At 41.6% G+C, this 144179-nt stretch overlaps 2 protein-coding genes across 3 annotated transcripts in view; one reads left to right on the top strand and one right to left on the bottom strand.

The window, feature by feature from the left end:
• MOV10L1 (Mov10 like RNA helicase 1) overlaps positions 1–18259 on the top strand; it is a 161328-nt gene extending 143069 nt beyond the window's left edge. Inside the window, exons 15-21 of the mRNA XM_089686613.1 lie at positions 545–644; positions 1266–1430; positions 2193–2366; positions 5441–5590; positions 13816–13923; positions 17280–17420; positions 18164–18259. Of these exons, the coding sequence (XP_089542739.1) occupies positions 545–644; positions 1266–1430; positions 2193–2366; positions 5441–5590; positions 13816–13923; positions 17280–17420; positions 18164–18259 (934 nt within the window). The remainder of the gene's footprint in view (positions 1–544; positions 645–1265; positions 1431–2192; positions 2367–5440; positions 5591–13815; positions 13924–17279; positions 17421–18163) is intronic.
• A 26611-nt stretch (positions 18260–44870) lies between these two features.
• On the bottom strand, positions 44871–113727 carry LOC149472863 (transcriptional regulator QRICH1-like). 2 transcript variants are annotated; one of them, XM_089684632.1, is made up of 10 exons: positions 113500–113727; positions 98161–98265; positions 87316–88334; positions 72597–72765; positions 65573–65727; positions 64025–64139; positions 63841–63949; positions 59454–59605; positions 48092–48182; positions 44871–46273 (listed from the first exon to the last, which is right to left on the bottom strand). In XM_089684632.1, the coding sequence occupies exons 3-10, from the start codon at positions 88324–88326 to the stop codon at positions 46084–46086; spliced, it is 1992 nt and encodes a 663-aa protein (XP_089540758.1). In that variant the 5' UTR covers positions 88327–88334; positions 98161–98265; positions 113500–113727; the 3' UTR covers positions 44871–46083. The 2 variants fall into 2 exon arrangements, with proteins under 2 accessions (XP_089540758.1, XP_089540761.1); XM_089684635.1 differs by having other exon boundaries at positions 48092–48179.
• Positions 113728–144179: the final 30452 nt, after the last annotated feature.

The raw sequence follows: 144179 nt of genomic DNA, 5'->3' as shown, positions 1-144179 counted from the left end.
GCAGGAGAGGCCTGGCAGAGCATCACCAGGGATGAAACCCAGCATCTGGTGATGTCTATGCGTTCCAGACTTCAGGCTGTAATTGACTGTAAAGGATTTGCAACCAAGTATTAAAAAGTGAAAGTTTGATTTATGATTAATATTCTGTCCCATTACTTTTGGTCCCTTAATAAGTGGGAGGCACATATGCAAACTGTTGCAATTCCTACACCGTTCACCTGATTTGGATGTAAATACCCTCAAATTAAAGCGGACAGTCTGCAGTTAAAGCACATCTTGTTCATTTCATTTCAAATCCATTGTGGTGGTGTATAGAGCCAAAAATGTTAGAATTGTGTCGATGTCCCAATATTTATGGACCTGACTGTATCTCTGAAGCTCAGTCTAGCACTTTTGGAGATTTGGGAATAAAACCCATGAATATGCCAGCTTTCAACTTGTAAAATAATGGTAATAACAAGTGCCAAATCATTCCAACAAAGCCCAAAAGATATGAGGACAAAATAAGGAATCAAAACTGTTATTGTCTTTAATTTTTTTCTAGGGTCGGACACTTTACTCACGTATTTGTTGATGAAGCTGGGCAGGCTAGTGAGCCTGAGTGCCTCATACCTTTGGGTCTAGTGTCTGAAGTAACAGGACAGGTACTTGAACATTTTTTTTACTGTTTTCATTTAATGTAAGTACTTAAAGTGGCATTAAGCCCAAAAACAAAAATGTATTAAATTGCAGCTTTCCAGTTCTTAGATGTAGTAGTTGCATTAGCTTTCTTTTGTTAGGCTTTTTTTTCCCTTTATTTTCACCTGGTGATCCAGTCAGTATGTTGTTGTTTAACTTGCTTTACCAGACCAAGCTACCTAGACAAAGTAGCAGTTGGAGGATTGAGACAAACCATTCACCTTGATAGGGGTGCTTACAATGGTCTACTTTTATTCATTTATTTAAACTGTAACTGCATCTAAAATGTTGGAGTTCAGCTTTAAGTTGTTAGACCAGAATATTTAGATGGACTTGACTAACAGTATCCTAGACTGGCAATGCTGCTGTCCAAAGGCTTTGCTTTGCTACTTCACCCAGAATGCAGACAGCCCAAGGCAAGAAGTGTGTTACTGGCTGGATGGATTGCCAGGTGAACAAAAAAGCAAAATAAAACCTAAAAATAACTAATGCAGCCACCACATTTAAAAATTGATGAGTTGCAGTATATTACATTTTTGTTTTTGGTTTTAATACCACTTTAATACCTGACCTGAAGCTTTTGATAGATTGTTCTTGCAGGAGATCCTATGCAACTTGGACCAGTTATAAAGTCTAAATTGTCTTTGGTATATGGACTTAGCATATCACTGTTGGAGCGGCTGATGTCTTTACCAATTTACTTACGAGATGAACAAACCTATGGAGCATGTGGAAACTACAATCCATTGTTGGTATGTATATCATCGCATGTAAGTTATAGCTAGACATCATTTCATAGTGACTTGATGGGTCTGCTGTCCTGGGAATGCTTTACAACTTACAACTTCCACTCGGGGGATTTGAAAGAAATGGTTGATGGGGAGATGAGCGGGGATGGGCATGTGCGGTATGTTGCCTCTGGAGACCAGGGAGTTAATGCGTCAGCAGCGTATATCATTTAGACACAGGTATCTTTGGTATGAGCCTGCTGCAGGGAGGGCATACTGCTCCCCTTTTCCCCCATTTCTTATCATATCTTCCACTTTTCTCATGAGTCCCATTCTCAAGTCTCTGCAAAGCCCCATGTGACTCAAAACATCACAGGGGGTGTAAACATTGACCGGGCAGCACACCACACAGGTGCAGAGATCTGTGCGATCATATGCACAGTTACTGAGCATGTGTGAGATTACAGTCGGAATGAGAAGAAAGGGTGGACGTGCAGCTCTCTGCGGACTTGGAAGATACAAGCTAACATTGCGCTGGCTTCTCCCGGAAAGCAGGATTTTAAAAACCACTTCAAAATAAATAAGACACATGCGAAGGGGCTTCATTTTATTGCATAATGTTTAGTAAAGCTTTATTGTGCTGCCTTTATTAAGAATGAACAATTGAGAGACAGAGTTTACTACCGCTTTAAGATTTTCTTTGCCTATTTCTTGAAAAATAAATTGTAAGACTCTCTACTGTGCATCTTGAAAAATCAGTATTTGTTTTTACTTTATTTTTCAAAGATCACAAAACTAATGAAGAATTATCGGTCACATGCTGCTCTTCTCCATCTACCTTCCAAGCTTTTCTACCACAAAGAACTGGAGGTCTGTGCAGATTCAGCTGTGGTAAACAAACTCCTACGATGGGACAAACTGCCCAAAAAAGGCTTCCCATTCATTTTCCATGGCATCAGGGTATGTAACTTTACTGCATCTCGTCTATACATTCAATCATAGGGGTCTACTTTTAAACATTTCATTGGTCCGTTCACTCCAAATTCTTTGGACAACATGAAAATTATATCGCCTGACGTTTAGCAATCTGTTCTCTAATAGGAGAAGGACTTTACTGTAACATTCACCTTCACCCTGTTTAAAGAGGGCGAATATCCCTTTTTCTGCACATTTATCTGACATTCCCTTAATCTGTTTGAAAAATAAACTTTACATGTTTGAGCTGCCAAAACATTGCAAATATGTGATGATTGTCTATAGAGTGTGTGTAGAATTTATTTTATTAAAGGTTCTACACTTCTAGGGTTAACTTATTTTTTTTTTTGTATGTAATTTAAAAAAAAACAAAAAAAACCACGTACCCACTTCAGAGCTTGTTACATCACAGCCCATATTTGATGTTAGTCAGGTTAGGTAAAGTACTTGACTATATTTGAACCAAGCCCAAATATGTCTAGTGATTTCACAGGGAATTCTGGGAAGACCCCTCCCCAGAGTTCTCTGCGTCAATTTAAAACCATGCAACTATGGAGATCCCCTTCATTGGAAGTGAGGAGGAGGGGTGCATGCTTTCTCCTCCTGAATCTGGCAGCTGGAAGAGATCTATTGCAGGACACTTTTGGACAACATTAGAACCTAGAAGGTAAATATTTATACAAATTACATTCATAAAATATTTTTCAAACTGTGTGTGTATATTCATTTACATTTCATACCTGTAGGCATGGTAACCTGGTTAGGGAGTGGAACCACCTACCTACCCCACTTGAGGGAGATAATTAGCACATACATTTCTCACATGTGGCACCCACTCATGGGTATCTGCTGCACCAAAGAACTGGTGTCCCTCAGCATCAGGTATCAGTGCTTTTGGGAGGGATATCCTGTATTTTGGGGGGAACACCTCTCAAAGCTATGCACATACCAGCCCACATGTCTGGTGAGCTGATGTGGTTAGCTCTGGGAGGAGTAGAGTATGCACAATTAGAATTTGTTTTACTGTACTTATATTTGACCACTCTTCACTGGCTGACACATTAAAGGTTTTTTTTTCATCAGAAAGATGGTATACTTACCTGCTCTGTGCTGCAACAATATTGCACAGAGCAGTCGTTTACTTCCTCTTTTGGTGGCCCCCACCCGTACTTCCTATTTTGGTGGCCCCCACCTGCTCTATCTGCTTCTCTTTTGTCTGAATGTCCCCTCAGCAAGCTGTTTGCTAAGAAGACACCCATGCACGTGTGCTTTATAATGCGCGTATGTGCATAAGTTGGGCTGTTTGCGTCCATAGAGACACACAGTGCTGGTAAGCCACGCCCCCACTCCTTCATTGCAGGGGATTGACTGACAGCAGCAGGAGCCCATTGCATCCACTGCCCTTTAGTGTCTCTTTTGAGACCAGGAGCAGTGCTGCAGCTGGGATAGTGCTAGAGTGGTGAGAGGTGTCAGGTAAGTGTTTAGGGATGGGGGGACAGCTAAACTTTGTGCATTTGTACAGAGAACGCATTAAAGTAAAAAACATTTGGGGGTTAATTTTGCCATCAATAGAGATGAAGGTAGGTGAACAAAGATGGTCTTTATTTTTTACATGTTATAAATGATGGACTTCTGTTTGGTATACTGTTGACCAAAGTATATCAAATCCCTTTAGAGGTATAGTCCATCTTATGAGTAAAACAGTCCCTACAGACAAGAGGACCCACTATTATACAGTGCATTGAGTCTTTTTGCAAAATACAGTGTAATGTGACTGGCATCCATGAAGCCTGCCTACTATACTCTCATATTGTTTACGTTCTATTTCCATAATAGCTTCTGGGACACAGCAGAGGTTAGGTGCTTTTTCAAAAGCATGAGCAATGTGTGCTCATTCCCTAGGGTAGCACTATGTGGATATGGAAAGAGTGTGCACTGTGCATGTTCCTGCTTTTGAAAATGAGACGGGCTGCCTTGATGCTGGGAACAAGCATCCAAGCTCTGTATTGTCCCTGAAGCTTGGGGACATGTGAAGGTAAACCATATGGGAGTTTATTAGGCAGGCTTTTGGGGGTGCCAGCAGAGACCTACAGGTGCCAATCACATTACACTATAATTTGCAAAAAGGCACAGTGCATTGTAATATATTGGGGCTGCTTGTCTGCTATTTATAGGGTGGACTATGCTTTTAATGCTTGTATACATGGGCTTTTTTTCCCCCCATACAAATCAATGGGAATATAAAAAGCACTTCATACAACTTAGGAGGAGTTTAAAAACCGATCAAACACACCTGTAAATGAATGAAAAGAAATTCACTTGAAAGCATGCTGCATTTGCCCATTTACACAACCCCTTAATGTTACATGTTGCTAGGCAATTTATTGAAATATAAAATACCGCTCTAGTTATAACATTCTAGCTTAAAAAAGCTGAAAATAAGTTGTTCAGGAAAATGGCCTGCAAGGAACAAACTAAAGCATTACCTAATTGTACAAATTGTAATGCAGTTTCTACTGATTGACCACATTTGACAGATTTGAAAGAAATTAAAGCAAAAAAAGTGGCAGTGTACAAAATGTACTCTTCCTTCCACAGGATTGTTAATGTTAAATACATTTTCATAATTGAAGTGACTTATTAGGCCTTAATCCAAGTCATATTCTTTTGCATTGAAGTATAGGAGAACTGTTGATACCAAGGAAAATGTCTGATAGCAGTTCTTGTAGACTGACAAAGAATAAACCTTCAATTCACTGCAAAGGGCCTATTGTCAGGCTCACCTTACATGAGTAGTTCTGCATCATTCCACTATGCAAAGTTGAGTAAACCTTTTAATCTTTAAAGTATACAACACAATTCAGTAATGCAGTGGATGCGTTGTACAACATAACAGTGTAAAATCCAGCAATTGTATATTAAAAGAAATATATCATGTTTATTCCCTGCAAAGGTTGCGTTAAATTCTCACTTAGAAAATTAACATAGTGTAATTGGTATGTATCCTCTGAGGTAAAGTGCTTTGTTTTGGATCAGAAAAAAATCTGTTCATTTAACAGGGTACAGAGATGCGAGAAGGAAGCAACCCATCCTGGTTTAATCCTTCTGAAGCTGTTCAGGTTATGAGATACTGCTGTATACTTGCAAAACATGTTACTACATCAGTTTCTGCTAAAGAGATTGGAGTGATTACACCGTATCGAAAACAGGTATGTACATTGAGATAGTTATGATGTACCATTTTTTGAGCCATAGAAGTGTCCATTAGGACACGCCTTAGATTACCTAAAGCACAGCTGACCTTATTCCAAGAGGGTTGTCCATCAGTAGAAGTCAGATTCTAGGTAAAGGTGCTTGATGTTTGCATTTTCTACTAGCTCAGTATCACAGTATTCTACCCCAGGAAGATACTAATAGTGCAACTTTCCATTGTAAGCAATCTGTCACTGAATTATGTATTCCTGGGTTATAGAAGTGGAGACATTGCTTCATAACTGAGCACTTGCCCATGTATGCAGTCGTTTTCTATGGTGATACAGGCGAGTGTCCTCGCTTCTCCTCCACCTGCCTTGGAACACTATGGCCAGTGACTGCACACTATTACTGGTCCACAACGCTTCTCCATACTAACACAGCACTGCCAACTACAAGTACAAATGTTGTAAATCCCAGTTGGAGAGCAAGGTGCTAATAAGTGACTAAAACCTGGATATTTATGTCCTTTTTGTGGAAATATAGAGACTTATAGGCAGAATATTGAAGAACTTTAATAAATGTATCTAAAATGGCCATATAACCTATAACACCATTATATTTGTTCGAAAAAACACGTGTAGAGATAAGAACATTTGCAGTATGTAGCACAAAAAAAAAAAAGACACACTATATACCATGACACGCTTCAGGAAGGACCACACTTCACTGCTTAATATATCAAAGTGATGTATGTCAGTGACATACACACACACACACACACATACTCTATTGCTAAAAGTATTGTGGCACCCCTCCAAGTTATTGGATTCAGGTGTTCCAATCACCTCCATGGCCACAAGTGTATAAAGTCAAGCACCTAGACATGCAGCTCAGTGAATTCATTCATGGTACCGTGATAGATTGCCACCTGTGCAATAAGTCCATCCGGGAAATTTTCTTGCTATTAAATATTCCATGGCCAACTGTTAGTGGTATTATAACAAAATGGAAGCAACTGGGAACAACATCAAGTCAGCCACGAAGTGGTAGGCCACGTAAAATGACAGAGTGGGGTCAGTGCATGCTGAAGTGCGCAGAAGTCACCAACTGTCTGCAGAGTCAAGAGCTAAAAACCTACAAACTTCAGATTAGCACAGTAACAGTGTGTATATATATAGATAGATAGATAGATAGGGTTAGATTGTTAGTTTGTTTTATCGCATTGATTTTAGAGGTGTATAGCATTAGCCGTGTATACACAGTTGCCACTCAAGTCATATTGTAATTGAATGTTCTTAAAAACTACCTTTCCTTTTCATTTTCAGTGCTATAATTTTCTGTAAAATGCAATGTAATATGGCTACCTGGAGGTGTTCTGTACGCAGATGGTGTACAGAACACCCCCTGAAAATTTAATTTCCTGCTTGAGTGATTGGCTTACTGATTTTCCCAGAAGTATGCATTAAGATTCACATCAGATTTTTGGCATCCTCTGCAACAAAAGTGTAATTCTTGGTGAGATACTCCCAAAGGTAAATCATGTCTAAAGAGATGCAGACCTTGCCAGTTTCCTCATTAGAGCTCTGCAGGTACAACAGCTGGTTGATTATAAAACCACTCCCATACAGATTCACTCTGCACATGGACACAGACTAATGAAAATCTATTTGTTAAACTCTTTGCAATGTACTGTACATTGATCACCCAGAGGAGAATGGGTTTTTCCCTCAAATAAAGTTACACTTTAGGTGTGTGTTTTCTCCTCTCAGAGATTCTATGGGGCACCTGTCTCCACATTTTCTAATATTGTACTGCTTCTTTTAGCTGTTTCATATTCTGGCTGGTGTCAGCTTTTATGTTATCTAACTACTGTGTTCTTTGATGGCCTGGCTGCTTTTGCTGCTAACCAATCCAAGCATATTTACTTTCACCATTGATCACATGACCTGAACAAAACAGGTGTGCCAGAGTTTTGTAATTTTACCATCCAGTGAAACATCTGTATGCACTCCAATATATGTAAAGTACGCTTGCTTATCTTTGCTATGCATGGAATGTGCAGGAACCTTCTCCAGCACCATAGCTCAAATGCATCTACAGTTGTGTCCAAAATTATTCAACCCCCACTGAAATTGAGTGTTTTGGCCAGTTTGACATTGCTTTTGATCATTCAGTCATCTTGCTTACATTTACATTAAAGAGGCACTTGTAGGTCAGACAAATATAACATAACAGTTATAATGAAATAACCACAAATGTCTTTTCTGTGCTCACAGCATTATCAGTTTTATTCAACCCCCAAGTGACATTCAATCTTAGTACTTGGTACAGCATCCTTTTACAGTTATAACAGCTTTTAAACGTGAAGCATAGCTTGACACAAGTGTCTTGCAGCGATCTACGGGTATCTTCGCCCATTCTTCATGGGCAAAGGCCTCCAGTTCAGTCACATTCTTAGGCTTGCGCACTGCAACTGCTTTCTTTAAGTCCCACCAGAGGTTCTCAATCGGATTTAAGTCTGGTGACTGCGATGGCCACTCCAAAATGTTCCAGCCTTTCCTCTGCAACCATGCTCTAGTGGACTTGGAGGTATGCTTGGGATCATTGTCCTGTTGAAAGGTCCAACGTCTCCCAAGCCTCAGGTGTGTGACGGACTGCATCACGTTTCCATCCAATATCTCCTGGTACTGAAGAGAATTCATGGTACCTTGCACACGCTGAAGCTTCCCTGTACCTGCAGAAGCAAAACAGCCCCAAAGCATGATTGACCCTCCACCATGCTTCACAGTAGGCAAGGTGTTCTTTTCATCATAGGCCTTGTTCTTCCTCCTCCAAACATAGCGTTGATCCATGGGCCCAAACAGTTCTAATTTTGTTTCATCAGTCCACAGAACACTATCCCACAACTTTTGTGGTTTGTCCACATGGCTTTTGGCATACTGCAGTCGACTCTTCTTATTCTTTGGAGACAGCAAGGGGGTACGCCTGGGAGTTCTGGCACGGAGGCCTTCATTACGCAGTGTGCGTCTTATTGTCTGGGCTGAAACTTCTGTACCCACATCTGACAAATCTTTTCTCAGTTCCTCAGCAGTCACACGGGGACTTCTCTCCACTCTACGCTTCAGGTAGCGCACAGCAGTCGAAGTCAGCATCTTCTTTCTGCCACGACCAGGTAGCGTTTCAACAGTGCCCTTTGCCTTGAATTTGCGAATGATGCTTCCTAAGGTGTCTCTTGGTATGTTTAACATCTTTGCAATCTTCTTATAGCCATTGCCCTTCCTGTGAAGAGAAATCACCTCTTCTCTTGTCTTCCTGGACCATTCTCTTGCCTTCACCATGTTTGTAACCACACCAGTAAATGTCTAGAAGGAGCTGAGTATCACAGTCATTTTAAAGCTGCCTAATTGGTGCTTATTATGCTTGATTGCTGCTCGGTGACATCCACAGGTGTTTTCAATACCTGATGGAAAGCACCTGTATGAACCTCTGTTCTTCAGAGTGGTAGTCTTTAAGGGGTTGAATAATTGTGGCAATGAAGAAACCACATAAGAACCATTTACTACTGTATTACATAAACAATTGATGTCATTTTAGTTGCATTTGGGTAGTTACAACGTCCTTGTAGGATTTGATTCTGAATACAATTCCAAATGTACACTATAGTCCCTAAACCCCTTTACAGCATTGGGGGTTGAATAATTTTGGACACAACTGTATCTACTTTTTGATGGTCCAGCTTTCACAACTCTAGGCAGCTTTGACAAACACAGTAGCATGGATCTATCTGCATTTGGTTGCCAGGCTAACAACCTTGTGATCTTGATCTGTTCAACATGAAGCCAAACTTTTCTTTTTTGTATTTGGCCCTTTTGATCAGATTTTCAGGCCTTCTTCATTTTTTGTGGGTTGTGTCATCAGCATTTCAAAGATTATTGAAGTTCCTTTCTAGAATCGCTTCAGTTTTTCATTCTTCAAGTTCTAGCTTCCTCATGATCATTTCAGTATACAGGTTGAACAGGAAAAAATGCAGCTGTGCCACATGCCCCTCTATTCTAAACCACATATGGTGTTCATATCGCTGCTTCTTGGTTTTTGTACAGCTAATGTATTGACTTTAATGTGTTGGCACCCACAGCTCTTTGTAAGGCTCTCCAAAACTTTCTTGTAGTTGATGAAGCATACGTGGATGTTTGGGATGTCACTGATGTCATGAACAGAAACCAGCTTAAACATCTGGTAAATCCCTTTCTGTGGTCAGTGCCAGGCCTTGTATGACAATAAAATTCGCATTAAATCTAGAAACAAAAATGTAATATGCTGCAGCTTATCTGTCCTTAACCACTTCCAGTCCGGACACTTTTACCCCCTTCCTGACCAGGGCTTTCAGCGCTATCACACTTTGAATGACAATTGCGCGGTCATGCAACACTGTACCAATATTAATTTTTTACCATTTGTTTGAGACAGATAAAACTTTATTTTGGTGGTATTTATTCACCGCTGGGATTTTCATTTTTTTTGCTATGTAAGTGAAAATGTCCAAAACTTTTGAAAAAAAGTTTTTCTTATAAAATTTTGCAGATAAATAATATTTCATCATAAATCTTAGCCAAAATTTATTCCGTTATCTTTTTAGTAAAAAAAAATAAGCCAAATTAGTTTATAACCAAAAATTATAATTTTTAAACATTTTTGTTTACATTTTTATTTTATTTTTTTATATTTTTTTTACATACTGTCACCCTAGCAGTACAGTGTCACCATGGTGACACTGTACTACTTTTGGGGGGTGATGAAGATTTTTTTTTTTTTTTTTACACTGATTGCTTTTGCACCCATATAGGATGTAAAAGCAATCATTTCTCTTTCTCTCTGTCTGCATTCTTGCGGACATTGAGAACTACTGAGTGAGCTGTGATTGGTCACAGCTTGTCACATGGTACAAGGCTGTTGTGAATAGCCTTGTACCATGTGACCTCTGTGATCATTCACAGATTTCACACGTAGTAAGCAATGATGTCAGAAGTGATCCAGGCCTATTATCCAGGCCTTTTTTTAAGCAATCCACTGAGCTGGCCAGAACCAACTCTTGAGGGAATCTATTCCACATTTTCACAGCTCTCACTGTGAAGAAACCTCTCCGTGTTTGGAGATTAAATTATTTTTCCTCCAGATGTAAAGAGTGCCCCCTTGTCCTCTATAAATAAAGTCAAATAGTGTTGCGCTCCCAAACCACCAATTAATATACTTAAATCACTCAATCTCTATCCTGACAATCATATACAAAAGAATATATAAATGATAAAAATATGTAAAAAATCATCAAATATTTTCATCAAAAATATTGAATTAAATTAATAAAAACCTCAATAATTAAAAATAATTATATCTGTGATAAAACATAAATGATAACTAATAATAATCTTATACTTATATCAATTCAAATAATTCATGTGCATAATTGAATAAAAACAACAGTGAAAAAATAGTGAAAAAAATGTCCCATGTAATAAAGGTGACTTTGTGCTGAAAGACCTTCAATCTATATTGCTTATAAATCCGTGACTGCTTGTGAATCCTCCCAAAAGTGCAGATGTACGCTCACCTCCTTATAAGCCTGCAATTAGGCTATATATGCTTTCGGTTCTCCTCCTTTGGAACCTGCTTGATTGGAACTTTTGCTTTGAGATAATAGATATCCGTAATTAACGATGTGTACTATGGGATAAATCCCTTCTCCAGAGGATACAACTCCTCTATATTCTCATCTCCATGCGACTCTTCAGCTGCACTTTCATGTTGCTCTCGTCTCTCCAAGGGATGAAATGTAGAAAGCTGTAATCTAAAGGATTCCCCTAAATGACTGGCGTAGGGCTGACATTCTGGCATGGGATAATGAAGAAGCTTACTATTCCTCCAGGGAAACACTTGCAGAGGCTGCAGGCGGAGAGAGAAAACCTTGTCCTCTGTGATGACCTCAGGGTGAATAGCTCTACACCGAGTTCTTCGACTTGCTTCTGCATGAGTGTTTTGGGCCTCATGGCAGCTTCCTATGAGGCAATTCCCTTTTGTTCAGTTCCACTCAGGACCTTTTGTAGCTCAGTATTTATACAGTGTGGAGCGAGCAGGTCCCTTCTCTGGATCGCCTACTACTGCTGTAAGCCAGCCTAAAATCTACATGGCAGGGTGGATTTCTTCTAGCTCAGCCCTAAAATCCATGAAGTTGTTCCTTCCCCCTCTCTGGAAGGTAATAACAAAAGCAAGCCTGATGGTCATCAACATTCTGAGAGCTGTCAGACCAGTCAGGGTGCAGTCAGACAGTGCCTTGACTATGGTCTACATAAACCATCAAGGGAGTACCAGAAGTCGGGAAGCCATGAAAGTAGCAAGCCTGATTCTCTCATGTGTAGAGAACCGTATTCCAACTATCTCTGCTATCCACATACCAAGGATGGAACATTAACAAGTGGGTTTCCTTTGTCACCAGCAGTTCCTGGTCCCAAGGGGAGTGACCCCTCCACCCTGAGATCTTCCTGATGCGCTGTACGAAATGAGGAACATGAGATGTGAACATCATGGTCTCCAGATTCAACTAAAATCTGGACAGGTTTCTGGTCTGGATCTCCTGGCATTTGCGGTGGATGGCCTGGTGATTTTTTTTTGGGTCCCTGTTCAGACTTTTGTATGCATTCCCTCCAGTGAAGATTTTTCCTTGACTGCCCTGCAATATAGAGCAAGAACAAATTCTGATGATCCTCATTGCTCCAGATTGGCACAGGAGAACTTGGCACACAGACAGACAGACTCCTGGTGGGTGAGCCTTGACCTTTTACAAACAGGCCAGACCTTCTGTCACAGGGCTCTCTGTTCCACCCTCCTTCTCAGTCACTGATCCTAAAGGATTGGGGGGCATTGCTGATTGTCATTCCCACCTTGCTCAAGGCAAAAAAATCTCTCTTGTAGGATCTACTGGTTGGTGAAAAAGAAGGCACCTCAATCCCTGACAGAATTCTATTCCTTGCATCCTGGCCTTCCTTCAATCTGGCCTAGACCAGAATATGGATCTTGGTACTCTAAAGGGACAAGTTTCTTATACATTCTGTTTCAAAAGGCTTTGGCTTCGCACTCTGTCAAGACCTTTATATAGGGAGTTGTTTATGTCAATCTCCAACTCCAAACTGCTGTGTCTCCATGGAATCTGAATCTGGTGCTCCTGTTTTTTTTTAAAAAAATTCCCTTTGAACTAATTCTGGATATCTCATTGACACATCTTACAGGTAAGGTGGCCTGTTTTGGTTGTCATGATCTCTGTCAGGCATGTCTCTGAGTTGGCAGCAATTTCTAGAAAGCAGGCTTTTCTTCTCTTGCATAAGACCAGGATGGCAAGATGATCCTGAGACCTGGACCCTCTTTCTTCCTCAAGGTAGTCTTTTCCTTGAATCAGTTTTTCAGGTTTCCAAGGCCACCACTTGAACTTTTGTTCATACTTTTTCAAAGTTTTTTTTCAAAGTGTTCAGGTCTGTATTGACGCAAGCTTCAGCTGTAAGATGCTCCAAGCTGTCATCTGAATGTTTGGGGTCTGCTGACCCTTTGTTTTGTGGGCCTGTTTGCTACTGTTTTCTGTATTGTTGACCACCCCTCAGTTTATTGCTTAGAGACATTGTTTATTACATCCTGTCCTCTGAACTGTACTGTACGATTAAGATGATGGGCATTTTGACTTACCACTAAATGCCTCATCTTGGAGTACAGTAGAGGACACATGTCCCCCTCCTCTATCCCATTTTTCTCCTTTCTGCTTGCTACAGAACTGGAGTCCCACAGAGTGGATGGAGTTATGAGGGTGCACTGGGGCCATTCCCAGCAAAGCTTTTGCCAGTGTCCAGTTACCTGAAGGTGACTGCATATAACCCACATTCTGACTTCCTGTCCTGTATTGTATTCCAAGGTACTGAAGTCGAAATTACCAATTTTTTATTTATTTTATTAAAAGCGAGCCATTGTATGTATTGTATATATTCTAAATGGTTTGTCTCAACCCTCTAACTTCCACTTTTGCTGCACAACAGATTGTTTTCTTAATGCCAGTGACAGACTGCATCATAAACGACATATTTGATTTTACCTTTAATAGCAGAGAATCTTTTTTAGTGTGAGGGATGAGAGCAAAAGTCTAATATTATGCTATTTATACTTGTAACAGATGACTAGCTGAAGTATTTTTTTTTTTTTTTTCAAGGTTGAAAAAATAAGAATTCTGTTGCGGACTGTTGACCTGATGGACATTAAAGTTGGATCAGTAGAAGAATTTCAGGGACAAGAGTTCCTTGTAATCATTATTTCAATGGTATGTATTAGATGGAAGAATTTAATAATATAGATGTGTGAACCTAAGAACCAGGGGAGGTAGCCAGCTATGACTTGCCTTGATTCAAGTGTAGCCTGTCATTGCACTTGTGCAAGGCTCTGCACAAAGTATTGCTTATGGCAGGAGGAGCTAAAAAGAAATGTCAGCAGCCAGTGGGAATGGTTTTGCCTGAATACAAGTGAATAGTTGTCAGTATTTTCATATATGAAACGGAGGATATATCTTTAGCTACACATATGCATTTGTAACAGAAAAGAAATCTGTAATAAGCTCCATAATGCTGAAAGGAGAATTATACCTTTTTTATTTTCTGCAGTTTGGATAATCTAGCTGTTGTTCATTACCAACAGTGGTTAAATCATCAGACTTAAATGATTCAAAGCATATTTTGCTTGTAGTGGTTAATATGAAACTGAAGGAAGAAATGTTATCCAGAAAGGTAAAACAGTGGCATAATCATGCTCTTGACTGGATTTGTTTTGCCTAATTGGTATTGTCAACGCTTGCAATCAAATACATGTTTTCCTGTTACATGGCCTTGCAGTTAGTACTTTATCAAATAAAAATCTTTCCACCCCACTTGTGTAAATATTACCGTTTTGTTTTTTTAATATAGTATAATATGCTCTTGGCTATCTGCAAAACAAGGAGCATTGAAATACTTTTATGGCAGTTAAGTGGCCATCCATTAATTTTCAGTGACATATAATTTTAAACCATTTGTCAATCTGTTACACTCAATTGTGGACTTAAATTGCTATCTCTGTGACTCATTGTAGACCCAGAATGTTTTATTGGATGAAAGACATAACACTCACATTTTTTTTTCTCCCTTAGCATCTCATCCTAATTTTGATGCTGTTTTTATTATCATTATAAACCTTCCTATCTGCACCTGTCTTTTTCACCTGCACAAGATGTGCAATGATTGAGTAGCTTCACAGTATAATTTGCTGCCATGCACATACAACCTATATTAGAATAAGTCTTCGCATTCTTATATCAGAAGTTTCGGTTTCAAACATGAAGCATAGCACATGGAACTGCAAAGGTCAATGTTAATGCATACCCTTTGTATTCTGAGAACTGACATTTCCTGTGGAAAAACTATATATCCCACAAGTCCGATATCTCCCAGTCTAGTGCTCTGCAGGTGGGAGCTAAACAGTAATCAGATTTGAAACAGACACAAACATGCAGAGCAAATAACAGGGAGCTCGCCATGCTGGCAGAGATGCAGTTCATCACATTAGCACTCTTACAGTCAGGCCCATAAATATTGGGACATCGACACAATTCTAACATTTTTGGCTCTATACACCACCACAATGGATTTGAAATGAAATGAACAAGATGTGCTTTAACTGCAGACTGTCAGCTTTAATTTGAGGGTATTTTACATCAAATCAGGTGAACGGTGTAGGAATTACAACAGTTTGCATATGTACTTCACACTTGTTAAGGGACCAAAAGTAATGGGACAATTGGCTTCTCAGCTGTTCCATGGCCAGGTGTGTGTTATCCCCTCATTATCCCAATTACAATGAGCAGATAAAAGGTCCAGAGTTAATTTCAAGTGTGCTATTGGCATTTGGAATCTGTTGCTGTCAACTCTCAAGATGAGATCCAAAGAGCTGTCACTATCAGTGAAGCAAGCCATCATTAGGCTGAAAAAACAAAACAAACCCATCAGAGAGATAGCAAAAACATTAGGCGTGGCCAAAACAACTGTTTGGAACATTCTTAAAAAGAAGGAACGCACCGGTGAGCTTCGCAACACCAAAAGACCCGGAAGACCACGGAAGACAACTGTGGTGGATAACCGAATAATTCTTTCCCTGGTGAAGAAAACACCCTTCACAACAGTTGGCCAGATCAAGAACACTCTCCAGGAGGTAGGTGTATGTGTGTCAAAGTCAACAATCAAGAGAAGACTTCACCAGAGTGAATACAGAGGGTTCACCACAAGATGTAAACCATTGGTGAGCCTCAAAAACAGGAAGGCCAGATTAGAGTTTGCCAAACGACATCTAAAAAAGCCTTCACAGTTCTGGAACAACACCCTATGGACAGATGAGACCAAGATCAACTTGTACCAGAGTGATGGGAAGAGAAGAGTATGGAGAAGGAAAGGAACTGCTCATGATCCTAAGCATACCACCTCATCAGTGAAGCATGGTGGTGGTAGTGTCATGGCGTGGGCATATATGGCTGCCAATGGAATTGGTTCTCCTGTATTTATTGATGATGTGACTGCTGACAAAAGCAGCAGGATGAATTCTGAAGTGTTTCGGGCAATATTATCTGCTCATATTCAGCCAAATGCTTCAGAACTCATTGGACGCCGCTTCACGGTGCAGATGGACAATGACCCAAAGCATACTGCAAAAGCAACCAAAGAGTTTTTTAAGGGAAAGAAATGGAATGTTATGCAATGGCCAAGTCAATCACCTGACCTGAATCCAATTGAGCATGCATTTCACTTGCTGAAGACAAAACTGAAGGGAAAATGCCCCAAGAACAAGCAGGAACTGAAGACAGTTGCAGTAGAGGCCTGGCAGAGCATCACCAGAGATGAAACCCAGCGTCTGGTGATGTCTATGCGTTCCAGACTTCAGGCTGTAATTGACTGCAAAGGATTTGCAACCAAGTATTAAAAAGTGAAAGTTTGATTATTATTCTGTCCCATTACCTTTGGTCCCTTAACAAGTGGGAGGCACATATGCAAACTGTTGTAATTCCTACACCGTTCACCTGATTTGGATGTAAATACCCTCAAATTAAAGCTGACAGTCTGCAGTTAAAGCACATCTTGTTCGTTTCATTTCAAATCCATTGTGGTGGTGTATAGAGCCAAAAATGTTAGAATTGTGTAGATGTCCCAATATTTATGGACCTGACTGTATTTGTGATGCAACACTTAGAAAATGGCAAGGCCATATGACCTGGACCAAGAAGTTGCCTGGCCTGTCAGTAACTAGTAAAAGGCTAGCTGCAGCAATACATGGACATAGTGGAATCTGTAAGCCTTGACACTACAAACTGCAGCCACAACATGTAAGCCCATTGTTATATGGTAGGCAAACAAACCTCACAGAGAATATAACTGCATTAATACCTAGTTAAAACAATGAAAACATTTGAAAGAGTACAGTGTTCCTTTTATTAAATTATTCTGAAATTACCTAATATAAACTTTCATTGAGTAGTATAGGAAGTGAAGGGGGAAAAAACTGGGCTGAACAGTTTGTATTCATCATGGGTGCCTACTGAGTTATGGAAGAAGCTACTAAAAAGTTTCTGGAATAAATTCAAATGAAAATGTTGGCTTACAGGTGCGATCTTGTGAGGAATCTTTATATGGGGATTCGAGAACCTTGCTGGGTTTTCTTTCCAATCCAAAACGATTCAATGTTGCAACAACGAGACCAAAAGCTCTGCTGATTGTGCTTGGAAATCCTCATATCCTTGTTAAGGTATGTTCGTGCCACCATCTCCATTCAGTGCTGGAATTTCTTATGGGAAAGGTAAAATAAACATAAATGTGTATTATAATGGGCCTCAAATTCCCCTTTTGTCACTGTAGTCACAATGAATTTCAGCTGCAGGACTGAAGTTGTGCTCCAACTTTAGTAGCCTTAATAAATAGGTATTTCGGTCTCATCATCTTGTATGTTTAAGAGCCTCCTCACACTTTTCTCCACTATTCTGTGATGCATTACTACATAAACATTAATGTCAAGTATGTCACACTTTACCTTGCATTGCAGTAATGCAATCCAATTATTTTGAATGGCTGTAAAAAAGTACCTACTCCTTTTTATTAAAGCAGTGCACAACCATGCATAGTATGTGCGTCATGGTGCACTGCAATGCTAGTTACTCTACTTGTGGGTTGGGGTACATTTCTAAATGCATGACTTTGCAGTATGCCTCAAAAGTGTTGTGTGTTAATGCAAGTTACAGCAGTTCATAGGTGTGAAGCCAACCTAAGTCCTAAAGTGGTTTGTCAAGAGGAAAAGACACCAAATAAAAAGTCAAATCAAAATGTGTCATGTGAAGAAGTTTGGACACCATGTCAGTCAGAACTTTCATTTCATGTCGCCAGCTAAAGGTTTTTTCTATTATTGTGTTAAGAAAATATTGTTTTAGTCATCTCATTTTATTTCCTTTTAAAAGGTTCATGTTTTATGCACAATATGTTCAACTTTTCTTCTAGGATCCATGTGTAAGTGCATTACTTGAATACAGCATAATCAATGGAGCATACACTGGGTGTAATCTGCCCCCTGGCCTTGAATGCCTTCAGCAGTGAGTGTTTCTAAGATTATTATTATACAGGATTTATATAGCGCCAACAGTTTGCTCAGCACTTTACAATATAAGGGAGAAAGTACAATTACAATACATTTCAGTACAGAAGGAATGTGAGGGCCCTGCTCATGGAGCTTACAATCTAAAGGAGGGAGGGGATGATACAAAAGGTGATGGCTGTGAGGGATGATCTGGTGGAGGTGATTCAAGTACAGTTCTTAGGTGGAGGTGGGGTAGGATTCCCTGAAGAAGTGAGCTTTTTCAAAGATCGCCTAAAGGTAGACGGGGCTGACCGGACATGCTGTGGTAAGGAGTTCCAGACAATGGGAGAGGCTCTGGAGAAGTCCTGGAGGCGAGCGTGGGAGGAGGTGATGAGGGAGCTAGAGAGGAAGATCTCTTGGGAGACGTGGAGTGGGCGATTTGGCCAATATCTGTGGATGAGGTTGGCGATATAGCTAGGGGCAGTGTTGTGGATGTCTTTGTAAGCTGTGGTTAGTATTTTGAATGTTAAACGTTGGGTTAGTGGAAGCCAGTGAAGGGATTGGCAGAAAAGGGCAGCAGTCGCTGATCGGTTGGTAAGGTGTATGAGTCTAGCAGCAGCATTCATAATAGACTGAAGGGGGGGATAGCCTGTGTAACGGTAGACCAGTGAGGAGGGAGTTGCAGTAATTGAGGCGGGATATAAGCAAGGCGTGGATGAGTTGTTGTTTTGTGGTGTCATTGCTCAGGAAGGGGCGGATTTTGGAAATGTTCCGGAGGTTGAGGAGGCAGGATTTAGCCAGGGAGTGGATGTGGGGCCCAAAGGAGAGGTTAGAGTCTAGGATTACACCTAGCACACTGGCATGAGGGGAAGGACCAACGGTTGTGCTGTTAATCTTAATGGTAAAGTCATGAGTGGGGTTCGGGGAGGAGGAAATATTACAAGCTCAGTTTTTGAAAGATTGAGTTTAAAGTAGTGAAGTGACATCCATGCTGATATGTCGCTTAGTAGGTTTGTGATACGTGAGGAGATTGAGGGGGTGAGCTGGGGAGTGGAGAGATAGATCTGGGTGTCATGAACATAGAGGTGGTATTGGAAGCCATGGGAGGTTATCAGTTCGCCCAGGGAGGAGGTATAGAGAGAGAAAAGGAGGGGCCCAAGAACAGAACCTTGGGGTACCCCAACAGAAAGGGGAAGAGGAGCATAGGAGGAGGAGTTGTATGTGACACTGAAAGTGTGCTGAGAAAGGTAAGAGGAGAACCAGGAGAGAGCAGAGTCACGGAGGCCGATGGAGTGGAGTTTACTGAGGAGGAGCATGTGGTCGACTGTGTCAAAGGCAGTAGAAAGGTCAAGGAGTATGAGTATGGCCATTGGTTTTAGCAGTTAGTAGGTCATTGGTGAGTTTTAGTAGGGCAGTTTCTGTGGAATGTTGTCGGAAAAAGCCAGACTGTTGGGGATCAAGAAGGTTGTTGTCGGTGAGGTAGCAGTTCATACGGTTGTGAACAAGGTGCTCGAGAAGCTTGGAGGCAAACGGGAGCAGGGAGATGGGTCTTAAGTTATTCAAACAGGTGGGGTCCAGCGAGGGTTTTTTGAGAATGGGGGTAACAACTGCATGTTTGAGTGGGGTGGGAAAGGTGCCCATGGAGAGTGAGAGGTTGAAGATGTGGGTTAGAGAGTTTAGGATAGAGCAGGAAGGAGGCTGCAACAGTCGTGAGGGGACAGGATCCAGGGGACAGGTGGTGAAGTAGGCCTTGGAGAGGAGATCGGTAACTTCATTGGTGGTAACAGGATCGAAGGAGGAGAGTGTTGCGTTTGGTGTTGGGCCTGGTATATTGGTTGGAGGAGGAAGCTTGACACTGGAGATCTCATCACGAATTGTGTCGATCTTCTTCTTGAAGTGACTGACAATCTCCTGTGCAGTAAGTAAGTTGGTGGGCGGAGGCAGTGTTGGGTGGAGTAAGGAATTAAGGGTAGAGAAGAGTTGACGAGGATTGGATGAGAGGGTCTTGATGAGATTGTTATAGTAGGTTTGCTTAGCAGCGTGGAGGCTGGAGTTGTATTTAAGAAGAGCGGATTTGTAGAGGGTAAAGTCTTTCAGGGATTTCGTTTTACGCCATGCTCGCTCAAGAGTGCGGCTGCGTCTCTTGAGACTTCTGGTGTCATCTGTTTGCCAGGGTTGAGACAGGCGAGGCTTGGTTCTGCGTGTAGAAAGAGGAGCAAGAGCGTCCAGGGAGGATGATAGATAGTTGTTGTAGGCAGATGTGGCCAGCTCTGGGCAGGACAGGGGTGCAATTTCATCATAGAGGCGCTCAGTAGCGGAGTGAAGAAAGTCAGGGCTGAGGTGATGGAGGTTTCTACAGGTGATGGTTTGCTGGTTGGAGGCATGGGGGGTAGGAGGCAGGGAGAGTGTGAAGCTGATAAAGTTGTGATCAGAGAGGGGAAAAGGGGTGTTAGAGAGGTTACAGGGAGTGATAGGTGGGTGAATAAAAGGTCAAGGGTGTTGCCATTGCAGTGGGTGGTGGATTGTGACCATTGTGTTAGGTTAAAAGAGGAAGTTAGGTTGAGTAGTTGAGAGGTGGCAGGGGTGTGAGCATTGACTGGGATGTTAAAGTCGCCGAGGATGATAGCAGGCACCTCAAAGGAGAGAGAGTATGGTAGCCATGCTGAAAAGTAATCGAGAAAGCGTGAAACTTGGCCCGGGGGGGCGGTAGATGACTGCGATCCTCAGACAAACGGGAGAAAAGCGACGAATACAGTGCACTTCGAAAGAGCGGAGGGACAGAGACTGAGGGGCAGGAAGAACCTGGAAGGTGCTTTGTGGGGAAAGAAAAAGTCCTTTTCATCCACAGGGTCGGGCGAGTGAGTCCAGAGGAGGCCGCCATGGGAGAGTGCAGGTGAGGAGATAGAGTCCTGGAGCCAGGTTTCAGTAATAGCAATAAGGTTGAAGGAGTGGGAGAGGAAGAGGTCATTGATAGTAGAGAGTTTGTTAGAGGCTGAGCGGGCATTCCAGAGGGCACATAGGAGGGAGGGGTTGATGCGTGGAAGCAGGGGAATTGAGATGAGAGAGTGAGGGTTGCGGCCGCGGCCAGAAAGGGGAGGCTGCTGCTTCTTTGGGTTGGAGTTTGATGGTGGAGGGCCAGGGTTTGGGGCAATGTCTCCAGAAGTTAGTAGTAATAGGAGGGTGAGGGAGGTGAGGTGGGAGTGAGATTTATATGAGGGCAAGTGCTGTAGTGCTTTTGAAGCGGTGTCGTCATGTGGAACGAGAGAGCAGGAGATAAGTGCAGTGATATTGAGAGGGCAGGAGTGAGGGTGATATGTGCAGGTTGTGTGGTGGGGAGGAGGGGTAAACAAGAGAGAGTTTGAGAAGAGAGGGCATCGTTCAATTAACAGCAAATAAAATGAATAAATAAAAAGATGTTCATGTTGGAGCTTATATATACATTGCTATAATTGCAAATGTCACAGGTTTACAACGGGTTTCTGCAAAACAGCCTTCACGTCTGATTTGGATTTTTTTTTCTTTACTATTGTGTTTTAAGGGCTCCTGTATAACAGTCCAAATCTAGTATGGAATCCAGTTACTATGTGATGCACAAGCCTCATAAAGTAAACAAAAAAAAAAACTTCCTTTACCTTCCCTGAGCCAAATTCTCCTTCCTGTCTCACATGTTCCCCCTCCCAGACAGACACTGTAGCTCAGATAGAGAGGAAATCAGCAACAGTGGCAGTGCTGTCAGCCCAGAAAACAATGGGCAGCACTAGTTGTGGCAAAATGCTGATTGCAAAGCTGCAGGCTTGTGAATCAGCAGTGACAATGCTGATAGCCATACCACCTGCAGTATCTTTTTCATCCCACTGTGGTGCAAGCAGGCAAAGTCTACAGGAGTGCCACCTCTGCTCTAAAATGAGGGCAGTGCATCATCATTGCCACACCAACACAGGCAGCTGTATTAGGTTGACTTCACTGGGACAATCAGCAGTTATTTTTAAGTGCAGATACATTTAAAACTTGGTGCTATAGCACATTTTTTTTTAATGGGAAGCAGTAGCTCTACTTTATTGACAGTTGTACTGTAACACACCTTTAACCACCTCCCGTCTGGCCGTTGTATATAAACGGCCGGACGGTGGCAGTGCAGGGTCGGGTGGCCTTTTATAAACGGCCTCCCCGCCCCCTGCTTTTGCGCGCTCCCTGGGAGCGTGCAGCACCGCAATCCAGTGCCCGCTGTGTTCTCCAGACACAGTGGAAGACCAATCGTCCTACAGCACCTCTGTGGGAGGTCTCGATCATGTGATCACTGATTGGCCAATCAGTGATCACATGCAGAGTAGTAAACAAGATGTCACTTCTGGCATCATTGCTTACTACGTGTGAAATCTGTGAATGATCACAGAGGACACATGGTACAAGGCTATTCACAACAGCCTTGTACCATGTGACCAATCACAGCTCACACAGTACTTCTCAATGGCTGCAAGAATGCAGCTATTGAGAAGGAGAAATTATTGATTTTACAGCCTTTATCGGTGTAAAAGCAATCAGTGTAAAAAAAAATAAAAATAAAAAAAATCCCCACAAGTAGTACAGTGTCACTATGGTGACACTGTACTGCTAGGGTGACAGTATGTAAATAATATAAAAAAAATTAAATAAAAATGTAAAAATAAAAGGTTTAAAAATTATAATTTTTGGTTATAAACTAATTTGGGTTATTTTGTTTTTTACTAAAAAGATAACGGAATAAATTTTGGCCAAGATTTATGATGAAATATTATTTATTTGCAAAATTTTATAAGAAAAACACTTTTTTCAAAATTTTTGAACTTTTTCATTTACATAGCAAAAACCATAAAAGTCCCAGTGGTGAATAAATATCACCAAAATAAAGCTTCATCTGTCTCAAAAAAAATGCTAAAAAAATTCATATGGGTACAGTGTTGCATGACCGCACAATTGTCACTCAAAGTGTAATAGCACTGAAAGCTGAAAATTGGCCTGGGCAGGAAGAGGGTAAAAGTGTCCCGGACTTGAATTGGTTAACAATAAAAATGTAAAGGAAACATATGCTTATATTCACTAGGTTCCAACAGCACCATGGGACTCCCAAAATATGCTGATCATAACACCCTGGGTTTTATAGGTCCTACAGTTCTCTTGTATACTTAGAAATGTCTTCTGCTTATTGCATAGCTAAGTTACATGTATTCCTGGTGACTTCCATTAGGGTTTACAAAATGTTTTGTTTACAAACAGTTCTCCTCTCTGTCAGCTCAGGCACACTGCTTTGGATGGCTGTGCACAGCCATCCAGAGCAGTGTGATTACAGTGAAGCACACTGACACCGCACCCTAGTAAAACACGCCCAGCACAGTTAACCCTTTGATCGCCCCTCATGTTAACCCCTTCCTGCCCAATGCCATTAGTACAGTCAGTGCTTTTTGTTTTAGTACTGATCACTGTATTGGTGTTACTGGGGATGTCTGTGACACCAAGTCGGTTCCCCCCAGCGTCAGAATGTCCGCCTCAGTCCCGCTATAAGTCTCTGATCGCCTCCATTACTAGTAAAAATAAAAATTCCAGTATCTATACCACCATTTGTAAACACTATAATGTTCACATAAACCAATTAATGTACATGTGTTGGGATTTTTTTTGTAGCAAAGACATGTAGCAGAATACATTTTGGCCTAAATTTATGATGAAATTTAAATTTTTTTCTGATTTTTGTTTACTGGACATGTTTAATAGGAAAAGGTAAAAAACATAGTTTTTTTTTTTTTTTTTATAGTGCAAAAAATAAAAATGCACATGCGATCAAATACCACCGAAAGAAAGCTCAGTTTGTGGGAAAAAAAAGTATGTACATTTCATTTGGGTGCAGCGTTTGATGACTGCACAATTGTCAGTTAAAGTAACACAGCGCCGTAATGCAAAAAAATGGCCTGGTCAGGAAGGGGGGTAAATCCTCAGGATGACAAGTGGTTAACCATGGTTAAAAAAAACAAATACATACATGGGGAGTAGGAAGCTTTGATAGTTTGGCTATCCAAGGTGCAGAGTACCCAAAATGTAAGATGCCTTATTACTCCTTATTTTCCATTGTAAGGACAAATCTGATGTAGGGGTAGCTGCACACAGCTTTTTCGACCTTCATGCATAGAATACATGAAGGTAAAAAACCTTGAGCCTTTACAACAACCACTTTAAATTTCTAAAATTAAATGGGCTCTTTGGCAAACTGGATTTTAACTTTGTAAGGGGATTTGCCCCTAGCTTGATGAAGCTTTGCTTACTTCTATCATCAGTCATTTCAAGCCAAAATACTTTTGTGTAAAACTACTGTTTGCAAAGTGAATATGCCCTACTTAGAAAAATCAACCCCATTGTTTGTTTAATAAGACCAACACATCCTTACATACACTATATTGCCAAAAGTATTGGGACACCCCTCCAAATGATTGGATTCAGGTGTTCCAATCACCTCCATGACCAAAGGTGTATGTAGAAGCAGCCTGCATGCCTAGGTGCTTGATTTTAAACATTTGTGAAAGAATGGGTAGTTCTGAGGAGCTCAGTGAATTCAAGCATGGTACTGTGATAGGTTGCCACCTGTGCAATACAGTGAAGGAAATAAGGATTTGATCCCCTGCTGATTTTAAACATTTGCCCACTCACAAAGAAATGATCCGTCTGAAAATCGAATGGTAGGTGTTTTGTAACACTGAGGGACAGAAAAGCAACAAAAAATGCAAAAGAAATGCATGTCTAACAAATTATGCACTGATTTGCATGTTCATGAGGGAAATAAGTATTTGGTCCCCTATCATTCAGCAGGATTTCTGGCTACCAGGTGTCTTTCATACAGGTAACAAGCTGAGATTATAAGCAGTCTCTTAAAGGGAGTGCTGCTAATCTCATTTTGCTACCTGTATAAAAGACACCTGTCCACAGGAGCAATCAAACAATCAGATTCCAAACTATCCACCATGGCAAAGACCAAAGAGATGTCCAAGGATGTCAGGGACAAGATTGTAGGCCTACACAAGGCTGGACTGGGCTACCAAACTATCGCCAAGCAGCTTGGTGAGAAGGTGACAACAGTTGATTTGCGTTTCTTCCATTTGCAAATGATTGCACCAACTGTCAGTCTCGCTAGGTCTGGTGCACCATGCAAGATCTCACCTCGTGGAGTGTCACTGATTTGCATGTTCTTTAGGGAAATAAGTATTTGATCCCCTTCACAAAACATGACTTAGTACTTGGTGGCAAATCCCTTCTTGGCAATCACAGAGGTCAGACTTTTCCTATAGTTGGCCACCAGGTTTGCACACATCTCAGGAGGGATTTTGGCCCACTCCTCTTGGCAGATCCTCTCCAAGTCATTAAGGTTTGGTGGCTGACATTTGGCAACTCGAACTTTTCAGCTCCCTCCACAGATTTTCAATTGGATTAAGGTCTGGAGACTGGCTAGGCCACTCCAGGACCTTAATGTGCTTCTTCTTGAGCCACTCCTTTCTTGCCTTGGCCATGTGTTTTGGGTCATTGTCATGCTGGAACACCCATCCATGACCCATTTTCAATGCCCTGGCTGAGGGAAGAAGGTTCTTACCCAAGATCTGACAGTACATTGCCCCATCCATCGTCCCTTTGATGCAGTGCAGTTGTCCTGTCCCCTTAGCAGAATGTTTCCACCACCATGTTTGACAGTTGGGGTGATGTTCTTGGAGTCATAGGCAGCATTCCTTCTCCTCCAAATACGGTTGAGTTGATGCCAAAGAGCTTGATTTTGGCCACAACACTTTCAACCAGTCCTCCTCTACATCATTCAGATGTACAGTGGCAATCTTCAGACTGGCCTGGACATGTTGTCAGGGACCCCAGTGGCTGCCACAATCGCGTGCGGGTCTGCTCATGCGCGGTGTGCCCGACCGCACTAGCGCGCGAGCATTGGGACTAGGGCACCCGCGATTGCAGCGGCACTTGCGATCGCGGGCGCAAGCCTGGCAGCAGTCAGGGTGCCCTATTTAAAACAGGATCAGACTGCAATGAATTGCCGTATGGTCTTACCTGTTTTCCTGAAGTTCCAGATTGTAGATTGTTTTGTTGCCGACCCTGCCTGACCCCGATTTGCTGTCTCCTGCTCTGATCCCTGGCTTGTCTGACCATTCTCCTGCTTAACCCTGTACGTTCTGACCTCCTGTTAACAAACCCGGCTTGTGACCTGTTTATCCCTCTGCCTGCTGATTTTGTACTATGCCGCCACCACTGTTACCGACCTGGCCTGCCCGGCGCTGCTCCTGTTACCTCCTCACATCAGACTCTCACCTGCTATACACCTCCAATGGTGCTTCCACCACAGCTGGGTGAACCCAGGGGCCGCAACCTGGTCTCGGCCTGCTCCAAGTCCATCCCCAGCATCGGGCCCTGGTGAACAAGCAGGTCGGAGCTTAGATTCCGCGCCTTGGGGGAATCTGGTCTGTGGAGTGCTAGAGGCTACCGCGGTTGGATCCCTGACACATGTGCTTTCTTGAGCAGAGGGACCTTGCGGGAACTGCAGGATTTTCAATCCTTGTCGGCGTAGTGTGTTACCAATTGTTTTCTTGGTGACTGTGGTCCCAGTTGCCTCTAGATCATTGACAAGATCCTCACGTGTAGTTCTGGGATGATTCCTCACTGTTCTCATGATCATTGACACTCCATGAGGTGAGATCTTGCATGGTGCACCAGACCTAGGAGACTGACAGTTGTTTTGTGTTTCTTCTATTTGCGAATGATTGCACCAACTGTTGTCACCTTCTCACCAAGCTGCTTGGCGATAGTTTGGTAGCCCAGTCCAGCCTTGTGTAGGTCTACAATCTTGTCCCTGACATCCTTGGACATCTCTTTGATCTTTGCCATGGTGGAGAGTTTGGAATCTGATTGTTTGATTGCTCCTGTGGACAGGTGTCTTTTATACAGGTAGCAAAATGAGATTAGCAGCACTCCCTTTAAGAGACTGCTTATAATCTCAGCTTGTTACCTGTATGAAAGACACCTGGTAGCCAGAAATCCTGCTGAATGATAGGGGACCAAATACTTATTTCCCTCATGAACATGCAAATCAGTGCATAATTTGTTAGACAAGCATTTCTTTTGAATTTTTTGTTGCTATTCTGTCTCTCAGTGTTACAATACACCTACCATTCAATTTTTAGACTGATCATTTCTTTGTCAGTGGGTAAACATTCAAAATCAGCAGGGGATCAAATACTTATTTCCTTCACTGTAAGTCCATCCATGAAATTTACTTGCTACTAAATTTATTCCATGCTCAACTGTTAGTGGTATTATAACAAAGTGGAAGCAACTGGGGACAACAGCAACTCAGCGACGAAGTGGTAGGCCATGTAAAATGACAGAGTGGGGTCAGTGCATGCTGAAGCGCACAGTGCGCAGAAGTCGCCAACTGTCTGCAGAGTCAATAGCTAAAGACTTCAACGTTGTGTGGCCTTCAGATTAGGACAACAATAGTTCATAGAGAGCGCCATGGAATGGGTTTCCATGGCCAAGCAGCTGCATCCAAGCCTTACATCTCCAAGTGCAATGCAAAGCGTTGGATGCAGTGGTGTAAAGCACGCCGCCACTGGACTCTTTTCAGGGGTTGTGCTTGGGAACTCTTAAGGCGTCAGCATACCCAGACATTGTGGACAATTTCATGCTCCCAACTTTGCGGGAAGAGTTTGGGGATGGCCCCTTCCTGTTCCAACATGACTGTGCACCAGTGCACAAAGCAAAGTCCATGAAGACATGGATGAGTGAGTTTGGGTTGGAGGAACTTGACTGGCCTGCACAGAGTCTTGACCTCAACCCGATAGAACACCTTTGGGATGAATTAGAGCAGAGACTGCTCACCAGGCCTTCTTATCTGACCATTCTTCCAGAAGTGCATTTGTGAGGTCAGGCACTGATGTCAAACATTCCTATAGACACACTCCTAAACCTTGTGGACAGCCTTCCCAGAAGAGTTGAAGCTGTCATAGCTGCAAAGGGTGGGCCAACTCAATATTGAACCCTACATACTAAGACTGGGATGCCATTAAAGTTTATGTGCAAGGAAAGGCAGGCATCCCAATACGTTTGGCAATATAGTGTATTTAGCTTTTTTCAAATATGATCTATAAAGGGAGATGGTACAAAGCAGTGCCCAGTAAGTTTTTTTTTCCCATTGGAATTTCTGACTTTGATATTAATCCAGAGTTAGTTTGCTCATTCATTCTTCCCTCATCTTTAAGGGATAAATACTATTAGTCACATTCAACTGAACATTGTTCTGCAATGTTTAAGATGTTTAAATATTCATACAAGTAGTTTCCTTAAGGCTGGTACACATGGGTTGAGTATCTGCCAGTTCAACAGAAAACTGCCGACATTCAGCCCGTGTGTACAGTAGCCTGTTCAACAGAAGCTGGTCCAACAGCCTGCTTTTATTAAACGGGCATACTGGAAAACCAGCTAATGGCTGTGAGCTCATCAGTGTTTTCTGGGGGTGCGGTCCCTCTGTCAAAACACAATAGTTCAGTGGGGAGATCGCCGCACTGACATTGCTTAGTTAGTACTGTCTCAGTTTTTTTTGTTCAGCTCACTGTGTTGATACTAATGCAGGGTACACATTGGGGAGTGTTTTGTTTTGTTCAAGTGTCGTGAACATACTCCAGCATTTAAGTCAATCCAGTAATATGACACCCTGTCCTGATTGTATAATCCAGTCACCATGTTGCCAGGAAGTCAGGGGCAGGTGTTAACTGTTTGAGTTGCATGGCTGAAGGTGTGAATTGTCAAATCACTAGATTTGAATTGTTGTCAAATTACTAGTGTAAAGTGGCATTATATGTGGTTAACAGATGGTATTGACAGTTCACATCCCTGTTTATTGGTGGTTCCAATTTTACATTCTCTTGCAAGCTAGTTGTCCTTGCTGTCCAAATGTCTCTATTCCTTAAAGTAGTAGTAAAGTCCCCCTTGTTTACTTGTACTTACAGGTAATGCTATAATAAGGCTTACCTGTAGGTACAGTAAATATCTCCTAAACGTGCACCATTTTGAAGATCTTTACTTTAGTAGCAGCTGGTTACATCACCAACGCATGTGTATTGTGCTCTCAAAGGACAGCATGCTGTCCTTTGAGAGAGCTGTGCCGTTGTTGTGACTCTCGCACGCATGCACGGGAATGACGTCACTGCAGCTCGGCCATTCAAACTGACAGAACCCACGAACCCAGACACATCGGGTAAAAATGGGAACCCTGTCAGCAGTGACCGGTCGCCACTGGAGGACTGCATTCTAAGCTAAGTCTATCATAATGAATGTGCTAGTGTGCGATGTATACTAGCACATTTTGTCATTACCCTGCAGGGGGCCTTTTTTTTTTTCTTTTCTGTGATTTTATTACTGTTTTAATTTGTAGGAAGACTTCTAAAATGTGGCCTTCAGAGTTCGCCCTCCCATGTTGGGTCATCTGTTTGTTGAAGGATTGTTTTTGTCTCCACAATGTACAGTTCTTTGAATTCCTTACTATACTGGATTGCATAAACCAAGTTACTTTACTTGTGTTTGGTCTTTGGAATTTACAAGTTTATGTCCCACGGTTTTCTTGGCTTGAAAAACATGGTGATTAAACATTTTTCAGACACACCAGCCACATATGGGATGACTACATCAGGTCTTCTGCTTCTCTTCTGTTTGTCTCGTGTTTTTGCTTGACTTTGTGGATATTTTAATGAAAGCCCAGTTTGCGTAGTTAAGACCTTCATAGCGCCTCTGAGATGCCTTGTTCTTTGTTTTTAGACTGTCTGTGTTGTAAAGGGCTGGGGAGAGTTCCTGACACTTACTAGAACCTAGAAACCCACATCAATAGGTTGTGAAATGTCTTCAACATTACAGTCCAGTTGAATGTGACTACTTCTACCAAGACCTGGATAAATAAACCTTCACAGGCACTGCAAATTGTGCAAAAGTGGAGTAACTTGACTATAGCAATCAAACTATTTTTGTTTTTTTTGTTTGTTTCTTTTGCTGTTTGTAAGAGCAACATATGATTAAATTAAACACAAGAATTACTGAATGTTGCATAATTTTATATACAATATAATTAAAGACTCACCAATATGACTGCTAAGACCAGAAGCTTTTGCAGAATCTGATTGTACTGGATAATACCTTTGCCCCACTTCCATGAGCCATAGATGCTTAGGCCAAAGATATTTCATACCACAGCTATAGTACTTGGTTAGTCACACCAATACTATGCAGACAACAGGACATATACTGTAAAATCCTGTGTTTTGTATGGCAATGTTCTTCCTAGGTTGACAATTAAGGACTGTAATGTGAATTGAAATTTAGTGCCTTTGTCATTGGTTTTGGTTTACTGAGTAAGTTAAATTGTTTTTTAACGCAGGTGTGATTAATCAGACTGCATTTGTTTTCTTGAACAATGAAGAAATGCTCCACTGAAGATGAAAGAATTCACCAGCATTTGAAGTAGAATTTTCAGTAGTAAATTTGATTTGATCAACCTCTAAGACATTTGTGAAGAATTGACAACCTTGTCAACTGTGTGTTTTATTTATTTTATTTTTTTTGTGTGTGTGTAAATATATTCTGGGGCATTTACATCCAGTTGTTCAAGCCCTAAATCAAGGATTAGCTGAAAACAATGTGGACAACTTTTTAGGCTATCTAGCATAGCAGATGTCCCGTATGGAAAATTAGACTTCAGTAGTTATTATTGTTAATGTTCCACCATAAAAAAAACTCCCTTTCTGCTTCTTGTAGTTTTTCAGCACAGTTTGTTCTTTGAGTAGCACACCCTTTACATTAATAAAAGCATAGTTAAAGCTATTAGTGTGTAGTCACATTTTATTATTGGCTAGCCTATACATTTTGGAAAAGTAAACTGTACACATGATTAAAGGATTTGAATGTGTAATAATATAAGTATTGTACAAACATATAGGATATTCCACAAGTTCCCCAAATGTACAAAAGGTGGACTAACTGGAGGACACCTTCAGTTCATACATGTAAGCACTTGCATTTCCACAAAAGCTTTAAATCCATCTAAAAAATGGGGCAAGCTGTGTAATAGGTACAGACACTGTTGTGGTGGTTGCACCTGAAGGATGACATTGTGAACAGCTGGATTACGGATGCTATGTAGACCAGGAATATGACAGAAGTACACAATTGATTCAACTTACCAGCCATGTCACACTGGTGATCTGCTCACTGAGGAGTAACTGCAAGTTTTCTGATAAATGTCCCCATAACAACACCCCCCCCCCCCTTCCAATTCTCCCCCACTTCATTCTCTCGGTGAAAGGAAAAGCAACCTCCTCCTGGTTTGGACAGTAAGGGAGAGATGTCATAGGAGAAGGTTAGCAGTCTAGCGTTGTTTCCAGTGATCAAATTGCTAGTGTGACATGGACCTTCCAAAATGATTGCCATATTATATACTAGATCACTTTAATATTTTCTCACATGTAGTAATTACTTGGGGTAGCGTACAGTGTTTCTCTTACCCATGGTCTCTGCCATGCCAGTGAAGCAAAAGGCTTGGCCGATTCCATAATAATGTATGAGACTTAATGATTTAATTGTTGCCAGAAACTGTGTGCAGATGACGTGGTCCTCTTAAAGGTCGCTGATCTTTAAACTGCTCTGTAACCAGTGAACATCTCCCAAGTATAAATTAGATGGATAATTTAACTACTGCTACTCCACATGTTCATACCACCACAAAGTGCCAGTTGTTCTGATAGCTACTGTACCTTGGCAGTGATACCAATAATACAGCTGAGTGTGTCCGTTCCTTAGTAGTACATTATACAACTCAGACTCTTTAATCGTTACCCTCACACTCCCAGTTAGTCTCAGATTTTTGCTAGTGTCATTAGTTGATGGACCTCAAGATTCCTGCTGCAACATAACCATTGCAGCCCGCCTGTAATGTTGCTGGCATGCACTGAATCCTGTGCTCCCTTGGCACGTGTGGAGTTCGCTGCAGGGTAGTTAACAGGCCCAGAGCTATGGTCTGCCAGCAGCAGAGCCTTGTCCCTGTAAATCTCCTTTCCTGGTCCGCTCTCTTGTAGAGCCTAACTTTTAAGGGGATTGGCCATAACATAAGATTTTACTCCAAAATGCTTCACTCAATGGTATATTGAGGAGAGTTTTGTATGAAAGTGGGTGGTTCCCGTTGTAGATTCTGTCACTTCTTGTTTTAACAAGACTTTCATTGCCATGTGGAGGATTGTGCTGTGTGTAGGAATAAGGTAGACAAGAGGTTGTAGGCCCTCTATAAATTCTTTTCTTTGACAAACCCTGCCATGCAAACTGCAGTTACTTATATGGTACTCTGCAAGACCACAGCTATCTGAACTAAAGGCATGGCCCTAAATCTTAGTTCCATCTTAATAGACAAGTTCACTTTTAGGAGCATGTTTAGGATGTAACATGCTCCTATGTGCTTCCCTCTCTGACAGTGGGCAGGGGATCTTTTCCCTGCGCCTGTTATCACAAACTGAAAACACTGCAACCATGCAGGCCTCTGTCCGCAAGGCAGCGTCAGTCACAACTTCCTGTGAATGAATAGACTACAATTATCATTGGCCATTGCGGCTGACGGCTTGTAGTTCTCAATGAATAGCGCGAGCACTGGTGAGTGCTCTCGTAGTTTATTGATTCTTCCTGCCATTCAGTAATTGTTTGCCTGTATGGGATACCCAAGTCCACAGCCAGTTAAACATTTTACCTTCTGCTACTTCATGAATGGCTTGGTGGACACACTTTACTAAATCTCCCGGATGAGACTTTGTTCACATGTGCACAGTCCTTTGGCTTAAATGCTTTTCATCTGAGTTTCCATGCAAGGAGTGCCTTGAGTGGTTACCCTCTGAAGGCAAATGCTTGTTTGGTACCTTGTTGGATAAGTATATCAAGGAGATTACAGGGGGTAAAAGTACTCCTCTCCTAGAAGGCTTGGTCTTCTATCAGTTGGACTTTTTCTCCAGAGGCTAGAAAAGGTTCTGTCCCTCAAAGTCTTCCAATTCCAAAATTTAAAACAGGAATGTACTTTCATAAGAAAACATGTCCCTTCAAAGAAGCCAAAGCTGATTTCAAGGCCTTTTCCCAGCAATGGGGCACCTCTGATTCTAAGAGCAGGAAACATCTGTCAGTGTGCCCTGTTCTCCTCCTGAGAAGTAATTTTTCTTTTAAAACCATTCAATTCTTTCTTCTGACACTTCTATCAAGATCTGATTGTTTATAGCCCTGGGTCATCTGTTTCGTGCATTGGGACCTTACCTTGGCACAAAATGCAATGTGTAGTTAGAACCTGTGGTTTCCAGCTGCCAGATATACTACACCTTCTATTCACCCAAGATCTGTTCTCCTTTACTAGGGGAAGTCATGAGGGCCATGATTTGTAGTGGGGACCATAGAGGATTTTCATTCCCCTGAATTTTGAGATTCAAGCTCTGGCTTCATGCCAGATGCTCTCTACAGTGGACACTTTGATTGAATTGGTGCATACTAGATGTTTCTCTTAACAGCACCTGACTCCCCACAGCCAAAACAAATTTCTATGGGCACTATGAGGCTGGCTAAGGACTTGTTCATATGTGTGACAGCCCTTGCTGCTCCTCTGAAAAGCATTCTGTAATGGATTGAGCTGTTGATAGGCAGTGAGGAGGTGATACATTTCCTCCACATCATGTGACATATAAACAGACAACAGGAATCTAACTTTGATCACCCTGTATGAAAATGAAAAACTTATTGAAATGTGAAAAGTTCTGTCACTGTGAGGAAGGTAGAGGGTTGTGGAATGGATTGAGACCCTACAGCAAACTTGGTGGCCCTGTAGATGAGGCTGGGGAGCACTATGGGAGGCTTGGGGGCACTATAGATTGGAGGCTGTCCAGCAGGCTGGGGGGGGGGGGGGGGAGCACTGTAGAGGCTGAGAGCTCTCAGGGGGTGATGTCGGTCACTATGTGAGGTTTGATGGTACTATGGTTGCTGGAACACCCTGTGGGAGGTTAAGGAATCTGCAGCTGCTTGAATGCCCAAGGGACATCTGCTCTAGAGATTGTAATTTGTGAAATCTCTAAACTAATCTCAATGCAGTTGCGCATGACTTCGTGGCTAAAATTTTGGTGTGCTGAACTTGCTTCTAAAACGCATCTTCTGTACCATGGCTGTTGATGGTGATTACTTGTTTGATAAATTCGTCAAGGAAGTCACCTAGGGGAAATGTACTCTAACCCCAACACTCCCCCCCACCATAGTCTTTAACCCCTAGACGCCGCGTGCACGCAAATATGCGGCCTCTCGGTGTCTGGGCCTTGACGCCGAGCGACCACATATTTGCTTACCATTTGAAAATACATATGTGCTGAGAGTGCACACTCCCAGCACATATGTCCGTGACTTACGGAAAGGTCCCGATCTCTCCTTGCGATTGGGACCTTTTCCGATCATGTGACCACCAGGACAGCGAATCATGGCTGTCACATGACCCTAAAATCCCAGCTTCTGAAACTCTTAAAGGGCCAGGAGGCGCCGGCACATAGGGGTTATACATAGTCATGGACAAAAATGTTGGCACCCCTGCATTTCTGTCAGATAAGGCACAACTTCGCCCAGAAAATTGTTGCAATTACAAATGTTTAGGCATTCTCATGTTTATTTCTTTTGTTTGTATTGGTATGACACAAAAAAGTGGAGAAACAAAGCCAAATCTGACACATTCCACGCAAAACCCCAACAGTGGACTGGGCAAAATTATTGGCACCTTCTCAAAACTGTAAGAAATAATTGCATTCCAAGTTTGTGATGCTCCTGTAATTTGTAATTAAACTCAGCTGTATCAATTAACAGGTGCTGACAATATAGAAATCACTCTGGCAACCAGTTAAAATGGTGAAAAATTGACTGAATTTTTCTGTTGTGTGTCTGTATGGTGCATGGAGAAGAGAGCACAGCAAAGATTTGTGGAAAAACATGGACAATCTCAAGTTTACAAGTCCATCTCCAAATATCTTAATGCTCCTGTGTCCACTGTGGCTACAGTGACACGGGCTTTTAACTGCTTGACAATGTTGTGCAATCTCCCTGGACGTGGACAAAAGAGCAAAATTGATCAAAGATTGCAATATCTGACAGAAATGCAGGGGGTGCTAATATTTTTGCCCATGACTATATCATCTAGAGTACATTAATATCAAGAGATCCTGAGAATCTGGAGAAATCTCTGAAGCTGTAATAGTTGCAAAAGGTGGACCAACTCAATATTGAACCCTACGGACTAAAACTGGGATGCCAATAAAGTTCATGTGTGTGTAAAGACAGGCATCCCAATACTTTTGCCAATATAGTGTATATCTAGGTTTTGGAGCAGCATATGCTCCCATCCAGCTGATGACTTTTCCAGGGGAAGGCATTGCATACACTGCTCAAAAAAAATTAAAGGAACACTTTGAAAAGACATCAGATCTCAATAGGGTAAAAATATCATATTGATATGGACTAGGTAATGTGTTGGGAATGTAAGGATGCTCCATCACTTGATGGAAATGAAAATTATCAACCTACAGAGGAATAAAATCAGACACTCCGAAAATCAAAGTGAAAAAATTATGCAGAAGGCGAGTTCATTTTGCTGAAATTTAATTGCAGCAACTCAAAATGGTACTCGGTATATATGGCTCCCACATGCATGCCTGACAATGTTGGGTCATGCGCCTAATGAGATTACAGATGGTGTCCTGGGGTATTTCCTCCACGATTTGGACCAGGGCATCACTGAGCTTCTGGACAGTCTGTGATGCAACCTGGCTGCGTCGTATGGACCGAAACATGCTATCCCAGAGGTATTCTACTGGATTTAGGTAAGGTGAGCTTGGGGGGTCATTTAATGGTATCAATTCCTTCATCCTCCAGGAATGGCCTGTACACTTTCACCACATGAGGCCTGGCATTGTCATGCACCAGGAGGAATCCAGGACCCCACTGCACCAGTGTAGGGTTTGACAATGGGTCGAAGGATTTAATCCCGATACCTAATGGCAGTCAGGGTGCCATTGTCTAGCCTGTAGAGGTCTGTGTGTGTCGCTCCATGGATATCCCTCCCCAGACCATCACTGACCCACCACCAAAACGGTCATGCTGAATGTTACAGGCAGCATAACGTTCTCCATGGCTTCTCCAGACCCTCTCATGTCTGTCACATGTGCTCAGGCGTAAACCTGCTCTTGTCTGTGAAAAGAACAGGGCAGCAGTGATGGACCTGCCAATTCTGGTGTTCAATGGCTGGGCAGTGAGCACAGGGTTCACTAGAGGACGTTGGGCTCTCAGGTCACCCTTATGAATCTGTTTCTGATTGGTCAGAGACATTCACACCAGTGCCTGCTGGAGGTCATTTTGTAGGGCTCTGGCAGTGCGCATCCTGTTCCTCCTTGCACAAAGGAGCAGACACCGGTCCTGCTGATGGGTTAAGGACCTTCCACGGCCCTGTCTAGCTCTCCTAGAGTAACTGCCTGTCTCCTGGAATCTCCTCAAAGCTCTTGTGCTGGGAGACACAGCAAACCTACTGGCAATGGCACATATTGTACAATCTCTGTAAGGTCCAGGTATCGCCTCATACTACCAGTAGTGACACTGACCATAGGCAAATGCAAAACTAGTGAAAAACAAAAAAGATGAGCAGGGGGAAAAAAGTCAGTGTCCTCCACCTGTAAAACTATCCATGTTTTGGGTGTCGTCTCATTGTTGCCCATCTAGTGCACCTCTTATTAATTTCATTAACACCAAAGCAGCTGAAACTGATTAACAACCCCCCTCTGCTACCTAACGGACCAGATCAATATCCTAGGAGTGTAATTGACTTTATGCTAAACTCTGATTAAAAAGTGTTCCTTTTAATTTTTTTGAGTAGTGTATTTCAGCACAACCATGCTAAACTGCATCTATGACAAAAGCATTGCTTCGTAGTAGGAGTCCAGGTGCTTAATTGGCCTTCCTGCAATCCAGACCTTTTACCGACTGCAAATATTTGCTGCATCCTGAAAGGAAAAATATGAAATCGACCCCAAGACTGTTGAGCAGTTAGAATCCTATATCAGGCAAGAATTACAAAGTTAAAAAGAGTGAATGCTATACAGTGGTAAACATGGCCCTATCCCAACTTTTTGAGAGGTGTTGCTGCCATCAATTTCAAAATTACCTTATTTTTTTTTTTTCTTGGTAACTTTAATATAGTTTCTATTTTATTGTGAAAATATGGGTTTATGAGATTTGCAAATCATTGCATTCTGTTTTTATGTAGATTTTACATAGTATCCCAACGTTTTGTTTCACTTTAAAGTATTAGTAAAGTTACCAAGAGAAAAAAAAAAAAATACATTCCCGCCCCCCCACAGATTAAAGCCATAATGTGCTAGTATATACTGCATCCCTGCACATTATGTCAGACTTACCTTTAGAATGGATCCTTCCAGCGGCGCTGTCATTGCTAATAGAGACTCCATCTTCTCCTGTACTTCTGGGTTTGCGGGCTCCAGCCGTTTGGCCGAGCCGCAATGACGTCGCATGCACCAGTGACATCATCAGTTGCTGCTTACTGGAATATCTCAAACGGTGCAGATTTAGGATATTCATTTTATCTACAGGTTAGCTTTAGAGGCTTACCTGTAGGTAAAAATTAAACAAAAGCATTTACTACCACTTTAAGTTGTCTATTACCAGCTAGGTTGAGGTTTTTTTTGTTTGTTTCTACCTGAAGCTGAGCTTAGAAATATTTTTTTTACAGAACTGCATAAAATACTTTGTTTTTTTAAGTATAACAACATAACCTACCTAAACATGTACATATCAGCCTGCTGCAGACAATTGGGTTCTGTGTTTGTACAGTGAACATGCTGCTTGTAGAGGAACCAAGTGACTTAATCACTGTTCTTTCACTATCCCATCTGAAAGAGGTCCTACAGCTTAGAATCTCAAATTAAGTGTGCTGTATCTTAAAGAAATACGTTAATGTGCTTCAGAATATAACTGTAAACATGTGACTAATAAAAATATTAAATCAGGTCAGTCATTTCATCACTGCAAGTAAATGCATGAAACAAAAAAGTGCATAACAACTCAAAATGAAACAGTGCTGTAGTGCTGAATTATACTGTGCAATAAATAACAGTCAAAAGGAACTAATATTTCATAATAGAACGTCCATCCAAAATGTCATCTGTGAGTGACAAAATCATGTGAATTAACCACTGACTCTTTACACTGTCTTCAGTCCACCTTTCCCAAACAAATAAGCATAGCAATTGCTTACCAGAGTGAGGTCTTGCATAGGAAAAAAAAATGGCATACATGCTTATTCTCATCCTAACACCAACCAGCACCTCTGCCAGATTGAGCCTCAAGGGTTAATACTTAGCACTTTGGACATGTGCCCCTGTATAGTGGCTGGTTGGCGCACACACCAAGGGGCATAGGTTTATTTACACATAGAGGTCCTACAACTGGCTATACTGTCTGCTATGGGTGGTTGGATCACAAGACTGGCTGCAAAGAAAGGTAAATCTTTTGGCAAGGTAATTCATGTTATGTATTTCAGGCTGAGTTCTGAGCTGTCTGGCTGGAGTTCAGCTTTAGGGCAAACCTGTACTGCTGCCACAGTTGACCTCTTCTGAAAATGCTGGTTACCAGACTGCCACGTTGATAATTTTCCTTTCATACATTAAGTCACTGACCTACTTTTAGTGGTAGACTGTTCAAAATAAAGAAAAAATGGAATTTACAGGTAGGTCAAAATTCCTTATTTTGAATTACAGTACAGGACACAGGCTGGACATTCATAGGCCTTGCGTTAGAGGCGGTTACCTTCAGGTGACTGGACAGTGGCAAAGCTTTTGGATACACCCCACTTGGGCATATTCTAGTAACCCTACTCCACTCCATGAGACCTGTTTTTGGTAAGCAATTTGACACAGATCAAGGACCAAACTCAGCGCTACAGAGGAATCTTGTGGTTGAAAGCTGCATTTGCAGAGGCCTGAAAATCCAGGAGGTAGAACAGGGACAATGTGTAAACAGAAGACCAGTTGGTGACCTTACAAAACTGAGCAACGGAGGGTTGATGTCGGATGTCCAAGAACCCTCCACTGATCTGGTGGAGTGGCCACATCAGTGTACTAGTTACCATATCTGTAATATATGCTCTTACAATTAACGGTCTTATCCATCTGGCAATACAGGATTTGAAAGCAGGGTGTTATTTTAAAGACCCTGTTGGCAGAACAAAGAGTCAGTTTAACATATAGACAATGGCTGTCAGATGGACACTGGCAGTTCTAACTACATCGAAACAATGGAGGGTAATTTCCTTGGAAATGCTTAGGAGCAGGGCAAAAGGAATGGTAGGCAATTTCTTCAATGTGGTGACAGACATGGTAGCCACCAAGAAGACCATTTTTCAAGAGAGATCCTCCAAGGGAAGTTCCCTAATGGGTTTAAAGGGTGGTTTATGCAGGGCAGAAAGAGCCACATTGGGATCCCAAGGAAGCACAGGGTGCTATGATGGGGGTCTGATCCATGAGACACCTTGAAAAAAGGTATTTACAAGTGATAGTGAAGTTTTTGGAATAGGGAAATGAAAAAGACCAAAATCTGTCTCTTAATGCAGGCACCACCCGGCCCCTTAAGGGGTTTCTGATGGCGGGAAGGCAGGTTTTATGATCATGTGCCCACTGTGGTTGGCTGTCACATGATCAGATAGCTCCTGATTGCAAGTAGGACCTGTGATGACTATTCCACCTGTGATCTTCTTGTCAAGTGCCTCACTAAAGAGACCTCATTCAAAAGGCATACAAGTGATGTCTTTTACAGCAGCTTTAGCTGACCTGGCTTTCAACTATAATATTCTTAACATACAGTCCTAAGCATAAATGAGTACACCCCTTTTGAAAAGTAAGAGTTTAATCACATCAATGAACACAAGGAAAAATTAAACATTTCTTTAGCTCATTACATGAAAGTAAGGTTAATAATATATAACTTGGATTGCAAAATTTTAAGTTTTACTCAAATTAATTGATGCAAATTGAATACACCACAACAAAAACTACTTCATCTAGTATTTTGTATGACCTCCATGATTTGTAAGGACAGCACCAAGTCTTCTAGGCATGGAATGAACAAGTTGGCGACATATTGCAACATCGATCTTTTGTCATGTTGGAAAAGTGCACGATGGCCAAGGGCATGGAGTGATGCTAGCATCTTCTCTTTCAATATAGAGCAGTACATCTGTGAATTCATGATACCATCAATGAAATGCAGCTCCCCCACACCAGCAGTACTCATGCAGCCCCACAAAAGGACAATGCCACCACCATGTTACACTGTAGGCACCATGCATTTTTCTTTGTACTCCTCACCTTTGCAATGCCATAGCTTTGAAGCCATCAGTTCCAAAAACATTTATCTTGGTCTCTTCAGAGTAGCGTCCCAGTAGCCTTCTTTTTCATGGGCCCTGGCAAATTCTAGGTGGGATTTTTTGTGCATGGGCTTTTAGGAAAGGCTTCCTTCCTGTGTGACACCCATGCATGCCATTCCTGCAGTGTATGTTGTATTGTGTCACAGAAAACAATCACCCCAATTTGGCTTTCTACTTCCTTAGCTAACTGCATTGAACTTGCAGGGCAATTTTCTTCAACTCTTATCAGAAGATGCTCTTGTCGAGGTGTAAACTTCCATAGACAGCCTGGACGTATCTGTGAGATGGTTGCAGTTCCATATTTGTTAAATTTTTTTATCACTTTTGCTACAGTATTCTGACTAATAAGTAAAGCTTTGCTGATCTTCTTCTAGCCTTCACATTTCTTGTGTAAAAAAGGATTTTCTTTCTTTCTCAGGCCTTGTGACATTTCTCTTCCATGTGGTGCCATTTCTGAGAGCATGAAATGGGAAGGGGTTTTCTTTAAGCAACACCCTTTTATAATTAACTGTCTGCTGGACGCCTGTTTAATAAATACTCACCTGTATTTGAATTCTTGTTAATCAGGATTATGATGTCTAAAATTTAGATTTGCTCCTAGGACATTCATTGGGGTGTATTCATTTTTACAACATGGTCTTGAATGAATTTGTTAGGAAAAATACTTTGTGTGCAAATTAACAAATCTTGTTTGCAATCAATGGCCCGCATTTGTGGGAATATGTTGTAGTATAGTGTTCCACAGAAAATGTTGATACTGAAAGGAAAGTAAAGGGTTTCTGACAAATCTGTTGGGGTGTACTCATTTATGCTGAGCACTGTATGTACAGAAATGGGTGCCAGTCTGGAATTTTGTGTCATGACTTATTCTAAGGTATCAAAAACAGAAATGTAACGCAAAAGGCAGTGTTTGGAAGTGTTCTACCAGAGTTTGTGCCTGAACAACAGGATCTTGTTCAATATTCACTATCCTAGGCCAATTAGCTGCAATTTGACAAAAAAATAAATTGCAGCAATGGTGGGTTGCAGGGCTGGAACTGCAAGCGTAAAGCGACCCATTAAAAAATGTTACTTTTTCCATAGAATCCTTAAACGTTTTAACATCTTCTACAGGCACAGTAAGATGTTTAGTAAAATAAGACAGCAGGGTTTACTACTGGAACAGAACAATTTGTAGCAAATTCTTTTCCACTGGATATATAGCTCAACATTGATTCTTGGAGGAGCGAAAACCTTTTCAGCAGAAATCCATTGCCCAAGCTGTGTGTTCTTGAATGGGTGAAGTCTTTTTAGACTTTGCAGGACTTTTAGGACCCAGAGGGGCCTGCTAAGACTGGGGATAATCAAGTGAAACTATACCAAGGCTTTTGGTCATGGCAGAAGTGAGCATATTTACAGTAGCAAGCATATTCTGTAAAACCATAGCATCAGGTATATGGGGAACTTGAAGGTGAAAAATCTTCTGCAGCCTCTTCTAACACCCCCTCCAAGTTTTTCTTCGAAGTGTTCCATATTTAACAATTCTAAGGGAGACAGTTACACTTCTGGTTCTGGTAGAGAAAGCCAGGGGGCATGGAGAAGAAGCCTGGTGATCTGGACAGTGATGGCCAGTCAAGTTCTTTAGTTGACAGAGACATTCTAACATAGTTGCAGAGAAATCTGCTCTGCTTGGAGAGGCCACTTGTTGCATGCCTAAGTTAGAGCTAGATTCAAATGCAGAGCCTGGTGTTAAACAGGTTTGCTTTGCAGCCCACTGGCAAAGTGAATGTTTGCCTGAGCTTTTACAGTAGTTCCCTTATGCCTGGTTTCTGCCATTGCTAGCAATGTGGGTATTGATATACTCAAGGAATAGGGTGCAGAAATGAGGTAAACATGCCTTGATACACAGCAACTCAGGAGTCAACCATCCTGTAGCTAAGTCTTATACTTGTTATAGGGGTACAGAAATGGAACCAATCTTACCCTTCCATGTCACTGGTATCTGTAAGGCTCCAGGCTTTGCCCATGACAGACTTATGCGTAGAGGGAAATGGACCACATCCCTGGAAAAAGCACCCTATGGCTAAATTCAGACATTACACTAAGTGCCAAAGCAACGTTACAGACCGTCCACACAGCATGGAGTCTGGCTTCGGTACCCAAGGTCTTACCAAGGTTGCAATGACCAGGCTGCATGGCTTTTACTGTTATAGTAGAAGGCAGTAAAGAGTTGATTTAAAAGAATTCAAAGTAAATAAAAACTAGTTAAGCACGGAAACATCTCTATAAGGGAGAAGAAGCCCACTCCTACAGGACACTAGCAAAAATGATGCCTCACCAAGCAGGGTAGGGTTTTAGGGGCACGTTCAAAAGCTTTACCAGTGTCCACTCACCAGAAGGTATCAGCCTATACCATAAAGTCTATGACTCTCCAGCCTGTGCCATGTACTTTACTATTAAGATGAGTTCACAGACAAAAATAAAAGTAGTAAACAGCCCACAATCAGTCCAGAGGTTTTGGGGGGATTAAGGTCATGCAGATCCAACCTAGGCAGAGGAAACCATAACTGAAAATACAGGAACACCACAAAAAGAGCACAGAGACCTTGTACATTAAAATACATACTGGGCTACATTTGTGAAAGATGGTGATTGTACAGGCGATATTTGCCTTCGATATAACTGATGGTTCAGAAGTATAGTTGCAATAATGATCAACAAGTCTCAGAGGTCTCCATCTCTGGGTGTCAGGTACTGAAAGCATTGCAGCCATAAACAAACGCCAGCTCTCAGCAGATGCTTGTGGCAACATCAAGTTAGTGTCATTGAATGCAGCCCATGAGAAGGGAGCACTTTATATCACCTTGGTTTTTTTTACTAGTTCTATCCAAAGTTGTCTGTGAGGTCCTTTAACCATACTTGAAGTGTTACCAGTTTTAATAAACTAGTTTGCACCCTGCTCCCAACTTCCATCAGAATCCAGTGTGCTTAGAAGATTTGTACTCCCAGGCTTCATGGTGCTTGTTGGCTGCAATGTTTTCGGTACTCGCTGCCACCCAGACAGATGCCAAAAGCCTAAAAGCTGCAGCTCATTATTTAAACTACCCTTCTGAACCATCATTTATGTCAAAGGCAAATATCTCCTGTATAATTATGAATGCAATCCTCATGTTTCACGACTATATCCCAGTGGGTCTTTCTACTGCATGAGGTCTAGCCAGGCAAACTAGCATTTTTAGGAGGAAGCCATCAATAACAGCCTAGTTATTGCTCTCCTGAATGGTGTACTTACACCCTAGATTTGTGTGACTTTTTGTCATGGGGGAATGTTGATCTACAGTATAAGCTACATTACTTTGTCTAGGGGAATGCTGACCTACAGTATAAACTACAGTACACTGGCTATGCATACACGTATTTGCAAACATACTCTTGGAATTCAGGTTTGAAACACTCATGCCTACTAGTGTTTCAGTCTAGTTAGCGAAGTCATTCAGAAGTGGGGCTACAGCAACATCCTGGACAGTTTTAAGGTCAGAGAAGTGCAATGTGTGTAAATATAAATAATGTTGGTCCTTACTGAACCAGTTGGCTTGATACATTTTTCCCCCCATACACTGGGGGCCAATAAGCATATGGCAATTGCTCCCTGTCAGCAATTCTGTGTATAAACCTTTACCTAGAATACCAGGGGAAACTGAATGCAGACCAAAAGTTATAAAAGTGAGCAAGTACAAATCAATGGAAATCATTAGAAAGACTGAGTTTAGGTAGGGAAATGTGTGTGGTCTGACTATTGAGTGCGTTCTGCACTGTATGTTTAACCTGTCTTTTGCATGTATGAGTTCCCTCCCACCATCTAAAAATATAACCAAAGATTAAATGGCTTTTGGCCCTATAGCATTTTATAAATGAGCAAAACAATTAAAATGTATTGAATGATGGAGCAATTAGTGTTAACATACCCAGCACACCCAAGTGTTCCACTTCATTTTTCAAAGCTGCCAACATCAGCTGTCAAAAATATATCTGCATTCCAATATTTGGACCATCGGGTCTGCTTGGCAGTTAACCCCAATACATTAAGTAAATATATCAAATATGTTTCTACAGCCAAATTTAATACATTCAATTGCAATTTTATTTCAAATCAAAATTAGTGCTCAATTTGTATTAAATAACAAAAAGGTACCAGAAATCTAGCATACATCAGATATAACAAACTCATTTTTCCTATTAGTCAGTGATTTCCATGTTAAATCTTCTGTGAAAATATACAAATCTCCCTGTAAAAGTGAACTTACTAAAAACACAAGTAATCAAAATTTACATTACAGTCACCACTGAAAGAAATCCAAGTGCCTGGATTGTGTTAAGGCACAACAAAACTGGATTTTGAGGTAAGGTTGTATAGTTTGTCTGTCATTATCTCAGCATGATGTGCAATCCTTCTGTGCAAACACAAAAGTCGGTCTTAACCAATAAAGTGTCAAATCTGTAGTGACATTTTACTTAGGCACAAAGTACACCCACAACATCACAACACAAAAAGCTGGAAATAATCCAACAATTCTAAAGCTTCCCATGAACCCAGTTTACACTTGCTTTCAAAAACAGAGGAAAATGGTGGGGCAATAAAAAAAAAAAAAAGGTAAGTGTTTCATCTCCCGTTACACTTCAGAGGGGTGCAATGGCTGTATTCTTGCGAAAACCAAAGCATTACCTTGGAAACTGGGTTCCACTGCAAACAGGATAGCTGTGGAAGCATTCTCCTTTTATAAAGGAAAAGAACAGTACAATTCCATAATTTCAGCATGTTTCATTATGAACATGATTATGGCTGCATTGCACTAAAGTGATTAATAAATTATACAACTGCTAAGCGCTTGTTATAAACAATTTCATACATACAGCTTTCCACATGATACATCATTCTTAATTATAAGACTTAAGATAAGTAACCTTGTATGCACTTGTATATATGAAAAATTGTTGAACAATGAAACCTATTTACAAAAACAAAAGATAACTCATGATCCATTTGGAGTGAAAATTTACTCCATACAAGTGATTTCAGAACTGTATAAACAGTGTAACATAGTGCTCAATGTGGTGCTAACATAAATTATTTCATAACAAACATCAATTCTGCAAAATGTGCTGCTTGCAAACATATTAACATATATAATGGTCAACCATTGCTTTGTATAGTCAAAGCAACCAGCTTTTGTGTGGAATAAGGTAGGGTAAAGATTATATGTGTTTTATCATGCTTTACAAAATGCATTTGTATATACAAAAGACTGAAAACAAGGATATACAAGCAAGTAATTAATATGCAGAAATGCGGGATGAGGCATGTGTTTCCTGGACCTCTTTAACCAATAAAATGCGTGTTAACATTTGCTCCATCACCTCCTCGTTCACAGGCTGTCCAGAGTACCAGATAGGGCTATTTGGTGCAACCACAGGTTCAGGGACCAAATAGAAGGCATCTGTAGGTCCTCTGGCACCTTGAGGACTAAACAAAAAGAATTATTAAAAAGGAAAAATCTTAAAGACAACTCTATAAAAACAACAGATGAATACGCCTATACACATATGCATGCATGTCAATTTGCATGTCAATTTGGGAGGAAAGCAATGTAAGACATAAAATAATGCAGCCTGTCACCCAGTTTCTTAACAACATATCGCAAGATGATTTGGTTTTAAATAGGAAGTACAAAGTTATTTTCTTTATATCTTTGAGATCATATACTGGAATATCCTGGGTGATCACTTTGCCAAAGCATTTGATTGACAGCCAAGTGTTTGGACATCAATAGCCTGGTATTCTACTTTGAACCTTTCTGCTTTTTTGCTGTGCTAAGCTAAACTAGTCTTACAAATGCTCCCTCCCAGTTCTAACATCTATGCTAACTTGTGTAAGAGAGATCAATATATTTGCCTATTTTAAGCCCGCTTCTCTCTACGACGACTGGGAATGCCTGGGAGTGGTGAGGTCACCCATTGGCTCCTATGGCCCACCTGCGGTCGGCAGTCCCTACTCTCCCCTGCAACCGCTGCTGACTGACACAGGGGAGCCAGATCACATGACCGTGCTGGAGCAAGCTCATAATGCATAAGCATATACATCTTTCTTGCACAGATTAAGCCAACCATAGACAGTTCGAATCTTGGCTGGTTCAGCAGGAACCGGCCGAGATTCGAACCATGTATGGGGAGACTGAACGTCCCCAAGCTATTGAACGATTAACTTGGGTACAACCAGCATACTGGATTTTTCATGCGATTATCGCTAGGGGCCATTATAGCCACTAGTAATAATCACTGTCTCCTCCTGGCGGAGAAGGCTTCCCCCCGTCTGCACCACCCTCTTCCTTTCCTGCTGGGAAAACACAATGGCTTGGCAGGAGGGATTCCCCTGTCAACACTATCTGTGTTTATGGGGGAACCGATCAAATTTGGTTGCAAGAAATAAATTAGCATCATCTATTGCATGCCACAAGTCAACACAAGTGTTAGGAAAGGGGGAGAGAGCATTTTTAAGAAAAGTTAGGTTTAGCCTGAAATTCTACTTTAAAACTAAGTGGCTAAGGGCAATAAAATATCCAATAAAAAGTATACTACTACTACTACTACAAAAAAAAAAAAAAAAAAAAATCAGGTTAACTGCCAACTCCTCACTTCCAGCTGTACTTTATGAAGTGTGACGACATCCATATAATCTTCCTGTCATAGCAATAATGATTATCAATCACACCTTGTGCATGGTTACTTATAATGAGAAAATTAAGCAAATGACCCAATGCAGGCTTTTTAACTAGTACTACTATGGCATCATCAGGTTACCTACTGCAAGGTGGAGAGAAATATTGCACATTTGTAAAGTGTACAAAAATCTCTGATTATTGGCTCCCTTTTAAAAAGAATGTTTATGGGTGACATAAGGTTATTCACTTTTTCAGCTATGTCCCTGCTGCCAGGAACCCCATTCTACACAAGCTTGTGGTAGCTGCTAACTGGGCTCTGTTCCTAAGTGTGCCTTTTCACAAGCAAGCGCCTCTAAAATACATAATCAATGAAAACATAGGGGCAGTCTGCAGATCAATCCCATGCTAATGCTGTATGTCTCTTATAATTTCCAAATTATACAACCCTGATCTGTCCTGGCTGTAGGGTATCTGTAAAGCATTACATGTAGTATACATAGTTTTGATATTAAAAAAAAAAAAAAAAAAAAAAAAAAACACAAAAAATGACATTCAGCCCCTTAATGTCTGCTTCTATGTGGCTTATTTAAATTTAAAAATATAATGTATTGACTAATGCTTACCATTTAAAGCGGTAGAAGTCATACAGTTTGATTGGACACTGCAAAGGATTATCTGGATTTTCAAGCTGTTCCACGTATGTTTCTTCTGCTACTAGTTAAGAAGAAGAAAAATCTAATTAAAATGCATTTGAAGCAAGAGTGAATTACTGTATATTGCCTGAACACTACTAAAATAATTCTGCTTAGGTGTCAGATTAATTCTGCTGTTTGTGATTATATGAATTACAGGTAAGGTGAAAAGAAAACAGACATTAAATATACCTGTGATTTCTCCATGCAGGGAAAGCAATTGGTTCACTGACCACTGGCAAATACTTTTTAGCTACCCTGATGCCCTATGAATAAAGAAATACTAGATTTTTGTACTTACCTTAAAATCTTTTCCTTGGGGTCAAAGGATACTGAAGAATAGTCTATAATATGTGGGTCAAGATAAGGACTAAGAACTCCAAAAGACAACTGGTACTCACGGGAGACACTCAGTCTTTAATCAAGAAAGTCGTGGACAATCAAGCATCCACTTTATGGGAACTACAGGTGAACAATACTAATCAAATAGGAAATCAACTTAGACCAGCAGTTAAGTCTAAGGCCTAAACCTTTATTTCAGGGAAAAAAGAAAGCTAGGATAGGTGAAATATGTACATGAAAACGTTAAACTGACAAGATAACAGTTAGACATTGGACACCTGAGTGCGGTAAAAATTAGTGCTCAAATAGGAGATAGGTTGCGACATACCCAAATTAGATGGGAAGTGATGTACCCAAAAAAGAAAGTTTTTTTTTTAGCACCCAAAAGGCAATTGTGAGGATGCAAGACCCTGACTATTCTGTGTATGTATTAATATGTATGACATGTATAAATTCCACAGAGGGGTGTAAATAATAGAAGACATCAGGAGTACTGGAAACTGATTCCTGTAGAAAAGGAAATTGGAAAATCAGAGGGGAAACTAGGGCTTGAAAAATGATCAAGTATAATAAGGAGCATAAGAGTAAGAATAGCAGAAAATAATGCAGTAGTAAAAAGGATAACACACTCAGGAGTGAATTTTTATCCAGGCACAAAAACACACTGGCAATACTGCCAAGAGGACCAGAAAGAACAAAAATGCTAGCAAAACTTTAATATAGGTATCTAGTCTAGGTTTCAGAAGGCAAGGAGCAGCAGGGGAAACCTGAGCAACACAATGGTCAGGATACTGCTTAAAAGGAAAAAAAAAAAACATTCAGTAAACCAACAGACAGCTTACCAAAAAGAAAATGGGGGGTTGAGAAGGAAATGAGGAACTGCCACTAGAACAGAAAGACTGCATACATCTATGAGGGGCGGCTGTAGAAACAGAGGAGGTACGAGACAACCCGTCTCACCTACAAACCTTTCTGTGGTGAGGAGTATGCACATTCTGAACACCAGAGGAATCAGAAACCTGTAGAATGACAGAGGGAAAAAAGGGCATCTACCTTTGAAGGGAAAGTAAATCAAATGCTCCTTAGAGGTACTATCAACTTCTCAAGAAGAGAGCCAGAGTGCTCTATACATAGAAACAGGCATTCGGCCTATGTGACAGGCAAGCTTAATAGCTTGTAGTAGAAGGTCACAGCTGAAAGATAAACTTTTAGACATTTTTCCAGAAGCTCCAGGGTACGTGGGTCTGCTCTGGAGAATATAAAGCACAGCTTAAGGGACTTGCTCAAAAAACTGCTCTTTGGGAGGTTGTGGCAGTTCTGAATCATTGATAGTAATAACAGCCTCAAGCACATTAAGGGGCAAAGGCTCAATAGCAGGTTCGGCTGAGGCATGTAGGAAAATGCACAGAAAACCCTTACAAGAAGATCTGTGCATTAACTGTGCAAGGACTGACCGAAGAAAAAAAAAAGAAAAAAAAATCTGACGTGGATATCACAGGTTTTGTGGTTGAATGTAAGGGCTGAGACCCATTCCGAGCTGTAAAACAGACTCTGGAAAAAATGACCTTATCATAAGAGGTGCCATGATCCTTGTTACAGGTATCATTCTCTTCTGGTGGAACAGAGAAATCAATGCGATTGGTAAAAAGGGAAAAGGCTGAGGTCACCTGTTACAGCATCACTGTCCTCTTGGTATCTATGTAGCTTCAAGTTGCACCACTAGGCAGATAACAATTGATCTTACATTAAGGCAATGGCTCCCATACATATAACTTCAAGCAACAAGCGTTAATGAGGGTCTCACAGACAGCCAGGGGTGACCAGGTGACTACAAGCAGGAAGTGGAATCAGACTGAAGATCAGATAATTCAAACTTTGTTGAAGCAGCTCTACTGTGGTGCAGTGAGATGTGCTGATGTGAGGTGAGGTGTGGTGTGAAAAAAAAAATGCACTGCAACTCACCTCAATACAGCACTGATCTGTGCAAAATAACAGATCACTGCACATGGTGTAAATGAGCCCTAAAGGGTCTGAAGACACAATCACAATAGGAAGTGTGCTCCAATTCTAGAATAGATAATATAAAACAAAACACTGAAGCTGACTAATACAGCACACAAAGGTCTAAATAGCATTATGATGCAGGACTGAAGAGTGAAGGACACATTTTACATAGCATCCCCCAAATGAGTAATCTCAGTCGAGCAATGGAAAATTAGGTTTCCACCTTAGGAATGGAAGATAGATACAAAGACAGGACATTGTTATCCTGGAATACAAAGAAATAAAGTTTATGTATTGAGAAGGCCTGATTATCCCTTACTCTCTTAGCTGTGGTGATAGCTAGGAGGTCTTGTCAGGAGTTTGACAGAGGCTTGGTCTACCTATTCAAAGGGTGCTTTTGTCAATCCTCTTATTACCCATGAAAGACTGCAGACAGGAAACTTCAGTTGGAAAGAAGGCCTTAAACATGAAGCTGCTTTCATAAGTGCTTTGATCCATGGATGGTCAGCCAGACAGAAATCATAGAAGGAAGAGGGTGTCAAAATCTGGATTTTTAATCTTGAAGAAAGTTCAGAATAAAATAAAAATAGAAGCGCTCAAAAGGGTTGACCTCTTGTCAACTAATTCTGCAACAAAAACAAAAAACAAAAAAGGATCCAATAGTGAAAATACATGTTTGAAGTCCCCACTTACTCTCTTGAAGAGTGAAGTATACTATATTGGAGAGACCCCTTCTTTTTAGGAACCTACATTCAAAACACCAGGACAGCCTATATATCTTTACTTTTGGATGAAGAATTTGACAATGGAACAGAAGTTTGTGCACAGGGAATAAATTAGTTCTGTCACAGTCAATCGCTGAAGAAGTGTAAATGTCTTCAGCCACCTAGAAGCTATGAAAAGGACTCCCACCTGCTCCTCCCATATTTCCTTCAAGACTCTTGAAAAGAACGGATAGAGGGGAAACTGTTTAAGCAACAGCAAAGTCCAACCTCTGGGTTAGAAGAAGGGTATTGCCTCTTGTGGTAAAAAGATCTGTTTGGGGATCTGAAGCGCAATCTAGGAGTTGTTGGAACATCTCATTGTTTAGACACCATTCCGCTTGATCTAAGTCTCTGTGGCTGGATAAATCAACTTAGATGATTTCCTTGCCTCTCAAGATATTTTGGTTTAATTATCACAACGACGCACTCTTTGTACCTCTATGTCAGTTCACAAAGGCTACCACCATACTGTTTGAAAAGATCTTCAGGTGCCTTAGGGAGACAATTTCTTGCAACTGCTGGGGCGTTTCCCAGATCATTCTCAATTTCCCTGAAATTGAAAGATCTTATTGTTCCACCTTTCCTCCCCATTCTCTCAGACTTGCATCCATCATGGTAAAAATTGGGTTGCTCTGGTACCAATGCTCTGATTCTAAAGGGATCTGCTGTGTACTTGCAACCCAGGCTACTCTCAGAATACAAGCTGCTATACAGTTAAGAAAAGACAGACTCCCAAAATAAGGCAAGTTGTTTTTGACTGAACACAGCAAGAGCGAGAGCTGTCCATGTCTTGCTCTGTCTCCAAAAGGGTACCTAAAAATATCTTGGCCAAAGATGGCACCAGATCAGATTAGACTTTTCTCAGTAAATAATCCACCCTGGAGTAGTAAACAGATTACACATTTAGATGACTTGGTTTTACAGGCGTTCTTTGGATGTAGCTTCCAGAAACAGAGGAATTGATTTACTAAAACTGGAAAGTGCAAAATCTGGCAGCTCTGCACAGAAACCAATTAGCTTCCAGATTTTTTTTTTGTTTTGGGGTTTTTTTTAACAAGCTGGAGTTATTGGCTACCATGCACAGCTGCAGCAGATTTTGTACTCTCCAGCTTTAGCAAATCAACCCTGGATTGTCTAGTTAAGGGACCGTGAGAATACTCTTTACTCTTAATACTCTTAAACAGACTGCTTCTTGTCAATTTTTTAGTAAGCTGGGGGGGGGGGGCTTGTGAAACACCAAACAGGAAGGCTTAAAATTGAAGATGCACCTGTTCTTCCTACCAGGTCTTGGGTTGTCATACAGAAACTGTTCCAGAGCAGATGGATAGCAGAATCAATCATTACCATCATAACATTTTTGTACTTCAAGAATATTATCAATCTGAAACTTCAATCATCTCTTGAAGGTCCCATTTGATTTAGGGGATAGAAAGATTGCTGCATAAAATTTTCTGCATTTCTCTATTAGTGATACTGGTATGAGAACTTTTTGGAGGATAATCAATTTTACTGCCTTCTTCATGGCAGTGTGCAAGCAGGGTGAGGACTGTCTTGGCATCACTTAGAAAATTTGAGGCAGCTGGACCTCCAATTCCAGACTGTAACCAGTCCTGGTAACCTGAGGTATCCATGGTTTCATAGTCATCTTCTTCCAGTCTTTCTAGGAACAGGAATGTCTCTTCCCTACTGGATGCAAGTCAATGCTTAGCATTCTTTTGGGCTCTCGAGAGTAAACAGAAATCCCCCAGATTTTCTCCAGAACTGCCATTTGCCCCCACTGTCTTTCTCTTTGTTCTTGAATTGATCCATTATGGGACAAAAATTCTTCTTCCTTGATTAATTTAATATAGTGCCGTCAATTTACGCAACGCTTTACATATATTGTAGTGTATTCACATCAGTCCCTAACCCTCAAGCAGCATACAATCTAAAGTCCCTAACTAACATTCATACATAGATATACTAGGGCCAATTTTGACAGGAGACGATTAACTTACCCACATGTCTTTGGAATTTGGGAGTAAACCTAAACAAGCACAGGGAGAACATGCAAACTCTATGCAGGTATTGTCATGGTTCGAACCAACGGCCCTAGTGTTGCCACGCGGAAGTACTAACCACTTAGCAACTGTGCTTTACAACTGTTTCTCCTGTTTAAAAAATTAATTCTTCTAAGCTGCCGTCTAGTGCTTTGCCACACAAGAATTGCCCTTCCAAGGGGATGCCACAAAATTTTGCTGAGGGGCCTGGATCTCCTACCAAGTCCTAATCAAGAGCACACTTCTAGCAGAGCCAGATCGCTTCTAACAATGTGTCACAGACCTAATCCACTACCCTGGCAAGAATCAGTGAAGAAACCAGGATCTGCTGTCTGGGATTCCCGTTCAGCAGATTAGTTTCTGACTTAGGCACTTAGGGATCTGGCAACTTTTGTGGTGGCAATATTAAACAGAAGACCATGGTAGCCGCCTGCCCAGTTCTTCATAGGGTCAAATCTGCCTTCTTTCTATGGGGTCTCTAAGGCAGCCCATAGTCTTAAAGAGGATGGCAGAATTTTTCAAAATCTTGGGAGACTTGGGCATCTACCCTAGGGGCTTTATCACAAAACATAAGACTCTTCTTGGGCAAAATTAAATCCTGTCTTATAAGATCTGGGGATCAACAGAGGTTTATCAGTACATGTTCATTTTCTAGCAACATTTTAATATTGAACAGAAAAGATAACCTCTTCATTTTTCTCTAGGTCTTGATACAACTAATGGGCAACTTAAAGCTGAATTCCACATAAGAAGTGCAGGCATGCCATGAGCTAAGTCTTAACAGCTGCCTGCCACATGGGCATAGCTCTATTATTTATATCTGAAAGATTTATGGTCCTGCTGGGAGGATACACTTGAGTTTGTGAGAGAGGAGAAAAAGTACAGACAGCAGATATGCCCGACCCTCCCCTCGGCTGCCCATTTACAGAAGTTTTTGATTTGTGTGAATGAGTTCATACAATATAAAGGCTTCTGTGACTGGGCAGGAGGAGGGGAAAAATGGGCTTAGTAGCTGCACCGACTCTAAAGTTGAAGAGGCTGAGCCCAGCTGAGTCCAGCGTCACAGCTCCAGAAGCTATGATGCTGGAGCACAATAAACCTGTCAGATATAAATAATAGAGATAAGCCCAGGAGGTAGCAGACACCTCGTTGGACTTAATTCAGAGTGCCTTTTTTACAAAGTTACTGGATTCTTAGAATTCAGCTTAAAAGCTCTTTTTATTTTTTGTTGTTACAGTGGCCTTAACTAATTCCTCCATTTCTTTCACAACAAAACTAAACTTTTTTTTAATCCAAATTATACAGTTAGGTCCATATATATATTTGGACACAGGAACAATTTTAGATTTTTTCAGGTATTTACCAAAACATATTCCAGCTATAGTTATATAATGGATATGGGCTGAAAGTGCACACTCTCAGGTTTAATTTGAGGGTATGTACATCCAAATTGGAGGAAGGGTTTAGGAATTACAGCTCTTAAGAATAGCCATCCGCCCTTTTTCAAGGGACCAAAAGTAATTGGAAATTTGAATCAAAAGCTGTTTCATGGCCAGGTGTGGGCTACTTCTTCGTTATTTCTTCAACAATTAAGCAGGTAAAAGGTCTGGAGTTGATTCCAAGTGTGGTATTTGCATTCAGAATCTATTGCTGTGAACCTACTTAATGCGTTCAAAGGAGCAGTCCATGCAAGTGAAACATGCCATTGTAAGGCTTTAAAAACGAAACAAAGCAGTGGCACCGGGTCATTGGTGTTTATTGATATGACAGAAGCAGCCGGATGAATTCTGCAGTTTTTAGAGATATACTGTCAGCCCAGATTCAGCCAAATGCAGCAAAGTTGATTGGACGGCGCTTCACAGTACAGATGGAAAATGATCCAAAACACACTGCAAAAGCATCCCAGGAGCTTTTGAAGGAAAAGAAGTGGAATATTCTGCAATGGCCGAGTCAATGACCTGATCTCAACCCAACTGAGCATGCATTTCACTTGCTGAAGGCAAAACTAAAGGCAGAAAGACCCACAAAGAATAACTGAAGACAGCTGCAGATAGAGCCTGTCAAAGCATCAGAGAGGAAACCAGTCTTTGGTAATGTCCATGGGTTCCAAACTTCAGGAAGTCATTGCCAGTAAAGTATTCTCAACAAAATATTAAAATGAACATTTTATGATTATATTCATTTGTCCAATTACATTTGAGCCCCTGAAAATGGAGGGACTGTGTATAAAAATGGTTGCAGTTCCTAAAGTTTGTGCTTGATATTTATGTTCAACCCCTTGAATTAAAGCTGAAAGTCTGCACTTCAAATTCATTTGGATTGTTTAATTTTAATTTATTCTGGTGGCATACAGAGCCAAAAGTATCAAAATTGTGCCTGTGTCCAAATATATATGGACTTAACTGTATGTATGGCACTCACTGTTCATATCTCTAGAGGGAGCTCAGACTAGTGCATATTAAAAGAGATTGCACTTTAAAGATACCACCCTTCCGACATCAGGTGCTACTGATAAGTAGGTGTCCAATACAGCAATCTGAGCAAAAATCCAGGGCACTCAAGGCATGCTTCTCCTAATCATAAATTCCAAAGGCTAAAATCAATTAAACACATTTAGACGGCAAATGTTTCCCATGCAAAGCGCACACGTTTTCAAGGCAGCTGGATCCATTTGCTTTCTGGATGTATTTTAGTTGTACATTTTTTGCCTTTGCGATTTATGATTAAGTAAAGAGTGAAATGCTTTCGAGTGTTCTCGATTTGTTTTCTTGGATTGAGGTATTTAATGTTATTTTTTCTGCATCAGCTACTTCTACCTTCTAAGATTTATCGCTACTAGCTTCAATATCTTACTCCTCATCCAAGAGATTGTTCAGATGACTGGGCAGACAGAGACCTACAAGGTGACTGAGAAGTAGTAGTAGGCATAAGAGATCTCACTTAGCTCTGAATCGCTGCCTTGTAAAATGCCATCAATTGCTGCATGACAGAAGGCGATTATTCCACATCTTATCCTTGCATTTAGTATATAACGATTCAGTACTACAAATGTCTTTTTTTTTTTCTTACTTAGCCTCTTTTGCAGGTTTCAACTCTACTTTTTCTCAAAGTACAAACGAAAAAAAAAAGCTATTAGCAAAGATGCAAATTTCTCCAGAACAAGAAGTGGCAAGGCACGGGGGAAATATCCTACACGGCCTTTACATCCTTTGCCTCCTGACAGGCATCAGTATTCTCTGACATCCTGTACTACAAACATTGGACTAGGACCACTTTGGCACGAGATTTCCCCGTAACCTAGTTCCATTCAGCCACACCCTTCCCCCTTCTTTCAAGACACCTCCGCCGTCTAGCTAAAACCAAGGGAAATAGAAAGCAGTCGCTTGCACAAAGGAAGGTAGGGTACACACAGAAGATCAAAATCACTGCAAAAGCTGCCAGACTGAAATTGATATCATACCAGGACTTCCACCATGGTTCCGTAACCAGTAGTCAACCATCCCACCTGCTTAAATCAGCACTGTCTTGAGAATTACAGACAGCCTGCCAAGTCTTAGAACATAGAGAAAGAGAGACCAAATAGTGATCAATTTTCCCTGGACCATGCTGAAAAAACATGAAGCTACCTACTACCTCCCTCTGGCTGCGACCCTAGCAGGCTCCCTCCACTGTGAGCTATACCAGCTAATGGGAAGAAGGGAGCAGCCTGAATGTCAACCACTGGATTTAGAGTATACCATAAAACAGATTAGGGAGGTACAGCAGGAATTCCAAACTGAAGCTACAGAAAAACCATACATACCAGTGCAAAGGGCTTTTAAATCAAATAAGGTTCCAGAGACTAAGTCACACCAGCAGTACTGCCTTGTCTCTGGACAGAGAAACCCATAAAATACAGATGTTATATTATTATTATAATAGAGTATTTATATAGCGCCAAAGGGTTTTCTCAGCGCTGTACATTAGAATGGGGGACAAGACATGAAACAATACAGTAGCAAAACAATACACGATACACAAGGGTTAGAGGGCCCTGCCCTTTCGAGCTTACAGTCTAGGATAGGGTAACATCAGCAGATGTGCCTAGACTCTAGACTGGAGGATAACGCTCTGCAGCCAACTGACACAGATCTCAAGAATGAAACATGCTTCTGGCAAAGTTTAACCTCTTCGTGTCAGGGCAATTTTTAAAATTTTCACACATGTTAAAATCAGCATTTTTTCCATTCATGTTACGTAAATCTCCCAAACATTATACACTCACCGGCCACTTTACATCTTGCTAGTGCTAAGATATTCTGCCTCACAGCATTACACTATCACCACCAGCCTGAACAGTTGATACAAAGTAGGACAGATCCATGCTTTCATATTGTTTATGCCAAATACTGACCCTACCATCTGAATGCCACAGCAACCATTCTGCCCATTGTCCTCTGATATCAACAAGGCACTTTCGTCCATACAACTGCCGCTCATTTGATATTTTATGTTTTAACACCTTTTTTTTTCATTTAACGTCACTGTTATCACAAAGGGACAAAGGACAGGCCATTCTCACTACAGTAAAAGTGATTGGGCAGCTGCAAAAAAAAAAAAAAAAAAAAAAGGCCATCAAGCTTGTTTTAACCACTTGAGGTCCCGGGCTTTTTAAAATGGTTTAAACTTGACTTGAAGTGGTTAATGTTTGAAAATGACTTACCATAAGGTTCACTTCCAAAGCAAGTTACTAGAGACTGAATAAAGCCAGAAATCTGTGCCACAGTTCTGAACCTGCAGCTTACTAACACAGTACACCAGGATCTGAGTAGCGTCACTGGCACAGCCCAGAACCGGAGCGTCACATGCCAGGTTATTCCTACAACCTTCAGTCCAGCGGGATCCAAGTATGGCCTCTCAAGCAACTGCTAAGGATACACCAAACCAGATAGCCTCTATGAAGAGCCAATCTCAAGCAGAATAATTGATTGAAGGTATTAAAAAAAAAATATTCCCAGAGAAACAATATATCTCAATTAAAAAAAACAAAACATTTTTTTAAAATGAAATGAATAAAACTGGCATCCTCCACAGCATCACTGATGAAAAGAAGTGCTTCTAGGATAAGCACAGAAAAAAACAAATGCGGTTAAGCGGTGGCTGGTTCAATCGTTGTTGTTTTTTTGCCAGTATCCAAGCCTCCTGTAGGAAACAGCATAACCCACGTGCCAGAATATCCTATTGTACCTCAATGGACAATGAAAGAAATTTTAATTACTTTCAGGTATAGAGGAGCATGTAACAGAGTTGCTGCTTTGTCCAACTATGTCATGCAGGGGTGGGGAGAAAATGCTATGCTTGACAAAGTAGCGTACTGGTCTATGTCGGACCTTGCGCATGTTCAGAAACGCATCGCACTTTTATGTTAGACGCGAACGTCAACGCTTCGAACTTTATAGTGGGCTACTACAGCGGTACAACCCTGCACTTTCCTCCCTCTCCAGCGCTCCCTACCATCCCACTTTGACACACTATATTGCATTTAACTTGGCGATGAGGCTGACCGTACATCCTTCTATGATGAGCCTGTTTGTAACTATGAACATGTGAGTTTCCTACTTACGTTTTAACAATTAAACTTGTATTACAGTCTACACTCAGAGGCGCTGTGTTTTTTCCTCTGTTTTTCCACATTATAGTCTGCTTCACTCTACCACAACTTGCCCTCGCTCTCAGACCTTTTTATCCCCTTCTCCGTCATTGGATTTCCAATCCACTGAATTTATTAAGACTTTATGGACTGCAGATTCCATGCTCCTATTACCTCCCTGTAGAAAACGCTATGTTAACTGACTGGAAATCTAGCTTGTACTTATACAGAACTATCTTTCTTTGTATGCCATGGCTAAAAAGTACAGCAGGGGAGAGAAAGGAAAGTATATGCTGTCGGGGAGGTGGCTATTAATATGAAACCACTGCCTTGCCCTGCATGGATAAAGCACAAGCTCACTTTAAAAGCAATTATCTTTCAAAATATTAATTTTCCCAAATCCTCTTACTCCATATTTACTGTATAATATGTAAAACATTTCTAATACATCCTCTGTAACTGATCCAGCAAATTAGCTTGGTTTTCAAACCATAACACTTCAAGAGACGTCACACCTTTTAAGCCACTTTGAACTTGACCATAGAGCCGCAAAAATCGTATTGTACAGTTTTTGTCTTTTCCTATTCCAGGGTTCTTCCTAGTCTGCTTTGTTATCTTGGAGAAAGCTAGTTGTGAATGCTGCTCCACAGTCTTCAAAACAAAATACCTAATAGAAAAAAAAAAAAAAGACAAAACTATTAAAAAAACACAGATTCATTTTTTTTCTTCTAATTTCATATCATTTAATCTCATTTCTTGCCATTTCATATAATAGTAACATGGTTTACATTTCCTGCATGGCTAGTATCATACTAACTTGGTGTATGCAAAAAAAACAGCAGGGATGCACCAATACCATTTTTTGATTGTCGAGTACGAGTAGCAATACTTTCAATCAAGTACTTACCGATACCAAGTACCAACACTTTGCGGTGCAATTTGTGTCAATACAATTGTATGGATGCAAATTGCACCGCAAAAAATAGCACGCGATTTGACCAGGAATGCGATTTCTGTCCAAACCACATACAGTTTCCCCACTGCTCCTGTGTGAACCCAAGCTCCCTGAACCGATCCCATACTGAGCGCAGAGTGGAAAAGAAGGACATGTGAGGATGTATACCTTGGTGTCGGCCATCAGAGGATAGAGGAAGATCCTCCAGATTCTCAGTTGTAGGAGAGGGAAAGCAGCGGGAATTTGAAATCCCCGCAGCTTCTCTCCTCTCCTTGCAGGGATGACAGTACAGGCTAAACGACTTTTGGTTGATCAGCACCATCACAGTGCTGACCAATCAGAAGCCGTCTAGCCTGTACTGTCATACCTGCAAGGAGAGGAGAGCCACAGGGATTTAAAATCTGCCTCCATCCTCCTGATAGCCGACACCAGTATATACATCCCCACACGCCCTTCTCTCCCACTCTCCACTCAGCATGGGATCAGTGCATGGAGGTTTCCAGCACCGCTCCTGGGTGAACTCAGGTTTGACAAGCCTGGGTTCACAAAGGAGCAATGGGGAAGCCACATGCGATCAGGACAGAAAACGCATTCCTGTGAAAATTGCATGATATTCTTTGCGGTGCAATGTGCGTCCATACATACGGGTATCGGTATTGGTACATCCCTAAAAAAAGAGGATTAATTTCCATCCTGTCCAACTGACCTCGATCCTCTACTGATGAAAGGCTCCCATCTACACAGTAGTTGTGCTGCTAATAGAAGTTCAAAAAACTCAATAAATCTCAAACTCTACTTTAAGTAGACTGTTCTTACTTTAAAATACTGTATTATCACATCTTAGATATCTATTCTTTTTAGGATTTGTACTTTTACTTCTCGCTTTAATGAAAATTATAATAAACATTAAACATGAAAAGCATCTCAAACTTATGTCAGCCTGATTAAACTGAAACAAGACTAAAACCCGCTGACACAGGCCCATAAGCACACTATAGACCAGATACAAAAGCTCCTACGTTTATGGCTAAATTAATGTAAGCCTGTAAGCAAAACAAATTAAAGCTCACACCAATAACAGGCATGTAGATCTAAGTCTAGTGGCAAGGTGAGCGTTTCTGCAGCAAAATAAAAAAAAGCCAGCAAATGCATCTAAATACACTGGACAACAATTTAAAAGTTTTGTTTCCTGAAAAACGTTATTACAGACCCATTCAAACTGAAAAATATAATTTCAGAATGACTGTATCACGTAGGTATTTTGAGAAATATGATATTACCTTTTAATGACTATAATGTAGTAATATGTATAATATAGTTAAAAGGATAGGTTCACCTTTGGGTGAAACATGTAACGTTCCCACTGCTGCAGCCGCTACAGGATCCCCCCTTCTGACAGCAGTATGGGGAGAAGTTCCCCATACTGTCAGTTTTTTTAAATCAGCTCCGCCCATACAGCCATGTCATTTATTCTCAGAATTCTGTGAATGAATCAACTACAAGTACCAACATCCTTTGCAGATGTTGGCACGTAAGTCTCAATGAATTACAACAGCGCAGTGAAGTCCATTCAGTCTTCCTGTTAGTGTTACGAGGTAAAAACACACAGATTACACTGACAGTGTGCTCGAAACCTGCATGGCACCAGCGATCTGCCGATCACTAGTGCAATGCTTTACAGGCTCAAAAGACAACATAAAAATAATATTTGCACATTTTTTTACAAGCAAAAAAATGTTCATGTATTATTTTTTATTTTTTTTTTAAAGTGATCTTATCCTTTAATTGCATAATGTTTCTGAGAAGCTGCATGAGTTCAACAGGGCTAAAAATGATTTGCTGCTGATTTTTAATTGAAATCAGTGTCCAGTCCATCTCGCTGCAGTGTCCAACAATAGTCAGCCAGCATAGATGGATTCCAGTTGCCCTTACACCATTTTTCCACTGTGGCAATGTCCTGGTGAAACCTTTCATCATGTTCGTCGCACACTACACCTAGACTTTCAGGAAAGAAGAAATGTGAAAGTAGAAAATGGATCTTCACTGACATGTCGCACTTCATGGTCGTGTATGCTGTAAGAAGTGTGTCAACTGCCTGAATGTAATTTGGTAGTATGTAGTTGCCAAGAAAATGATCTACAACATCCTTGAATGCTTTCCAGGAAATCTTATCTGGCCCCACTAACAGATCTTCAAATCACTTGTCATTGGTGACACATCTGATCTGAGAACCAACAAAAATGCTTTCCTTAATCTTGGCATCATTTATTCTTGCAAATATCTGCCTCATAAGGGCACAACACCTTCCACGTTTATTGCTTTCACAAAATGTGTTTATAGTCCGAAATTTTATGTGAAGCAAAGGTAAAAATCTTTGTTTGGTCAACAAGTGTTTCAAGTGCCACACTTTGCTGTGTTGGAACCAATTCCTGGAGTGCCTATTTCTTTTACATGTAAGGCATCTCTCTTGCAAGGCTGTCAATTTGCATAAATAACAACAGTACTTGGTATATTCGAGCTGCACTCCAAGCAGCACAGCCACTACTTTTGAATCTCCACAGATATTCCAATTTTACTTGGTGTACTGGATGTGCTTTAGCAACAGTTCAAGTTTTTTTCTGTTGTGATTAGCAATTACAGGTTATTTTCATGATTACCTGCCTAAAAATTAATTTGATAGACCAAAAAGTACTCAAGAAGCAAAATTTTTGTTGTCCAGTGATATTTACTCAACAAATGGTGTCATACACCTGACTCATTGCAGACATGTAGGCCCAAACTGCGCTTAATAAAGGGGGCCTACATGCTCCTGGTAAGTTGGATGTATAACACCAGTTAAACTTATTTGCTGGATGGCCTTTATTTTCACTTTGCCCTCTATGGGGACCAATCGCCACAAACCCACATCACAATAATGGCTTTTGAGCTAGGTGGGGGATAGCCATCCGTTATCTTCCTTAGCCATGGATTTAATATAAAGTCAATATAAAGCAAAGAAAAAAAAATGTAATATATTGCAGTTTACCAATCACAAGATGTGGTGGCTACATTAGCTTTCATTTTTCAGGCTACAAATATGTTTAGCAAGTACAAAAAAATACCTGTGGATCTTGTGAGAAATACAGCATCCTTGTAACATTATGTGAACTGAAAGCATTAGCTTTCCTCTGTAAACTACTAATTTTCCCACCCCTCATGTAATGGAGATAAACAAAGACATATATATTTTAAGCCAGGCCTAGGTGACGACCATTGCTTTCTGTAGAGATACAGTGGAGGAGTGAGCGTAGCTAACCAGGGAGAGGAAGTACATTACTGTCAGGATCATCAGCTGAAAATTAATGGATAAAAGCCTGACAAAAAGAAAAAAAAAAAACTTTGCAGCCACCACAACTAAGTACTGGTAAACTGCAATATTACATTTTTGTTTTGGGATTTAGATATGGTTTTGACTTGTCAAACTACTGCTCTAGTCTAAAAGACAAAAGCAAAAGGAAAAGTTACAAGTTTTATCAGTAAAAAGCACAGTACAGCCATTAACATTTTTTTCTTTTGCTGAAAGTTGGACACATCTTTTTCCGAAAGTCATTATGTATCAATTTACAATAACTAGCAATGCTATGTATGTCCTTTAAGTCATAAGCAGAGATGGAACTCAATTTTATATTACTAATGGACCTGACAGGGAGGACTCTTGTTTAATAACTTAGCTGTTCCACTGGTTAGGATAAAAAAAAATAAAAAAATAAAAATACTGCTTTGCACCAAATTTCTGTTTGAATTTGTTTTAAGGAAAAAAAGGAGACAAACATGTTTTAATACAAATTGCTTTTAAAGTATTGATTACCTTGTGCCCACGAATATTATAGATCACAAGTGAAAACAATACAAAAGCTATTTTTCTATATTCCAACTGTCGTGTCCATACGTTTTGTAAATTTACTTACTTGGTATTGAAATACATTAGAGTGAAAAGTAACGTAGTAGGTGAATGGGCACCTAACTGCTTGCAATCCCACAGCATTTCTTCAGATATGCAGCTTGCAATGATATAACCTGCAGGAAATATAATTCCATTAGATTAAGTACACAAGCTTTAAATAAATACAAGTCATTTTTATATTTCCATACCAAATGGATTTACACGTGGACACCATCCTTTAAGAATTTCATGAAGTTTTTCCAAAAATTTTGAATAATAAAGGTCAGCAAAGATATTGTCAATTCTGTTGTTATCAAACATATGCTAGAAAAGAGAACAAATTCAAAAGACGTTAACACACACATTAAAGCCTAATTCACATTAGTTTATATACATTAGCATATGGAGCAATTTGTACAGCGGACATTTGCAAACATTCCTTCCCTTCTAACATCTCTCTTGAAGGCATTAAAGTGAACCTGATCTAAACATTTCTAAATTAACAATAAGTACTGAAGTGCAACGCCTTATAGTATGTGCAAGTACCTGATAGGTGTTAAATATGAGCTATTAAGTTTATGATTAAATAACTCACCTCGCACAACCAGGGAACAAAAACATTCCTCCGCTCCATGGCCAAACACGAAATTATTGCCTCACTGGCATCTTCCCTCTTGCAAGGAAGGCAAAGGCAGGCTTTTATTCACAGCCCACACATCTAGGACAACTAAACATTTGTGGGACAGTCACTCTGAGATCATCAATAGCCAGGGAGGAGCTTTTAAAGATGGAAATGAGGCTATACATTGACGTTTATGAAAAAGTCAAAATTTGCATGAACAAAAATGTTTAATCGGCTGGAGACCCTAGGGAGCAATGTGTGTCATCACAGACATTTGCAAAGCTTTCTTAACTGTCAAACATCTCCCCTAAAGCAATTAAAGTCAATCTGGCCTAACCATTTCTAATGCAACAAATGTGCTCTGAAGTGTCTTTTTGTATATGCAAGTACCTTCCAAGTCTTCAAAATTATCCCTGTGCTGCCCTCAGGAATCCTAAAACCCGGGCTACACATGGAGTCTCAACATCTGCCCAAGTTAAGACTAAGTTCCACCCCCTACTATACAACTGTCAAATACCACAGTCTACTGCTGAATTAAACTGAGCAGTAAAATGACCTAATGACTCTTAGATTGTAAGCTCTAAAGAGCAGGGCCCTCCGATTCCTCCTTTACCAAATGTTGTAACATGCTGCGCAAACTGTTGGCGCTATATAAATCCTGTATAATAATGATTACAGGACTTATTGTCAACTTGGGTAGAAGTTGGGGCTCCATATATAATTTGGACCTAGGAATCTAATGGGACCACAGCAAATCGATTTAAAGACTAACACAGGTATACGCAAAACAGTCTCTGCATTCCTGCTTCTGTGAAAAGTGGTCCCAGTCAGGAGAAGTTGCACTTGTGAATCAGCTGTCTCCTTCAACACTGTTGTTAGATTGGCCATGAAAAGGAGGGTAGTGGGGGCGGGTCAGACCTCATAACTATTTTTAGAAAGCGCTTAGAAAAACTACATGTACTTTGCACCATAGGGGAAAGAACTGTAAATTAAAAATTATGATAGGTCTTCTTTAAAGCAGGGCCCTCTTCACCCGCTCTCTGTTATGGTTTGTATATATCAAGAAACCGTATACAGTGTCGGTGTGGTCCTGGCACATTACCTCTACGGCACTTACTAAAACAGACACTCTTACCTTTTGTAAACAAAGTAGTAAATAAAACAACATGTCTGCATCATATGGAGAACCATCATGCTTTTTTGCTTCTTTGGTTATCAAGCACAACCCAAAATTTAGTTCTGCAATTGGCACTGAAAGAACATCTTCTTTGAAAACTAGAGGTTTTCTTCCTGTAAAACATAAAAGGAATATCAAATGACAGCATTACATTTTCATTGTTTGCAAATATCTACATTTTAGGGAGAAAAAAAAACAAAAAAGTCTAAAAACTTGTGGTTTAATGCAGGACGCTTTAAAGAACACTGTTATTTCTAAACATCAGCTCAATGTATACTCACCATGAGAGTTGGATGTGGGATAGGCATGTGTGGCAAAGTGCACAGATCAAAATTAGCACTCAACCCTGCAAGCCAGCAATCAGATACTACTTAGACCTGTTTCTCATTTCTCATATATTGCGTACATCTGCTAATAAAAGGTATAAGCCTTACACAACTCTCAAGGCGCTTTTGCAATTGTGGTTCTACTCTAATCTATGAGAATACCAGCAATAAGTAGAATATGGAAGAAATAGTAGAATATATAGCAATAAGCAATTTGAGTGAAAGCTTAGCTCCTTATAGACACATACTATACACCCAGTTCACTCACTACAGGTTTCTTAGGCCCCTTTCACGTGATTGGGTCCGCATGTCTCTTTTCCAGGCAGACCCGATCGGACCATCCATTTTCCTCTATGGAGCAGTGGATACAAATGGGCTTGTGCCAATTTACACACGCCTAAATCCAATCCAATCAAAACAAACGGAAGGGGATCCGTTCCCCTCTGTCAGTGTGGACTGGAGGGAAGTTGGGTGTAAATGAGCAGCCGGTCAGTTTACATCAGACTGCCCATATAGCAGAGCGGGCTGTGTTCGTGTCCACTCTGAGCAAGGACCTGTCATCCTCCCACTCTGCTCAGCGGTGGATCAGCGGACAGATCCCCTGCTGAGCAAACAGATTCTACCCTTTGTGAAAGGTGCCTTAGACAGATAAGGGAACATGAGCCATTCAGATTAGTCCACAACAGTTAAGGACTTTGGTGTGTATATCAAACATCCGGCTCTGACGTTCTGGAAGGGACGAAACAGAGGCAGGAACATCTGGTTCACACTCCATTTCTGCCTTCCTACGAAGAATTGGAGTGGCGTCATTGCCAGATGATTCCAGGGTACCAGGTTGGGCACTGTCTATTGAGAGTTTAACCATTTATGTTTTTAAAGATGGTTTTAATAAAGAGTTACGCTATGTGGCATGTTTCTTTTTGATTCCTTCTACTTTATGGGTTATGAGAGCCAGTGAACACCGGTCCTGGGACACTGCCATACACAGCAGGGCTAGAAACACAGCGCTTATTGACCTACATTAGTGTACACTCAGGTGGTCAACATCCTCTGGTGAGTTCAGTCTCAGAAGAGACGGGGTAGTGCACACTGAGAGGAGCGTTTAGGCACGGAGATTAGTACTTTTTTTCATTTAAGATTTACGGCACATGATCTTGCACTTTTATAGCGTTTGCACTGTATATTGGACTGTAACAGCACTTCATATTGGATCACATTATTAGATCATTAAGGATTATATAATTGCTGGAATTATTTTCATTATTCATTGAATTTGTTTACATATGAGGTTGGTGTAACAGAGTATAAAAAATTAAGGAATGGGTAGTGCAGCTCTCATCCACTACTGTATTGCATATAAGGTATGTTGTTTACACATTATCTGAGCAGCAGTAAACCCTGTTATTTACATATTTAGCTTTATATACACCTTGGATTGATACAGCACAGTTATGCAGGGATTTTCTTTCACACATCAAAATTAAAGATAAACATCACATGGAAATTAGATTTTAGAGCTCATTCACACACTCAATCACACTCTAAATGCTCTTATTGTAGCATGCCAGCAGTTGTCAACCTTTCCTTGCAGTGTGCTGTGGTGAGGGGACAGTGATGCATTTTTTAGCACATCATATGATTTACTTTTATTTAAACTTTGAGGTGTCACTATGGCACAGTGACAAGTCGTGCCTTCCAGTGTGCAGCCGTAAAATGTTATGTTTGCATTTTCCAGCAGCCCACCACATCACCATGGTAAGGTTTGGAATGAAAAATGAATATCAACTAAAAGCAAAGAAAGCAAGGTAGCAGATGTTCATGTACATACAGTGGGGCAAAAAAGTATTTAGTCAGCCACCAATTGTGCAAGTTCTCCCACTTAAAAAGATGAGAGGGGCCTGTAATTGGCATCATAGGTAGACCTCAACTATGAGAGACAAAATGAGAAAACAAATCCAGACAATCACATTGGCTCATTTGGAAAGAATTTATTTGCAAATTATGGTGGAAAATAAGTATTTGGGCAATATCAAAAGTTCATCTCAATACTTTGTTATATATCCTTTGTTGGCAAAGACAGAGGTCAGACGTTTCCTGTAAGGCTTCACAAGGTTGGCACACACTGTTGCTGGTATGTTGGCCCATTCCTCCATGCAGATCTCCTCTAGAGCAGTGATGTTTTGGGGCTGTCGCTGGGCAACACGGACTTTCAACTTCCTCCAAAGGTTTTCTATGGGGTTGAAATCTGGAGACTGGCTAGGCCACTCCAGGACCTTGAAATGCTTCTTACGAAGCCACTCCTTCGTTGCCTGGGCGGTATGTTTGGGATCATTGTCATGTTGGAAGACCCAGCCATGTTTCATCTTCAATGCCCTTGCTGATGGAAGGAAGTTTGCACTCAAAATCTCACGATACATGGCCCCATTCATTCTGTCCTGTACATGGATCAGTCGTCCTGGTCCCTTTGCGTAGAAACAGCCCCAAAGCATGATGTTGCCACCCCCATGCTTCACAGCAGGTATGGTGTTCTTTGGATGCAACTCAGCATTCTCTCTCCTCCAAACATGACGAGTTGTGTTTCTACGAAACAGTTCTATTTTGGTTTCATCTGACCATATGACATTTTCCCAATCCTCTTCTGGATCATCCAAAAGCTCTCTAGCAAACTTCAGACGGGCCCGGACATGTACTGGCTTAAGCAGGGGGACACGTCTGGCACTGCAGGATCTGAGTCCCTGGTGGCGTAGTGTGTTACTGATGGTAGCCTTTGTTACGTTGGTCCCAGCTCTCTGCAGGTCATTCACTAGGTCCCCCCGTGTGGTCCTGGGATTTTTGCTCACCGTTCTTGTGATCATTTTGACCCCACGGGGTGAGATCTTGCGTGGAGCCCCAGATCGAGGGAGATTATCATTGGTCTTGTATGTCTTCCATTTTCTAATTATTGCTCTCACAGTTGATTTGTTCACACCAAGCTGCTTGCCTATTGCAGATTCAGTCTTCCCAGCCTGGTGCAGGTCTACAATTTTGTTTCTGGTGTCCTTCGACAACTCTTTGGTCTTCACCATAGTGGAGTTTGGAGTGTGACTGTCTGAGGTTGTGGACAGGTGTCTTTTATACTGATAACAAGTTCAAACAGGTGCCATTGATACAGGTAATGAGTGCAGGACAGAGGAGCCTCTTAAAGAAGATGATACAGGTCTGTGAGAGCCAGAAATCTTGCTTGTTTGTAGGTGACCAAATACTTATTTTCCACCATAATTTGCAAATAAATTCTTTCCAAATCAGCCAATGTGATTGTCTGGATTTTTTTTTCTCATTTTGTCTCTCATAGTTTAGGTCTACCTATGATGCAAATTACAGGCCTCTCTCATCTTTTTAAGTGGGAGAACTTGCACAATTGGTGGCTGACTAAATACTTTTTTGCCCCACTGTACAACTAAATGTTATATTAGCTTTATTTAAAAAAAAAAAAAGTGTGTGTGTGTAAAAGGTACAGATGGTACAAATAGTATAAAAAGTATAATGCATGCACAGTTTACTATCATGAGTTACTTTACAACATAACTCTATGTTTTAGTGAGCTTTAAAGTTATCCTGAGTGCTATGCCTACAATCAGAGCCAATCGAGGTCAGTCACCTGACAGCTTTAAGATTTACTGTTACTGAAGGGAAAAGAAAGCAACAGGAATGACAGACTGTGTGAGGGAACAGATTAGGGAGAAAGAAAAGAAAAGCAGGAGAGGTGACAGGACAGACTCTCCCATCAGGGAGACACAAAAGAGGTAAACTTGTAAGGATAGTAACTTTTCTCACCTCCCTTATTCTCACTCCTTTCACCCTCAGGGCAGCCTGTGAACTTCGGCACTGTACAGCTTCTGTCAACCATCCTCTCGAGCTAAAGCCAGCCATACATGGATTGAAATTTGTCCAGTTCAGTAGGGACCGGACAATTTATGATCCATGTATGGGAACAGTGGTTGTACAGAAGTTGATTTGCCAAACAACTTCTATACATCCAGCCTGCGGAATACATGCAGCTCGATCAGAGTCGCTGACTATAGCCAGTGGTATCAATCAGTGTATTCTAACAACAGGAAGTCTCCCTGCTGTCAGAACATAATAGCTCAGCGGGAGTGATTCCCACCCACATGGAATGTGTGAATGGGGGAATAGGAACAGTTTTTTCAGCAAACCTGCTGGGTAAATTAAAAATGAACCACCTATGGGCTGCTTAAGTCAAGACATACAATCAAGGCTGAAAATCCACACATTTAATTACAGAAAGTGACACACAGCTTTTGAGACTGAGGAGAGAGGAGAGTTTCCAATAAGAAGGTGACTGCTTTTGGCTTCAACAAAAGGGTGGCCTCCAGCAAGAAAAAAACAGGAGCAATGCTGAAAGCAATTTACAGCACACACAAATACTGGTAGTATAGTTAATAATGTGGAATGTATGTTCTTTTGTTAAAGAACATTAATTGTTATCGAACAGTTATGGATAAAGTTCTGCTTTAAAACAAAGGTAGTATTGCAGGTGTGATATTTGATCACAGTAGCACAGGAAGTTCCATAAATGTTAACCTCTTCCATACCGGGCACTTTTACCCCCTTCCCTCCCAGGCCATTTTTCAGGTTTCAGCGCTCTCACACTTTGAATGACAATTGCGCGGTCATACAACATTGTACCCAAACTAAAATTTTATAATTTTCTTCACACAACTAGAGCTTTCTTTTGGTGGTATTTAATCAACACTGGAGTTTTTATTTTTTGCTAAATTAACAAAAAATTAAAGAAAATTTTGAAAAAAAAAAAAAAAAAAATTTCTTTGTTTCTGTTATAAAAGTTTGCAAAAAAATAATTGTTCTTCAAAAATTTAGGCCGAGATGTATTCTGCTACATGTCTTTGGTGAAAATAACCCAAATTAGGATGTATTTTTTAGTTTGTAGGAAAGTTATAGAGTTCACAAACTATGGTATAGATCTGAAAATTGATCAATCCTGAAGTACTGACAGCCAATCTAATTTCTTGAGGTCCAAGAATGTCAGAACAGTACAGATATCCCCCAAATTACCCCTTTTTGCAAAGTAGACAGTCCAACGTACTTCATAAGAGGCATGGCGAGTTTTTTGAAGTTGTAATTTTTTTGTCAATTTTTCGGAAAATGAAAAAATAAAAAAAAATTATTTTCACTATTACTTTACATACTGTCACCAGTGCAGTACAGCGTCATCATATAACTGGCATGGCGGTGATCAGGGACACTGACTGGCGATAGTATGAAAAAAAAAATTATAATTTTTTTCCTTTTTTTTTTTCTTTTATTAAGTGTTCTTGCATGGCAAAACCACTTACTGTTATCTCACATATATTCTTATTATTATAGCCACATTTACCACCTCAACCCCTCCCACAGTTTTTACACTACATACACAGTAATATACCGAAATGTGCGGATTGTTCCTGATTGGTGTGCTATTACTTTGTGGAACGTTTTGCCGAATGGTTCACGAAATATCGGCGTTTTTGCGATGAAATTGGTCCCATAGGAATGAATGGCGGAATGTTCAAAACTAGAGTGGGAGCTGACAAAACCTTTTCACAGTTACTCCAGCCACACAACAGTTACTCAAGCCACTCCACCCAGTTACTCTGCCCACTCCAGTTGTAGACTACTGGTGGAGGCAAGAACATTTCACACAATTTCCCCAGAAATTGTAGACTTCTAGTTAATTTTAATTTATAAAAAATATTTTCTTTTTTGTTCAAGATTTTTTTTCATATTTCACTATGACCAAAGTAGTACAATGTTACCATAGTAAACATTGTACTACTTTGGGGAAGTGATCAGTATTTTTTTTTTTTTTATATACAATTTGCTTATAGCAAAGAATTACTTTGCTATAAGCAAGTATTTACCTGAATGACATAGATTCATTCAGGGGTTTTTTTGTGCTTAGCTGTGATTTGGCCACGACTAATCACATGACACAGTTGGGCTGTGATTGGCCCAGCTTGTACATGTGATCGCTGTGACCATTCACAGCTAGACACACTAGTATACAATGGATGGCATGAAAGGAAGCCATCCAATGTATACAACTGTCATGTGACCTGCTGTGATTGGTGACAGCAGGTCACATGGTACCGAAACAGGGCCGGTACTCAGATCTGTCATTGGCCGTGTCCGAGATACACGGCCAGTGACAGGCTGTGCGGCTCCGCGGGTATGCAAACTGCGCATGCCCGAAAGGACACCACATGGTGTCCACCCGGAGGGACGAGGGGTTTTGCAGGCCACCATCTGGCTATAGGCCAGGCAGGAACCTGTTAAATATGTAAATTTCCATCAAGGGTATGCATACATAGAACTTGATTTGCTACAGGAGTAAAATTCACACCAGGTTATGTTCACTATAAATACCCACTCTATTAAACCAAGCCCAGGGGCAATTTTTCATTCTTTTATTTTAACAACATGACCCTCACTGGGTATTTCTATGATCAAAGGCTAGGTTGAAAATCACACCTTTACTAAAGATGTGAATATTCTGTATATCACAAACATTTCATAGCCTGATGTGTCTTCTGGAATGAAAAGCAGGATCCTTTTTATGTTTTTAGACAAATAGTATATTTTACAAGCAAAAAGCATACTTCCAAACCACAATTTGTTTTCAGCTTCTTTCAACGTTTCTGCATTTTTGATCTGTGCCCAAGTCTTCCAAAGTAAACCTCCTTCTTCTGGTTTAAGGGTACAAGGAAAATCAGCATTACTTTGTAATCGGAGGTGTGGCTCAGATGTGGAACACTGCAGTCCTTGAGGCTATGGGGGTAAAAAAAAAAAAAAAGGAAACACATTTTAGTATTTGTAATTCAAAGGAAAAAACATTCATATAGGAAATGCAAATTCTTAAGGAATACAAATTCTTAAGGCAGTTTATAAATTCAAATAGATTTCCCCCTTGAGGAAAACTGCGCATCATAAAGTTTCTCTTCTTTTTATTTAACTTTATCTGATGTGCACAAGTGACACTTCATTTATGTCTTCACACAGCATCACAGTGGGTTGCTCAAGTGGAACTCAGGAGACCTCATGGGGGGGAAGAGACTGGTACTGTGTGGAAGCAATTGGGTGGCAGCACTGCCGCCCGAATGCTTCCACCTGACCGCTGACCCCGCTGCTTGCCTGCAGCAGGGCTAAAAGGTAGAAAAAAAACTACCTGCCCGACACTGCATGTCCTGGGCATCGGGCAATAGGAATCGAACATCCCTGCACACTAAACTGAGCATATGCAGTGTCTCCACATGATATGTCTGATCAGAAGACAAGAGGGAGACACTGGAAGAAGGGGAGAATAAGAGAAGTCAAGATCAAACAGCATTTTTAAACAATGCAGAGTATTAACCCCTTAGGTTCCACCATGAGTATAACAAGCATGCTTTACTGCATATACAGACTGATTTTACTGTTTTGGGTTTGGTAACACTTTAAACTTCATAGGGGGTTTTTCATTGTCAGGGCGGTAAGTTTGTGGAACGCACTTCACAATCAGTAGTGTTAGTGGGAAGTATTGATAGTTTCAAAAACTCTTAGATGGGCATCTTGGCAAGCACAATATACAGAGATATGGGATAGGATTTTTAACATGAACACATACACCCACACAGGTTGAACTGGATGGACTGGTGTCTTTATTCAACCATACTATGTGCACGACCACCTGGGGCCATACAACGTAAAGTCCATGTGAAGTTTCCCACCTAGGAGCCATGGGTGCTGTGTACAGGTGCCCAATAGACATGAATAGCTGTACACATCTGTATGTGGGTATATGCCCATACTTTCATAAACTCATGCATACAGGTAAAACCCCAAATACAGTATAGCAATATCATACACAGAACATAGTGTAGAAGTAAATAATATCTACAGAAATTGGATACTGTCTAAACATAATGAAATGTATAAGGCTTTAACACATGCAGACAGCATTCCTGGAGGAAGCTAAACCCAGGATCTCGGTACTACAAGACAAGGTCACCAGTCTGACTCATCTGCTGGAACATGGCAGGAGCAGTCTGAAAGATAAAATACTTTTTCTTGTACTAAAAGTGCCCTCTGTGGTGGAGAGAGCCATTTAGTCCCAGACGGACTTAGTTAAGGGTATCTGTCAATATCGCTTTGTAATGTCCAAAGTGTGATGTATTACCTCATTAAGCAGTTACTGGTCCCGGTCTTTCCAGTGCTTCAACAAATGTATGTGGAAGACCTTATAAGGCTTCCTCTTGCCTGGTTGGTGAACCCTATAATTCGCTTTCCGCACCCTAGCCACAATCTCAAACGGCCCAGGCCAAAAACTTGATTTTTCACGATGGGGATCAGTACTGCCAATCAACCCTGCACCAGGAGGTGCCTTATTTTAGCCACCCTATTATAAACTCAGCCTTGAAGCTCCTGGGCACTTTGCAGAAATTCCATAACCAGTGGCATCACATCTGCAATCTGCTCTTACATCTGGGAGGCATATTCTAGAACACTGGTTTGAATGGTGGACTCATTCACCCATTCTTCCTTCACCAGGCCAAGCAACCCCTGTGGTCTACATCCATATACCAGCTCAAGGGGTGAAAACCTTGTTGGAAGTCTGGAGGCACCTCACATAGGGTAATCAGGTCCCAGTGTTCCCATATTTTTGCACCACTCACTTAAACAAAGTATTTAAGGTCTATTGAAGTATTCAACTAGGCCATATCTGTCAGCAGACGTTAGGCAGATGTGTGCAGCTGCTTAACCTGTAGCAGCTTTCACACATCTACCATAAACCGCAACATGAACAGAGTGCACTGGTCAATAACAATTTACTTGGAAAAACCTGTTCTAGATAAAACACTATGGAATAGTTTTCTGGCAATCATTTTGAACAAAGTACTCTACAGAGGTTTATCGTAAAAGTATTGCGTGACAATATGTATTGGTGACCTTGGGTGGATTTTACCAGGGGGCCTACCAAATGCATCAATATCTGTTCAAATGGAGGCCCAATTATAGGCAGGGGTACCAAAAGGCCACAAAAGTGCAACACACAGAGTTCACCAGCATGTGGGGCAATATGTACAGAATTTCTTTAATTTATCTCTCAACCTTGGTAAGTGGAAGGCAATACACGCCTCATTTTTTTCAGTTCCCAGGTGTCCCCTCAAAACATCATTTATGGGCCAGAAGAAGGACCTTCTGTCTATATGGCTGGGATACCAATACTTGCTCAACAAGGTCTTCCCAAACAACTTTGGTAACTCTACAGAGAAGGTCACTGTTGGTCTCAAAATTAGTTAATCTTTTGTTTGTCCTTGTCTCTTTGGGAACTCCCCCTTTACAACCACTATCCATTTTCAATCCCAGGCCAGAGTAGGGTCCTGTATCGAAGCCTTCCTGATTGGGGAGTGCAGAACTAGAGGTCATCTCCTCAGCATCCTCTCCTAGCCTGATCTGTAACAGGAAAATCTTCCCCCTTTCAGAGAGCAGCTCTATCTTAGGACTCTGCTCCCCAGGACTGGCAACCTTCTCATTTTGAGCCAGGTAAGCAGAATCAGCATCATACTCATTACTTCATTGCACAAATCATCATATTTTGGAATATCTAGAACTACATCCTCTGAGGGCTGTAGGTTGGATTTATCTATCTGGTTGCATCCTTTCTCCCATACAGTTCCCAAAAGTTTAGAAAGTCAAGTCTCACTATTCTATTACTGGGTGCACCAGATTTCTTACCGGTCCAACCTCATTGTTTAACACTTCCATAGATGGTGTATAATAAACAGACACCAGTGGGTAGGATCTTGTATGGAAGCAGATAACCTGAAGCATTTTGATCATGGGTTTCAGCTCACCAACCCGAGTATCCTGTACCAGTGTTAATATACTCCCCAAGTCCAGTCGAGTGGTGACTATAACCTAGCTGATAACCACAGTGCATTAAAAGATTCCCCCCATAAGGAAGAGGGGCAGAGGTGGGCAGTACACACTTCTTGGGCAAAGACTGAAAGCCTAAGAAAAGGCCCACCCTGCACTGGCTTCTCTTGCCACGAGCACTATGCCACAATATGCCATTATTACACCTCCACGATTGTTTGGGGCTCCCCTTTTGGAGTATGAAGACTCTAGGTTGCCCCAGTGAAGAAACAGCAACTGATTCTTTTAGGCTGATTGAAGGGTTCTGTGACAATTTTTCACAAAGAACTAAAACTATTCCCTGGTGTGTAGGAGCGCTGCCTTCTGTCTGGTGGGGTGAGCAGTTCCTCCCTCGCTGTGCATCTTACGACCATTACCACCAGTCAGTCTGAAGATGTTGAGTCACACTCACCACTGCAGGTTGCTCAGCAGAGACCGAAGATACCCGTTCATCATCAACCTCTCTAACATTTGGGATTCTGCCAAGGTCTTGAGTTGCAGCCACTTTGTCCATTGGCATCTGAGGTGACTGGTCTGATTTTTAGCTCCATCAGTGCATCCACTGTGTTCAGACAATCATCGTCCACCCCCTGGGAGAGGTTAGAATCTTCATTTTCAGACAGTCATAAACCGTAGCATCTTCAGTAATGAGGCCAGCTCATTGGTCTTGGGGCCTCGTTTTGCCGTCCTCTCAAATGTTGTCAGAAATGACTCCACGTCATTGGTGTCAGCTTTTGTAACACATGACTTGCTCTTGTAGTTGTATTGTTGCCAGCAACAACCACTGCCTCACGACTGAGACAATGGTTGTACTGCATCAAAGTCTTTATGCTGCAATGGCTTATATCATGGCAATTATTTTGACTTTTCTGTTCCTTTGTTATGCCTCCATATTTTTCTGGAGAGGTATAGTAATGCTCAAAAGTTTGCATACCCTTGGAGAATTAGAAATAAACAGTACCATTTTAACAGCAGGCAAAACACGTTTCTTTAACTTCTTATGAGAGAATCATGTTCAACTGTAGGTCTTAACAGAATGGCACAATCATAAAACAAAGCATGGCAATACGGAAAGGAGGAGCAGCCAATCAGTGCTCATTACACTGTGAGGTCTCTCTCCTCCCTGCAAGTCCCCGGGTGCGGTGCTGGAGACAGGCAGGGAGGGGAGGAGGAAATAAACAGCGCAATGTTAAAAATATGAATTGTTTAAGTCACCAAAAAGCCCCTTTCGTTTTTAAAAGCCCCAGACATTCAATAAAGCACCTCAGATTAAAATACGGTTTTGGTTACAATTTTTTTTTTCATCAGGACAAGTAGATTGTCATGAGGGACAAGTAGATTGGGACACCTATTTAGTCCCTGGACAAGTAGTTTTTTTCTACTTTTAAAGAAGTACAGACAAAGCTCTTCTGGCTGTAATTCTCCTGTGGAGTTCGTTCTGCACTCCTGTGACCGTTTGCAGCTGACAGCAGGCTAACAGAGGTCCAGGCTGGGGAAAGATCTCGACTTAAAGGCGGTATCCACCCCAGAGTCTGAAGCGGCATCTGTGATCCGCTGAGAGCCTGAGCCAGCCATTCCCTCCCCTTCCACAGCCTAGAGCTCCAGTGAGTGCAGGGTGGGGGTGGGGAGTAGACAGCGGTGACAGTCACCACCCTCTGCTCAGAACGGCTGTGAAAACTCATCGATCAGCAGTTCTCATACTAAGAGCTGCCGGGGGACAGATACAGCAATGGACCAAAACTGCTTCCACCTAGGTAAGTATAACTGGGGGGGGAACAAAAGAACTTCTCTTTTCAGTCTGTTCCACCACACCTGTCCTAGCACTAGCTGTAATGATTGGTCATCAGCGAGATCACAGTTGAAATAAGATGCTTTAACATAAAAGGCTTGCATGCAGCAAAAGTCTAACAGCCGCTCCTTGTCAGAGGTTTACACAGTCTCCGTAAAATTACAGAAATGTGCTTATATCATTACAATAAAGTCCATTTCAGAAAGGCACTACAAAGTCCAGCTATCAGCAGAGATTTCTTGCCATTCTCCCAAAGTCGCACACATGTAACTACCAGTGGTCCTCCCAGAACAGTTTGCTGCTTTAACCCCTTGTCTACCGGGCACTTTTACCACCTGCCCAGGCCAATTTTCAGCACTGTTGCACTTTGAATGACAATTGCACGGTCATGCAACACTGTACCCATATGACATTTTTATAATTTTTCACACAAATATAGTTTTCTTTTGGTGGTATTTAATCACCACTGGATGTTTTATTTTTGCAATATAAACGAAAAAAGAACGAAATGTTTTTTGGGAAAAATTTTTATTCTTTGTATTATAAAATTTTTATTGATGAGGCTACACTGATAGGCAGCACTGATAAGGTGGCACTGGTGGGCGATGATGGGGCACTGATAGGCGGCAATGATGGGCACTGATAGGTAGCACTGAGTGGCGGCATTGACTGGCACAGATTGGCAGCACTGTTGGGCACTCTTGGGGCTGCACTGATAATCAGTGCCCGATTATCAGTGCAGATGTCTGCTTTGACAGTTACCAGCAGTACTTTCCTCACTGACAGCATGAGGAAAGTACTGCCGATAACCGGCAAGTGTATTTACATAGTGGTCAGCTGTGATTGGACACAACTGATCAAATAGCAAAAGGCAGCTGTGATTAGCCTTTTACCATGTCATGTGATCAGCTGTGTTCAAAAGAACACAGCGATCACAGACAGCGCAGGGGGAGCATTCTGGAACAATGTCATGACACCCTCCCAGAACTGCACTACCGCGCTATAGCCGTCATTTGGCTATACCGCGGTAGTAAAGTGGTTAAAGTGCTTGTAAACCGGATAACTGAACTCTAAACAAAGCACATCCTTCTATACTGCGTGCTTGTTTCTATATAAAAATCTGAGTGTGATTTCTCTTTGCTGCCCAGTTCTCCTGTTACCTGCATAAGTCACTTCTAACAGCTTTCCAGGAAGCCAAGAGAAAAAAAAGGTGGTGGGGAGGAGAGCTCTAGCACACAGCCTGTGATTGTCAGCCACAGCTGGGCTGTGTGTCCCTTCCCTCCAATCAGGCTCAGAGTTCTTCTCCCTCAGCTGTGCAGTGTGTGAATTTAGATCCCGCCCCCTACTTTGTGCTGCTGAGAGATGCTGACAGATTCTATGTAAATTCTGTCTGTTGTTGAAAGCTGTAGGAGGTCAGATGGCTGCAGATAAACAAATACAGCATATGTAGGAGGATTTTTTTCATCTCCATGTATCATCTTAGGCTTGTCATTTCAGTGGGCATATGTAACAGTTTTCAACCATTTTAACCACTTGCCATCCAAAAGGATTTACCCCCCTTCCTGATCAGGCCATTTATTGCGATACAGCACTTACTTTACCTGACAATTGAAAAATGAAATTTGTGTCCTTTTTCCCCCCACAAATAGAGGTTTCTTTTGGTAATATTTGAACTGAATAGCTTTTACTTTTTGCTCTATAAATAAAAAAAGTCTAACAATTTTGAAAAAAAGAAAAAATAAAAAATAAATATATATATATATATTTTTTATATATTTTTTTTTTTTTTTTTTTTTTTTTTTCTGCTATAAAACATATCCAATGAAAAAATTTTAAAAAATCAAAATTTCATTGTGAATTTAGTCCAATATGTATTCTGCTACATATTTTGGTAAAAAAAATACATACCAATAATTGTATATTGATTATTTTGCACAAACGTTATATAGGGTGTACAAACTGTTACATTACTGGAATTTTTATTTTTTATAATAGTAATGGCGGTGATCAGTGACTTATAGCAGGACTGCAATATTCTGGTGGACAATTTTACACTGACACTTTGTGGGAAACAGTGACACGAATACAGTGATCAGTGCTAAAAATATATACTAATTGCTGTACTAGTGACACTGGTTGGGAAGGGGTTAACATCTAGGGTGATCAAAGGGTTAAGTGTGTTCCCAGCTATGTGCTTGGTGTATAATAGGGGGTGCTTTTACTATGGGAAGTGATGGATCCTGTTCTCAGCTCTACAGAGATACATAATTCGTGACTAATCCCTGTCACAACAGAACTGTATCTATGTAAACATAGATACAGCTCTGTTCTTCCTCCCTGACGATCTGCAGGTGCCGGTGAGCACCTGCCCAAAAAAAAGAGGGAATACATACCTACAATCCAGGACCCAAAATTCATATTCAAGAACAAATCATCCTGATGCACAATTCATGCATTTCAATTGTGTAGGCAGCTACAGCTGTACAGATACTCAATATATTGTCTAAGGGCCATTTCACATCAGCAATTCTGCAGCACAGATTTGTGGCAGTCACAAATATATCAGCTTGTTTTCTCTGTTGACTACAAATGCTTTTCCAATTAGCTACAAGTTGCTGGTGTACATTGGCCACTGGCAGCTGAATTGGATAACAGAAGCAGTCACCAAAGCAGACAATTCTGGCGCAAATTCAAAATTCGAATAAAAAGTCAGTCAAGTCTGTTAGTGATTGACCTTCAAATAACTTGGAGCAACAATTCCACAACACTGGTCACTGCAATTAATTTTCTAGCTACATAAATACTAAAATCAGCTATCCTGTAGTGCACTACAATACCCAAAGCATGCAGCCACTGTATAGTAGCCATATCTGAAAGGAACACCACTTGCAATCACCAAAGCAAAGTATGAATCCATGAAGTTTACACTACATGTGTGAGCCCTGAGCACTAGTGTCACTTTCTCACTGGTTATCAACTTGTCATACATATACATCAGGAGAACCTCTGAAGTTAAACGTAATCGTAAAATGAGGTTAAACACACTTAAAAGATTACTCCCTAAATACCAGAACAGGCAGCATAAAACCTGACCTAAACAGAAAAAGAGGTTTCATTCTTGTATTCAATGGAATATATGCATTGAAGGGAATTTACTAAGAATGGAGGAAACAGAATCTGGAGCAGCTCAATGGTATATTGTAACTAGAGGATTCAATAGAGGATTCATTTTTTTGTAAATGTTTGTCAACCTTGCCTCTGACCCATTTGGAGAGTTCTTTGCTCTTCATGTTGCTTAAAGGATAAGTTCAGCTTTTGTAATATGTTACACCCATATATCAGGGTGTAACATGTTACAGATCCATCCGTGGAAGGAAAATTGCTTGATTCCCCATCAACATAGTCCGTGTTAATGGGGGAATCCCTCCTACAGCGCTATTGTGTTCTGCCGGCGGAACACAATGATCTCTTGGTGCAGCTATAGCCGCAGTCAGTGATCATATTAAAAAAAAAATCTGATGGTTCTTGTTTATGTCAAACTAAACTATTTTGCACCTTCAAAGTGGTAGTAATGTTCTGTACATCACATGTTACAAAGCCCCAGAAAAATCAATTTGAATTCTGGGTTTTAATGCAACAAAACAGGTAAACAGAGAGGGTGAATACTTTGTAAGACACTGTATAATTTTTCTGTCTCAAAAGCCTTTTTTTCCCCCATTGTGGTTTCCTTTGATAAGGCTCAATATATTCTGGATACGTATCACCTGGAATGCTATGACCTTATTCCACCCGAGACTTGGCTGTGTAAGACAGCTTATAACAACAGCTGTGTTTAACCCTTTTTTTTGTCTACGACATAAGGTGGCACACAACCATTTCCAGCTTGGCAGGTCACTATGCCTTATGTTGGCTGTATTTCCCACATGCTACAAAGCTCATGGTCTCTCCACCAACCATGAACTTCTATCAGAATATCATGAATGAAGGTCAAACGGGGGAGGGGCCTGAATATGGCGCCGGCTGGTGGTGTGTGCTAGGAGCTCCAGTTACCGCCAGAACATGCTAGAGAGAGTGGAGCAGAGAGAATCCTCATGATTGGTGCCACCTGAGCTGGGTATTTGTGCTGAAGAGATCCGTTCCTGCTGGCGCCTCCGTACTCAGCTGGAGATGAGTGAGTGGAGAGTGGAAACCGCTCGGTGGAGCGGGGCAGAGCCCGGTGTGGAGGCAGGGGTGTCTTTGCCTGGCTATCTAGCCAACAGAGGAGGCAGCCAAGAGTCGGGTGGCCGCAGTAGAGAGAGAGGGACGGTGCTGGGACGGAGCTGGAATCGGGGGCCGCTGTGTGCACTGCGAGTGAGGGGACAGATTGTGGAAGGAGCTCTGTGGAGGATCCAAACCTCTCGACATAAGACACTGCGGAAGGTCCTGTGAGAGCTGGCAGGCAGACTCTTGAGAGGGAAGCGGTGGAGCGGAGAGAGGAGGGAGGAGAGGCGGATGGTTAATGCCCCTGCTCACCCTAAAATCAAAGCGGCACTGCATACAGTCACTTTGAAGTTGTGTGGGCTGAAGAAAGGCTGAACAATTATATGGTGGAGAAAGGGGAGTGCCCACAAATAAATAATTATATAAACTAAAAGTAACTTTCTAAGCTTTGAAAAAATTGTTATCAAGAAGTGGCTGGTGGAAGCAATGCTTAGAAGTTTAGTGTGGGAAGTGACATAAGGGGCATTTAGCAGATTAAAAATAGAAATCCCTAAGGGGATAGGGCTCGAGGATCGGAAGAAACTATGAAGGAGTGTGGATATCTGACAAGTAACATATATTAAGCCCTCGGGAAGGAAAACGAGGTGCAAAAACCACAGGGTCCCTGATACCATAGGCAGAAGCTCGGTATGCCCATGCTCATTCATCCATTCATTGCTGCAAATATATCTACGTAGCCGTGTAATCAAAAGAGGATTAAAAACTTACTTAGTTGCAAAAAAGATGAAGAGGAGGAGGGGAAGAGAGAAAATAACTATGAAGGGTAGATCGTTGAAAGGAGGAGGGGCAAAGACACCTAAAACCAGCATAGGCTCAATTAAAAAAAACACATGTTCGATATAGCTGGGGTTTTCCAGCATGGATGGAAAGATAGAATCACAGGATGGAAGGAGGTTGAGGTGTGAAAGGTACAGCATAGGAGGGATAAATGGAGGCCAACACATTCCCGGACACAAACTTTAAAAGGTGAAAGGGAGGCGTACATAGACAGAGCCTTACCCCCAACTAGAGGGATCAAGGCTAGGTATTATCCCACAACAGATCCCCAGGCTATAGGCGAGCCATAGGTTTCCTGGGGGTGGGGAGGGGGGAGAGGATGGGGGGTGGGAGAACGTAGAAGAATTTGTCTAGTAGTTTTTTGCTGGCTTGGACGTGTCATATTAAGATCTACACCTAGGTGGATTTGAAGAAAAGGAGTAGGAATTAAAAAAGGGATGGAGGATGGGAAGGTAGCTAATTTTTTAGCTTACAATGTAAAAGGATTAAACTCCCCAGTAAAAAGGCATTAGATCCGAAGAGAAAAACATAAACGTTCTATGGACGTAGTGTTCCTACAAGAGACAAAAATAGACACATCTATCTCATGAAACAAGAATTAGGTTACAATCTAAATACTACCCGGTTTGTATTATGCCGACTCCCCAATAAAACGAGCTAAGGGGATAGCTATTCGAATGGCAAAAAAACGTGAGATTCACTATAGAAAACAGAATGGTGGACCCTGATGGGCAATTTTTGCTTTGGAGGGGGAAATTATACACTCGCAAATATTTGCAGCCCAAATAAGAACCCAATCAAGTTTTTAGAAGATAAGTTAAGGAAATTGATGGATTTTAAGAAAGGTAAATTGATCGTAGCAGGGGATCCTAACTTCTGTATGGATTCTAAGTTGGATACATCATCGCATGAAAGAGGGATGGAAGAAGACATTTAAGACAAATAAAAAAGAAATTCTACCAATATCAATTGGTAGATGCATGGAGAATAAAACATTTTGGGGCAAATGATTATACGTTCTATTCCTCAGTACATGCAACATATTCTAGATTGGATTGTATAATCATAGAACACAGACTATTGGAATCATTGATTAAATCCAACATCGAGGTTACATTATTATCAGATCATGCACCAGTTAAAATGAAATTGAAAGTGGGGAGGAATATATAAAAAATGTATGCATGGAAATTAAACAAAACACTTATACAAAATCAGATGACGGAAGTAAGGATACAAAAAGCAATAGAGCAATATTTTGAAATAAATGAAACGGAAGAGGTTTTTAAGTGCAACTATTTGGGAAGCCTATAAGAGGTATCCGGATTTCCATAGGGGAGGATTAAGAGAAAACATGATGGGAAAAGATCAAAACAATAGAGGAATTACAGTTAGGTCCATATATTTTTGGACATAGGCACAATTTTAGTTTTTTTTCAGGTATTTACAAAAAAATATTCAAGCTATAGTTGTATAATGGATATGGGCTGAAAGTGCACACTCTCAGGCCGAGTCAATCACCTGATCTCAACCCAATTGAGCATGCATTTCACTTGCTGAAGGCAAAACTAAAAGACAGAAAGACCCACAAAAACTGAAGACAGCTGCAGTTAGAGCCTGGCAAAGCATCGGAAAGGAGGAAACCCAGTCTTTGGTAATGTCCATGGATTCCAGACTGCAGGCAGTCATTGCCAGTAAAGGGGAGATGGCTACTCTTAAGAGCTGTAATTCCTAAACCCTTCCTCCAGTTTGAATGTACATACCTTCAAATTAAATGATAAAAACTAAAATTGTGCCTGTGTCCAAATATATATGGACCTAATTGGATATGAATTGGAGCAAGTACATAAAAAAAAAAAAGAATGGAGACTAATACAACAAAAGAATATTAAAGAGAGAAGAATTAGTCTATTGGAACAGCAGACAAATAGGGCCTTTAATATGGTGCTGAAAGAAAGATATCAATGGGGAAATAAATCCGAAAAATATTTGGAAAGGTTGGTAAGGAAAAAAAATAATTATATAGAAGATATTAGAGATAAAACAGGAGAACTAGTATATTCAACTAAATCAATTGCGACTGTATCTCAAAATTATTATAGCTCCCTTTATGCGGTAACCTCAAAGAATTCAAGAGAATTGGAGGAGATTAGAAATAAAAAAGTCCGGATAGATCTAGAGAAAGCGGCATCACCTAAAATAGAAGAATAAAGACTGGCAATGTTAGATAGACCAATAACAAAAGAAGAGGTATTTGAATCCCTTAGGAACACACAAGCAGGGAAAAGCCCAGGGCCAGATGGATATACTGTATGATACTTATAGGAGCTTTAAAGAACAACTAGTCCCAAAAATGTGTGCGTATATGAATGCGTTAGGAGAGGGAATGCAAATAAGTAAAGAATCTTTGCTGGCACACATAATCATTCCTTAAGAAGGTATAGATCTATCACAATGTGCCAGCCATAGACAAATAGCATTACTGAACATAGATATAAAACTGTATGCAAAAGTTAACGCCAATAGGATGAAAGATTTAATGCCTGAATGGATTCATATAGATCAAGTGGGGTTTATACCGGGAAGAGAAGGTAGAGACAATGGTCTGAGGTCACTACTAGTGCTACAGAAAAGTAAGAAGGTTTTACTTCTGTCAATAGATGCTGAAAAAGTGTTGACAGGGTGAACTGGAAATTTATGATGAGTATTCTAGAAGTAATAGGACTGGGGCCAAAAATGATTAAGTGGATAAAAGCTCTATATAGCTATCCTTCTGCAGCGGTGAAAGTTAATGGCTCATTGTCAGATTCCTTTGATATGTATAATGGAACAAGACAAGGATGCCCACTTTCATCGCTTTTATTTATATTATCCTTAGTACCCTTGTTAGCAACGATATGGCATAGTGTAGATATAAAGCGGTTAAAAATTAGAGAAACAGAACATAAAGTGGCAGCGTATGCAGATATGTTGTTTTATGTAGGGAACCCCAGAGTAACATTACCAAATCTCATGAGAATATTAAAACATTATGGAGAATTATCAAGTTTTAAAATCAACCTCTCCAAATCAGAGATATTGGATATTAATTTAGCGAAAGCAGAGAGACAGTCTCTACAAGAAAAGTTCCCATTTACCTGGAGGGATAAAGAAATCAACTATTTGGGAGTAAAGTGGACTCCGTCACTTAGAAATATATACCAGACAAACTATATACCATTATTAAATGAGGTTAAGGACAAGCTGAGGAAGATTTCAAAAAGATCACTTTCTTGGATAGGATGAATAAATATGGTGAAGATGGTGATGGTGTCTAAGATCCTGTATAAATTCCAAATGTTACCAATATATCTGCAGCAAATGTATTTTAGGGTCTTAAAAATAATGATAATAAGATATATATGGGCAAATTAAAAAACCAAGGGTGAAATATAAGATGTTATTTAAAGACAAAATAAGTGGGGGTTTAAATGTGCCGGACTTTAAGAGATATTATTTTGCAGTATTATCACAAATAATGGATAGAGTATATAATGCTTGAAGGAAAAGTTGGGTGGAGATTGAACAAATGTTAAGCATAGAACAATTTCATAAAATTATTTGGGTTCCACAACAATACTAATTGTTGTCGGAAAACACTAGCACGTTAACAAAAAATGTACTTAAGGTATGGGATTTAGTTCACAAAGAAAATGGATGGGGATTTAATTCACCATTAATACCACTGGAAGGAACACATTTTTTTTTGCTGGCTAAAACTACTTTAGTAGGAATTTGGATTAAAGATAGGAATGTACGATTAAAGGACATAATTAGTAACAGGGAAATATGCACGTTTCAGGAGTTGAAACAAAACAAAAAAAAAAAACAAAACAAAAAAAAAAAAAAAGGACACGTCTATGTACTTGATGATGTTGGAAAAATGTTAAAAAAATGTTTGATTGTTAAAGCAGAGCTCCACTTTAAGGACTGCTCCCCCGCTCCCCATTAATGATTGGCACCTTTGGGGGGCGGGGGGGGAATTTGATAGGTATCTGCTCCCACTTCCGGTCCAATCGCCTAGGCAGTGGGTACCCAGCTGTGAAGCCGCAAGCTATCACAGCCGGGTGCCCACAGTGAAGATGCTGGCCTCCTGGAATACAGGACGGCCGGTGAAACGGGCTGCGGGACACACACCATGGTTTTTTAAAAGTCAACACCTACAGTTTGTATGGCTGCTGACTTTTATTTTTTGACAGGGTGAGTGGTACTCCGCTTTAAGTATTAATGTATTTCTTAAAATCAGTTTCGTATTTAAGAAAAAGATAATACATTAAAAAGAGAATGTCATGAATGGACAGCAGAGTGATCATTTAGAAATACTGACTTCGTAACCATGTTTACTATCTTTTCTTTTGTGAATTAACAGGATGTGCTCCGTGAAAAGCATTTTCTGTCCAATGTGTGAGTGTGGCTGCAATATAGAAAATAATGGAGTACGCAATTTAAAAAATATATTTTCTTTTTAAACTACAAAATAATTATGCTATAACAAGATTTAGTTCAAGCCAAATAAACACAGGATTATTTATTTCATCATCCATATTATGTTTACCAACCTGCACTTGCTGCTGATCCCAGTATTTTGAAGACTGATATACTCGTCCCCCTGTTTGTAAGGGTAATGGAATTTGAATATTCCCATTCATGTTTAGTATTGACATAGGAAACCCAGATGTGCCAGCATTGTGTGTCGTTTTATCAGAGATGTTCTTTTTTGCGTCAAAGGTCTCTTTGCTTTCTTCTAATTTAATGCTGCTTGGATTCATTGGAATTTCTCCCATCTGTACTAATCCACAGTTATCCTGAGGTACAGAATTATTTATTAGAGTTTGAGACTCAGGGCAAGTAGCATGGGCAGAAAATATGGCCCAAGACTCGACATTAGGTAATTGTCCAGCAGTCGACGAACTCGCAGGTACTAGTCCATACAACTGACTACTATCTACAGTTAGCAGCTCTTGGCGAAGAGGAATGTAGGCTGGTTGCTGGCTCTGCACAGGCAAAGCAAGGACTGCAGCAGGAGCATTTTGTATCGATGTGTGATTAACAGTGTAGCCATCTTCAATTGGCAAATCAAATTTTCTTTTTTTTACTGGTTGAGATAATCCTGATGAACATGACCTCCTATCCTGTGAGGTTGATGTACCAACAATGCTAGCATTTTGTCCATCAGAAACAGGCTGTACATCAACCTGCTGCTGCAAAGTCTTATTTGTCTGGCCTTGCTGAACATCAACATTGTGGCTCTGTCGCAACTGTACATGGTGCATTGGGATGTGATGCTGTTCAAGAGGAACTCCAGGACTTACTGTGGAGTGTTGTAAAGGAGATGCAATGGGCCTAGCAAGCTCCAACAAAGACCCTGCCACATCTGCACTGTCCATGTAAAAGAAATGGTTCCTTTGTTGATAGACAGAAATCGGAGAGTGTACAAACTGCTGCATTTCCTCAGTTCCCTTTCCACTGAGTGAATCTAAGAATTCCTTCATGCGGTGTGGGGGTATGGTCTGTGCTTTCATTCTCAAGTAATCTTCATATGGAATGGAGTTTTCTAAAGAATGGTTCATCGTTCCGGCTATTAGAAAAATATATATAAGCATACAGAGAACATTGAGAAATTAATTTTCACACAAAGCAAAACAATGTATTAAAAAACATAAAAGGCAAAAAGACCCTATTCTTAATAAAAAAATAAAAAAAAAAAAAAAAAACACACACATACATACACACACACACCTATCTCAATATCATTCATAAAGTATTTATGGGCAGCACAGTGGCTAAATGGTTAGCACTTTCGCCTGGCAGTACTAGGGTCGTTGGTTCAAATCCCAGCCACAGCACCTCCTGCCTGGAGTTTGCATGTTCTCCCTGTGCCTGCGTGGCTTTCCTCCGGGTACTCCGGTTTCCTCCCACACTCCAAAGACATGCTGGTAGGTTAATTGGATCCTGTCTAAATTGGCCCCTGTATATGAACCTTAGATTGTATGCCCCTTGTGGGTTAGGGACTGATGTGAATGTACAATATATATGTGTAAAGCGCTGCGTAAATTGATGGCGCTATATAAGTACCGGAAATAAATTAAAAATAAAGTATTCAGATCCCCTTCACTTTTTTCAGTTTTGTTATGTCGCAGTCTGATACTACAGTTGTTTAAGTTTTTTTTTTATTATTAATGTACACTCAGTACCCCATAGTGACAAAGTGAAAACAGAATTTTAGAAATGTTTGTAAATGTATGAAAAAGAAAAAACTGAAATATTACATTGGCATAAGTATTCAGACCCTTTGCAACAACACTTGATATTTAGCTCAAGTGCCTCCCATTTCTCGTGATCATTGCCAAGATGTTTCTACACCTTGATTGGAGTCAATCTGTGGTAAATTAACCACTTGCTGCCCTGAGGATTTACCCCCGTTCCTGACCAGGCCATTTTTTGCGTTACAGCGCTGCATTATTTTAACGGACAATTGCGTGGTCATGCAACGCTACACCCAAATGAAATTTATGTCCTTTTTTTCTCCCCACGAATTGAGCTTTCTTTCGGTGGTATTTGATCACCTGTGCGATTATTATTTTTTGCGCTGTAAAAAAAAAAAAAAAAGACCAACAATTTTGAGAAAAAAACAATATTTTTTACGTTTTGCTATTAAACATTTCCAGTAAAAAAAAAATCTGATATCATAAATTTAGGCCAAAATGTACTCTGCTACATGTCTTTGCGAAAAAAAAAAAAGAAAATCCCAATACATTAAATCGGTTTACGTGAAAGTTTTAGTGTTTACAAATGGCGGTATAGATACTTTTTTTTTTTTCTTACTAGTAATGGAGGCGATCAGCGATTTATAGCGGGACTGCAGCGGACATTCTGATACTGGGCAGGAATGGGTGAACATGAAGGGCGATCAAAGGGTAAACTGTGTATAGGAAGTGTTTTACTAGGGGGCGGTGTCTGTGTGCTTCACTGTAATCACACCGCTCTGGATGGCTGTGCTGTGCAGCATCATGTTGTGGGGATGCTTTTTTTCCAGCTGGGACAGGGAAGCTGGTCAGAGTTGTTGGAAAAATGGATGGAGCCAAATACAGGGCAATCTTAGAAGAAAATCTGCTAGGGTCTGCAAAAGACTTGAGACTGGGGTGGACATTCACCTTCCAGCAGGACAACGGCCCTAAACATACAGCCAGAGCTACAATGGAATGGTTTAGATCAGCGGTTCTCAACCTGGGGGTCGCGACCCCTTTGGGGGTCGAACGACACTTTCACAGGGGTCGCCTAAGACCATCGGAAAACATATTTCCGATGGCCTTAGGAACCGAGACACCGCTCCTCTATCAGTCTCCAGGTGTGGGCGGGATGACATGTCGTCCCTGTCATCTGGACACACCCCCCGGGATCAATCCTTCGCCGGTGATTGACCGCCGGAACTGTAGCTCAGGAGAGGCACACAGGCGGCCAATCACCGGCAAGGGGGTGGAGCTTGGAGAGGAGGAGCCGAGCGGCACCGCGAAGATCGAGCGAGTGAAGAGGAGGAGAGCAGCCGGAGAAGGAAGACATCTGACCGGTAAGTGTCTGTACCATGGGAGAGGGAGGGAGCGAGCGAGCCCAGGCTGGAGCAGGGGTCAGCAAGGTAAGTATCATTGGTGTCAGTGGGAGGAATAGTGCCCCATCATTGTTGTCACTAATACCAATGATGGGGCACTATTCCTCCCCCCACTGACACCAACGATGGGGCACTATTCCTCCCCCCACTGACACCAACGATGGGGCACTATTCCTCCCCCCACTGACACCAACGATGGGGCACTATTCCTCCCCCCACTGACACCAACGAAGGGGCACTATTCCTCCCCCCACTGACACCTATGATGGGGCACTATTCCTCCCACTGATACCAACGATGGGGCACTATTCCTCCCACTGACACCTATGATGGGGCACTATTCCTCCCACTGACACCAATGATGGGGCACTATTCCTCCCACTGACACCTATGATGGGGCACTATTCCTCCCACTGACACCAATGATGGGGCACTATTCCTACCACTGACACCAATGATGGGGCACTATTCCTACCACTGATACCAATGATGGGGTACTATTCCTCCCATTGACATCAGTGATGGGACACTATTCCTCCCACTGACACCAATGACGTGGCACTACTCCTCCCACTGCAAAATTACAGTTATGAAGTAGCAACGAAAATAATTTTATGGTTGGGGGTCACCACAACATGAGGAACTGTATTAAGGGGTCGCGGCATTAGAAAGGTTGAGAACCACTGGTTTAGATCAAAACATATTCATGTGTTAGAATGGCCCAGTCAAAGTCTAGGCCTAAATCCAATTGAGAATCTGTGGCAAGACTTGAAAATTGCTGTTCACAGACACTCGCCATCCAATCTGACAGCTTGAGCTATTTTCAGGCAGCACAGTGGCTAAATGGTTAGCACTTCCGCCTGGCAGTACTAGGGTCGTTGGTTCAAATCCCAGCCACGGCACCTCCTGCCTGGAGTTTGCATGTTCTCCCTGTGCCTCTGTGGGTTTCCTCTGGGTATTCCGGTTTCCTCCCACCCTCCAAAGACAAGCTGGTAGGTTAATTGGATCCTGTCTAAATTGTCCCTAGTATGTGTATGTATTAATGTGAGTTAGGGACCTTAGATTGTACGCCCCTTGAGGGTTAGGGACTGATGGGAATGTACAATATATGTGTAAAGCACTGCGTTAATTGACAGCGCTATACAAGTACCTGGTATAAATAAAATAAATAATAAATTTTGCAAAGAAGAATGGGCAAAAATTCCACTTTCTAGATGTGCAAAGCTGGTAGAGACATCCTCAAAAAGACTTGCAGCTGTAATTGCAGCGAAAGATGGTTCTACAAAGTATTGACTCAGGGGGGTTGAATACAAATGCTGATCGCCGCCATTACTAGCAAAAATAAAAAATCCCAGTATATATACCACCATTTGTAAACGCTATAACTTTCACGTAAACTAATTTACACATTTTGGGATTTTTTTTCAGCAAAGACATGTAGCAGAATACATTTTTGCCTAAATTTATAACGAAATTTGTTTTCTTAAACCTTTTTAAAAGGGACATGTTTAATAGCAAAAAGTCAAAAATATTGCTGGTTTCTCAAAATTGTTGGTCTTTTTTAAAAAATGTTTATAGTGCAAAAAATAAAAACCGCACAAGTGATCATATACCACCGAAAGAAAGCTCAATTCGTGGGAAAAAAAGGATGTAAAATTTAATTTGGGTACAGCATTACATGAGTGCACAGTTGTCAGTTAAAGTAACGCAGCACTGTAACGCAAAAAATGGCCTGGTCAGGAAAGGGGGTAAATCATCAGGAGGGCAAGTGGTTAAAACTGCATCGATTCTCCTAGGTACATTTGCACACAGGTAAATGATTTAGCTGTGGTGAAGGAATGAAACTGGAAAAGGAAAAGCAATGCTCTAAGAAGTTGTTGTTGCTGAAACAGTAATGTTAAAAAAAAAAAAAAAAAAAACCTTGAGCATAGCAATAAGACACACGGTACTCTTACAGCATAAACAAAGTCAGACGCAGGCAATGTTCAGGTATTCTGAAAGGCTAAGCTGCCAGCGGTCAGAATACAATAGCCTGAAAAGAGACTTCTCCATCCACGCTGTTTAGCATGGATGTGAGAATCGATATATATTTCTTGCAGTGTATGGTTAGCTTTAAGGACTTAAAACACATCGGTACATCATGCGGACTTCTCTTTGTAGTAAAGAAAAAAAAATGTCCATTATCAGCTTAGTAGTAGCAGAAACCTGTGGGACTCGGTACACCCATCTTTTAGAACAGAGAATTCTGTCAGAAGTGGTCCATGCAGGTAAAAAGCCAGATATCCAACATGCAAATAAGGCCAAGCTGCTTAAAAACACAAGAACGTGAGTGCAGAAAAATGGCAGCAGGTACGCTGCACAAATTGAAAAGTGAAGTATTTGGCTGTAACAGAAAGCAGTTGATTTGTCAGAGGCCTAGAGAGCAGAACAAGGTTAAGCGTGTATAGGCAACAGTAAAAGCATAGTGGAGAGTCCTTGCAGGCTTGGGGTACCATTTCACTGTGATTTGGTCAGAATTGGTCTCCTTAAAATACAGGCACATACACTCACCGGCCTCTTTATTAGGTACACCTGTTCAATTGCTTTGTAACACAAATTGCTAATCAGCCAATCACATGGCAGCAAATCAATGCATTTAGGCATGTAGATGTGGTGAAGACAACTCGCTGAAGTGCAAAACGGAGCATCAGAATGGGGAAGAAAGGGGATTTAAGTGACTTTGAATGTGACATGGTTGTTGGTGCTAGATGGGCTGGTCTGAGTATTTAAAAAACTGCTTATCTACTGGGATTTCCACGCACAACCAACCATTGCTAGGGTTTACAGAGAATGGTCCGAAAAAAAGAAAATATCCAGTGAGCAGCAATTGTGTGGATGAAAATGACTTGTTGATGTCAGAGGAGAATGGGCAGACTGGTTTGAGATGATAGAAAGACAACAGTAACACAAATAACCACTCGTTACAACCCAGGTATGCAGAATACCATCTCTGAATGCACAACACGTTGAACCTTAAAGCAGATGGGCTACAGCAGTGGAGGACCACACCGGGTGCCACTCCTGTCAGCTAAGAACAGGACACGAAGGCTACAATTCACACAAGCTCACCAAATTTGGATAATAGAAGATTAGAAAAACGTTGCCTGGTCTAATGAGCCGTGATTTCAGCTGCGACATTCAGATGTTAGAGTCAGAATTTGGCATAAACAACAAGAAAGCATGGATCCATCCTGCCTTGTATCAATGGTTAAGACTTGTGGGGTAATGGTGTGGGAGATAATTTCTTGCCACACTTTGGGCCCCTTAGTGCCAACTGAGCATCGTTTAAACACCACGGCCTAGCTGAGTATTGTTGCTGACCATGCCTTTATGACTACAGTGCACCCACCTTCTGATGGCTACTTGCAGCAGGAAAATGCACCATGTCACAAAGCTCAAATCATCTCAAACTGGTTTCTTGAACATGACAATGAAGTCACTGTACTCCAATGGTCTCCACAGTCACCAGATCTCAATCCAGTAGAGCACCTTTGGGATGTGGTGGAACAGGAGATTCACAACATGGATGTGCAGCCGACAAATCTGTAGCAATTGTGTGATGCTATCATGTCAATATTGGCCAAACTCTCTGAGTAATGTTTCCAACACCTTGTTGAATCTATGCCACAAAGAATTGAGACAGTTCTGAAGGCAAAAGAGGGTCCAACCCGGTACTAGCAAGGTGTACCTAATAAAGTTGCCAGTGAGTGTAAACACCTATTAAGCAACAATAGGAGGCATTTGATTTATCCCAAATTCATTTTGCAGAAGGACAATAACTTGAACCATACAGTCATAAAGAATGATCTGAGAAAATGGGAAAAAGGAATCCCAGTATAGAAGATATGGCCCTCAGAGAACCCTGATCTTAACATCATTCAGCTTGTATAAGATTGCATGAAGAGACAGAAGAAATCGAGACTGCTTTCCTAAGTGTTTAGAACAATGTACCGGTTTAGGTCATTTCAGTTTATTCCCTTTTGTAATGCCTATGAAATGTTTTGGCCTTGGACCCTTTGTTCACAAAAAAGCATTGTTGCCCATATGCCAGAAGCACGAGAAATGACATTGATGTAATTTCTCTAGGCTAAAGGAACAGAGTCACAAGACATTAGACTGCTTAAAGCAGATAAGAAGTGTTTGTGAGATTGAACGTGTTTGTGACATCTAGAAATGTTACATTAGACTGCTTAAATTAGATAAGAATTTGTTTATGCATTTAAAAATGTTTACTTGTTTGAGAAGTTAGAAATCTTTAAGGGTAAATAAGAAGCCGATTTGTGGCAAAAGTGTGATATTACGAAATAAGACGTTGTTTGCCAGTAAAGTGGCAGGGTGTGACAAATGGAAACTTTCTGCTAACTCCTCCTGAGGTGGGCGTGGTGCCCGCCCATTTCGGGAAAGTTGCCAGAAGAATTTAACAGGGTACATATTAAGAGTCCTAAACACGTTCAAATTTGAAGCCTTCCTATGCGAAAGGGGAGGCTCTGACGCTGGGATTTTCGCCAAGGCTATATGGGCTTATCGAATTGGTCGTGTTTAAGCCTTCTCCGTGACCCCCTGTGCATTATGGTTCCGATGGGGTCTGTTCCTTTCCATAGCTTTGATAATGTATTAATTCTATGCTGCGACGCTGTCAAAAGATGTGTATTTTATGCTGTAATGCTCACATTATTATTGGTGTGTGTTAGTATGCAGATTGTGAGGACTATAAGATATATCCTCCGGTGTGTTGTGTGATAATAAAAGTGGAGGTTTTAACAATGCAAGAATACTGCAGTTGGATTCTGTTATTTCTTGGGGTGCCGAGTGAATGCTATGACGTGCCAGGGCAGGTTTTCATTTGCTAGTAGGTCTCTCACATGCTTAGAATAATGGTGTAAATGCTGTTTAAATCATACCTGTGTGGTGTATGTGACTTGTTCTTGGTGTTTTAGTAAAGCATTGCATTAGACTTTTGTAGGTTAATTGCAAAATAAAAACTATTAGCAGCATTATTTTCAAAAAAATTTTCAGCATTTTTTTAAAATGTAAGTTCATCTTAGCAAAAAAAAAAACACACAAAACAAATCCACCTATGCAGTAAAGGAGTGCCAGTAGATAGAACAAAATATGAACTGTGCTGCAATTAAAAATATTGAATAATGTACCCACTATTGCTGGAAGCCATTTTTACCCCTCCAGAAACTCAAACCAGTTAGATTTTAACCTACTTGCTCCCCTACACTGCATATGCTTTTTTTTTTGTTGTTTTTCTTTTTTAAGCAAAAGGTGAGCTCTATAGTCAAAGAAAAAGACTATAGAAAAACAGATTTTGTATTTGATGTAAAAACCTTTTCATGATGTTTAGTGAAGGATAGAGTCCTAAGACATTTGGGTCATTCTGCCATCTACAAGAGGTTATGGACACTGATATATATTACATTCAATGAGTTAGCTCAAACTTTTGAAGGTCTAAACCCTTTGACTCACAATGTAGGTCAAGATCTGTGTCAGCTGTTCCCTTACCAGGAGGTAGTCCAGATATCCCACATTGGGGACAGGCTGGGAACATAAGGCAAGAATCACAATCGTAGTTAATACTCAGAAGACAGAGCAAATGGCAGGGCCATGAACTGAAGTGTTTATGATCCAGAGCAAAGTGAAATAATCACTGATGTGCTGCAAAAACTTGGACATGCAAGTACATATCTCTGATGTCTACATAACACAGATGATGAAAGAGGGATGTCACACACTTGGTGCATTTCATATACATCTTTTGGGACCAAATTAAGACATTCAGGGCCTTCAGATCCAAATCTAGATTTATTCTCTTTTTTAACTTTGAAAAGGTTATTCTTTAAAATTCTTGGAACCTCTTCAAAATAGCAACTGAGGTGAAAACCTCTTGCTCCAGAAGAACTGCTGAGACTGTTAATCTGAGCGGTGACATCAGAAGGTTGGAAGACATGTGAAGAGGGAGTTGGGATAGAAACTTTAGCTTGTAGCCTACTGAAACCACCTCTTGTACCTAGGCCAGTTGCGGTCTGTCCTAATGTCCACTTTAAAAAGTGGGGGCACCCCTTCATTTCAAATAGGACTTGTGTGCAGGTTTGAAGGTTTAAGTGGCCCAGGGTTGGCAATGCAGCAAATTCTTCTCTGTCTCAGAGAAGGTGTAATTCTCAGCTTTTGCTGGGGTAGAGGAGTACTCTTATCCTGCTAACATCCTTGGTGGGGAGGGTGTCCATGGCAGCTCCAAAGAGACATTCACCTTTGAAGGGCATGTTCAGCAAATGCTTTCTACATGCCCACTCCACATCCCAACAATTTCTCAACAGAGTTCCCTGCATGTTCACTGATATGGGAAACATCCACTAAACATCTACACTGTACTGTAGGGCTGTCGGCATCAATGCTAAGCACTCCACAAATAAAAAATTAGGATGGAGTAAAAATGGATCCCTTGCCATGAGTTTAGTCCATTGCCCTAATGTTTATCAGGCTAATATGGGCATGGCAGGTTGCAATGCAGGGCTTGCAAGGGAAGACAAAATGCTGGAGAAACTCTCCATAACCTTATCTATAGAATCCTTAAATACTGGACAAATCTACAGAGATCATCTGAGTGATATTAAAAGAGACATGCCAGGTCAGCAGCCGAAACTGTTGAATGCTGCATACAGAATGTCTGGAAAAAAGTGTGTGCATGGGAAAAGTTTTAGTGGTCTTAGGGCCTCTCAGGGACTCCAGACCAGTGGCAGCACTGAAAGAAGCAGCATCGCCATCTTTAGGCTGATCTGCTCCACTAATAAGAGTGGAAATGGTACCTAAGCCTGGGAGTTATGGTGAGTGACTGTCTGTGACTCCTCAGGGACAACTTTATCTGCCAAAGATTTAAATCTTCTCAACAGATAGAGCCAGCAACTGAACATGCAGTCTGGCCCATAAATTTATGCACAACTGCAGTAAAAACTCTAGCATAGGACAAGATTCCAGGCTGTCAGGAATTGGAAAGGGCACAATGCAGGCCACCCCCAACTGTTAATGGATAGTGAGCTGGAGAGACCTGATACAGCAGGACTGCTCATCTTGTGTTTGGGATCCAACATGTTGCATCACAAAAAAAAGTAGCTTAAATGCAAGGTAAAAGCTTACATTCACTTACGAACAGGCTGCTGTAGCCTTTGAAGACTACAAAGATTAAATGAAGTGAAACTGCCTTCCTATGGAGATTTAAAAAAAAAAAAAAAGTGTAATAAAAAGGCACCTTGTGATAAATAAAGTAGCTCCTGGTACTCAGCCCACACAGCTTACTGTTTCTTGAGTCTTCAGAGACTAGGTCACACCAGAGGCTGTACCATGACTCTGGACCTAGGAACCATTCAAAACATAGTATATGAAGGCATAGAAAGTGCCACAAACAGAACCCAATGCCTAAAAGGTCGCACTCCGGGAAGGCCCTGCAATTGTCCAGTCCAGTGGAGTTCGGGTAAAAATGTCAAAGCTGTTGCCAACCAAAAGATACGCTAATATGGATAGCTGCATAAGCAGCTATCCATATTTGTGTATCATGTGTATATCCACAAGCAGCTATCCAGGCTGTTCATGTGTGGTTTTTGTTTCCAAGTGTCAAAATCTTCCTGTAGGTGTCAATATGACCAAAATGTCACTGAATCAAATGTTCCTCAATGAACAAGACAGTTTTAGAGAAGTATTTGCTAACTTTTGTAAACATAATTGCCAAGTTAAATATATAATTTCCCAAAATTCATCATACCTTACTCTGGCATTGGTCATCAAGATAATCGCTGTCCTCATGTCCACAACTATCAAGGAAGTCAACAGCTGAGAGATCACTTGGTTTGTTGTTTTATTTGTGATTCTAGAATAAAAGAAAAATGTATACAACATAAAATCAAACTAATGTATTTTTAAATGAAGCACATTTTTAAAAAAATGATTTTTTTTTGTTCCAATGCTTTTATAGCAAAAGGATGATCTGTAGGTTCACACTATCACTCTTAGGAACTCATAGTCTCTGCATCCTATGGCATGAATTTAGTAAAGATGTACTTTGCCAATAAAAGGGCATAGCAACAGTTTTTCCTGAGAGCATGTCCATTCCACTTTACTGCCCACGGCCCCTGTTTAACTGTCAGAGACCTAAAAATAAGGATTTTCAACCTAACCATACAATCATTTTCTTGGAGTAAAGTACAGAACATAGGCTCCTTTAAAGAAAGCCCTCCTTCTGCATTGCTCCTGCTCATTGCTTTTCCCAGAAAGTGCACAGCCAAGACAAGCTGCAACTATGAATCAGCCATCACCTTTTTAGCTGCTGTCAGACTGGCCACAGTGTGTAGGGGAGTGTAAACATGTAGTCTGCCCCAATGGGGACAGAACTGTAAAAAAAAAAAAAAAAGATAGAGCATCTTTATGTCTTGAGCATGAGATACAGTATATGCTGCCACAATCAGGTGAAGACACTAGCAGACAAAGTTGCTAGGACAGCCCACAACAATTGCTCACCCTGAATTTTTTAGCAAGCAATCAGAGGAAAACACCAGGACAGAGGAGACAGTGGTCTGTGTCCTTAACCCCAAGAAAAAAAAATTACAGGTAAGTCAAAATTCCTTATATCTTTATTGTACAAAACCCAAGCTCTTTTAGGTCTTTAACATGGGACATCCCCAAGCAATACAACTGTGGAGTGGGCAACACAGCAAACAATGCAACAGGTTTAGTACATTATGGCAGACATACCTGTCAAACGGTGCCCTCCTGCACTGCAGTGGGATTGATCTGGCGAGCCCCCGGCGATTCCACCTTCGGCCCCGGTTTTCCTTCTGGATCCCATGCTTTCGGCCTGGAGTTAGGCCAACCCACAATGATGTCACTCCCGCGCATGCACACGGGAGTCACATCGCCGTGGCACAGATCGGGACCGTAAATGTTTGCTGAGCTGTGCATGTGCGGCTCAGTGATCATGACAGCTGATCTTTTTAAAAATTAACTTTACTTCTACTTTAAAAGAAGAAAATCAGGTTCCCCACTCAAAAAGTGGCTTGCAGAACCTTACATCTGAAGCTGCCGTCTGCAAAGCCCTGAACGTCCCACCTAGTAAAACTCTGTCAATGCATGAATAGCAGACCAGGTGTGGCCTTGCACATTTGAGAAACAAGCGCTTGGTGCCATAAAGCCCAAGAAGCACCAACTGAATGAGTCAAGTGAGCCTTTCAGGCACAGAAGGAATGCAACCCATCAAGGTATAGGCCTTAGTGATAGAAAAAAAAAAAAAAAGGCTAACAAAGCGCTCAGCCCTGACGAATATGTGATATGGAAACAGCAACCGGACCACTAGTCTGAATATAACTAAGGTTCCACACGTCAAAAGTGGATCAATACATGAAAAGACAGATAAAGGATCCACAAATGTGAGTATACAAACAAAAAGGAACAAAATAGGTCATGGATAGCCCACACATGGCAATCGCCGGCTACTGAAGTTATCCCAGGGTAGGTCCACAACTGACAGCGGCCAGATCTCCTTCCTGCGCAGACCAGCATCTCTCCTACCAACGGACAGATCCTTCAACTGTCCTTTCAACAGCCTGGCCAGGGCTCTTCTGAATCATCCAAACTGTGTGCAGATTGTGCGATCCTGGGCCCTATCCTGCTTATGAATCACTGGCCTCCTGTGAATAATTTTGTGCATCTTTTTTATTTTAACTGGCTTCTCTTGGTGCTAAGCCTTACTGATATTCTACCTGATCCATCTAGACATAATGGAACTAGATGCAGGACAGCTCCTGCGAGAGACTGCAGACAGGACAAAACAAAAAAACGTTTGGATGGATGCAGTGACCAAGAGATAAACTTGCACTACGCATACTACATCTACATACTGCAAAAAAAGTTATTTGGTGTGCTTTGGAGCAAGACAAAAAGGGACAATGTCCTAATTTACAGTATAAGCCAAATCTGAGACCCATCTTGATGACTTCATAGCCAAGGGAAACACCACCTCACTAGGTCAGCCAAGGGAATATCCCAAATAGCCTCAAAAAGGAGGCTTCTGTAGCGCTTACAGGACCAAGATGAGATCTCAAGGTGAAACAAGTATTTGAACAGGGAGAGCGATATGAGCTCCCCCCCACTCTCCCTTCAACAGCACCTCCTAAATAATCCTTCAAGAAAAGGTCGTGCACGTACCCAAAAACATGGATTACATGCGAGCATGGCAACGTAAGGTTCTAAGGGAGGGAAAAACTGGAAGTGCTGCTAAGGCACTGCAAAATCACAGGAACTTCCCATGTTGGGGAAAAAAAATGAGAATGTGTAAATACATACCCTTGATGCCCAATGAAGAAATTTCCCTTGTTTACGTGATACAATTATGAACTGGATCTAGTCCATGTACAGCTTTTGAACTTGCAAGAAAGTGTTGAGGATTTTAAATCCTAACACTAACAAAGGCAATTGGCGCTGAGAGAAGACAAACACCAGAACATAAGGTTGCAATATCAAAACATATATATTAAAAAGTCCATAGAGTCCATGGCATAAGAACTACATAGCGGAAGCTCCCCATAGAGTGAAGCAAAACTCTGTGGAAATATAAAAAATAAAACACAAGGGGGCGCCAGCCTAAGTGCAGTATAAAATACAAGTTTATTAAAAATATCCAAATTACTACTCACAACTGAGGCACGTATATAGGCGTTTATCGTGTCCTAAAAGGACATATGCAGGGGCCGGTGAGTGACCACTGGAGCCCAGGCATGGAGGGTCTGGTGTAAACATGGGCCATCAGTCGAGAACACCGTAACCACCGCTGAACGCATGGAAGACCAGGCTGGAGACAACATCCAATTGGAACGTGAGGATGAGTCAGGTGACACGTTTCAAAGCTTCCACTTTTTCTTCACACCAATACAATTGATTGATAGATTACATGTATAAATTTCTGGTGCCTGGTGTGCTCTCCTCCTCTCCTGTTGCTCCTCTGGCTGCAGCAGGTGAAATCCGGCTTTCACCTGCTGCAGCCTGAGGAGCAAAAGGAAAGAAGAGAACACCAGGCACCAGAAATTTATACACGTAATCCATGAAACCTGAAAACAGCAGACTTCGCTTTACGGCTTTCTCCTTACTAGGTAAGAGTAAACTTTCCATTAGTGACTTTGTAAATAAAGGTGTCTAGCGCCTCTCCAAAGAGTTCTTTTCAGTTACATGGAATCCTTTCTAAACATTTCCTACAAACTGTCACTGCAAACTGAATTTGCAGCCATTAGATCCTGCATGTCTGTACTGACATGAGAGCCTGGCAAAAATTTTGACACAGGAAGCCCACCACTCTACACAAGGCTACTGGGAGGAACTCCAGTTTTTGAAGCACTGAGGGATCCATCAGAATCAATCAAGGGTTGGGCATCATGTACTTTGCCCAGAGTTTGGTAAATGGTCATGCACACCACCAACAGTTGCATGGTCAAGCTCGGCAGACCAAAGAGACTTTAAAAGGTTAGTATGGGCAAAGCTCTTTTGGCATTACTTCTCATGTGGGTCACAGGTGTTAACTTACTTGTGCACTCCTATGACCCAGAATCAACCAACAGCAGACGGATGTCCGCAGTCGTCACAGAGCACACGCCAGACTCTGGAGGGATCCCGACTCCAATGTCGGGACCCACCAAAATTCCTGACCAGAAGCTGGCTTAGCTTCACAGAACACCTAACAAGAATGAAAACTCTGCACCACAGGCAAAACCAAAAGAAACCAAAAATAAAGAAACAGATGAATGTGATTATGGCTGCTGCAGTCTTCAAAATGTGTCTAACTTCCACATTAGTGAGCCCTATAAATGTGTATATAAACTGCGCTGCCGAAAATGTGAACCAAAATTACTTAATTTGCCACATGTGAAAAATCAAAAAATGTGTAAAAAAAAAAAAAAAAAAAATGATATATATACACACACACACACATACATATACACACACACACATACATACATACATATACACACACATTTTCGGATGTTGGATTGGGCAGTGCTCCATGAGATGTTCAAAGCTTAGGATATTTTTTTTTTTTTTTTTTTTTATAACCTAACCCTGCTTTAAACTTCTCCAAAACTTTATCCCTGACCTGTCTGGTGTGTTCCTTGGCCTTTATGATGCAGTTTGTTCACTAATGTTCTCTGAAAAACCTCTGAGGGCTTCACCGAACAGCTGTATTTATACCAAGATTAAATTACACACAGGTGTACTAATTAGGTGACTTCTGAAGGCAATTGGTTCTACTAGATTCTAGTTAGGGACATCAGAGTAAAAGAGGCTGAATACAAAAGCATGCCACACTTTTCAAATATTTGTAAAAAAATTTTGAAATCCATTTATCATTTTCCTTCCACTTCACAATTATGTGGCACTTTGTGTTGGTCTATCACATAAAATCCCAATAAAATACATTTATGTTTTTGGTTGTAACCAAACAAAATGTGGAAAACTACAAGGGGTATTAATACTTTTTGCAAGGCACTGTAAGCGCGGTTGACTTGGTCAACTGACCAACAGACAAAAGGACATTGCGCAGGATTGTTATCTGGAATAAGAAAACAATTGCTGCAAAAGCGACTGCAGAGCTCAATCTTTAAAAACCCCAAGTCCACAAAAACTGTGCAGAGGGAACTCCATAAGCAAAACATTCACAGGCGAGCTGCATTTGCCAAACCACTAGTGACCAATATTAATGCTCAAAAGAGGAGAGAGTGGTGTGACACCCATAGATCGTAGACTATCGATCAATGGAAGTCTGTAATGTGGTCCGATGAAGCAAGCTTCACACTGTTCCCAACCACTGGATGAGTTTACATGCAGCAAACACTGTCCCAAGCTTACGACCATGACTGTCTTGTGCCAATGGTAAAGCATGGTATTCTGCAAGTCCTTTTATCACCTTGAAAGGTAGAGTCACTGCTAGCGACTTGGTACAAATTGTGGCCGACCATGTGCATCCCATGGTGCAGAAACTGTTTGCCGAAGACAGTTTCATTTACCAAAAAGATAATGGTCCAACTCACACAGCTGGTGTTGTCAAATCATGGTTTGACGAGCATGCAGACGAAATCAGCACTTTCCCTGGGCGCTGCAGTCACTGGCCTCAATATCACAGAGCCACTATGGTCAATTTTGGAGAACAAGGTTCGGGTTCTTTTTCCATCACTGGCATCTGAGTGAACTGGAACAATTTTTGCCTGAAGATTGGTATCCGATTCCATTATCCAACATTCAAGACTTATATTTGTCAATTCCCAGGAGAATTCAGGCCATCTTGGATGCCAAAGGCAGTCCAACACCATGTAAGGTAACAATTTCATTCTTATACCATTTCCATAATTTTGTCCAATAAACACTGCTCAAAAAAATTAAAGGAACACTTTGAAAACACATCAGATCTCAATGGGGAAAAATATCATGCTGGATATCTATACTGATATGCACTGGGTAATGTGTTATAAACTTAAGGATGCCCCATCGTTTGATGGAAATAAAAATTATCAACCTACAGAGGAATGAATTCAAAGACACCTGGAAAACAAAAGTGAAAAAATTATGCAGCAGGCTAGTCCATTTTGCTGAACTTTCATAGCAGCAACTCAAAATGGTACTCAGTTTGTATGGACCCACGTGCTTGTATGCATGCCTGAAAACATTGGGTCATGCTCCTAATAAGACAACGGATGGTGTCCTGGGGTATGTCCTCCGAGATCTGGACCAGGGCATCACTGAGCTCCTGGACAGTCTGAGGTGCAACCTGGCAATGTTGGATGGACCGAAACATGATATCCCAGAGGTGTTCTATTGGATTTAGAATGGGGGCCATTCAGTGGTATCAATTCCTTCATCCTCCATAGGGTCTGACAATGGGTCCAAGGATTTAATTCCAATATCTAATGGCAGTCAGAGTGCCATTGTCTAGCCTGTAGAGGTCTGTGCGTCCCTCCATGGATATGCCTCCCCAGATCATCACTGACCCACCACCAAAACGATCATGCTGAATGTTACAGGCAGCATAATGTTCTCCATGGCTTCTCCAGACCCTTTCACATCTGTCACATGCTCAGGGTCAACCTGCTCTCATCTGTGTAAAGCATAAGGCGCCAGTGGCAGACTTGCCAATGCTGGTGTTCAATGGCAAATCCAATCAAGCTTTAAGGTGCCCTCAAGCCACCGTCATGAAGTCTGTCTACGATTGTTTGGTCAGAGACATTCATACTAGTGGCCTGCTGGAGGTCATTTTGTAGGGCTCTGGCAGTGCTCATCCTGTTCGTCCTTGCACAAAGGAGCAGATATCGGTCCTACTGATGGGTTAAGGACCTTCTACGGCCCTGTCCAGCTCTCCTAGAGTAATTGCCTGTCTCCTGGAATCTCCTCCATGCTCTTGAGACTGCTGGAGACACAGCAAACCATCTGGCAATGGCACGTATTGATGTGACATCCTGGAGGAGTTGGACTATCTGTGCAACCTGTTTAGGATCCAGGTATTGCCTCATGTTGCCAGTAGTGACACTGACCTTGGCCTAATACAAAACTAGTGAGAAAACATGAGTCAGTCATAAAAGAAGAGTAGGGAAAAAAATGTTAGTGAGCTTCACCTGTAAAACCATTCCTGTTTTGGGGGTCGTCTCATTGTTGCCCATCCAGTGCACCTGTTGTTAATTTCATTAACACCAAAGGCATAAGTATTCAGATCACTTGCAGCAACACTTGAAATTTAGCGCCATGCCTCCCGTTTCTCTTGATTATTGCCGAGATGTTTCTACACTTTGATTGGAGTCCACCTGTGGTAAATTAAACTGATCGGACACGATTTGGAAAGGCACACACCTCACTATATAAGGTCTCACAGCGGACAATGCATACTGTATCAGAAAAAAAAAACATGAGGTAAAAAAGAACTGCCTGCAGAATTCAGAGACAGAATTACTGCAAGGCACAACCCGGGGGACAGCTACAAAAAAAAAAAAAAAAAATCTGCTGCACTGAAGGGTTCCCAAGAGCAGAGTGGCCTTCATAATTCTAAAATGGAAGAAGTCTGAAAAAAGCAGGACTCTTCCAAGAGCTGGTCACCTGTACAAACTGATCAGAAGAGCATTAGTAAGAGAGGTGACCAAGAACCTGTGTGGAGATGGGACAAACATCACTGCAGCGCTCCACCGATCTGGGCCTTATGGCAGAGTGGCTAGATGGAAGCATCTCCTCAGTGTTAAAACACATGAAAGCATGCTTGGAGTTTGCAAATGGCAGCAAAAGCATTAAAGGATAAGGTCACCTTCAGGAACATGTTACATGTACCACCCATTTGTAGAGTGGAACATGTAACATGTTCCCGCTCCTGCAACGGCTCGGCGATCTGAGCACTCTGTGTGACAGCAGTATGGGGAGACATTCCCTGTACCAGCTGCCACTTTTTGAAAAGAGTGGCTGTGCAGGGCTCCGGCCACATCATTCATTCACAGAGTTCTGTGAATGGATCAACTACAAGAACCAAGATCCTTTGCAAATGTGTGCTGTAAGTTCTCAATAACTACCACGGTGTTGTTGAATGCTCTGGTAGTTCATTGATGCTCATACAATGTACGGGCAGACAGATTACATTGGCAGTCTGCAGGAGACCTGTATTGCACCAGCGATCTGATGATCACTGGTGTGAGATGCTTTCCAGGCTAAAAAATGCACTTTTTTTACCTGCAAATAAATGTTCATTTATTTTCTTTTTTAAAAGATGAACTGATCCTTTAACGGAGCGGACACTGGAGCTTGATTTGGCTGCACAGCATGTGCTTGTACTGAGCATGCAAGTGCTTCTGTGTGCAAGGGCAACCTGAAGGAATTTTTTTTTTTTCACATTTGGGGCAGGTGCCATATTTACTCGCTCAGCAGATGTGCTTCTGCTGAGCATTAAGAGAGCCCAACACTCCCCTTTCCTGATGAGCACCCACGCTTGAGGGGGCTGTGTGTACTGCAGATGGAGGGGGGGGGGGTTGAGAAATTCAGAAGAGAAGGTAAGCAGTGTATACTGTGAGGGAGCAGTATATACAGATATGCTCCCTCACTTGCCGCCTCTAAATGTCATTGCCGGTTTTTAAATGCAACTGGCAGCTTCTTCTTCACTTCATAGCTCAGAGAAGGAGCTGTCATTCACCCCACTGCTAAAGTAAACAGAAGGGGGGGTCTCCAAGTGATATTACCCAGTGACCCCGCCCCTTTGTTTACTTTAGCGGCGGGGCAAATTACAGCTCCTCCTCGGAGCTATGAAGTGAAGAAAAAAAGCTGGCAATTGCATTTAAAAAACGGCAATGACATTTAGTGGCGGCAAGTGAGGGAGCCGGTGTGTATACACTGCTCCTCTCCTGCCCACTCCTTGCACACACTGCCCCCCCCCCCCCCACCTACAAAGAGGATCTGTCACTAATATGCTATCACATAGGGGACTATTGGTACCCTATGTGATAGAAATAAAATCATAAGCTCAAAAAAAAAAAAAAAATTTGGAGCACACACAGGTTTTCGGCCAAGTGCATCCTGAATTTTCAGTTTTGGTACCAGAATTTTAATTTCAGTGTGCCACTATTCTTTTAATTTTAGTTTTTATGTTTTCTTACTTTTTACTTATATTGCCGAAATAACCACGTTCAGGTGCATAACAGTTTGGCTTTGTATTCACTGTGTTGTCTTTGCATTCACTTTTTATACGGTTCAATAAAACTTCTGTTGATTAAAAAAAATAAAAACCATTAGGGTATCTTTACGCTTGGGTGATATCAGCAGACTGAGGATTCTTAGACACAAATTCATCCAAAACAGATTCATGGGACTCCGCTCCCCAAAAAGCATCCTCAAAGGCTGCTACAGCTGAAGATATGTCATGTACAGACTCTGGAGAAAGAGATGTAGAAGTAGCTGCATTTTATCAGCTATTGTGGCTTTGATTTTGTTCATTAAACCTATCAAAGCTGTAGAAAATTCCTACCGGGATAATGTAGAGGAGGGATGCGTGCCAGATTGAGGCAGAGAAGACCAAGAGGAGTGCGTGGACTCAATCGATTGAGGCTATCGGCCTCAGGTCTTTAAGAAGGGGCACTGCAGGAGCTGTTAAAGGCTCTTGAGTTGGAGAGGCCCATTTGACTGCTCCTTTTGGGTTTGGGATCCAACAAGATGCACTGCAACTAAGGCAATGCAAATAATACACCAAGGTGAAACTTGGGCACTCACAAACCAGCTGCGGAAAGAAAAAGTTATATGATCAATGGTAACCGATGACTGTCACTGAAGCCAGCGGCAAGAACAAACTGAGGTAAAGACCATATGACCCTTCAAAATAAAGCAACAGAAGAAAAATTCTCTCACGCTGAAGGCGGGAACAGATAGAGTGAACTGCACACGTCACAGCTGTTAGTGACACTGAGGGCAGCGGGAACCACTGGCTCCTGCTGCTATCAACCATCTGTGATAAGGGAGCAGGGACATGGCTTACCAGTGCTGTTTGTGTCCATGGATGCACATAGCCCGGCTCCAGAGTACGCACACACTGGTGCCGCCATAGCACCCAGTTTGCTAAGGGGGCACCCGCAGCAGGGAGAAGGTGACAACGCCAGCAAGGGACTGCCAGAAGAGCAAAAGCAATCATTGCACAGAGCAGGTTTTTATTTAAGAAAAAAAAATAGACTTTAATATTACTTTAAATGTTCCATTTATAGGTCATTTTATTTTAAGGTATAATTAACAGAAAAGAAAGTCCGCATTCTAAGATGAATCAATTCCAGAAACATATATTACCAGGATAAGGTTTGATGAATTGATGGCCAATAATGTGTTTTCTTTTACAGAACAGCATAACAAGTATTACAATGTGTCACACACAGACACTCCACATAATTCCAGTTATTGATTTTGTGTGTGTGCTCTCAGTTTTAGTAGCCATTGTACAGTTTTAGGGGTCTTGTACACAGACTGGCAGAGCCTGTTCAGCATAATGCAGATATATTTCCTCCACCCAGGCAGCCCAGGTGCAGCATACAGCCACCCATAGACAGGAATGGTTTTGCACTACTGTATTTGTGTATACGGCAATGCTACCATAAACCGCATATGGGCATATGCAAAAAGACAGAATATTAGCTACTTTTTGCATATGTGGTACACAGCCATTTACCGGTATGTCAAAGAGAAAATACAATGCATCTGGGCTGCATGGGTGGAGGAAATATATCGGAAATGATGCTGAATGGGCTCAGCACTGTAACAGTAATACAAACAATATTTATGATCGACAGTCCATTTTGCCTATTTGCTTGCCATCTCTTTCCACAATTTCCTTGGTTCCCATCCACGCTTTGCACTTTCTCCTCTGCTGTTTCCTTTCAGTGTCTAAGGACTACATATCCCATGGTACAGTGCAGCCTGCAAGCAGTGACTCCTGTACTGACTCCCATGGTACAGTGCAGCCTGCAAGCAGTGACTCCTGTACTGACTCCATCTCCTGAAACTCCTTTTCAGCACCTATGTAGTTCAGAAGGCAGGCTCTGTGAAATGTGTGACACACCAGTGCCTATGAACAGGACATAGTGAATATGAATAAGTAAATGTGTGGGGATCTTCACAAAGTTTACAAACGTCAAGATAGTTCAGATTAAATAGGAGTAGCCTATAAATAATTGAAATACAATGTGTAACTAAATATATGGCTTTACTTTTTTGACCATAGTTAAGCTTTAATTGAAAAGAAAAAATCTTTTGATTTTTAAAATCAACAGAATATTTTAAAGTGACTGTAAAGGTTCTTTTAGTTGGCTTTGCACAGTTCAGCCCTGAGCCTCCACTTCTGGGGTCCCCTGGCAGTGGTCTCAAGCTCCTCCTCCCTTCTGAGTGCCCCCTTAGCAAGCTGAATGCTGCTTGCAGTCTACAGTATTGATCCCTAACCAGGCTGTGTGTTTCTATTAACACACACAGCATGTCTCAGTCCTGCCACCAAGTACCAATCTTATCATCATGCAAGTAAATAGTAAAAATAAAGCACCCCTCACCACAAACTATCATAATTACTGTACCCCTTATAACCAACTCTATTGTAATGACAGCACCCCTTACAGCTAGCTCTATAATAATTTAACATTCCCTATGACAAGCTCCATCATGATTATAGCACCCCCTATGACTAGCTTTCTTATAAATTCCAGTTCCCCCTACAACACACTACTATAAATAACAGCAGCCTAGAAGACAAACTCCAACTAAAAGCAGCTCAATTGCAAATTAAAATTACTCCTAATTACAGCACCCCTTATGACAGGCCCCATCACTTTTACAGCAAGCATGTCTTATGACGAGCTCCATCAGAAATACAGCACCCCTTATGACAGCCCCCATCACTTTTACAGCAAGCATGTCTTATGACGAGCTCCAACAGAATTACAGCACCCCTTAAGACAAGCTACATCATAATTAAAGGAACCCCTATGGCAAGCTCTATCATAATTACAGCTTCCCCTAACAGCAAACTCCTTCATAATTACAGCATCCCCTCTGACTAGTGTTATTATATTTATAGCGCCCTCTACAATGTGCTCCATCATAATTAAAGAACCCATCATGACAAGCGTTATTATGTTTGTAGCGCCCCCTACAATGAGCTCCGGCATTATTACAGCGCCCACAAGACAAGCTATCTTAATCACAGCTCCACCTACAACTAGCTAACATAATTCAAGAATCCCTTAAGCCAATCTCTATCATATTTAGGCCTCATGCACACAGGACGTTTAAAAAAAAAAAAACTCTCCTAGAAGCTTTCCTTCTGGCAGCAGCGTTTTTTGCAGAAAAACCGGCTGACGCTTGTAAAGGAATCTAACGCTTTTACAGGCATTTAGGCACTAAGCACATGGATGTTAATTCATTTCATTAGCCAGGATGATAATTTATTCTGGCCATTTAAATGAATTAACGCTAAAGTGCTAACTGTGCCTAGTGTTAGCACCTGTTTAAGCCTGTCAAGCGTTTTTTCTGCCAAAACTCTGCAGCTCCTGGATGCACTGGCTCTGGGGCTTTTTCCTGACTGTAAACACTCCTGCCACTAAAAGCTCATAAAAGTCTGTGTGTAAATAGACACATAGGATAACATGGGATAACATGGTAGATAAAAAAAAAAAAAAACCTGGACATCCCTAAAAGTGTCTGCAAACATCCCCTGTGTGCATGAGGACTAACAGCAAGTACCACTTATGACAAGTTCCATCATTATTCCAGCACCCCTCACCATGAGCGCTATTATAATTCCAGCACCCCTCACAATGTGCTCTAATATAATTCCAGCACCCCTCACCATGAGCTCTATTATAATTCCAGCACCCCTCACCTGAACTCTATTATAATTCCAGCACCCCTCACAATGTGCTCTAATATAATTCCAGCACCCCTCACCATGAGCTCTATTATAATTCCAGCACCCCTCACCTGAACTCTATTATAATTCCAGCACCCCTCACAATGTGCTCTATTATAATTCCAGCACCCCTCACCATGAGCTTCATTATAATTTCAGAACTCTCACGATGAGCTCTATTATAATTCCAGAACTCTCACAATGAGCTCTATTATAATTCCAGCACCCCTCACCATGAGCTCTATTATAATGCCAGCACCCCTCACCATGAGCTCTATTATAATTCCAGCACCCCTCACCATAAGCTCTATTATAATTCCAGCACCCCTCACCATGAGCGCTATTATAATTCCAGCACCCCTCACAATGTGCTCTAATATAATTCCAGCACCCCTCACCATGAGCTCTATTATAATTCCAGCACCCCTCACCTGAACTCTATTATAATTCCAGCACCCCTCACCATGAGCTCTATTATAATTCCAGCACCCCTCACCATAAGCTCTATTATAATTCCAGCACCCCTCACCATGAGCTTCATTATAATTCCAGAACTCTCACAATGAGCTCTATTATAATTCCAGCACCCCTCACAATGAGCTCTATTATAATTCCAGCACCCCTCATGATGAGCTCTATTATAATTCCAGCACCCCTCACCATGAGCTCTATTATAAATTCCAGAACTCTCATGATGAGCTCTATTATAATTCCAGCACCTCTCACCATGAGCTCTATTATAAATTTCAGAACTCTCACAATGAGCTCTATTATAAATTCCAGAACTCTCATGATGAGCTCTATTATAAACACAGCACTTCTTATGAAGAACTCTATTATAATTGCAACACCCCTCATGATGAGCTCTATTATAATTACAGAGCTTCCTATGATGCGCTCCATTATAATTCCAGCACCCCTCACGATGAGCTCTATTATAATTCCAGCACCCCTCACAATGAGCTCTATTATCATTTCAGAACTCTCAGGATGAGCTCTATTATAATTCCAGCACCCCTCACCATGAGCTCTATTATAATTCCAGCACCCCTCACAAAGAGCTCTATTATAATTCCAGCACCCCTCACAATGAGCTCTATTATAATTCCAGCACCCCTCACAATGAGCTCTATTATAATTCCAGCACCCCTCACAATGAGCTCTATTATAATTTCAGAACTCTCACAATGAGCTCTATTATAAATTCCAGAACTCTCACGATGAGCTCTATTATAATTCCAGTATCCCTTATGATGAGTTCTATAATTAATGCATCACCCTCCACGATGAGCTTTATTATAATTACAGAGCTTCTTATGATGAGCTCTATCATAATTCCAGCACCCCTCATGATGATTTTAAACACAGCACTTCTTATGAAGAGCTCTATTATAATTGCAACGCCCCTCATGATGAGCTCTATAATTACAAAGCTTCCTATGATGCGCTCCATTATAATTCCAGCACCCCTCAGGATGAGCTCTATTATAATTCCAGCATCCCTTATGATGAGTTCTATAATTAATGCATCACCCTTCATGATGAGCTCTATTATAATTCCAGCACCCATCAGGATGAGCTCTATTATAAATTCCAGCACCCCTCAGGATGAGCTCTATTATAAATTCCAGCACCCCTCAGGATGAGCTCTATTATAATTCCAGCACCCCTCACAATGAGCTCTATTATAATTCCAGCACCCCGAACATTGAGCTCTATTATATTTTCAGAACTCTCACGATGAGCTCTATTATAAATTCCAGAACTCTCACAATGAGCTCTATTATAATTCCAGTATCCCTTATGATGAGTTCTATAATTAATGCATCACCCTTCACGATGAGCTTTATTATAATTACAGAGCTTCTTATGATGCGCTCTATCATAATTCCAGCACCCATCAGGATGAGCTCTATTATAATTCCAGCACCCCTCAGAATGAGCTCTATTATAATTAAAGTGTTCCTTATGATGAGCTCTATTATAATTACAAAGCCCCTCAGGATGAACTCTATCATAATTACAGCGCTTCCTATGATGAGCTCTATTATAATTCCAGCACCCTCAGTATGAGCTCTATTATTACAGCATCCCTCATTTTGAGCTCCATTATTATTACAGCATTCCTCATGATGAGCTCCATTATAAATACAGCAACCCTTATGATGAGCCGTATTATAATTATATATGAGTTCCATCATAATTAAACCATCCTTCACAACGATCTCTATTACAACGAGACCACCCTTCACAACGATCTCTATCACAATGAGACCACCCTTCGCAATGATCTCTATCACAATGAGACCACCCTTCGCAATGATCTCTATTACAATGAGACCACCCCTCAATGATCTGTACGATGATGACATCGCTGAATTGGTGTGTGGTGTAGCGGCCATCCCTCCATGCAGTAGTGCCTGTCCTGTGGTCCTATCAGGGGATGAGTTGTGGCCCCGGAGCAGAAAGTTGTATGGGATGGATGAGGAGATAAGAGAAGTGATGATGTCCTGTGCTGGAGCCAGCCCTCCCCTCCTCCTTCCCCCGTGCTCCAGGCCGCCTGTGGGTGTCAGTGTGACTCGGCCAGGCAGAGGGATGCTCCGGGGCAGGCTGGAAGGCGCTGAATCACTGCCGCCTGTGGTGGAGGTGGCCTCGGCTCGGATGCTCATTTACCTCTTTGTTGTTTCCGGCCTCATCCACAGAGCGGGGAGGACTCCTCGCCGGTGACTGAACCTTCGCCAGGAGCAGCACTGCCCACAGTCCGCTTCTTCTCTGCGCGCTCTCTCTGTTTAGTCACCCCTGTCACAAGCGGCGGGGGGTCCGGGGCGCGCCGGCTGCCATCTTGTTTTTACCCACGAACTCCGACCCCGAACACACGGCGGCGGGAGCGCGCATCGCAACGTCACGCGACAACACAACGGTGCGGTGCGCGTGGCCGGCACTCCGCTGATATGGATGTGTGAGGTACTCGGATGGTGCGGTGGTTGGTTGCTAGTGCACATCATTGGAGAGGCCGCAGTATAATGATGGTGACTGGACAGAATACTTCTACAGTTCGGCACATTGCCGTAGTAATGTGTATGAGGAACGCTGGAGTGTAATGTGTGACCGACTTCTGGACATTTATATCCTGACCAGACCTGAGTGGTCACATGGGGCCAGTCCCAGGACAAGGTCATTCAGGGTGAAGCCCATCACCCAAATGTAAACCTTCTAGGGCCCATTTACACTAGGTACCAGTCAGGTGCGTCTTTAACCACTTGACTGCCAGCATTTTTTGCTATTCAGCATTGTGCTCCTTTAACGGGCAATTGTGCAGTCATGCAACACAGCACCCATATGAAATGTATATCTTTTTTTTCGCACAAATAGAGATTTCTTTTGGTGGTGTTTAACCGCTTCCATACGGGGCACTTTTACCCCCTTCCTACCCAGGACAATTTTTCGCTTTTAGTGCTATCGCACTTTAACAATTGCACAGTCATGCAACATTGTACCCATATGAAATTTTTATAATTTTTTTCTCACAAATAGAGCTTTCATTTGGTGGTAATTAATCATACCTGGGTTTTTTATTTTTTGCACTATAAATGAAAAAATACCGAAAATTTTGAAAAAAAATAAGGTTTTCTTTGTTTCTATTATAAAATTTTGCAAATAAGTAATTTTTCTTCATAAATTTTGGCAAAAATTTATACTGCTGCATAACATTGGTAAAAAAAAACAAATCAGTGTATATTATTTAGTCTGTGTGAAAGTTATAAAGTCTACAAGCTACGGCACCAATCATTGCAAATTGATCACACGAAGCACTGATGGCCTATTTCATTTCTTGAGGCCCTAAAGTGCTAGGAAAGTACAAATAGCCCCCAAAAGACCCCTTTTTGGAAAATAGTCCAAAGTATTTAGTAAAAGACATGGTGAGTTATTTGAAGTTGTAATTTTTTCCCACAATTCTTTGGAAAATTAATAAGTTATTTTTTTTTCACACATAATTGTCAAAATAACAAGTTATTTCTCACACCTGGCATAGACATACTTGCAATTGCACCCCAAAACACATTCTGCTACTCCGGAGTATGGCGATACCACATGTGTGAGACTTTTCCGCAGCTTGGCCACATACAGAGACTCAACCCAAGAAAAATTAAAACTTTTTTTTTCACACAAAGTTGTCAATTTATAAGATATTTCTAACACACAGCATGTACATACCAAGAATTATGCCTCAAAATGCATTCTGCTACTCCTGAGTATGGCAATACCACATCTGAGACTTTTATGCAGCTTGGCCACATACAGAGACCCAACATCCAAGTAGCACCTTCATGCATTCTAGGAGCATAAAAGGGGCATAAATTACACATCTAATTTCCTGACTACCTATCACAGTTTTGAAGGTGCCAGGCACCAAGACAATGGAAAAACAAACAAAACTAGAAAAGCTACAATTTCTGGGGAAATTGTGTGAAGTGTTCTTGCCTCCACCAGTAGTCTACAACTGGAGTGGGCAGAGTAACTGGGTGGAGTGGCTTGAGTAACTATTGTGTGGTTGGAGTGGCTGTGAAAAGGTTGGACTGAGCAGAGTAACTTTATGGACTGGGCAGAGTAACTTTATGGAGTGGGCAGAGTAACTGTGTGGAGTGTTTGGAGTGAGTAAAGATAGTAAACATTACACTAACCGATTGATCAAATTTAAAAAGTGCACATGGCAAGCTTGATAGAGTGAGAAATGCATTTCAACTTTTATTTTTCAGCTCACACTCTAGCTTTTGTCACTCTGCTGCCTGCTCACACTCCTAGGTTCCTATGGCAACTCACTCTACTGCAAGGGCAGAAAAGAGCGGTTAAAAACAAACTGCTCCAACTTGCTCACTTCACTGGCGGTTGCCATCTCCAAATGGTTGTAGTTTAAAAATTATAAATCCTACAACGAAGAGCTTTATATTGTGAGAATCACAAGACCCAGACCTAAAGTTTGATGTATAGTATGTCTCTGAAATATTAAAAATAAAGGTACAGTCGCAGTTTAGAAATTGACCTTCAAATTTGAGGTAGCTAGAGTGGAGTTTCAATGAATGTCAATGGGTGGCGTGAGTTGCAAACAAATGGTCATATTGTGAAAACTATCAGGACTATGGCTTAGCCGTGGCAGCAGGGATAGCTGAACGTTTTGATATAAGATTTGTGTAGGTGGGCTTGAAAATGAGGGAGTGATGGCAGTTTAGAAATCATGTCCTGACTTTTCAGCTCCCACTCTAGCCTTTGTCAGCTCCCACTCTAGTTTTGAACATTCCGCCATTCATTCCTATGGGACCAATTTCACCACAAAATGCAGATATTTCGTGAACCATTCAGCGAAACGTTCCACAAAGTAACATCACACCAATCAGGAACAATCCGCACGTTTTGGTATATTACTATGTAGTGTAAAAACTGTGGGAGGAGTTAGGGTGGTAAATTTGGCTATAATAATAAGAATATATATGTGAGAAAACAGTAAGTGGTCTTGCCATGCAAGAACACTTAATTACCATATTTTGGAAAGAAAACACTCCAAAATATATTCTTTGTGGCATAATGAGTCTTTTGAACATGTCATTTTTTTCCACAAGTTTTTAGAAAATGTGGAAAGAAAATGAAAAAGTGTTTTTTTTTACATAAAGTTGTCAATTTATAGGATATTTCTTCTATACTCGAAAATACATTTTACTACTCCTCCTGAACATGACAATACCACATGTGAGACTTTTTCACAGCCTAGCTAAAGAAGATAAGCAAAAGATTACCTGTGGTTTTTGGAGAGCATTGGACCAGGAAGCAGGCAACAGCCACAGGATTCAACCAGGCAGCAGGCAGGAATATGGTGGATAAAAAAGCCAGCAACTGAGATCCAGGCAGAAGGAAGAAACATGGTCCATAAAAAGTCCTGGGTCAGTACAGGCAGAGATATGGTCAGCACAGCCAAAGTATTGGTCCAGGTAGCAGGCAGGAACATGGTCTGAAAAAGTCTTGGGTCAGTACAGGTAGCAAAGGGAGATATGGTCAGCACAGCCAAAGTATTTGTCCAGGCAACAGGCAGGAACATGGTCCATAAAAAGTTCTAGGTCAGTACAGGCAGCAAGCAGAGATATGATTAGCACAGCCAAAGTATTGGTCCAGGAAACAGGCAAGAACATGGTCCATAAAAAGTCCTGGGTCAATGCAGGCAGAGATATGATCATCACAAAGTATTGGTCCAGGCAGCAGGCAGGAACATCAAGCTTAGGGCCTTGGTAAGGTAGGACCGGGACACATGGGTAGAGGCTTCGTCCCACCCAATCTCTTCGAAAGCCTCCGAATAAACAGACCCTGTTCCGGGAATTACAAAACCCGGAGAAAACCAAAAACTGTTTTTTCTCTATTCAGAAGCCCCTCACATATGTGAGACACCTGTTATCTTGAATCCCACTACTGCAGTAGCAGGGCAAAAGATCAATCCAAGCAGCAGGCAAAAAATATTGTCGATTTAACAGGCCGAGGTCAATCCAGGAAGAAGCCATAAATGTGGTTGATAATCCAGACGGCAGGCAATAAACAAGCCATGGTCAGTTCCGGTACAAGGCAGAAATGTGGTTTAGAAGCAATTCAGACAGCAAGCAGAGGCATTGTCGGTAAACAGGCCAGGGTCAGTTAAGGTGGAAGGCAGAGGCCTGGTCAATCAAGGCAGTGGGCAAAAGATCAGCACAGATAATAAAAATGGGGAAATTGCAGGCTGTTGAAAATATGGGGAAGTAATATGTTATTAAAGTGTGATAACGTCTGAAGCAGTCTCCGATGCATAGGCCTGGTTGGGAGGGACATTGGGGACAATGAACAGTAGTGTTTCTCCTAACTCCCCTTCTGGTGCTTACCTTACATTTTTTTTCGATGTCTTCTTCCTGTTTCTGATGGTGGAATAATCTCAGGGAAATGGCGTTCATGCAGTCTGCTGACACAATCAGTGAATGGTTTGTGGTGGAGATCATTGCTGATAAATTAGGGCAGTGATGACATATTCTATGAATTTGAGGAAGGGGGTAGGTCTTTCAATTGATTTTTGATAGATGATGTATGAATTATAAATGGCCATGTGGAAAAAGTATATTGCAAATTTAAAAAATCAATTGGGGAAAAATTTTCTGTCTTGGGTTGCACGCCTGGTTGTGTGGTGAATGGGTGGATTGTAGCTGATCCTGAGCTGGAAGGCAGCCACGAAGGGTTTGCCAGAGAGTCTAGGAGGTACGTTTGGGACCTGACTCTTAGGGGTTTATTTACTAAAGCTGGAGAGTCCAAAATCAGACTCCCTTCTGCATAGAAACCAATAAGCTTCTAACCTCAGCTTGTTCAATGAAGCTTTGGCAATGAAACCTGGAAGCTGATTGGTTTCTATGCAGAAGGGAGTCTGATTTTGGACTCTCCAGCTTTAGTAAATAAACCCCTAGGGGTCTGGCGTGATATCCCAGTGCTGGTACTGGGCCTGTCATCCTGGGGTCTAGCTCTGTTGGCATTTGCTGACTGACCATTTGGGTGTAATGGCACTGGTACGTTGGCGCTGCTCATTGTTGCCTGCTCTTCAGAGCATCTTACTCTTTTAGGAGGGATTGCTTTTTCTTCCGATTCGGTCACCAATCCACTGCTTTCTATTGTCTCGGAATTGGAATCGGACGGTGAGAGCTCCCTCTGCTCTCGTCCGTCATGCTAAGGATTTGGAAAGCCTCCTCACTAGAGTAATATTTTTTTGACATGTTGACAGTATGTCAGGCAACTGTAATGGGTACACTACTGATGGGCTGCAGTGATGGTGGCTCAGTTATGGGTACTTTGATGACAGGTACACTGACAGGCTGTACAGTTGTATGCGCTGACAGGTAGAGGGATAGGCTTCTCTTATGAATGTGCTGACAGGTACACTGATGGGCTGTTGGACAGGTACACTGATGGGCTGCTGGGCTGTTACACTGATGGGCTGCTGGACAGGTACACTGATGGGCTGCTGGAAAGGTACGCTGATGGGCTGCTGGAAAGGTACACTGATGGGCTGCTGGAAAGGTACGCTGATGGGCTGCTGGAAAGGTACGCTGATGGGCTGCTGGACAGGTACGCTGATGGGCTGCTGGACAGGCACTCTGATGGGCTCTGCTGGACAGGTACGCTGATGGGCTCTGTGGACAGGTACACTGATGGGCTGTACTGACAGGCTGCATAACAGATACACTGATGCACTGTGCTAGCAGGTATGTGATGGGCTGTGCTTGCAGGTATGTGATGGGCTGTACTGACAAATACACTGATGGGTTGCATGACAGGTACACCGATGGGTTGTGCTGACAGGTACACTGACAGACTGGCAACAGGTACGCTGATGGCCTGGTGACAGGTACCAGGAATGCTGATGGACTAGCGACAGGTACGCTGATGGGCTGGCGACCGGTACGCTGATGGGCTAGCGACAGGTACGCTGATGGACTGACGACAGGTACCAGGAATGCTGATGGGCTGGTGACAGGTAGGTTGATGGGCAGCTGGTGACAGGTACACTGATGGGTAGCTGGTGACAGGTACACTGTGATGGGCAGCTGGTGACAGGTACACTGTGATGGGCAGCTGGTGACAGGTACACTGATGGTTAGCTGGTGACAGGTACACTGTGATGGTTCAGCTGGTGATAGGCAATCTGGGCAGTGTGGAGGCAATCTGTAGTGTGGTGCACAATACTGATAGCTGTAACTCACTGTTCCCCTTCTCCTGTGTGAGGAGAAGAAGTGGTAACAGCAAGTTACCGCTATTTGTTTACAGTTGTGATCGGCTGTGATAGGACACAGCCGATCGCAGGGTAAGCAGCCAATTTTATTGGCTGTTACCCCTCATCATGGATGCGCTGTGTCCATGGGACACAGCCAACGAGAGACCGGCGCGTTGCGTGCCGCTGGGGGCACGCTCTGGGGGCGTGTCCAGGAGGACGCCATATGGCGTCCACCCGGAGGGACGAAGGGTTTTTGAGGCTGCCATTCGGCTATTGGCTGGGCGGGAACCCGTTAATCACCACTGTTTTTCTTTTTTAATTTTTGTGCTATATTAATGAAAAACGACTGAAATGTTTGAAGAAACACGCGTTTTTCTTCATTTCTGTTATAAAGTTTTGCAAATAAATAATCTTTCTTCATAAATTTAGGCCGAAATGTATTCTGCTACATTTCTTTGATAAAAAATAACCCAAATAATACACATACATATTATATAAATATATATTATTTAGTCTGTGTAAAAGTTATGAGTCTAAAAACTATGGTATATATAATATCTGAAAATTTGTCAATCCTGAGGTACTATGTATCTCATTTCTTGAGGCCGAAAATGCCAGGATAGTACAAATACCACCCAAATTACCCCTTTTTTGAAAAGTAGAAAGTCCAAGGTATTTAGTGAGAAGTATGTCTAGTTTTTTAAAGTTGTCATTGTTTTTGTCACAGTTTTTTTAAAAATGACATTAAATCTTGTTTTTTTTGCATACTGTCACCTGTGCAGTACAGCGTCACCATATGACTGGTAACAGAATGTAAAAATACATATATATATTTAGTTTTTTAAACTTTTTAACTTTTTTTAGTGACACTGTACTACTCTGGGGGAGTGATCAGGGATTTTGTTTTAACAGTGTGATTGCTTATAGCAGTGATGATCACTTCTATAAGCAATCCTTATGACTGTCATGAATGACTGTCAATAATGGCAGCTTGCTTGCTATTAGCTTTCACATGGTACAAGGTTGCTGTGAATCGCCTTGTACCATGTTATAGCTTTGGGCCAATCACAGCATAACTATATTAGGCAAGCTGTTTATGAATGAAATCAGGGTACCGAACACTGACAGACACAGTGGTCATGGGATTGTGCTGCTGCGCACCCCAGGGGGCACACTATTGTACATGCCTAAAGTGATGTACAGGAATGTCGCTATGCCTGTACATGCAGCCATCCTGCAGTAAATGTACTGTGGGAAGGATTAGGGTTGCTACCTCATCCTTTTAAAACTGAACACATATTAACCACTTGCCTACCGGGCACTCTCACCCCCTTCCTGCCCAGGTCAATTTTCAGCTTTCAGCGCTGTCACACTTTGAATGACAATTGCGCATTCATGCAACACTGTACCCATATGAAATTTTTTCTTAGTTTCTGTTATAAAATGTTGTAAATGAGTAATTTTTATCCTTCACTGATGTGCGCTAATGAGGCTGCAGTGATAGGCACTGATAGGCGACACTGATGAGGAGGCACTGGTAGGTGGCACTGAAGGGCATTGACAAGCAGCACTGGTGGGCATTCACAGACATCACAGATGGGCACTTAAAGGCAGTACTCATATATGGCACTGATAAGCGGCACTGAATGGCACTGATAGGCGGCACTGACTGGCACTCATAGGTGGCACTGATTGGCACCACTCATAGGCGGCACTGACTGGCACTCATAGGTGGCACTGACTAGCACTGATAGTTGGCACTGAAAGGCAGCTCAGATGGGCACCGATATGTGGCATTGATGTGCACTGGTAGGCATTGATATGTGGCATTGATGGACACTGACAGGTGGCATTGATGGACACTGACAGGTGGCACTGATGGGGCTACACTGATCATCAGTGTAGATATCCCCTCTGAGAAATGCCGATTACCGGCTCTCCTTTCCTCACGAGCTGTCAGCATGACTATACAAACTTTGTCACCATAGACTATACAATGGTGACACAGTACAGGATTGATACATATATATGTTTTGTGTGTTTTGAGACATCTGTGCTTCTGACAGGAGAGATCACCAAAGTATTGGACAATTTCATCCTCAGCAGACACAAGGAATTTCCCTTGTGTCAGGAACCAGCAGCAGGGATAGTCAGATCTGCATGGCTACACTCAGGAAACTGAGACCAGACTGTGTATATTTTAGTTGAAATTTATTTGTAATTAAACAAAATCCATCCAGACACCAGCACATGGCAAGCATGGAAATATAAGTGAACCAAAAACCCAGTGACAGAATACCTAATAGAATAGATAGACTAATAACTAACAAACAGAAAGCTTAACTAAAACGTATTATATAAAATATATACAAAATTGGTGACACAGAGAGGCACTGCACTTTCCTCACGCGTGAGGAAAGTGCTGCCGAGAACCGGCAGTTGTCAGAGCAGGGATCGGCACCGATCATCAGGGCACTGATGATCAGTGCCCTGATGATCGGTGCCCAGCAGTGCCACCCACCAGTTCCGCCCACCTGTGCCCAGCAGTGCACACACCTGTGCCCAGCAGTGCCACCTACCTGTGCCCAGAAGTGCCACCTACCTGTGCCCAGAAGTGCCAACTACCTGTGCCCAGCAGTGCCACCCACCAGTGCCCATCAATGCAGTGCTGCCAGTCAGTGCCACCAGTCAGTGCCCAGCGGTAATGCCAGTCAGTGCCACCTATCAGTGCTGTCTATCAGTGCCGCCTATCCGTGACACCTCATTAGTACTGCCTATCAGTGCCACCTATCCGTGCCACCTCATTAGTGCTGCCTATCAGTGCCCTTCAGTGCTGCCTATCAGTGCCCATTAGTGCCAGCCATCAGTGCTGCCTCATCAACGCACATCAGTGAAGGAGAAAAATTACCTGTTTGAAAAATTTTATAATAGAAACAAAGAAAAAATTTTTTTTCAAATTTTTTGAAATTTTTTTGTTTATAGCGCAAAAAGTAAAGCGCCCAGCAGCAATTAAATACCACCAAAAGAAAGCTCTATTTGTGAAAAAAAAATGATAAAAATTTCATATGGGTACAATCTTGCATGACTGCGCAATTGTCAATCAAAGTGCAACAGCGCTAAAAGCTGAAAATTGGCCTGGTAAAGAAGGGGGTATAAGTGCCCGGTAGGCAAGTGGTTAAAGGACAAACAAGGCTTTTTTTGTGAATATTGTCTTCCAACAAATTTTTTTCGCAATCCTTAAACAATTCAACGTAACAAAATTCACTTTTTCTTTTTTTCAGCAGTGTTAGTTTAAAAATAGATAGTGTTACTGCACATAAAAAGTGTACATTTTATTTTGTAATTTGTCCTGTTTAAAATGACACTAGAATTATGATTCTGGTACAGAGCATTTCAAAGTTATTTACAAATGAAATATAGTGGGTTTTTTCAATTTTGTGCTTTTTTAAATGTGAAATTTGTGAATGTATATGTTAATAATGTAAAAATATTAACGAACAAAACAAACAAAAACAAACAAACAAATTTAAATATTACTAGTTAATGAAATAGAAATAAACCAAAAAAATCAGCAGGAAAATAATAATTGAATGGAGAAGGAGAATAATGAGTTAATTAGGGCTGATTAGAATAAACTAAGGGTTAATAAAGGGTTAAACAGAGGAACATTTAAATTAAAAAAAAAACTTTTTTTACTTGACAGGTTGCTTTAACTGACTTCATCTGCAGATGTCAATTCATCCCTTTGATCTGTAGATGAATAAACAGAAAGATACAAAATTAACCACTAGCCTACTGGGCACTTATACCCCCTTCCTGCCCAGGACAATTTCCAGCTTTCAGCGCTGTCACATTTTGAATTGCACAGTCATGCAACACTGTACCCATATGAAATTTTTATCATTTTTTTGAGACAGATAGAGCTTTCTTTTGGTGGTATTTAATCACCTCTGGGATTTTTCTTTTTTCTTAAACAAACCAAAAACCACTGAAAATTTTGAAAAAGAAAAGTTTTTTCTTAGTTTTTGTTATACAATTTTGTAAATAAGTGATTTTTCTCCTTCACTGATGTGTGCTAATGAGGCTGCAGTGATGGCCACTGATAGGCTGCACTGATGGACACTGATAGGTGGCACTGATGAGGAGGCACTGGTAGGTTGCACTGATGGGCATTGACAGGCATCACTAATGGACACTGAAAGGCAGCACTGATACATGACACTGATAGTCGGCACTGACTGGCACTGATAGTCGGCACTGATTGGAACAGTTAGGCGGCACTGACTGGCACTGATAGGCGGCACTGACTGGCACTGATGCGCACTGATAGGTGACACTGACTGGCACTGATTGGCAGCACTGATAGGTGGCACTGATTGGCATTGATAGGTGGCACTGACTGGCACTGATGGGTGACATTGAAAGGCAGCTCAGATGGGCACTGATATGTGGCATTGATGTGCACTGGTATGCACTGATATGTGGCATTGATGTGGCACTGATGGGCACTGGCACGTGGCACTGATGGGCACTGGCACGTGGCACTGATGAGCACTGACAGGTGGCACTTCTGGGGCCACACTGATCATCAGGGCACACTGATCATCAGTGCCCAGATGATCAGTGTACATGTCCCCTCCGCGGAAAGCCAATTACCGGCTCTCCTCTCCTCTCAAGCTGTCAGCGTGACAGCTCGAGAGGAGAGAAATGCCGATAACCGGCATTTCCATGTTTACATACATGTGATCAGCTGTGAATGGACACAGCTGATCACATGACAGAGCCGACATCTTTGGCCCTTTCCGTGATCCGTTGTGTCCGAGGGACACAGCGCACCGGCGATCGCCGCGCTGCGCGCTCTGAGCCGCGCATGCGCAGTGAGAATGGTAGGACGTTATATGATGTCCTATCAGAACGAGAGAACCACCTTGCGCCCGTCATTGTACTATAGGGCGGGCAGAAGGTGGTTAAACATTGTTTCTTTGTATGTTTCTGTATTCAGGGTTGAGCAATGTTGTGGATAAACTTTGCCAGACTGCTATATTTATTTGCTGTTTGCTTGACTGTCAGTCACAGCTGTCTTCTCCTCCTCCCCCCATACAGTGAAGTGCTGCGCTGTGGAGGGGACAGGAGCTGCTGGCTCAGGCTCTCAGCATATCACTGAGGATCCGCAGAAGTACAGCCACAAAGCTTTGGCTGTACTTCTCCTTTAACCTCTTCCATACCGGGCACTTTTACCCCTTCCTGCCCAGGCCACTTTTCAGGTTTCAGCGCTCTCACACTTTGAATGACAATTGCACGGTCATGCAACATTGTACCCAAACTAAAATTTTATCATTTTCTTCACACAACTGGAGCTGTATTTTGGTGGTATTTAATCACCGCCGGGGCTTTTATATTTTGCTAAATTAACAAAAAAAGACCGAAAATTTTGAAAAAAAAACACATTTCTCTTTGTTTCTGTTATAAAAGTTTGCAAATAAATAATTGTTCTTCATAAATTTAGGCCGAGATGTATTCTACTACATGTCTTTGGTGAAATTAAATTAGGATGTATTTTTTAGTTTGTAGGAAAGTTATAGAGTTCACAAACTATGGTATATATCTGAATATTGATCAATCCTGAAGTACTGACAGCCAATCTAATTTCTTGAGGTCCAAGAATGTCAGAACAGTACAGATATCCCCCAAATTACCCCTTTTTGCAAAGTAGACAGTCCGACGTACTTCATAAGAGGCATGGCGAGTTTTTTGAAGTTGTATTTTTTTTGCCATAATTTTTCGGAAAATGAAAAAATTAAAAAAATTATTTTCACAATTTTTTTTTTACATATTGTCACCAGTGCAGTACAGCATCATCATATAACTGGCATGGCAGTGATCAGGGACACTGACTGGTGACAGTATGAAAAAAAAATATATGTTTTTTTTTTTTTTTTATTATTATTATTTTTAATTTTTTATTACATTTTTTAAATTTTTAAAGATTTTTTTTTTCATATTTCACTATGTCCAAAGTAGTACAATGTTACCATAGTAACATTGTGCTACTTTGGGGAAATGATCAGTAGTTTTTTTTTTTTTTACACAATTTGCTTATAGCAAAGAATTACTTTGCTATAAGCAAGCATTTACCTGAATGACATCAATTCGTTCAGGGGTTTTTTTTTCATTTTTTTTTTTGTGTTTAGCTGTGATTTGGCCACAGCTAATCACATGACATGTGCATGTGATCGCTGTGACCATTCACAGCTAGACACTAGTATACAATGGATGGCATGAATGAAGCCATCCATTGTATACAACGCTCATGTGACCTGCTGTGATTGGTCACAGCAGGTCACATGGTACCGGCAACAGGGGCCGGTACTCAGATCTGTCATCGGCCGTGTCCGAGGTACACGGCTGGTGACAGATCGCGCCGCTACGCTGCTCTGCAAGCGTGAAGACTGTGCATGATCAGTCATATTTTCAATATCAATGCCATAATTTTATGATTTCTGCCAGAGTATGCAGTCTTTTGAGCACAACTGTAACTGGGCTGAATATGAGTGTGGCTTTCCATACTTTGCGTCAGTTTGTTTCAGTGGGCTGGGCAAGCCCTTGCAGGCAAGCAAGTACTGGAGTCACTGGGAGCCTGTATTTTAGTTCTTGGAGTGGAGATTCTGTTTTGGTTTGGGGTCACAGTACGCTGCAAGACTGTCAGATTTTTTTCCATATTTAGTCTTCAAAGGAAGACACAATTTCTAGAGTTTATATCTGGTATCCCCACTTAAGAAGGTGCAGTCTGATTTCGCTCTTTACTTCAAAAAATTGTAGCCTCTCTGATAAAGGCTTAAAATGTGTCCTTCAAAACTGTTCAATTTTTCAGTCTTTAAATTTTGCAATAGTTTATTTAGGTCTATGGTCTGAGAAAATGACATTGTTATTTGTTTATCCCAGATCAGATCTTACATAGTTACATAGTTAGTCTGGCTGAAAAAAGACAAAGTCCATCCAGTTCAGATCTGTCGCACCTCTCTCTGACAATCTTAGCAAGTAAGGGGTACATACTGTACAGCTAATCAGTTCCATTTTCTGGCTTGTGGCTTTGAAAAAACACACTCTAATTTATATTTTAGGAGGACCAAACCTACATAGTCTACTCTTGACTGTGACATAATAAGCTGAAGTATTATTTTTCTACTCTAACTAAAATATGCTCTATATCTTCCTGAGACATACATAGTGGCCAAGAACAAATGTTTGCTAAATTGGCAGCAAATCTCTACAATATTTAGGGTTGCCACATTTGGTATATCATACTCTAATTGTTTTTTCTTGGAAAAAATTGACTAATCCCTCCCACTACATTAGTGCCTTGAACACCAAGCAAACTGCCTGCATGCTCTTTACTGTGTGAAAATGTGTGCTTTTGTCATTGAAACATGGCATTGATTTTTTTTTTCTTGTTCGACGTAACATCAGACTCTGCAATGTGGGTTTGTGGCTTGTACACAATACAGTGTGTTATTAGATAGAAGATCACAACAAGCTATGCTCTGTGACTTGTTTTGCCCCTCTGTCAATGTATAGGATGTTGATCATTTTAGCTTTTTTTTATGTATATACTGTACCTTACAATAGTTTATAGTTTCTTGATGTATTACTTCAGATGCTTGCAACACTCATTTAAGACTGTTACATTAGAAAACTGTTGTTTTGGCAAAAAACTATCTAATATTAATTTCCTATGGAGTAGAGATCAATCATATTGGGTTGCTGCTTCTGTATGTAAGGCATTAGGTAAAAATAACATTAAATGACTAGACATGCAATTTATGTGATTCCAGAATATACTGTAGTGTTGCTGACACTGTCTACTTGTCTACCATTGAACGATAATTTTAAAAAATGTTTTTTTCTTTGATAGGTGTCCTCCAGATCAGTGCTTGGTCCCCCAAAGCCCTTTTCTTCCACTATTCTGGAGGATCCTCACTACAGTATAATTGCCAGCCTAACAGGCTGGGGAGGCATCATTGACATTGAAACAGTACAGGGAAGCGACAGTGCTGCACTACTTGACTCTACAGTCATCTGATCTGGATTCAGTCAGACAGTGCCACAGCAGTGGCAAACATCAACCATAAGGAAGGAACCGGATTTCCTGCTCTCTTAGGCAGAACTTTATGTTCCAGCTTTGTCTCCATCCACATCCATACATGGACAATTTGCAAGCAGATTACTTCAGCCAACAGCACTTAAACTCAGAAGAATGGTCTCTTCACCCAGACGTATTCCAGAACATGTGTCTTAAGTGGGGATACCAGATATGGACCTCCTAGCCTCCAAGGTCAATGAAAAACTGGACAGGTATGCCTCTAGGTACAGAAGCAGTGGATGTTTTGATGTTTCTGTTGGATCATTACAACTCGATCTGTTTTTCTGCATCTGCAACTTCCTTGTCTGCTCTACAGGATTTAGATGGAGGACATTCTAGTGATTCTCATTGCAACAAACTGGACCTCTTAGGACCCCTGGATGATATCCTGTGACGATTTTCTGTCTCAAGGTCCAATTTACCATGCTGCTTCACAGTTCCTGGCATGGCTGTCGAAGCCCAAGTTCTATTAGAAATGGGTCTTAATTGATTCAGTCACTTCTTCAATCCTAAAAGCTAGAAATCCTCATCAGCCAAGATCTACCATACCACAAGGGAAAGCATACTTTGCCTGGTCAGAAAATTGCATCCTAGAAAATACTCCTTGGGATTTATACTGCCCTCTCTTCAACCGACTCTGGGCCAGCATTTGGACTTGAGTACCATCAAGAGACAAATATCAGCTATTATGATCTTATTCCAAAAAAATGCTTGCTTCTCATTTCCTAGTAAAAGCCTTTGTTCAGAGTGTTAATCACAGGGTTCCATCTTTTCAACCTCCAGTGACTCTTTGGGAACTTATCCTCGGTCTTTCAGCTTTTTAAAGACTGTCTACTGAACCCATCAGATATCTCCCTTTATCTATTCTAACTCATAAGGTAGGTGAGTGTCTGAGTTGGCAGACATTTCTTATACAGCGAGGAACAGAAGTATTTGAACACCCTGCGATTTTGCAAGTTCTCCCACTTAAAAATCATGGAGGGGACTGAAATTCACATTGTAGGTGCATTCCCACTCTGAGAGACAGAATTAAAAAAAAAATTCAGGAAATCACATTGTATGATTTTTAAAGAATGTATTTGTCTTGAACTGCTGAACATAAGTATTTGAACACCTGAAAAAATCAGTGTTAATATTTGGTACAGAAGCCTTTCTTTGCAATTACAGAGATCAAACATTTCCTGTAGTTCTTGACCAGGTTTTCACACACTGCAACAGGGATTTTGGCCCACTTCTCCACACAGATCTCCTCTAGATCTGTCAGGTTTCGGGGCTGTTGCTGAGCAACACGGAGTTTCAGCTCAGCTCCCTCCAGAGTCTCAGCTCCCTCCAAAGATGTTCTATTGGATTTAGGTCTGGAAACTGGCTAGGCCACTCCAGAACCTTGTTATGCTTCTTACGGAGCCACTCCTTGGTTATCCTGGCTGTGTGCTTCGGGTCGTTTTCATGTTGGAAGACCCAGCCACGACCCATCTTCAATGCTCTGACTGAGGGAAGGAGGTTGTTGCTCAAAATCTCACAATAAATGGCCCCATTCTTCCTCTCCTTAATACAGTGCAGTCGTCCTGTCTCCTTCGCAGAAAAGCACCCCCAAAGCATGATGTTACCACCCCCATGCTTCACTGTAGGGATGGTGTTCTTGGGATGCAACTCATCCTTCTTTTTCCTCCAAACACGACAAGTGAAGTTTAGACCAAAAAGTTCTACTTTGGTCTCATCTGACCATATGACTTTCTCCCATGCCTCCTCTGGATCATCCAGATGGTTATTGGCAAACTTCAGAAGGGCTTGGACATGTGATGACTTGAGCAGAGGAACCTTCCGTGCAATGCATGATTTGAAACCATGACGGCGTAGTGTTCTACCGACAGTGACCTTTGAAACTGTGGTCCAAGCTCTCTTCATGTCATTGACCAGCTCCTCCCTTGTAGATCTGGGCTGATTCCTCACCTTTCTTATCATCAGTGATACCCCATGAGGTGAGATCTTGCATGGAGCCCCAGTCTGAGGGAGACTGACAGTCGTCTTTAGCCTCTTTCATTTTCTAAAAATTGCTCCAACAGTTGATCTATTTTCACCAAGCTGCTTGGCAATTGCCCCGTAGCCCTTTCCAGCCTTGTAGAGGTCCACAATTTTGTCTCTGGTGTCTTTTGACAGCTCTTTGGTCTTGCCCATGTTAGTAGTTGGTGTTTGACTGACTGTGGGGTGGACAGGTGTCTTTAAAGAGCTCAAACAGGTGCTACTAAGTTAGATTAATGAGTGGAGTAGAGGTGGACTTTTTAAAGGCACAGTAACAGGTCTTTGAGAGCCAGAATTCTTGCTGTGTCTTAGGTGTTCAAATACCTATGTTCAGCAGTGCAAGACAAATAAATTCTTTAAAAATCATACAATGTGATTTCCTGAATATTTTTTTTTAAATTCTGTCTCTCAGAGTGGAATGCACCTACAATGTGAATTTCAGACCCCTCCATGATTTCTAAGTGGGAGAACTTGCAGAATCGCAGAGTGTTCAAATACTTCTGTTCCTCACTGTACTTTACAGGGATAAAATTGTCCTAAGGCCCAAAACCTCCTAAGGTGGCTTCTACTTTCCACCTTATCCAAAAAAATGTAGTTCTATCTATCTGCCCCGCTCTGATTCATCTTAAGGAGATATCTCTGCATTGCTTGGTTGTGGTTAGAGGAGTTTGTGTTTTCATCTTAGCTACATTTTCCTTCAGACTAACTTTTTTTTTGTCATTCCTGAAGGTTCCCATAAGGACCGTTTACTTCATGTTTCACCATTTCTAGGAATTTTGTTTCCAGATTTGCAAGGCTGCCAGCTGCTGTTCTATTCACATGTTCTATAAGTTTTACCAGGTGGATGTCCACGCATCTGCAAATGGAATCTATAGATGCAAAATTTTGCAGGCATCTGTTTAAAGTGTACTTCCACTATCGAGGCCAAATTTGCAGAGCTACAAAATATTTGTTACTTGTCCCTATTCACATAGCATAACTTTAAAAAAAAAATTAAAATTGCAGCTTACCTTTTTTAAATGCTTTATTCTGGACACTCCAGCAAGACAAAAGGAGGTTGTCTATGAGAGGCATTGGAAGCTGTGTTTGCCATAATTAATTGTAACTAGATTTGAACACTGTCTGTTGTAACAAAGGGTTAATAAAAAGGAACACCGATCTTAAGGTGCCAAAACCATCCAGGTGAAAAATCTTACTACAGATAGTTATTGCTATGGACACCAGAGATTGGTGGACTACATACACCAAAAAAAAAAACACACGCTATAAGCTGCCTGCAATCAGATAAAAATATAAAGTATGTTTAAGTAGATGTTCATTTTAATAACAAAGGATATAATATAAGCATACGGGATGTACGGGTTAATAACAGGAAAGTTCCAAAAAGGCCTGTGTATAGTCCAAAATGCAGTTCAGAGTAGTGGCTTCAATATCTGTGCAGCTGATAAAGTAAACACAAGCTCCATCAATAATAAATCGAAATACCATGAATTAAAATAATATTCATTCACATGAAAATTATAGTATAAAGGAGCCTAAGTAGGGTTTTCATCTTACTATATCCCCCAGACGAAGCTTCGAGTCCCTGTAGCAATACGCGTTGGGGAGGGGCAGTGACGTCACCAAGTATCCGGCTTCCAGACACAGTGAGTACTGACAGTGTGTGCAAGCACACTGAAGAGGTTGATTATAACCGCATACAGCGGTATTCATACAAAAGCGCCAATTGTTTTTAATCATGTGAGTGCAATATGGGCACATAATAAATTACAGTTTTTTATCAAAGATAAGACACTATGTATTTTCTCTTTACTCTCTGGTTACTATGAGGATTTATAGAAAACTGGATTGAGGAAACTGAGAAGGGAGTGATCTGCACGTCTATACGATCAACAGCTGATTGCATTACAGAGGATCACGTTGCGGCATATATCCATCTTTAGGCTGAATAGAAGGAGAGTATATTGCCTTTTGGAATATGCACAGTATTCTCCATACATATTTCCAATAACATTTTATCATGTTTTTCACTATCATTTGAATTCATTTTTTTCACATCAATTGGAGACTTTTTTAATAACATTTTTTGTTTTCCACAGTATTTTCTTTATTTATTTTGACTTACATTTATTGGACATTTTATATAATTTTTTTGGGGGGGATTTTTATTTCACAGTATTTATAATTGAATGATTATTCACTGGTTACCACGTTTTGATATTTTATGCACATGTCTAATAATGATCATGAAGAATTTAATCACCAGGTTTATTAATCTTATTATTTATATATAATAATCAGGTTTATACAATATTAGAGCGCGGCACCCTAATACTATTATTTTTGTCCCTTAACTGCACATATACATGAGGATGTGAAAAGGAGCCTGCAATCTATTAATATTTTAATATAGAATACAAACTCCAGTGGCTCACAAGTGACTCTATATCCATTCATTCACATGAAAAGCTGTAACTATGTGCATCCAGGACATCTCTGAAGACCTCTGGAATGCCTCCTCCTTCCTCTCCTGTAGCCAGCAGTAGAGATGTGAAGTGAGAATCCTGAGAGGCCACTGTGATCACAGTGCTGTGTGTATCACTCAATAACACAAGCAAGCAGGTGAACCAGAATCTAGAATGCCTGCACATACTGCATCCAAGTTGAGGAAAGCATTTTCCTTGTTATTATTTGACATTATTTGATTTTATCTTGGATATGAGGGGGGGTTGCTGTATATGCCCCCATGGTTAGATTCAGAATTGAACCAGGCCTGGTGACAATTGTACAATTTATTTTTTTCCCACATTTTCTTTTGGTGAACAAGGGTGGCCATGACAAACAAAGAGGGCTAATATCCCTCATGTGGACAGACTGCGGAAATATGCTGCAGAGGTTTCAATCCTTCCCCACTCACAAAAACAAAATGAGTTTGTCCTGGAGATCAACCTTACTCATACAATGCTAGCATGTACTGTATAAAGGTTGTACAAAGAGCAACATCATGTAAATGGTAATGTCACAAGAAAAAACAAGGTCTATACACCTTAGGGGTCCATGCACACTGAGCTTAAAAAATGCCAGTGCCTTTGGCAGAAAAAAATGCTCATTTTGAGCGTTTTTGTACTAGTGTTTAGGCATGTTTAGCGTTTTTTTTTTCTGCCAGAAAAATGCTCTCAAAAACGCAAAACAGAAGGGTTTTTTCTGCCTCTAAACACTGGGGTTAAAGTATGCCCCTAAATGTCCTAATGTGCACGGACACATAGGATAACACTGAGTTGCTTCTGCAGGCAAAACACAGAACTCCTCTAGAAGCAGGGTTTTTTAAGCTACTGAGCATGGACCCTTACATTTCTATGAAGAAGCACTGAGTGTTAGAAGAATCATGGTAGAAGATACTTCCTATTTCATCCCACGCTCTGTTTCTCCACTTGTTCTCAAGGTCATTGCCGATTTTTAAGGCTTCTTCACTTTATAGCTCTGAGAAGGAGCTATCATTCGGCCTCATCACTGACATAAACAAAGAGGCGGGGTAACTGGGTAATGGCACTAGGTGACCCTGCCTCTTTGTTTACTTTAGCGTGGGGGCGAATGACAGCTCCTTCTTGGAGCTATAAAGTGAAGAAAAAAAAAAAGCCGGCAATTGCATTAAAAAATCAGCAATGACATTTAGCGGCGGCAAGTGAGGGAGCCTGTCTGTATACACTGCTCCCTCACTGTAAACACTGCTCCTCTCCTGCGCCCTCTTTGCACACACTGCCCCCCATCCCCCCCTACAAAGAGGACCTGTCACTTACATGCTATCACATAGGGGACTATTGGTCATAAGTTAAAAAAAAAATACAAACACACATTAAAAGTAAAAAAAAATAGATAAAAAAAATTTGAACCTCCCCACCCCCACATACAGTCAGCTCCATAAATATTTGGACATCGACACAATTCTAACATTTTTGGCTCTATACACCACCACAATGGATTTGAAATGAAATGAACAAGATGTGCTTTAACTGCAGACTGTTGGCTTTAATTTGAGGGTATTTACATCCAAATCAGGTGAACAGTGTAGGAATTACAACAGTTTGCATATGTGCCTTCCACTTGTTAAGGGACCAAGAGTAAATTTACTCCGCTGCAGCAAATGGAATACTATTTTATACCACAATAAGCAGATCTTTTATGGTAAGACAAAAGGGGGACTTACTTATCCACCTGCATCACCAAATGAGATACCTTTGCTGTATTTTTAATATTCTGGTCATCTAAACTGTAGGTAAGGAGAACCTCCTTAAATTCCACAGGGGATAAAATAACTTTCACCCTAAAATATGAAATACACAATAAAACAAAAACAACAGATTAGCAATATATGTTATGTTCATATAAGCAGACTGAGCAGACACAGTAAATTCAAGTGTAACAATGAAAAGCTGTTCAGTAAATCAGCATTAACCAATTTTTAATACAGAACACCACATGTTGAAAGCCTCTAAATAAAATAGGTCTCACCCAAAATACACCTGTAGATTATAGTTGTGTCCGTGGGGACATTGGTTTACAAAAATCACCATGTGGCTGGGAAAAGAGGGCAGAAGCTAAAGAGACTCATGCAGACAACACTCACCATAGGGTATTTTTTCCCCTTCCCAAACCCATGGCAATTCAAATGTGAAGTGGTGGAGTACAATATTGTTCTCAGTGAAATTGAGAACTCTTGTTTCACCTTGTGACATATGGAGGTCTGCATGCTCCAATGCTTATGCAAGGACCCTCACATTCAGATGATTAGGGAGAGGGAGCAGCAGGGGCGGACTGACAACTCATGGGGCCCCCGGGCAATAGGGGATCATGGGGCCCTGTGTCCTTGCCCAAACTCAAAAAAGCCTATGAAAAAGGTACCAGGGGCATTTCATGGGGCCCCCTACTGACCCCGGGCCCTCGGGCAGTGCCTGAGTTTCCAAATGGTCAGTCCGCCCCTGGGGACCACTATTTATGGGATGTTGGAATTGGGTGTGGTGGAGTGAAATGTTTTCTTGCACTCTGTTTTGACTTTTTTTACCTTTTAAAATGATTCAATGAGGTACTGCCATAAAGCTCAAAAACTATGCCATCAAATTCTTGTGCCACTGTCCAATTTTAGCAAGTCATAGCTATAGCTGTCATTTTTTTTTAAAAGACACGTTCCTAAGATTTTTAGGTCCATTTTGGCTGCTACCACTGCTGGGCAAAAATCAGCAGTAGTTGCTACTGTATGTAAGTCAAGCTGTCTATGAAATATGTGCTGTTCTTTAACACTACATGCAACCTAAGTGAGGCCTGAAGCCTGTAATTTAAAGGATTTGTGTATTTTCAATGTCACATTTGAAGCTAAATGAAAAGACCCTCTCTGTATAGCATTTGTTTTATGTTGACATTGGTACATGTCACCCATGACAGTGCCCAGTTTCCAATAAATTGTTCATTACCTACAAATGGCCCAAATTGTATTACAAGATTCTCTACCTGCAGTCTTCAATGTCATTAACAGCAAAGTTAAGATTTTCTGAATTTTGAGCATGATTCACCTCTGCTTTATTGTCTGGGCTTATATGCAAATAACTTCCTTGACCCTTTGATTTTTATTTTATTAGTTATTTATTTCAGGTACTTATATAGTGCCATCAATTTACACAGCGCTTTACATATATATTGTACCTTCACATCAGTTCCTAACCCTCAAGGGGCGTACAATCTAAGGTCCCTAACTTACATTCATACATACTAGGGCCAATTTAGACAGGATCCAGTTAATCTACCATATATGTAAAGCGCTGCGTAAATTGACGGCGCTATATAAGTACAATGCTTTTTTTATTTTGTGTTGTACCTTTTATTTTTTATTGAACCATATTTTGTTACAGTTTTTTAGATTGACTGACCATTCATTTGCTATACTTATGTGGTAACTAACTGTATGACCATTATATTATATAGTGTGTATAGCATTGTAGGCGGAAAATCATTACATTTAGTAATGCTGTTTCAAGTGTTAAATATAGCTAGCTCTGTTCTTTATCTACCCCTGTTTAAAGAGCTTTTTGTTACTCTTTCCACTAGATGGCAATCTTTTACAATCAATTGTTGCGTTACTGAGTGAAAGGTAACAGCAATAGTAAAATTAAATTGTATAGTTTATATGTAGAAGTCACAATCTGAGTGCATAGATTAGGAATAAGAGGAATTTTTAAATCTCTATCAGCAAATTTTGAAGATTTTTTAAAATCTACTGTAATCTGAGCTTGTAGATTTGTTACGTTTGCACCTTGGCATTTAGGTTTCATGAATATCCTCATCTTCTGCAGATATGACAGATCTGTACATAAATAGTCAAGAAAATCCAAAAGTCTGTCGAAAAATGGAGAAATAAAAAAATAGTAATACTATTATTATTATATTATTCTCTTAGTAGAAGCATTCTTTGGCATTGCAGCATCTTTTCCTGTGGTTTTTTCACATGCAGGCTCTTGTTTTTGTGTATTGCCAAAAAGGCAAAACTTTTTCTGGAAATAGACTTGTGTGGATATATTTGTTTTGTTGTTCCAATGGTTGTATTGGACATACAATGTAACATACACAAAGGTTTTGGTAAAACATGCCGACTTTGCACAGTGGATGAACAAATTAAAAGTGGGGCACACAGCATGTACTTGTATTAGCCCAGCCAGTGTTGAGCGCACAGCAAAGAGGTAGAGGTCTGTTGTGGGCTGGGTAAAGATAGTATACCAGGTTTAATGACTCTTGCTTCCTTTTTCAATAGGGGAGGGAGGGCATAAGCAGAATTTAGGAGGGGGGTAACAAGAAGAGGTAAGTGGAAAGAATGTTAGGGTGAGAAGTTGGTAGGGGATGAAAAAGGTGAAAGGATCCAGAGAAGAAAGTAGAAAAGAGACTAAAACATAGGGGAAAACGGGACCACCTCTGTGACGTATATACCATTTAGCAGACTATGATGATGTATATCTGGTTGAGTTAATATATAAAAACCTCCTGCGCTAAAATGGAAAACTACCGAGAAGCCGCTATCACCTGACCTCACTTCACTAGGCAAATGCAATAATTAAAAGAAAATGGTGAAGCGCTAGCACTAAAGTGCAAAATACAAGAAATAATAACATATAAAAGAAAACATCAAATACATTTGTCACGTGGTAAATAAACAGTGCAGTGGACACTCAGTGTGCTGATCCAATCGGATCTCATAAAGTGCTATAAGTGAAACAGGTAAAACCTGTAACCATAAAGATGGCCCCTTTTTCCTGATGGGAAAAAAACACACTAAAGCCTCCCCCTGCCCACATAGGGGACTGATAATAAATGATTACGTGACCCCTCAGGGGGTAACAACACAATGTGACAAATGCCAGTAGTGAATGATACCAAACAGTACCATACACTATATATCATGCACATGCATAAACATTAATGTCCAGAAAGCGCTAAATGCCGACGCACAAGTGCATGTAATCAGTATAAATGTCCAAAACGCAGAGTAACTGCAAGCCAACAAACTGGTGCCCGTGATAAGGTGATCTTCTCAATAGGTGACAGGAATCCTAAATGGCAGAATTGCCCCCTCACCTCCAAGCAGTGGCCACAAGGGCGCCTTATAAATCTCACCACGATGCCAGAGAACAGGCCTAGTCCAGATAAAGATGTTGCATAAGATCCTCCCCAGTCATAACCTCAGGTCACATTCCCATCAGAGCCATGCCGTCAAAAACATAAGCAAAGAACATCCTCCATAGTGTAATATGTTTATTTGGATATCAAGAAGTAAATTAAAATTGCCCACTCACATGGGATGTATATCATAATAGCATTGCCACCACTTAGTATGGGTGTACTGCATGGATCTTCATACCAAGCCAAAGATGGTGTCCAACCGGAAGTGCGTCAACGAAACTGACGTACCGACGTGTTGCTTCATGATCACGTAACTTCCTCAGGGTATCGTACTTTAGTGCTAGCGCTTCACCATATCTGGTTGAGTGTAATCAAGCCTGGGGGTCCAGACATTTAGAAATTGTTCATGGGTGTCTTCAACCATAGCTTTAATTTTTTTTTTCACTTCTTCATTAAAGTGTATGTTACCCCAACATTTCATATTTTTAATATTTGTCTGTGTTGGCATGTACTTGTATGAAAAAGTGTTCTGTTCTCTGTGTATTGCTTCCTTTTTTTGTATTTTTGTGCTACTACATTAGTATAAATATTCAGTAGAGAGATACCAGTAGATGGCAGTGTTTATATGTTTGTGGCTGCATCTATGGTTAAACTCTATGTAATTTCTCTAATATAAAGTTTTTGTTTCCTGTTTGCAGTGGAACAGCAGAAAAACATATGTGGACTGTGCACTGTCTGTTCTGTACAGCTATATACAAAATCTCCAATGGGTTATGGGCCCAGACACCCAGGCATAGCATGCTACAGCAATGAAGTGCAAGATAGAGCAACAGAAAGAGGACTGTAACAGAATAAAAGAAAAGTGGCAAGTAACACAGCTGCAGCAAAGCTTTCATTTGCAAACCTGACAAATGAGAGCAACCAGTCTTAGAAATTTAAGATGAAAATGCTGCTAATAAGAGAAGGTACATAAAAATGTATATATGAAGTCAGGGCAGAACACCCTTAAGCTGAGAGGATAGAGAAAGATCAGAAAGTTCAGAGCACAATCTCTGTTAGCATAGAATATGATCAAATCATACATATGTAAGCGTGAATCTGCTAAATAATTGTGAGAAGAATTACAAAAGGTGCATGAAAGAGCTAATCTCAGCAATACAATTAATTTGATCAAAAAGCTATACCAAACCAAGCTGTTGAAAGGCCATAATATGCAGGATTACATAAGGCACACCCTGGAAATGGTTGAATGCCTGAGAAGTATAGGAAAATAAATAAGTAAATGTATAAAAAGCTTGTGGATGAAAATAAGCGTAAAACTGAAAGCACTAATAGTGATGGGGCTTCTGTCACAAAGTCTGCTTTAAAGGCATAAAACAGGAATAAAAACAGTAACATGAAACAAGAAACATGAATGCTTTGTGTGCAAGAAACAAGGCCATTTAAAAACAGACTGCAGAATCTAGAAAGCTAGAATGCAAAAACAAACTAAACTACAAAAGGCCAAAAATGTGAAAAAAAAATGATTTTTCTTCAGATAATAAATATGTTTTCAATTCAAAAATTGCACCTCAGCTTTGCATGCATGGTGTGTTGATTCAGGAGCTACAAATCACATGAAAAATGACAGAAAATTCTTTATTCGCTTTGACTAAAGTAAAGCAGAAAAAAATCATCACAGCTAATGAGCAAATTATGGAATCAGAAGGAATAAGAGATGGTTTTATTTACTGTCCTATTTCCCAGAGTGTCACCAGAAAGAAACCTGTGAAAATGTCCTGTTTGTCCCTGCTGTAAAAACTAATCTTTTGTCAGTAAGAAAACGAAAAAGAAAAAACAAGGCAATGTAAGTGACCTTCCAAGGTGACAGTTGTGACATCACAAAAGGGGATATCTTACTTGCAAAAGCTAAAATTACAGATGAAACTTCAGTGTGATTAAAATTTCATGAACTAACACAAACACTTCAAACTAAGGTAAATTTTACATCAGTATCACATAAAGATAAGCAACAAAGCAATAAGGAAATAGAAATTGACGCAGACAATCCAGATACTGAAAAGAAGAAACCAGACCACAAAAGGCTTCAATCAGGAATTGGCATCACAGCCAAACGTCTGTCCTATGTTGCTTGCGTAGCATTAAAACTAGAGATGAGCGAATTATTCAAAAATTCGATTCGGCTGATTCGGCGAATTCGCGGAATAAATTCGATTCGAGTCGAATATATTCGCTGCGAATTTAACTTATAAAAAGGGTGTTTCTAGGCTTCAGAGAGCCTTTATATTAGTGCAGAACACTGTACCTTTAATTTAAATGCCCTTGGAGTCTGCTGGGGAAGAGAAATAATACTGTCAGTCAGTATGACATGCAGATGAGTGCCGTCGATCTTAGAATCACCGCACACTTCACTCATTTGGGCAGTCACGGGGCCAAAACCAGAGTGTGGAGCCACAGTGTGGCGGTGGAGGCAGCAGCAATGGGAGGCCATACAGCACCCTATGACAAAATGGAACCCACCAGCAGTGTGAGGAGACCTGAAAGTGGCACATGGCAGAGTGTGGCGATGGAGACAGCAGCAATGGGAGGCCGTACAGGGACCCATGACACACTCTGGACCTGGCAGCAGCATGAGGAGGCGGTACAGGGGCCCATGACAGATTACGGGCCTGGCAGCAGCATGAGGAGTCGGTACGGGGGCCCATGGCAGATTACGGGCCTGGCAGCAGCAATGGGAGGCCATACAGCACCCTATGACAAAATGGAACCCACCAGCAGTGTGAGGAGACCTGAAAGTGGCACATGGCAAAGTGTGGCGATGGAGACAGCAGCAATGGGAGGCCGTACAGGGACCCATGACACACTCTGGACCTGGCAGCAGCATGAGGAGGCGGTACAGGGGCCCATGACAGATTACGGGCCTGGCAGCAGCATGAGGAGTCGGTACGGGGGCCCATGGCAGATTACGGGCCTGGCAGCAGCAATGGGAGGCCATACAGCACCCTATGACAAAATGGAACCCACCAGCAGTGTGAGGAGACCTGAAAGTGGCACATGGCAGAGTGTGGCGATGGAGACATCAGCAATGGGAGGCCGTACAGGGACCCATGACACACTCTGGACCTGGCAGCAGCATGAGGAGGCGGTACAGGGGCCCATGACAGATTACGGGCCTGGCAGCAGCATGAGGAGTTGGTACGGGGGCCCATGGCAGATTACGGGCCTGGCAGCAGCAATGGGAGGCCATACAGCACCCTATGACAAAATGGAACCCACCAGCAGTGTGAGGAGACCTGAAAGTGGCACATGGCAGAGTGTGGCGATGGAGACAGCAGCAATGGGAGGCCGTACAGGGACCCATGACACACTCTGGACCTGGCAGCAGCATGAGGAGGCGGTACAGGAACCCATGACAGATTACGGGCCTGGCAGCAGCATGAGGAGTCGGTACGGGGGCCCATGGCAGATTACGGGCCTGGCAGCAGCAATGGGAGGCCATACAGCACCCTATGACAAAATGGAACCCACCAGCAGTGTGAGGAGACCTGAAAGTGGCACATGGCAGAGTGTAGCGATGGAGACAGCAGCAATGGGAGGCCATACAGGGACCCATGACACACTCTGGACCTGGCAGCAGCATGAGGAGGCGGTACAGGGGCCCATGACAGATTACGGGCCTGGCAGCAGCATGAGGAGTCGGTACGGGGGCCCATGGCAGATTACGGGCCTGGCAGCAGCAATGGGAGGCCATACAGCACCCTATGACAAAATGGAACCCACCAGCAGTGTGAGGAGACCTGAAAGTGGCACATGGCAGAGTGTGGCGATGGAGACAGCAGCAATGGGAGGCCGTACAGGGACCCATGACACACTCTGGACCTGGCAGCAGCATGAGGAGGCGGTACAGGGGCCCATGACAGATTACGGGCCTGGCAGCAGCATGAGGAGTCAGTACGGGGGCCCATGGCAGATTACGGGCCTGGCAGCAGCAATGGGTGGCCGTACAGGGACCCATGACACACTCTGGACCTGGCAGCAGCATGAGGAGGCGGTACAGGAACCCATGACAGATTACGGGCCTGGCAGCAGCATGAGGAGTCGGTACGGGGGCCCATGGCAGATTACGGGCCTGGCAGCAGCAATGGGAGGCCCGTAATCTGCCAGCACCCTATGACAAAATGGAACCCACCAGCAGTGTGAGGAGACCTGAAAGTGGCACATGGCAGAGTGTGGCGATGGAGACAGCAGCAATGGGAGGCCGTACAGGGACCCATGACACACTCTGGACCTGGCAGCAGCAAGAGGAGGCGGTACAGGGGCCCATGGCAGAGTGGCGAAGCGTAAGCAGCTTAAATTGAAGGCCATACAGAGGCCTATGTTAAAAATAATAACATTTTTGGGGCATGATTCATGGCGGATTTAGTCAGTTGTGTCAGGAACTGGTGGTTTGAAATCCAGACTAATCCACGCCTGATTCATTTTCACAAACGTGAGTCTCTCCACACTTTGGGTGGACAGTCGTGTCCTCCGCGGAGTTACAATACCTCCTGCCGCACTAAACACGCGCTCCGATGCCACGCTACTGGCCGGGCATGACAGCCTTTCAAGGGCAAATTCAGCTAGTTGGGGCCAAAGGTCAAGTTTCGTTGCCCAGTAGTCAAGGGGATTGTCTACCTCGGTTGGCAGGGTGCTGTCCAAGTAGGCCCAAGCCTGTTGTTTGAGGTCCTGCTCCAGGTCCACCTGATGCTGCTGCTGCTGCGGCTGGTTAGTAGTTTCCTCACTGCGCTGGTGAAGAAAGCTACTCATCATCGACTGCAGACTGAGGCAGCCGCTGCTGGTGGAGCTGCCACTGCTCCTACCACCCCACCCCTACCCTGCTGCCATGGCAGCGGAACGCGAGCGCACAGGGCCCACAGTGTCTGAGGATGGACGTTGGCGCAGAAAGGCAGAGACCAACTGACTACATAGGTGGTTTTTATAGTACGTTATTTTGGCCTCCCTCTCAGCAGGTGTGAAAAAGGCCACCATTTTTGAACGGTAGCGAGGATCCAACAAGGTGGACAGCCAAAAGTCATCCCTCTGTCTGATGGTTATTATTCGGCTGTCGCTACGCAAGCAACCGAGCATGCTATGGGCCATTTGTGCCAAGCAATGCGAGGGACTCCCTGCCTCCATCTCCACAGCATACTGCACGGTGCGTCTGGGTCCTCTGTCTCCTCCTCCTCCTCTACCAGATGCTCCTGCTCCTCCACTCCTGTCCGCTGAGTGGAAAAACCACCCATTTCACTCAATAATTCCTGAGCACCAATGTCCTCCTCTACCTCCTCCTCTTCTTCCTGTCCTGCCCCCACAGGGGTCATGTGGCGAGATCTGTGCGCCACGTCTACCGCACCCTGACCAGCCATTGTTAACAGCATTTGTTCCAGGACGTGCAACAGAGGAATGACGTTGTTCATCCCATAGTCCTGCCGACTCACGAATAGCGTGGCCTCCTCAAAGGGCCTGAGCAAGCGGCAGGTGTCACGCATGAGCTGCCAATGGCTGACATCTAAGTTACACAGGGGAGTACCTTTATCCGCTTGTAACATCAGGAAATCGGTGATGGCCTTTCGCTGTTCGTAAAGGCGGTCTAACATATGTAGGGTTGAATTCCACCTTGTTGCAACGTCGCAGATCAGGCGATGCTGTGGAATTCTGTTCTGCCGCTGCAGCTCAAGGAGGGTGTGCTTTGCGGTGTAGGAATGGCTGAAATGCATGCAAAGTTTACGTGACATTTTAAGGATGTCTTGCAGTGGGATGGTGGATTTTAGGAACCGCTTGACAACCAGATTGAACACGTGAGCCATGCATGGCGCATGGCACAACCTTCCTTGACGCAGAGCAGACACCATGTTCTTTCCGTTGTCGGTCAACATGGTTCCGATTTTCAGTTTGCGCGGAGACAGCCATCTGTCGATTTCTCTGTTCATTACACTCAGAAGTTCCTCCCCTGTGTGACTACGTTCGCCAAGGCATACCAGGTGCAGCACAGCGTGACACCGTTGCGCCCTGCACATGTGATATGCCGGTTGGGTAATGGGACTTGGCACGGGGGTGGCGGCTGAGGACACGGCGGAAGAAGAGGTGGTAGAGGCGGACATCTTTGCTGGACCAAGGACGTGCAAACGTGGAGGCAAAAGCGGCGTGACCTGTCCAAGTTGCTGGTGCGGCTGTGCCGGCACCACGTTCACCCAGTGGGCCGTAAATGACATGTACTGTCCCTGACCGTAGTTACAGCTCCACACGTCGGCGCTGCCGTGCACTTTGGCAGAGACCGACATGCTCAAAGACTGGCCCACCATCTCTTCTACATGTGAATGCAGGGCTGGCACTGCCTTTTTGGCGAAGAAATGCCGGCTTGGCACTCTCCACCGCGGCGCGGCACAAGCCATCATTTCTCGGAAAGGTGCTGAGTCCACCACTTGGAAAGGGAGGGACTGCAGCACCAGCAACTTGGACAGGAGGACGTTCAGCTTCTGCACCGTCGGGTGCGTGCTCGCAAACTGTTGTCTCTTGGAAACGGATTCCAAGAAAGACTGCTGACGGAATCCGTGAAGAGGAGTGGCAGGAGAAGGAGAATCTGAACGAGCGGAAGATGCCAACGAGCGACAACTCCCCTCAGCAGAGGTGTTGGAGCCTTGACTGGCTGATAGAGGGCGATTGACGTCGGGTGACGGAGCAAGTAACGGAGCGGGTGATGGAGCGGGGGCTGGGGCAGGCAGAACCGCCGTA

The sequence above is a fragment of the Staurois parvus genome, unplaced genomic scaffold (genome assembly GCF_062004578.1).
Source record: "Staurois parvus isolate SC_StPar_1 unplaced genomic scaffold, SC_StPar_1.0 ptg000019l, whole genome shotgun sequence".
Taxonomy (NCBI): domain Eukaryota; kingdom Metazoa; phylum Chordata; class Amphibia; order Anura; family Ranidae; genus Staurois; species Staurois parvus.
This window is presented reverse-complemented; position numbering and strand designations above follow the sequence as displayed.

Excerpts from the sequence above, each read along its gene's own strand:
- LOC149472863 (XM_089684632.1), bottom strand. The coding sequence starts at position 88,326 with ATGAACCATTCTTTAGAAAACTCCATTCCATATGAAGATTACTTGAGA. Across the intron at positions 64,140-65,572 it reads TACTACTTTGTTTACAAAAG|CATATGTTTGATAACAACAG; the intron begins GTAAGAGTGTCT and ends TCTCTTTTCTAG. Across the intron at positions 63,950-64,024 it reads TCCACGTGTAAATCCATTTG|GTTATATCATTGCAAGCTGC; the intron begins GTATGGAAATAT and ends TATTTCCTGCAG.